The sequence below is a fragment of the Sinohyriopsis cumingii genome, chromosome 1, assembly GCF_028554795.1.
Source record: "Sinohyriopsis cumingii isolate HCF-2022 chromosome 1, ASM2855479v2, whole genome shotgun sequence".
NCBI classification, from domain to species: Eukaryota; Metazoa; Mollusca; class Bivalvia; order Unionida; family Unionidae; genus Sinohyriopsis; species Sinohyriopsis cumingii.
Window position 1 is genome coordinate 105,497,824 of NC_142961.1, and position 131,401 is coordinate 105,629,224.

Consider the following 131,401-nt stretch of genomic DNA (forward strand, 5'->3'; position numbering starts at 1 on the left):
TTTTAATAGAAACTAACATTTTTATACAACAAAAAAAACAACCATACTCAATCCAGGAAATAAATATTATTGAGCTCCATCCTGTGTCGTCTGCTGTCATTTCTGTCAACACCGCTGTTTCCAGTCTCTCCCTCTGGCAAAAATCAATCACTGCAACTCAATGGAAAAATGAAAACAATGACATCAGATAAGGAGTAAGATGATGAAGCAACATTTAATCTACTAAACTGTGAGTTAAATGGAGAGTTTATAGAGACATGGCTGAAACATTTGTAAATGAAAATGATCATTGTGTTAGGGAAAACAGATTTGTACACCATAAGCCTGATGATATACTGAAATTTATAGAAAGTAAGCAGAATGCAAACACTTTAAAAAAGGACACTTTTTGATGTAAGGCTAGTGACAGAATTCTTGCAGTCAAAACATAAATTCAGAAATTTACACAAGATACACCCATCTGAATTGGATCAGCACCTGGCTGGTTTTATACTCAGTGTTAGGAGAAAAGATGCATCTGAGTTTGAACCGAACAGCTTAAGAAGCATCATTAGCTCATGGATCGCCACCTTAAAATCAATAAATATGCAAGTACAATCATGAGAGGAAGAGACACAAATTTTGCATTAACAATGGAAGCTCTTCGGGCTAAGCAAAAAGATTTAAAATCTAAAGGAAAAGGAAATAAACCCAATCGGAGTCAACTGATCACAGACGAAGAAATAAATGCCATGTATAGTAAAAAAACTAATGGGGATGGAAACACCTGAAGCCATTGTTAACACATTGTGGTTGAACAACTCTGTGCATTTTGGTTTGAGGGGAGTGACTGAACATTACAATCTTAAATGGGGGGATGTTACACTAAAGAAAGATGTGAATGGTCTCTTGTATCTTGAACTCAATGAAAGGCAGACAAAAACAAGAACAGAAGACAATGTCAAGGACATCAGGGATATTAATCCTAAGATGTATGAAAACAAAGACAACAAAGAGAGAGATGCACTTGCTATCTACAAACGGTATGCTAAGCTAAGACCAGAAGACTTTTGTCAACGTGAAGATCCTTCCCGTACAAAATAATTAGGCGCATTCCACCTGCAACTTAAGCAGACTCCAGGTGGAATCTACCTAAAATGTTAAAAATCTGGTTAATACAAAGGCGGACATGGAAAATTGGAGAAGTCAAAGATGAATCCATCTAGTGTCCGTCTAACTCTAAGATGGACTTTTGTCAAATTCCTGCTATAAATACATCTTAAGGCATAATTTTGGACTTGGTTGATTTTCCACCCACCATCTAAGTGGAATTAGGAACTTAGTCACTGGCATCTATTATATGAAAGGAGGAATCTGGACTTAGTTTATTTTCTAACCAACATCTAGGCGGAATGAAGAACTTAGTCATTTACATCAGTTAAATAAGGCATAATTAGGACTTGGCTTTTGTGTGTCTGTAAAGTTAAATGACTGAAAATATAGTGATATTTTGTGATTGTAATATCACTGATAGTTCAATAAAAATATCAATAAGATATAATAACATTTATTGTTTCTTGTACAATTTGAATGATTTTCAGCATTTATATTTTCTGTTTCTGATAGCTGCAATTTTATTGTTTATTTTGGGCACAATTTATAACTTCTTTCCACAGCTTTCCTTGTTAAATTTCTTTTTCAAATTTGTTGTTGTTGTTGTGTTTTTGTTTAACTTCAATTGGATTTAACTGCCCTCGAACAAGTTTTCATCTTGTTTTCCATTTTAAAACATAATTTCGCTTTTCTCCTGACCTGAATTTCCTCGATATGGACCCATTTTTGAAAATCTTCTCCGAATCTTTTTTTTAAATAATGCTCTATCCGGTCCCATTCCACAACGAGCTTTCAAATAAGTATTTGTTCCGTTTATTGTTTAACAGAGGAGCGTTGTATAAAGCTTTCTGATTGGTCCAAAACATTTAATTGCCCAATGAATCGTCGCGTAACAAAAACTGCTGGGAAAGAGCATGTTTGCTAAACGTGGCGATTCGAATTTTCGAGCGGGACGAGAGATTGAATAACCATTTGAAAAATGTGCGGCAATGAAAGTACCCTGAAGGCAAATTTGATGGGAACATAATTGATCAATCTGTATAAAAACTGAACGCCAGGACAAGCATTTTGCTTTTTGTGCCATGAAGAGCTTTACAGTAGCGGCTAATGTGCTAAATAGGACAAGGAATTGAATCAGGATGATTTCGAAGTTATACAACTCCAAACTTATTAACTTTAGAATTTAAGGAGGGATAACGTGTAGATCACTGGTGGAAATTGTTGCCAGATATCCATGTCTATCAAAGATAGTCATATCTTTGCGGAATTTTCTTGGCTGAAAAGTAGAATCTACTTTCAATCTCGTGAGGCATTATTGTGTATATTATCAAAATATTCTTGGTGTGTTGGAATTCAGTGTAAAATACGAATAATTATATCATGATAAACGTTTGTTACGGCTGCTTATGGAACAAGGACTAATTCGAGAGACCACAACAGCATCATAGTTTGTGCAATCAAAAATCCAGTCTACAGTACAAGTGATACAAGGCAGGCTCCTAGCTTTTCTTCTTCTCATAATCAAATTGTTTCAAATGCGGCAGCACGATTCACCCCAAACCACCCAAAACCTGCCCCAAACCACCCAAAACCTGCCTCAAACCACTAAAAACATGATGCTAATCATGCTCATAACCACAAGAAAACACTGGATACAGTATTACTTTGTTGAAACAGACGACACGATCGGCTGCCATTATTTTTTCGATTGGAAGTAAACATTGAAGCAAGGGAGACAAATGTTACTATATTCATCGCCAGTCATAACTAAACACTATTCTGGACAAAATAAAATACAGTAATCAGAATTACATTACATCAAATGCGATTAACACAACATTACAATACAACGAACAGCTGAAAGTACCAAATAATTTCTTTACAATAGATTTTAGATTTCTATCAAATATGGCATGCCTCACTGCCGATTAAAAATTTATAAATATGTACTCCGATTACGGTGCATAGGTGTTTCACCGAAACGCCGGAATGCAGTAGAAACACCGGAACGCAATATCGTATATACCATAGCTGAAAATTGTGAAATTTTGAAAGAAAATAACATTTACTATTAATAGTGTCTAATACAATTGTTACATAATTATAATGCTTAATCTCTTACTAATAAAGCTTCCAGTAGCTTCTCGAGGGTCGGTGGTTCTTTCCGGGGATTTTCCGGGTTCTTCCTCCACTATTAATACTGGCCGCCATGAATAGCCTATCGTGTGCTGAAAAATGGCGTTAAACCCTACAACAACAACTACAACAACATAGTATGATTTATTAATAATGCCGGGATGAATGATCTAAATATAAAGATAGATGCAAAATTGCCTTGCGAATCATTTCCGTATTTATTTTGGAATTTACATCACAACAAAATTATATTCCCCGAGATTCAGAGTAGTTACATTTTCCATATCGATTGTTCAACGATAATAAAATTCAGAAGAATAAAGTACACGCAGTATTCCTATTATGACAGCTTTTCTTCAATACCCATGTGTATTCACTTCATTGTCAATAGCATTATTTGCATATACTGGTAAAACATTACTCAACAAGGGCAACATCTCTGCCTTTTATAAGATGGTTGACGTTTTAATGCTGTGTAGTTCCCGTTTCGCGGGTTTTACAAACGCACACACATGGCGTTGTGCAGATGCATATATTATTTTAGGATAAAAATTTTGTCCAACTTAAATTATATATATATATATATATATATATATATATATATATATATCTTGCAAAAGTGCTGTTTAAAGAAAAATAACGATACAACTATCGCAAAGTTGTGCCGAATTGTCTTTCAAGCTGGGATTAAATGACGTGCAGTATAAGTCCACAGTATTAGCGGATTAAATACGTATAATAGTGTTATGAAGTCTAATGATAACCAATGGCTGCTGATTAAATAATCTCTATTCGTTAAATTATCATTTTCATTTTCATAATTAAATACGCACACCGGAATATTGTAAGCATAAGGAGGAGGATATCTTGTTCATTTAAATGACTTGGTGGACGGACAGTTCAAAGACTTGAGACGTGCATTAATTGGTACTAATGAATACCGACTCGCTGACAGTTACAGACAATTTCAAATTTCGAAGACGGACTGGGTGACACAAACTACCCCTAAAAGAGATAAACTCGGTACATTGCAAACAACGCACTTAATGTTGCATAATAATTTCTCCGATCGTATATAAAATCTTGTATGTACTATTCATACATTTGGAAATAGTCCGCTATTTTCAAACCGATTTTCATAACCGCGTACGCGGCAAATCTAATGTTTTGATTGCAATGAAACAAGTATCTTTGCATGCCCGCTTTTCTTGTTCAAACAACTTAAGAAATCAATATTAATATGTTTTTATTATTAATAGCTGAAGCATTAAACTCGTGTATAAATTGCAATACAGGCTGTTAATATTAATTTTTTTTACTGTAGAACTGTCGCCCAAATGCGCAGTTTTCAGCTTCTTTTTAGTTTAATGTCGCATCACTTGCAGAAAAGAATGTACATATTAATTTATTATATAACTACTGTTAAATGTCACAAATAAAGTGTATCAACAGTAAACTAATGAAGTTCAACTCAATTTTAAATCAAAGCATTGATACAATCAAAATAATACAAGTAATGTATGCAACAAATTCAACAAAAACTATAAACATTGCAAAGAATTTTAAATAAAACCAGTTCAAAAACTGGAACAATGGTCATTGATCGATATTATCGCCATTTCATTTGCGATGTTCGTTCCGCCTTTGCACGCTTTCTTTGCCCAGGTTTTCGTCCCGCATCTATTTTCGGCCGGATGCATTGGAATTTTCCATTGGATGAATGTATATACTTCGAAGTATTGGAATTTAGTTGCTTTTGTAAAAATTGTATAAAAATTCTTGTCTTTTCTGCTGATGTTTTTGAGCGCCAAATTGTTTCATCAATTAAATATGAAGAGGTAGGACCAAATAATTTATAATTGCCAGAGCCATATAGTGCGCGAAGCAAATCTATAAACTGACCTTGAGTTACACTATATAACCTGTTGATTAATTCGGGAATCTTGTGTTGTTTCCAATCAGCAACCTGCTTAAGTTTATTATTGAAAGATTCTGAGTTATTGTTTGTCCAAAGACTCGTGATAGTTTTGTTTTTTTAGTGGTTTATACACGAACATTTTAATTTTTTGACATATGAACTTTTTGAAGTACTGTTCGAAATTGGGATATTGTTTTAAATACATTGCCAGATCTTCTTCTCGTTTCGCAAACTCAGCGTCATCTTGACTGAATATTAAACCACTGTCTTCTTTGAAGAGCATACGAAATATTGATTTTGTGACAAGATCGTCACATCCATGTTTATGCAAAGAGTGCCGAATGTTGTCTTTAATATGCTTAGTACAATATAAATATTCCGCATTAGAAAAATTCGATCATAGAGCATTTGTCAAAGCTTTTTCATCGTCCGTACCAAATATAAACTTATCATCTCCAATTTTTTCGCGAATATGTGAAAAGAATTTGTAATATGTGTTTTCATCGGACTCCCAATGAAGACATAGTGGACCTAAGAAAATAGGGTATTGATCAGTTTTCCTGTTTATAACGCTTCTATTTTTGTACGACATTGCAGTTACAAAAACCTTACCCAAGTTAAAAGTTCGGTCTATTCCAATAATGCTTTTATCATGTCCTGAACAATTTTTGATCAAGTCTAAAATTTGTTCTGTTGTATACAGTACAATGACCGGGCTTTTTCTTTTTGTCAGAATCACTTCCTGGACATAGTCATTTGTGTTAAGCTCACCTGATATTTCTAATAAATCATCGGCTAGATTTTTATTTCCTGGTTCAGATGTTTTGATTTTCTTTTCTTTATAAATTTTGTCTTGAATTTGCCTAGACGATTTTGGCACAGTAAAGCTATCTTCCTTATTCATTTGCAAATATCTATCCGTAGCCTTTGTCTCTCCTATATCATTTACAGCTTCTCTTAGAATGTTTGGATTTGTTCGCCTATAGGGCTCATTAAGCTTACTGTTTCCATGTGGTTGATTAATTTTTAATGACCTTTCCCCACAGTATTCTACCACAGCAAGTTTTGGGATAAAACTGATTTGACTGGATGCCTTAATTATAGTTGTTACACGTTTTTTTAAATTTTTCATCTCCTTTAAGCTTGGTGTAATATCTGTGGAATGAAAGTACCTCTTCAGGTTGCGGTTCAATGGGAATATACGTAATATTCTTATTTTGTACCCGATTCATACATATTAAATTGTTTTTTGTATAAACCAGACGCAGTCTATTTTCCGATTCAAGCAAAAACGTCTGGTTGACAGTAGTTCCCGCATGCCTGTCCCATACACCAAAATCATCGGAAAATTCATGTTTGCCTTTATGGCTATTACCAGTTATGTCTATTACAACATAAACATTATTTTTAGGCCCTGGGGGTATATCAGTTTGGCAATTGTTGGTGTTAGTGAGAATTGATAAAATGTCTTCGTTGCTTAAAAATGTACCATTTTGCTTCAATTTATTTATGCAACCTTCGTTGTTTTGACACATAAAAACGTCATTTTCGTGATGATCTGTACCATTCTCGTTCTCCATAGGAGCATTATGGCTAGAAATAACACTGTCTAATGTATGTATGTATTTATCAGCATATTCTTTGACTTCATTATCTCCGACACCATCATCTCCATCAGCATCATAACAATAAGTATTGTTACCATCCTCGGACCCATTGAACGATAGTTGACGAACTTTTAATGGCAGTTGTTTGCGTGATTGTGTGGCTCCATCATCATAATTGTTGTCATCATCAGCTGCGTCATCTTCATGATAGCAATCGCTCTCACAGGCAGACGATCCAGAAGACTATATTTTGCGTTTTGAACTTTGTTGTCGCTTCGTATTTATTCCACGTTCTATAACGTCAGTGACTGCCGCAAAGTGGTTTACGTTGTAATACACATTTGGCTCCGGCATTTTTCCTATCGAATACCACAATACGGTCAACAGTGAAGCGGACTCGAGCGGATTACTTGGATAACAGATTTTGTTGAGGTAGATCCGGGCACCATCTTTATCACCATTAACATTTGGGTATATGCTTCTTATTGGGCGCATGATGACATCACTAAGGGCTAGTAAATGCCAAGCATTGGAAAAAGCTCCACTTGTACCAGCATCAAAACATGCTTTATCGTAGTCGCTGGATACCAAGTATAATTCATTGCTAATTGGGTGATTCATATATGCACTCATGTTTTTCACCAACTGTATACATATTAGATATCTCATTTGAGTTGCAAGAGCTTGATTGTCAAAGAGTAGTATAGAAATAGCATTATACAGGCAGTTCCCATCATCTGTGGTTGTTTTGGGATTACCATATACATCGTCGACGTAGTTGGCCATGATATATGCAGCGATGGAATCAGCACTTGGGAGGTCTGTATGTTGCTTCAGAGGAATAGATAGCCGGGGCTTAAAAAGCAGTTCTCTATCAACAGCAGCGGTCAATTTATCTAGGTCTTTTGATCTTGCAGCCTATAAATGATATAATATTATACAAGTTAAATTACGATTATAATGAAATGATTTAACTCAATAAATGAAATCATGAATTTAAAATCCAAATGATCTGGTATTAAATAAAATGATTTAAACAACAAAAGGGATTTTTGAATTCTGAATCCAAATGACGAATTATTAAATGAAATTATGTAGTCTAATATGAAATGATTTAACCCCAAAAATGAAATGATATATTCAGATTCCAAATGATCTGGCATTAGGTGAAATGGTCTGAAGAACAGAATGGAATGATGAACTCGTATTCCAAATGGCGTGATATGAATGAAATGTGTGGAAATTAAACGGTCTGATTCCAAACAGCATTACAATTTAAGGTCAAAATGTAAATCATCTAGCGTAAACCAAACAAACACAGAGGGCGCTGCTAGCCAGACTTATAATCTACAGGCGTATTATCAGCATTAGGCTGAGATTTTTGCAGACGACATTCAACATCAAGGGATAGTGTTTCTTCTCTTTGATATAAACAAGAACTGTTTTCCGATCAGCATAAAGTGACTATCCACATTAATGAATGTGTATTTTTTTTAACAATCTGCCTTGTACTGCACGAGTTTTCAAGGCTTCAAATCAGCCAGATCTATCAGTTAAAGAGATTAAATCTTCATCTTATTTGTTCAGTAGTAATTACCATGTTTAAAGGAATAACGTAGCATGCACACTAAACCAACAATTTGTTGCTCGCCACTTTTTGTGTCTCGTGTTACCGGCCATACGTACATAGGCATTATGCGTCCAAGTTCTATATCAAAGAATTCCTACATTTAATCTAGTTTGCATTGACATATTACTGGTTTTTTTTTTCTTTTAGTTTTTATTAAAAATAGGCGCACCAGAAATAATACGCAGATGGAAAACTGGAATGGAATTATAAAACTACATGACATTAATAATTCATTCGAACTAGATATTCATATAAATACAAAGTTATTATTTCAGTACTGAAAGACTAAAATTTTGGGTTATAAAACAAGATGAAATGTGGACAGAAATTGAAATTACAAAAGAAAAATTTAACTATTATGCAAATTGGTAAAACTTGTTGACCTCCGGTTTAATGTGCATTTCAAAACCTTTATTTTAATTTAATCTAATTTATATTTTAAATTATTTATTTTAATTTAATATTTTAATATTTTTATTGCCATAGTTTCTTCAGTGTTAGTTCTAATATACATATAGCCATATATTAATACCGATTACTGATAATACATTTAAAATATAGCCATATATTAATACCGTTTACTGATAATACATTTAAAATATAGCCATATATTATTACCGTTTACTGATAATACATTTAAAATATAGCCATATATTAATACCGTTTACTGATAATACATTTAAAATATAGCCATATATTACACTGGTCAACAGTGAAATCATTACTGACTTGAAAAGGCCCTAATCTGTAGTATTTTGGTGTGCCGAACACGAATATAACCGTGAAAAATTTGTATTGGCTCTCGTTTTGAAGATATTCATATACCTCATTTTCTATGTTTCACTGTGTAAATTTCTCCAGTAGGACTGCAGCAACATCCGGAATAATGATGTAACATTGCATAATACCATCATGCTCACATCATCCACAGTTGATTGCATCATTTTCTGATGCAATGCAATACTAATGCCATGCGGCTGCTGAAGTAAGTTGACGTCAGCAGTGTACTATACATGTGGAGGCCTATTATACTAATGCCAGGCGGCTGCTGAAGCTGACGTAAGCAGTGTACTATATAAAGCCCAATCAGATAGGTTCAGCATTTAAAATATTTTAGACGTTGTGCGAGACAGTTCAAGCTACTGTTACATAAAACTTATTATTTTATCCATTTACGTACAATAAAGAACAGTAATGCCTCGAAAGTGTGTTAATACCGCGGACAATTTTTGCTATATTTGTGGGGAAGTGACATTTGCCAACCAGAAGAAAAGTATCAATTCTCAAGTGAAGAAGGCATATCATCTTTACTTCGGATGCAAGGTTGGTGACCAAGACAAGCCTTGGGCTCCGCATATATGCTGTGCTACATGTACAACACAGCTTTCACAGTGGTTGAATTGCAAAAGGTCATCAATGCCGTTTGCAGTCCCAATGGTGTGGAGAGAGCCAAGCAACCACCTAAATGACTGTTACTTCTGCTTGGTTCCTCCTCTTTCCGGCGGAATAACGAAGCGAAAGAAGTCGAGAATAGTCTACCCAAACATTCCGTCTGCATTGAGACCAGTTCCACATGGTGAGGGACTTCCTATTCCAGAACCTCCAGCAGAATATTCTCTTGATTCATCTGACGAAGACAAAGGTGAGTCGACCTGTTCTTTTCCTGGTCCATCAGCATGCAGTGATCCAGATTTTCACTGTGATGCATCATCAACCCCACACAGAATAACACAGGAAGAACTAAATGAGTTGATTCGTGATTTGGACTTATCAAAGAACAAGGCAGAATTGCTAGGATCAAGACTCCAACAATGGAATCTTCTAGAAGAAGATGTCACAATTACTGCATATCGAAAGCGCCACCAGCAATTGGAGCCTTTCTTCAGAAAGGAAAGTAATCTGATATTCTGTTCCGATATTGAGGGCCTCATGAATGCTTTAAAAATCACTCATGACCCACAAGAATGGAGACTATTTGTGGACTCTTCGAAACTGAGTCTCAAGGCTGTGCTTTTGCACAATGGAAACATTCTTCCATCTATTCCAGTAGCGTATGCTGTCCACATGAAAGAGACATACGATAACTTAAGGCAGCTACTGAATTCCATTGAGTATAACAAGTACAGCTGGCACCTCTGTGGTGATTTGAAGGTAGTTGCCCTTTTAATGGGACTGCAGCAAGGATATACAAAATACATGTGTTTCTTATGCGAGTGGGATAGCCGAGCAAGGGAAATGCACTACATGAGGAAGGAATGGACTCACAGGCAGAATGTAGCCATTGGAGAGAAGAATATCCAACACCCAGCTCTGGTTGAGGCTCAGAAAATCTTGCTACCACCCCTTCACATCAAACTAGGTTTGATGAAGAACTTCGTGAAAGCCATTGACCGGACTTTGCCAGCATTCCGATACCTGCATGAAAAATTCCCTCGACTCAGCGAAGCAAAGATTAAAGAGGGAGTTTTTGTGGGTCCTCAGATTCGAGAGCTTTTCAAAGATGACCGGTTCAACAACTTGCTGGAAGGTGACGCGAAACAAGCATGGAATGCTTTTCGCCTAGTTTCTACAAACTTCCTCGGAAATGTTAGGGCAGAAAACTATAAGGAACTAGTAGAAGACATGTTGATGAAGTATAAGAAACTTGGCTGCAATATGTCTCTAAAGATTCACTTCCTTCATTCCCATTTGGATTTCTTTCCTAGCAACTGTGGTATTGTTAGTGATGAACACGGCGAACGTTTTCATCAAGATATCGCAACAATGGAACAAAGATACCAGGGAAAATGGTCCACTACAATGCTGGCTGACTACTGCTGGACACTCCTCAGAGATGCTCTCGAACAGCTGTACAAGAGACAGGCGAAGAAATCTAAGATGTAGTCAATGACTTGATTTTTTATAGGTAGGCTATTACAGTTGACCTTTTACTATTGGAATGCATTTCGTTATGTAAACATTAATTTCTTGCAGATTACAAAAAAACTAGAGCCAATTTTGCAATTTGACTGTCATATTCGTGTTCAGCACATAAAAATTGATAAGAATTGACTAATTTTATTTCAGTAACATGACTTTTGTAAAAATTTGTTGTCCAGTGTTATTACCGTTTACTGATAATACATTTAAAATATAAAAATAATTATGTTCTGTATTTGTATATATATTTACGGGTTTTCTTTTGCTATGTAAATACATAACGACTATATGATAACCAATGTTAATCAATATTTAATTGACCTACAATTTCAAAGAATACACGTGCAAAATTATATGACATAAAATATATTCTATAATCAGTCGTTTTTGAAATTGCCGATTTCGGAAAAGTGTACAGTATATTTTTTATTGATAGAATGTTAATTTTTTTATGTTAAAAAAATAACCGTTAACTAAATTTGTCATTTACTCACCATCCCGAGACGTTGCAGTGCACTGACAAAGTCAAACCTTGATCCATTCAAAGAACGACAGGAGATACACACATAATCCAAACCCAATTCTCCCCATTGTCTTAGTTCTTCGTCACTCATGGACTGACACTTTGTCAAAGCATGTATTAGAATAATAGTTTGCTGCGTATGCATTGTTTGCCTTAAACAATAGAAATTACAAAATAATTCACCATTCTCATTCATTGTAGAATTCTCTATGCTTATCTACTCACTAATTTGATTTGTACAGCCATCTGTAACATCTGTGGACCGCCGCTTTGTCACTTCATGCACTCACAGTTTTTGCCTAACATTTATATGTATGTAGTTATAGATCTTCACATCTGTCTCACATCAATGAATCACATGCGCAGAAGACTGCTTTATCATTAGCATTCAGTTTTAAAGGTCACCTGCCACCTATATTGTACAAACGTGTGATATTATTATAGCTATACACAAAACGCATTGGTTATGCATGCACACCATAAAAACGTTTAATTAGACTTAAAACTCCGCTTTATAAAATGAAAAAATTATTCGGCAATCTCCGTAAACAATCGGTGGTTTCAGTGTGCCAAAACCGGATATGACGTACATTTATCCCTTCTATTCAACCTAGCCATTCAAGTGCTTAATTTCCCCACGTAAATGTCTATGTGATATAGCGTACGATCGTGTTTTTGTACAGAAAATATGGTGTACTGTGTTGCATTCGGATGTGACCAAAAGAGTGATGATGGAAAAACGCGTTCTTTCTTTTTCCAAAAAACCATGTTTACCAGAAAAAAGTGTATTTAATCTGTGGGAACGAATAGGGGAGAGATGGGAAAGTTATATCATTTATGCCGGATTATAGTGAATTTGGCCCAAAGACAATTCGGCCCAACTCGAAATACAATTCGGCCAAACTTAATAGTGTGTACGTTCTTTTTCTCCAGCAAAAAACTAGATACTATGTAAGATAGGTTTTAAGGGGAACAAGATAAATTTAAACAAGCTATTTTGATTTTTTTTGAAAGAAACAAAACATACTTCGTAACGTACATATTTATGAGATAAAACACAAACTGACATATCTTGCTTGTTCTAATTAAAATATTTACATACATTTATATGCTAAAAAATATATGCATCTGCACAACGATATTCTCAGTTTAAGTCTTCCGGTCAAATTATCAAATTGATTTATAAAACAAAAATACGTAACAGATAATATTCTACATAATACGTACAAATTTTGCTAAAGGTAGTGTACATGAGATATTATAACAAATATGCTTAATATTAGGCTTCACGTTGTAACACAGCTGCATACAATACATACTAGATTACACATGAGAGAGAGAGAGAGAGAGAGAGAGAGAGAGAGAGAGAATAATGATGAGCATTTTGTCAGTATTTAGTTGCTGCAAAATGAAGCTCTTACCAGTTAATTTTATTGTTTGCTTTTATTTTTCAAGTTCTCTTAGTGTTTGCGCGCGTAATAAGTTTGTATTTAATGTGTGCCCCTCCTCCCCCCCCCCACTCACGGTACAAATTAAATTGATAAACATACACTTGGTTGAAAATAAAATGAAAGAAATTAAACTTGCACTGTTATCATCTATTCCTTCTTTTTTCATCATGCGAAAATTATATATATATATATATATATATATATATATATATATATATATATATATATATATATATATGAACTTCGTATATGTAGCAGATGCCGGCTTGCGTATGCATCCTTAGTGTATCGCTTATATAAAATAACAAAATCGCAAATGACACGAAAGTATTGCTTGAAGGCACCTGCCATTTACGCATTATAAGTTACTTATTGCAAATTGACCCAGATTGTATTGTATCCAGGTTAACTATAAGTCGGATTCTCGCAAATAAAAAAAGATCATTATTTTAAAATACATTCAGTGTTAGTGCAAATGATAATCTTTTTGCTAGTATGTGTTACAAAATTATTATTAAAGGAAGTTATTATTGTGTATAATATTTGCCCTGCAAACATCAATTATGATTACATGTGGCAAACAAATAGAAGCCCGGGTGATAACCATAACTAGCAGGGAGCAATAAACTCATTGTTTAAACTTACCGACAGGATATCAAATACAGAGGTTATTTTATTACAATGCAAATCAACCCCGGAATCTTGACTTGAGTATCTTTTTAGTGTGCCAATTTTTTCTTCTGAAGTCGGCCGACAAAAGGAAGTCGAGTTTGATTCCTTTTGATTCTTTAGTTGTGCCGATTTCTTTCATCGTTTTTTTATATAAAGTCTGCCGACGCAGGGAAGCCAGCATTGATTCTTTTTACCTGTATTAACGGGAATTTTGAAAATAAATTGAAACAATGGAACAGTTTTGAAAGCGACAAAATCTAGTGCTTCGTCCAGGCATATAGCAGCAGAGAGACTGAGCCCACCAACTATTTCGTCAAACAGAACCTTCTATCGAAAATACTCTTGATGAAGGTCTTATTTCACAAAATAAACCCTCTATTCAGAAAACTATGATAAATAAGCCTTCTCTGCTGACCAGAAGGGTTATCTCATGAAAATTATCTACTTATATAACTACTTCTCGATACAAGGGTCTACTAGACGAAACATTCGGTGGCTCAGTCTCTCTGCTGCTCGAAATGCTAGCGTTTCTAATCCTAGGATTTCTAACTAAAAATTGTATCCAACCCAACTCGATACCGTGTCCGAGGATCATGTAAATTTATCATTACAAATCCGTGTGGTTTTGCCTGAGCACGACTAAAGAAATTTCTGAATTTATTTATGTCCATGTCACCGCTGCACCAAGTCTGATGTATATTTCGTAACGTGTGTGCGTCAACGCCGTTAAATACCGCGAGAACGTTACAGTTATCTCTGATCACTTTTGGTATTTGTGTATACCGTTGAGTTACATAAATCACATCAGTGTTTTTGTGTCGTCCACGTGAAAATATCCTGGCAGGGTTTGATTGTCGTCGCCATAAATTAAAAATTTAAGTTAACAATAATGGCCAACATTGGAGAAGCACATTCTGCTAGACTGGCTCGAGAGCGACTAGAAGCAATCAAAAATTCCTTCCTGTACGAGATAGTATAAGACAAAAATTACAAGCACGGCAGCAAGCACAAGTTGAATTTTCAACAGGTGCAGAAGAATTATTTAAACCCGTTACAACAGCTACTGAGAAAGCTGCGGTGGTCACTGAAAGAGCTTTACTGGGAGATCCAGGTGATATAACAAAACCGGGTATTCTTCCAGTGCTAAAACAAACCGCTGAACAGACTGAAAAGATTGCTAGGAGAACTAAACAAACAAAAATGATTTTACGAGAGCTTCCAACTGATATAGCTGCGGCAATACCGCCCAAAGAAGAAGAAGAAGATGCTTCAGAAGTAGTACCAGAAACAGCTTCAGCTAAGGCTAAGGTTGATTTGGTTGATAAATTTATAACGGGTGCTGTTGATGGTTTAAAAAAAATGCCAGAAAATCTGTTAGGTCCAATGGCTTATGTGCTTTTTAATAAGCAAAATAAATTTTTAAAACCCGAGCACGTGAAGAAAATGGGTCGTGAAGAATGGTATAAGGGTATATTTCGTGGGTATTATGATGTTCCTCAGGCTAGACAAGACAATCCTAAATGGTCTGATTTTATTGGCGGTATTAACAATTATCTTGCGAGACCTGTTCAACAACAAGAACAACTAGAGCAAGATATTCTCGTGGATCTTGGGCTTATTGATCCTCCTAAAAGTTTAACACCATTAAAAACACAATCGACTAGCATAAAAAAAGCATCTGGTAAAGGTTTGGGGGGTGATTTTATTCCCTGTCCTGATAATATCATTAATGATGTATCACGGTTGGAAGTTCTCATCGGAGGAAGACGTGCCGGGAATAACTCACCAGAAATAATTAATGAAGCAGCTGATATCTGTCAGCGATTATTTCAAGGCGGCATCATGGATACTCACATCTATCGAGAACTTATTGATGAACTCGTGGACAGCGATTGAAAGTCGCCGCGATTGAAAATCGCCACAACTAGTAAAATAAATAACTAATTAAATAAAATGATCGTACACAATTCTTATCGTAGACCAGTCATGGTCAGGGTGGTAAATTCACGAGTACCCGTATACAGGATGACGTATGGAAACGGATTAGGCGATGTTGTTCAGGGTTTATTCGCGAGAATGGCACCTAAAGCAATACCGATCGCAAGACAATTATCAATGAAAGCCATTGATGTTATTAAAGATAAAGCTACTGGCGCTGTTGGTAGCGCTGCCAGTAAAGCATTCTTGGCAATCAAGGACAGACTAGCACGACTGATACGTAGAAAACCTCCGCCGGTAAAATTACCAGCCACCGCAGACATGCCAGCAAATGTTAGTAAAGTAATAAATGAAGCCGCAAATCAAAAACTAGCAGCGCTGATAAATCCTGAACAAATAAACACAAGTTTGGTGGCGGGAAGTGGTCTTCGTTTTAGATGATAACTTCTATAATAAAATGTTTAAACTGGAATCCGACCCAGCATTCGACATGGACGAGCCGGTTCTTAAAAATGAATCAGTGCGTGATTATCAGTATTACTCTTATGACGCACGAGAACCAAATAAACAAGGACGAATTGAATTGCAAGTTCAGGATACAAGTAGATATTTCCTGCCCGCTGAAGCATTTATTGAAGTAGAAGGTGAAATTAAAAAAATAGATAACACAGACTACGGGGGTGCGTTTAAAATCGGTTTAGTCAATAACGGAATTATGGCCTTGTTTAGTAGCGCCATATATATGATTGATGGAAAAAATATCGAATCGATTCAGAATGATGTTGATGTTGCTACAACAATAATTGGTCTAGCGAGATATTCTGATGATTATACAAGATCAGCTGGTCCATCAATGATGTTTGCCAAGGATAATTCTAATCATCCTGACAGTGATCAGTACAATATTAGACGACCAAGAAACTTTGCCAACAACGCCGACGCTGATGTGTGGTCTGTGGTTCACGGTGGTAATGCAAATTACAATTTAGGTTTTCATACGCGTAAATTAATGTTGAGCGGAGATAGTAGAAAATTTTCTTGTGCGATTCCGCTGTCGCATATCTTTGGATTTTGCCGAGATGTCAGAAAGGTAATTTTCGGAGCAAAACATACAGTCGTGCTTATTAGAAAAAATGACGATAATGATGCGTTATGGCGAGAAGCTGGTGATGCTGGTAAAGTATTAATAACAAAACTATCACTGTGGATGCCGGTAATGACTCCTGCAATTGCTGAAGAAGAACGACTGCTTTCTTTTATGGATCAAGGTGGTAAAGTGTTGTTATCGTGGCTTACAACAACCACAGATAGTATTCAAAGTAACATCAATGGTTTATTTACATGGCATATAGCATCACAGCAGGGGGATTCCGCGCCGCGACATATTTTCATTGCTCTTCAAAATGCTGCACGAGTAAGCTCACAAACACATTCACATATGATATTTGATCAACTTGGTATCACTGACGTTTCTCTGAGAATAAACGGACATCAAGAACTATCTGAGAACATACTGTTAAATTTTGGTAATAATCATGTTGCACGTGCATATCAACGATTGACGAAATATCTAGCGCGCGATCTAAATATCGACACTGGTTTGCAAATATCACAATTGGATTTTATCTCTCATTATCCAATCTATTACTTCTCGTTAGAGCATCTTGAATTAACCAGACAGTCTGTCGTTGATATTCACTTTCGGGCTACCGTGAATAGAGACGTAGGAGCTATAGCTAATTACAAAGCAATCAGCGGTCATACTTTCCGATAAAGCAATGTTGCTTGAAGGTGCTGGCGGCCGAATGATATTCGCTGATGCACCAGTAGAAAACTTGTAGTTTTCCGAAAACATGTAGCATTGCTAAAAGCAATGCAATTAGATCAATCTCGTATTAAATAAAATGTCATACAGTCATGTTAATGTCACTCTGACTCCTGGTCAGGTGAAGAAATTACAATCGAAGAACGCGAGCACACATGTGGGACAAAATAACACTAAAACACGATCAGCTAATGGGCGGTCCAAACAAACTGTCATTACCTAAAACCCAACTAAAACATTTCAATAAAGCAAAGCAAGCAACGACTGGAACTCAACTTGATTTCTCTCCTGCAGCTGTCAAAGATATGGTTAAAACCGGTGGTATATTTCCTCTTCTCGCGGCAATACCGGCACTGATAGCTGCTGCTGCTCCCGCAGTCGTAAAAGCAGCCGCGTTAGGGGCTGTTGGAACAGCTGCTGTAATGGCATTAAAGAAAGCCACAGGGAAAGGATACAAAAAAAGGGACGCGGGTAAGGACTTCCAGGAACCCCACCCTCATGGTACCCAAAACGGTTTTAAAAACACAAAGTGTTTTCACACCAATGTCAAATTTTGATTTGGTCGATGCTGTTAAACAATTAAATATAAAAAATTTCAGAGGAGTCTTTATGCGAGATCAATTACCAACACGACCGAATAATCCAGAAACCGGAATTATTAATCTTGATAAAGCAACGGTCCAGGAACTCACTGGGTTGCTTACGCGATCGATCCACGTGGAATTATCTATTTTGATTCGTACGGGCTAGCACCGCCAATTGAGTTTCTGAATTATGTCAGCAGAGTACAAAGTACTCTGGTGCCAGGCACTGCAATTTGGTATTCAACGTTACCAACACAAACACTGACCGATCCTCCGATATGTGGCCGTGAAGTATTAAATGTTCTTGATGCGATCTCGAAATCAAAGATTTCCCCTCACAAAATCGTACACGAGTATACTATGGGTCGATTTAAACAGTTTCCTATCAAATAATGGTTGATATTTACGGAAGATCTCTTCTCGAAACAAAGACAAAAAAACGCGCCAATGTGGATTTATCAAAATATGCGACCAAAGATGAAATCGATAATCTTTCAAGTCTGACCGGGATAGACCCAGATGAGGTTGTTATTTTTCAGGACCGGCACGGAAAACTAAAAGCCAGCGATATCAAATGGCATGAAATAATTCTTAGGGTTATTGTAGCTACTCCGGGTAACCTTCCTGTGTTCGCCGACAGCGGAAAAATCAGAGATTCGCTGATATCAATTGCAGCTCTCCGAGATGATATGCAAAAACTTGCACTAGCCCGTGTAAGTAAGTCCAGTGATACAATGACAGGTGAACTCAGCATGAACGACAACAAAATAGTGGTTTTAAGAGATCCAACATCTCCGGAAGATGCCGCAAACAAACAATATGTAGACACTCGTGTCGACACAAGCACTAGCGCCGTTGACGGTAAACTAACCACGTTACGGGCCGAGTATGATGTTCACGTGGGCGCGTTTACAAGACTTCGAAGAAACTTCGCAAAAACTGATGATGCCGTGGATAAGTTCTTTGGGGTTCCTCCAGTTATCGACATGAAACTTTCTGATATCAAGACTGACATTGACACGATCAAACAAACACAGAAGGATATCGTATCGGGTATTCCTGATATCGTTAACAAAACCAGTCTGATTAAAGTCCTCACTGGAGTTACCCCGGGGTATATCACCAACATAGTATACACGGTATCATCGGGATTTGCAACATGGTCCAAACAAAATAATACTATCAAATATACAGCAACAGCCACTGGCGTGTATAGACTGTTTGTGTTCAGTGCCGCTAAATTTGAGATTTTTACAATAACATATCCCTGGAGAAGCCATTCCACTGACAAGTATTCCGGGGTTGTGACTATCATATTAAACAAGGGAACCGAAGAGGATTTTATGTTGGTAGCAGCTGATGAGACATTAACCGCAACATCTTACTGGTGGTGTTTGGAATTTGTAGCTGAAATGCCTCAATTGGTTACCGCGTAAAATAATAAAATGAAATCAGCATCAACGATAACACTAATGACAGAGTCATTAAATGCGCAGCAATATAGATATGATCAAGTACGCGAATGGCAGTCAACGCTAAAAGATACTATTGACAAATGCGCAACAAAGATAAAAAAAATACAAACGGCGTGTAACTGTATTAGACACGATAGTGTATTCGGTGTCCGCGGTAGTTGCATCTACTGGGGTGCTATTATCAGCGCTGACACCAGTGACAACTGCAATCGCGGTCACAATTACAGTTTCAACATCAATGACAATTGCTGGAGTTGCTAATATTATTGCGAAAAAATATCCTCGTGTGCGTTAACAAAATTGCACGAGTATGAAAAGTTAAATAGCGCGGTCACAAGCACCTACTTGAAATTGTCGTCGTTGATATCATCCAGCCTTGACGATACAACAATATCAGATTCCGAATTCGCCGAAATGGCAAAGATGTACGAAGACTACACTGGTCATTTGAAGCGACAAAAGATAAATAATGACGGAATTACTTCAGTAGATAGTCGCAAATACAAACCCGTCGCGAACATCTTTGTTAACAGTAACCTCAACTAAGCCAGAATTCAGTATTAATTTTCCAACTCCGATTCCAGTAAGCGAAATCGCGTTAGCGCAATTACGAGTATATCACAGTTGGCCCAATATCAGATCAAAATCATTTGGTGGATTGCCAGCAAATAATTCGTTTGTGTTTGCATATAAAAATAAACCCGATGGCACGCCAGACTGGAATGTCATTGGGTTACCAACCGGGTTTTATCAAATCAAAGAAATCAATGACGAATTACAACGTCGAATAAAAAATATCACAACAAAGGAATCCAAAATAGAAATAACTGTTCATGAGCCAACGCTGTCATCCGCGATCGAAATAAGCACCGGTCCCGATGGCACTGACTACGCCGTGGATATCTATAATAGTTCAATCAGAACAGTATTGGGATGGCCTGAAGTTGCTCCACTGGCACAACCAATACTACCAGCGCCAGCGAAATCTGATTATGTCACTGATAAACAATCATGTCACGAAGTTGATCCATCGTACAAGCAAGACCTACTTGACATAAAAGGATCAAAGTTGCCTGGATTTATATTTCGCAGCAAGGATGATATAGTATGGTCTCCCGTAGGAAGAGGTTATGCGCTTAGTTTAAGTATAATTATTAATCATTTTAAAAACATTAATCAAGAACATGAAACACAACTAACGCCACTACGGCAACATTTCCAGGAACATCTTTTTTGATATAACAAGTTCACGCGTTGAAATCATTAAACAAATTGAAATATTAAATCAGCTTGTATCAGACATGGAATATTATCACCAGCGATTAATTCAAGCAATAATTAACGATGAAACTCTTGTCAATAAACAACGATTTCTCGATTATTACAAAACAACAGAAGCTGAATTATAAATTGCCCTGGTACAACGCAGACGAACTAAAACAATCCACCACCAAAATCATCAATGAGTTCTTTGACGACATACTCGCACAGCACAGGCGAACACTACCGGAGCCAACTATCCTCAGACACAATAATAACCCCGAAGGGCAAGGCCGTCATGTATCCCCGGGCATCGTAAATATAACTTCAGTAGTCGCGGTCAATCTTGTGTGTGATGTCATCGATGGCAGTTACAGCACAGACACGACAGTATCAAATCAAGCCCAGCAAGGATTTATTCTTTATTCATTTACTCCGAAAGAACCACCTGGATTTCTGATTGTGCAAGAGCCAATCAATCCGGTCTATCTACGATGTCATAATCCATGGCTTACCAGAATAAATTTCACACTGACAGACCAGTCTGGGAATCCCCTTGATTTACGGAATGAAACACTACATATTAGTCTCTTGGTAAAGTCTTAAGACTTCCAATCGTAAACGATTTCCAATCCTAAAAATCTTCGATTTTCGTGACTTTCATCGTAAAACGATTTTTCAATTAATAATATTATATTATAATAATGTCCCAAAAATCAAAGACTTCCTAGAAATGCAAAGAATTTCCGAAAAAATGTGATGATGATTTCATTGATGATAGCAGTGATGTAACTGACGATGATAGCACTGATGTAACTGACGATGATAGCACTGATGTAACTGACGATGATAGCACTGATGTCACTGACGACGATAGCACTGATGTAACTGACCATGATGTCACTGACATCACCGACGACGACGACGACGATAGCAGTAATGTCACCGTCAACATAAAAATATTTCAATAAATTATAAAAAAATATAGCATAACTCATGCATTTCACGAGATCGTCTCAATAAGATATTGCATTTAAAATATTTTACTTTATACACATTTTCTGCAACACAGAAATTTATGGGGTATTTACTAGTAAAAATCACAGAAATCGTCAGATTCACTGAAATTTATGGGGTATTTACTAGTAAAAATCACAGAAATCGTCTGAAATTCACAAGCAAGTATTTTTTTGTGCAAGCGAAATCGTGAAACGATTTTCCAGTAAAAATATTTTACTTTATATATATTTTCTGCAACAGTGACAAATTCACTGAAATTTATAGGGTATTTACTAGCAAAAATCACAGAAATCGTCTAATTTTTCAACCCTGATGAGGTATTTGCTAGTAAAAGTCAGTGTCATCGACAGATTTCCTTGCATTTTCCATCGCCAGTGACAGATTTCCTTGACTTTAGGGGGTCTTAGCTAGTAAAAGACCATCGCCACTGACAGATTTCCTTGACGCTATACAAATAAATAATTGCAAATCCCGCAGAAATCCCAGAAACATTTCAGTTAGTTCAGTTATTATATGCTTTTCCTGACATCGACAGATTTCCTTGACTCGAGGGGGTATTAGCTAGTAAAAGACCATTGCCAGCTTATTTCCTTGACCCGATGGGGTATTAGCTAGTAAAAGTCAGTGCTGGTGACATATTTCCTTGACTCGATGGGGTATTTACTAGTAAAAATCACAGAAATTCACAATTAATCAAGCAAGTATCATATAATGTATCACCACGTGAAATGTTTCATACATGATAAAGTACTTCTTGATAACGCTGCCAGAACCGGAAAAGTTACCCCGGTAAAAATAATTGTTGATGTATACGGTCATGACGATTTTATACTGACTGATGCACAACTGCAAGTATTGATGAAAGATCATGTTGTGATCGCGCATTGCGATACACATCAAATCCTCGAGTATATACGCTTATTTAGATCGTTAGATTTATATAAATCTCAAATATGCACCATCAGATAAATGTTTTTGTGTATGACAAAGAAGCACTCGAGCAAGCAGTCAAGGCTGCATTTGCACAAGAAGAAATTAACGTTAAATTGCTCATTGATGAATACGGAGAAGAAGATTTCTTACTAACACAGCACCAGTTAGATAGTCTCAGACGCGAGCATATTACCGCAATAGTATGTGACAGAGATCAAATTCTCAATTATGCACATTCCCGCATTGAACCCAACCAACTAATCACCCTGATTTCATCTCCTTGACGAAGTCAAGGACTTTGTCACCTTAATTTCATCTCCTTGATTTCATCAAGGGGGAGGTAAAAAAAAAGTAATATATTTTTTTTACTTTCGATTTCACTTCCAAGTAATTGACTTCGTCAAGGTAACAAAGTCAAGGAGAGGTATTTACTTCCTTGATTTCATCAAGGATGAAATCCTTAATTTCGTCATTGACTTTGTCATCGCTGACTTTGTCAGCGGACATACAATGTTTCAATTTTCTAATGCGATTATTTATTATCTTTTTTGTTTCATACTCGGCTGCCAATGCCAGCCTGATCTTTTCAATTGCACGAGACAATGGAACAAATTCATTTATTTGTGCTTCTTCTACGCTGGCCAGCGATTTATACAAATTATTTTGGATCATCTTTATGAATCGATATTGAGCAGGAAGAATATAACGCCCTGCGCATTTAGATTCATATCATGATTCAAAATCAGACAGAATTGTTTCAGAATTTAGTTATATATTAAATCCTTGTTTTTCTAATTTTTTAATATTTAAAATAAAAAAATGTGGGTCGTTTTGTATTTACAATATTTACAATTGCATATATAACTTAATTCTAACTTATCCTAGGACGGTACAAACATATAACTTAATTCTAACTTATCCAAAGACGGTATATAACTTCATTCTAAGACGGCACAAACACATAGTATTTACAATATTTACAGTAGAAGCATATTTACAGCAGTAGAATCATATTTACAGCATTGTATTTACATATAACTTAATTCTAACTTATCCTAGGACGGTACAACATATAGACAGCACAGACAGATGCGGGGTTATATTCTACGTCCAACAAAGTTGCACTCCCTCCCCCAAAATCAATCCCGTTGAGTGGTAAAAGACCACCCCTAACGGGGCGATAACGGGGAAAGTTGTGCAACTACGAAACCCCGTATATTATTCGGACGATATCGTATATAAACCGACTGATACTTGGAAGTTCAGAAATAGCTCAGCGTCATTTGTTTAAAATGTTTTTTCTTAAATATGATAGTGTGGAAAATACAGATGAACCATAAAACCGAACAAGTGTAATAAAATAAAGATTTCATCCTTGATTTCATCAAGGAAAACAAAAGATAAATACGCGTTTGTCCCTGTCTTTGTCATTCTTGACGCTGTCTCCCTTGATTTTATTTACTTCCTTGTCCACAGAAAACCGTCTGCTGTTACCTGTAAAGAATATACCGCTAAGCCGCGCTCGATAAATTTACCTATTGCAAAAAGGGAGGGAACTAATTGCATAGATATGCCTAGAAATGCTAGCATTTCTACGGAGTTATCTCCGTTTGAAAATCCTAGGATTTTAGCGATAATGAAAAATAATCTTCTGATTATTTTTTGACAGAGCTGATTTGGTTATATTTTCTGCAACACGTTGAACCGAACTGGGGTGAATACCGAAATACTTGGCAGCTGAGTTCATTGAATGAAATATTTCTTCTTCATTCGTACTTAGGTTGAAAGATCTGACAGCTCTGGGAATTTTTCCAATTTACCAATGCCACCTCGTGCAGAATTCTCGCTCGGAGTAATGGATTGTAAATTTTGGAGAGAGTTATTAAGTTTATTATTATCTTTGTGATCGATTACAAGACCATCTTTGATCTCTCCAAAGAAACACTCGTACACGATCCTGTGATTATAATAGTTTTTACCCCCAGCAACCTTAAATCGGAGATAACCAGAATTATTAACAACACCAACTGGGTTTTTCCGCCTACAGTGTCTGACTATTCCCTCGCGAAATGCTTCATAATTCTTAATGGTTGGATGTGGGACAAATTCTTGATTCATTTATATAATAATATATTTGTCTAATTTATAATTTGTCTGAGAACTTAGTTATATAATCGCTCTCGGATTTCAGCTCATCTCCATTATTTTTTTTATTGTAATATCGCTTGAGTTCACGGTATCGCTTTCCTCCGCACCCCGCACATAACTGGGTTTTACCCCTGACCCCAATGGCACATCGCAGGCATGGTATAGGTCCTGTGCTTCCTCGTTTGATGCTTTGTATGTGTTCACCGCAGAATTCCTTCCTGCAGGGCTTATTACAGACTGTTACAGATCCAACTTTTAACCACTTGCAGTTATTCATTTGTATATATATATATATATATATATATATATATATATATATATATATATATATATATATATATATATATATATATATATATATATATATATATATATATATATTTATATAATATTTCTTATTTAAATATTTGTCTTAAATATAAAATGAAGGAGTTATTTGGCGCCGGGAGATTCGATCTTGACAGACTAAACAGAGACTCACGACGACGAAATCTAACTGATCTATATAATATTATCAGGAATGCCAAAAAAGAATTCCGCGACGACGTCGCATCTCATGTATGGTCGTCGTTTAAAATTATCATGACAGCATCGATGTTGACGAAGTCATCGATGCTACAATGACTGATGCCCGAGCAAAAACAATTATTGATTATCTTCCCCTTGATAAACATCAACGCGGTAAGAAATATTTTTTCAGAATAGAATTTATTGTGCAAACAGATTCCGATATATGGATTATCCGTGACAAACTCGACCCTGTTCTTGATAATGCAAAAACCGTTCTGGTAAGTAAAGATTCCAAACCAGGAATGCTGACCGGGATTGATAAACCATATTACGCTCGAGTGTATCCTGTAACCGCAGTCATTTATGGAATCTATCCGGTAAAAAACCCCAAAACTGATAAACTCACCCCGATGAGAACGACTTCGTCGTTGGCGTTAAACTGTGTAGCCGAGCGAGTAATGGAACATTTTAAATACGCAAAACGAGGAAACGGTTTAACCGATCTGCGACGTGAAAAAATAGCAGTATGGGCCGAGCAAGTCAAGGATACTGGGGCATCAATAAATGATGTTGCTGTGCTATCAAGTAAATTAAAATTTTCAATAACAGTAAAAACACTAACCGGGGAAATATTATATAATTCGAAGCATTATAAAAAGTCAGGATCACCGATTGAAATTATTGATCATAACTCTCATGCCTGGACTGATGCAGTTACAATATTTCCACGAGATCGTGTTGTAAAACTTTACTCGGAAAATATATTTGATGTTATTTACACACTAAGTAAAACCGACCCTGTGTCAGTGTGGTTATTCAAGAGTTCCGAAGATGGCGAATATGATCAATTTGTAAAACCCAACGGTGAATTATACCGGATGGAGTCGTTGCAACAACAAATGAAAAAACTCGCAGAGAAATATGTGAAAGAAAACATTGAGCAGTTATTGGTTAATTGTTTTACAGTTCCAAGTGTTGCCGCTCACGCCGCAAGAGAAAGAAATTCGTGGAGACCAACCCGAAGTCAGTTTCTTTCGGACATACAATTGAGTTTTGTCGAGTATGGACATGGCGGGTTGTGGAATACCCGGTATGACTACCGGATATGATTTCTGTGGATATGATTGCTTGCTATCCAGGAAGCTTTCTCGGGATGGGCGAGTGTCGCCAATACTTTAAGCGATTTGGACATCCCACGAACTCGATGACATGAGTTGCTATAAACGGTCCTTTACCCGATTTGCTCGTGTGACTTCGTTTGAATTCGCCGCGAGACTTCATCCATGCTGTTATGTTTGGTTTGGCAGACACTTCAGTGAAAAGCGCTGGGTACCAATAGTGTTATTGCGATATATGCTTGACAGCCGAATACTGGTATCGTTGACTGTCAGTGAAGCAATCATATCATATCAACCGCAGACCTCAGTTTGGTTACCAACACCGGAGCGTATCAGTCTCGATGAAGTTATTAGCGAGCATGCACGAGAGAGTCCAAATACACCGATGGATGTCATTATTAAAGAAGCTCCTCAAGTTCTCAAGATCAAACATAGCAATAGTGAAAAAACAGCAAAAGATCTTGGACGAAGAATAATTGGTAAATTTACTCAAGGTGCTGCATATGATCACAAGCTACATCACTCGCGACTGATTATCGATGATGCTGAATTGGATTTTATAATTGATGACGCTGTTGCGAGAAATATATTTTGTAATCGGGAGGATGCGTTCTTGTCCGACGGGAAAAAGTTGTGCACAATTGTAAGTTATATCGACGGAGAATCGCCTCAGTACACACATTTAAGATCTTCAATGCTGGCTTATGGTTCTATAAATTTGCTATCAATGATAAATCGATTTCCTGACACCGCAGTTAGAGTTGCAACGGATTCATTTTATCTAAGTAAAATATATTCAGAATTACTGGCTTTTACAAGCAACGATGAATGGAGTTCGTGGAAAATAAAAGCGGAGATGTTACACGAATATTGTGAATCCGCTGATGTTGCAATTAAGGATGATTACTGTAAATCAGAATTATCAGAAATATCTTCGACATTGACAAAGTCAATGTTGCCATCTGTGTATGATCCAATCACTAGACACAAAACCGTTTATTTAAACGGGCCGGGTGGATCTGGTAAGACAACTCGAGCGATTGAATTATTTGGAAAATCGGATATGATTGTGCTAACACCTACACACGGGCTCGCCAGGGAGATGAAACAACGAGAAGTCAATTCTTGTATTTATCACAGCTTTTTCAAATACAGCGGCGGTGTGTGGACGTCAGATCGAATGGGAACAAAATATATTCCCGAGAAAATAATTTGGGATGAGATATGTACGGTGCCCTTGGAAACATTAAAAACAATTCTTGATTGGCTGCTAACGAAAAATACTGCAGTGATAATGTGCGGCGATCACGGTCAACCACCTCCGTTTGTCGGCGCATTTCCTCATGATTGGTTAAAAGATTTTGTTGATTATTACGAAGAAGTGTCTGATGATCATAGAGCACTTGATGCAACGTTGAAAGAATTTAAAACATTAATCAGATTACAACCGAATAAAATTGAATGTGAAATTATGCGCGAGATGATTCCTGAAACTTCAATGAGCGACTTTTGGGGTGTGTGGAAACCAGACGATTTGATAGTGGCAAGTAGAAAGATAGTCAGAGACACACTTCAACGGCAGCTATTTCAATTACAACAAGAAGAGTTTCCAATGTTGCCAGTGCCGTTATGTTATAGACCAGCTGATACGCGGTTATAAAATATAGATGTTGATATACCAGGGCGCCTGACTGCGTCAAGGAAACAGAATTTAGTATTGAATGATATTGTGTTAGTTGATATTAATGCTGTCAAAGATGCACTAAAAATGAATAAATCTCCGTGGACGCTAGGATACGCAATGACAATTCAATGACAATTCATTCATCTCAAGGACTAACTATCAGTGATACAACTGTCTGGATCGTTGATGATCGAATCGAATGATCAAACTTAGTCTACTTGGCTGTGTCCAGAGTCAGAAGAATATCTCAACTGCGAAGAATTGTCTTGAAAAATCCTTCGGATTTTGAGTCAATAACTGATAAAATTAATAATGAAAACAACAGCATCACCGATGGTGATGTAATAAAAAGAAAACTCGCCGGTTACAAACAGAGTGACAAAAAAATAATCGCGATTTCGACCTTGATGTTGACTTCGTTGTTGCGCTGAAACAACAGCAGAATAATACTGCGCGAGCTGTAATTGTAAAATGCTATGGCAGTTTTCGAGTAATAATCCAAGACAATTCACAGTAGACAGAAAAGATAACAATCGCGGTCATACACGTGATAATATCATGTTGACCTGTCTTGAGTGCAATCGACGTAGAGGCGTTAGCGCTAGTTAAGTGATCGCGGTGGTAATTGCGTATCCTCAGGAATCCTCTGTAATTGCTCACGTGTGAATCCACGTTGAGGAGCAGTTGAATCCAACCTGTAGATTGCTGGTCTACCAGTAGATCTTGTCACAGTGGATATCTTTTGTGTGGTAACACTCCAAATTGGATCAGTTGGTCTTCGTTTACCACCTTCAAGTTCACCCGGTTCATATAAATATCTAACTGTAACATCACCCAGTATTTTTTGTTTTTCTTTCTTTCGTGGTATATTTTTTTGAAAAACACCTTGTGTTTTCGTAATTGCGATGGCAGGTTTCATGTTGGTTGTTCGTGTAATCTCATTATTTAGCGCAGCTATCACGCTTGGTAATCTTGCAACCCATTCGCGCGATCTCTTGTCCTGAATGAATTCCTTCGCGTATTGATATCCAAATAACCGCTCAGCAAGTGTTCGATTAAATCGCTCAACAATTGCCTGATCACGGTGAATTTCAGTATGCCCTCGTCTGATGGTGACGTTATGTTGCTTCATCAACGATGATACTGCACCCTGAAATTCTTTGCCAGGATCAACTTGTAATAAATTTGGCCATCGCAGACCACTCTGTGGTCCACCACCTCGTTGATAAATTCGTTCAAACGCAGAAGCAACCTCGGATGCTGTTTTAGTCGTTAACGGTTCCGCATCTTTGTATCTACTTGCAACATCAACTACAGTTAACGCGTACTTGTATGTTCGGCGACGAACGGTATCGTGTGGCAGAAATAATATATCAGCCTGATGAACCTCATTTGGCACACTAACATTAAAATGTGCAAAGTGAATTTGTTTAGGACGCGGCAGATAAATTTGCCATATTGCCTGTCGGGATAACCAATTTTTAGCAGTAACTTTTGTAACTTTTGCTGCTTCAGCGAGTTTACTAATTGCTGCGCTACCTCTCCAATATCCTCTTGGGGAATAATAAATCGACTCCATTATAATTAATTACCAGCGCCTAATACAAGCTTAGATTTCATCGCAGATTTTATTAGCCAACTAGCTAACTTTTCTTTGAAAGATTTATCAGTGATGGCATTTAACGCATGAATTAATTTCACGTCCGCGAGATGGCGCTGTTGCAAATCCCTACTTCGGTAAGCTACATCATGCGCATGACACGCCTTATCAATAGCATTTATCGGATACTCACCTGGATTTGGCTGATCCTGAGCATCAAGTCTGATATCAAGTCGGGTTCCAGGACCACAGTAATTATATCCTGGAAGATGTTTTTCTCTTGGGTATTTCCCCCATGGTGTTCCTGGTAACTTGGCTAAATTGGCTGCAATATCACCTCCCTTTTTTATAATAAATTTAAACTTTTTTATGCCACATCGTTCATACTTGCCTGTAAGCGGTTGTCGATTATTTTTTGTTGTAATTGTTGTCATATCCGCAGTTGGGGTACGTGCTCGGCATTTCACACAATATAAATCCATATTATTTTTATGATATATAAAAATGTCAAAGACATTTCAAATGGAGATTACTGACTTTTCTGCGTCAAAGCGACGAGAGCCAATTAAACATAACTCAGTGCTACCAAATTCTGTTCGAATGATTATTATAGGTCCATCTGGGTCGGGTAAGACACAGTTGTTACTTAATTTAATAATGAAGTGGATGAAGTGGGATAAATTATATTTGATAGCACCATCTGTGGACGATCAGCGATGCTACAGCGTGTTAAAAGATTTTAACGAAAGTGCAAAATCGATAAGTGAAGAAGATGTTGTTGATTTTATAACTGATATTGATGAAGCACCGAGTATCGATGATATTGATGGGAGTATTGATAATTTAGTCGTGTACGATGATATCATGTTGGACAGACAATCAAACCCTGCCAGGATATTTTCACGTGGACGACACAAAAACACTGATGTGATTTATGTAACTCAACGGTATACACAAATACCAAAAGTGATCAGAGATAACTGTAACGTTCTCGCGGTATTTAACGGCGTTGACGCACACACGTTACGAAATATACATCAGACTTGGTGCAGCGGTGACATGGACATAAATAAATTCAGAAATTTCTTTAGTCGTGCTCAGGCAAAACCACACGGATTTGTAACGATAAATTTACATGATCCTCGGACACGGTATCGAGTTGGGTTGGATACAATTTTTAGTTAGAAATCCTAGGATTAGAAACGCTAGCATTTCGAGCAGCAGAGAGACTGAGCCACCGAATGTTTCGTCTAGTAGACTCTTGTATCGAGAAGTAGTTATATAGGTAGATATTTTTCATGAGATAACCCTTCTGGTCAGCAGAGAAGGCTTATTTATCATAGTTTTCTGAATAGAGGGTTTATTTTGTGAAATAAGACCTTCTATCAAGAGTGTTTTCGATAGAAGGTTCTGTTTGACGAAATAGTTGGTGGGCTCAGTCTCTCTGCTGCTCATACCGATATAAGGCTGAAAAGTAAATTAGTTTTCATTAGTTTCATCTAAATATTCCCTATCCATAGTTTATAGTGTTTTATTATTCGACAAAAAGAAGCATGTACTTCGTCTGGTAGGGATAAATGTGCGTCATTTCCGGTTGCGTCCTCTATAGGTGGGAAATCGTAACTAAGGGGAAGTAACAGCGTTGTATACTTCTAATTCTAGTAAGTAAATTATTATTTCTTCTTTACACTTGATAATTTTTTTGTTCTTTTTGTGCGAGTATAACTATTTTTAATCATGTAACGCAAATTTGATATAAATAGGAAAATGTTGGAGTATGGCCGGTGACCTTTAACCAAAGAAATACTATTCTTAAATGCAGTGAATTGAATTATAAAGAAAATAATGCATAAGCACTTAGTTTTAAAAAAATAAAAAATAAAGAATCAATACCTTTACATGATTTCAATTTTATTTTTATTTAAAATGTCAAGAAGAAACATAATAGACTGCTATAGCCCTTAGCGACAACAAAATGTTAATAAAGACAATAACAAATGCATGTAAACATATTTATAATATCGTGCATATGTTACTGTTGTCATTCTTTTTGATTCACAATGAGGCCGTTTGTACTCGGAACATAATGGGTCCGCCTTTGACTTGATATGGTGATGAATCCAGTAACATTTGTCTCCCTTTTGTCATTTCCATCCGATGTAAATAATAAATGCGGCATAATTTGTCTTCTGTTTCAACAAGATAGTACTATTTCCAATGTTTTCTTGTGGTTTTGATTATATTTCATTTGATTTACATACTGTTTGTGGCGGATTGGGGCAGGTTTTGGGTGGTTTTGGGTGAATCGTGCGGCCCTCTCAAATGGATGCTTTTCTGTAATTTCGCATTATTTTCACGGCAGAATTTTTCAATGCAGAATAATATTTTATATTTTATATATGTTTATGTGTTCACAGATGCCTGTGCACATGTTCTAGGCTTGATACTTTGATTTGTAAAACCACTTAATTATTTAGTGTCAGATACTTCATATCATGTTGTATATACTGTATATGTTGTACATCACAGATAGAAGGCCTCAAGGAAGATTAATTCTGTAACTAACTGAATTACCTTCTCTAAATAAAGTCATTATTATTTTTATTATTATTAACTCCCATTTCTCTTGCCTTGGATGTTATATAATTACAACATCAGTATAATTGTTTTCATGCACACTTAAATATCACCTTGGTTAATAAAGTCCTGTTTAATTCATATCCATTATTTCTTTGAAATCTGCTGAAATGTCTGAAACATTAAAAAAAAACTTCAGTAAAATACTATATAATGATCAAAATTTTAGTGAAATCTTACAAAAGTTTTAGCCATTTTCTTGTGAAACCTCACAAATATTTCAAAGAAATTTGAGTGAGACCTCAACATAATTTCATTGAAAGTTTTGGTCAAAATGTGTGTGAAATCTCACCAAACGTCAAAGTGAAATGAAAAATACTTAAGTGATGCCATGTTGGATTAGATTTTGTATGCAAGAAAGAAAATGGCATTGCCCCTTAGGACAAGAAAAACCTAAATCTTATTTGATAATGTCTGTCAAAATAAAATTTATGATCCATTTTAAATATTACTGTGAATAAATATCATTGATTCCCAATAATGTTTAAAAATCATTAGGCAGTTTAATAGAAATCTGAAGTATATTTTTTATGGTTTGGGCAGAAATTGCTTTAAAAAACCCGTCTGAATTCCGCCTTGACATTTTCATTATTGGATGGGGTTTCTGCAGGTATTTCCATCTAATTAGGCAGAAGTAAAGATTCCACCTAGTAACATTAATTTGCATATTTCGAGCTATATTTCACCCTCAATCTGCCTAAAAGTGATAATAAGGGGAATCTAGGCTGAATAAGCGGAATAAACAGATTCCGCCTAGTAGACGGAATAAACACATTCCACCTAGTAGGCGGAATAAACAAATTCCGCCTAGTAATAGACGGACTAATTTGCATATTTCGGGCTCTATTCCACCCTGAATCCGCCCTGAACCCACCTAAAATTTATAATAAGTGGAATCTAGGCTTTCAGTGAAATCCGCTTTAAAATTCCACCTGGAATCTGGTTAAAGTCAGGGCGGATGTTTTCGTACAGGTTTCTATATTGCGCCCAACACTATGCCAATCTCAGCGACAAACCCAAAATGGTTTAGGAAACAAGTCGTTGGAATTAACAAACTTGGATGCATCATGAAAAAAATGAAAGAAAAGGCAAATATTACAGAAAGAAAGAAATTAACAAGCACAAGTAGCTGAAAGTACTTAATTCAGAAGTTAAGAGACAAAAAGATTCCCCCAATTGATATCATGTAAATTTCAGGCCACAAAAACGTACAGTCTATAAACAGCTACTCAAACGTTAGTGAAAAACAACAACAGACGTACTCCATTACCTGAGCAACACCGGCCACCCAAGTAATGATGCTGTCAACCCCCACCCCCCACAACAAAGAAATTTCCAACTGCACAGCAACAGACTGTAGTATATCAAGTTCCCAAACGTGTAATATTCAGCAGAATAAGATTACACTGGACAACAAATTTTTACAAAAGTCATGTTACTGAAATAAAATTAGTCAATTCTTATCAATTTTTATGTGCTGAACACGAATATGACAGTCAAATTGCAAAATTGGCTCTAGTTTTTTTGTAATCTGCAAGAAATTAATGTTTACATAACGAAATGCATTCCAATAGTAAAAGGTCAACTGTAATAGCCTACCTATAAAAAATCAAGTCATTGACTACATCTTAGATTTCTTCGCCTGTCTCTTGTACAGCTGTTCGGGAGCATCTCTGAGGAGTGTCCAGCAGTAGTCAGCCAGCATTGTAGTGGACCATTTTCCCTGGTATCTTTGTTCCATTGTTGCGATATCTTGATGAAAACGTTCGCCGTGTTCATCACTAACAATACCACAGTTGCTAGGAAAGAAATCCAAATGGGAATGAAGGAAGTGAATCTTTAGAGACATATTGCAGCCAAGTTTCTTATACTTCATCAACATGTCTTCTACTAGTTCCTTATAGTTTTCTGCCCTAACATTTCCGAGGAAGTTTGTAGAAACTAGGCGAAAAGCATTCCATGCTTGTTTCGCGTCACCTTCCAGCAAGTTGTTGAACCGGTCATCTTTGAAAAGCTCTCGAATCTGAGGACCCACAAAAACTCCCTCTTTAATCTTTGCTTCGCTGAGTCGAGGGAATTTTTCATGCAGGTATCGGAATGCTGGCAAAGTCCGGTCAATGGCTTTCACGAAGTTCTTCATCAAACCTAGTTTGATGTGAAGGGGTGGTAGCAAGATTTTCTGAGCCTTCAAATCACCACAGAGGTGCCAGCTGTACTTGTTATACTCAATGGAATTCAGTAGCTGCCTTAAGTTATCGTATGTCTCTTTCATGTGGACAGCATACGCTACTGGAATAGATGGAAGAATGTTTCCATTGTGCAAAAGCACAGCCTTGAGACTCAGTTTCGAAGAGTCCACAAATAGTCTCCATTCTTGTGGGTCATGAGTGATTTTTAAAGCATTCATGAGGCCCTCAATATCGGAACAGAATATCAGATTACTTTCCTTTCTGAAGAAAGGCTCCAATTGCTGGTGGCGCTTTCGATATGCAGTAATTGTAACATCTTCTTCTAGAAGATTCCATTGTTGGAGTCTTGATCCTAGCAATTCTGCCTTGTTCTTTGATAAGTCCAAATCACGAATCAGGTCATTTAGTTCTTCCTGTGTTATTCTGTGTGGGGTTGATGATGCACCACAGTGAAAATCTGGATCACTGCATGCTGATGGACCAGGAGAAGAACAGGTCGACTCACCTTTGTCTTCGTCAGATGAATCAAGAGAATATTCTGCTGGAGGTTCTGGAATAGGAAGTCCCTCACCATGTGGAACTGGTCTCAATGCAGACGGAATGTTTGGGTAGACTATTCTCGACTTCTTTCGCTTCGTTATTCCGCCGGAAAGAGGAGGAACCAAGCAGAAGTAACAGTCATTTAGGTGGTTGCTTGGCTCTCTCCACACCATTGGGACTGCAAACGGCACTGATGACCTTTTGCAATTCAACCACTGTGAAAGCTGTGTTGTACATGTAGCACAGCATATATGCGGAGCCCAAGGCTTGTCTTGGTCACCAACCTTGCATCCGAAGTAAAGATGATATGCCTTCTTCACTTGAGAATTGATACTTTTCTTCTGGTTGGCAAATGTCACTTCCCCACAAATAGAGCAAAAATTGTCCGCGGTATTAACACACTTTCGAGGCATTACTGTTCTTTATTGTACGTAAATGGATAACATAATAAGTTTTATGTAACAGTAGCTTGAACTGTCTCGCACAACGTCTAAAATATTTTAAATGCTGAACCTATCTGATTGGGCTTTATATAGTACACTGCTTACGTCAGCTTCAGCAGCCGCCTGGCATTAGTATAATAGGCCTACACATGTATAGTACACTGCTGACGTCAACTTACTTCAGCAGCCGCATGGCATTAGTATTGCATTGCATCAGAAAATGATGCAATCAACTGTGGATGATGTGAGCACGATGGTATTATGCAATGTTACATCATTATTCCGGATGTTGCTGCAGTCCTACTGGAGAAATTTACACAGTGAAACATAGAAAATGAGGTATATGAATATCTTCAAAACGAGAGCCAATACAAATTTTTCACGGTTATATTCGTGTTCGGCACACCAAAATACTACAGATTAGGGCCTTTTCAAGTCAGTAATGATTTCACTGTTGACCAGTGTTATCAGCAGACCATTCTACGGATCAAACATCACCGTACAAAATATGTTTGTTATGAACCTAACGGAAAACATGAACGAGATCCCTAACTGGGTCAACTTCTTTCAACAGGCGAATTCTCAAACAGGGCCCACATAGCGGAAACGTAGGAGAATTATTGAAAGTGACACTGACAGTCAGTAGGAATAGTGAAATATGGACATAAACGATATCAATGAAATATGGTTAAGGTTAAATTGTTTAATTACCTATTGTTCCTTCACTATTGTGACGTTTCTGGCTCGAATCGTACTGTTGCTATAGAAGCAAATGGCCGCCCTGTTACTGTTCATGACAACGAACGCTGCAAAGTCAATGTCTGCATGCACATTATTAAAAATATTTTGAATGTTAACTATCAGCCTTGTGTTTTTATTTCATTTAATATTTCTAAAGGAAACATATAGGAATTAATATGAATGAAGTGTACATGAAATTATGAATCACTAGAGAACTTATTTTTTGAGCGTACATACATGCGAGAGTTGAGAAGAGTTCATTCCCCTAAAGTGCATTGTTTGTAGCCGTCAGTTATATCTACCATACAAAATGAAAACTTTGATGTGGTATAAATAAAATATATGCATAATATGTACGCTGTATCAATGATATGCCACTCGTTGTATAAATTTTTCATTTAAAGGAACGTCGGGCAAGCTTCGTTTCCATTTAATAAAAAATGTATACGTCTCGTGGTATATCATTGATACAGCGTACATACTATATATATATATATATATATATATATATATATATATATATATATATATATATATATATAGTATGTATAATGTATCATTGATATAGGAGTTTTCACGGTTAGTAGGTCCCCTTGAAAACACCAGAGGGCATCTCGGTGCCAGGGCCGGCGCTACCATATATAAGCAGCCGCCTAGGGCGCTGATTTGGGGGGGGGGCCACATTTAAAAAAAAAAAAAATACTGTTTATAAATCTTGAAATTTATACGGGGGGGGGGGGGCGCCAGAATCTAACCTTGCCTAGGGCGCCATATAGTCTGGCCGGGTCTGGCGCCGGCCCTGCTCGGTGCAACTCACTTCCGGATAGAGCAGTCAATTAAGATGGCAGATGTAGATCAAGTAAATGTGACAGACCGCTCACATTATGCAAGCAGGATCGATATCTCGCTATCTTAAAAAGAAATTCTATCAATATTTGATCAATTGTTTTTGCATCTTTTATTTTTTTCTCTCACTAACTGAGTATACAACTTGGAGAAATATCGATGTTAGACACACTATGCATATATAGGACATCTGTGGCTCTCACCTATCTGCCTGTCCATCTGTATGTATGTCTGTCTCATTTCATCTGGTGCATGGGTATGTATATCCTCGAATGAATGTGTGTTCGCATACGTATATTACATAAACATACTTCTGGTTAAAATGATGCTAAGATAGAGTGACTGACTGATAAAAACAACAAATATGAATATTTGTGAGTATCCATTTGTTATTGACTTGTAGAGCACGTTCTTACAAGCAGTCTCTTTTGTAACTCATACCGTTTGCAATTTCACATCCGGTCACGTGGATCAATATTGATTTAAAAGGAGAACCAAAGTAATAGGACGGAATCCGTGAACTAATTGGATCTTTAAAACTTTAGGCTTTGTCTTCCTACAATGGAAATCATGGAGGAAAGAAATGTAATGACAAGATCTAAACTGAACCAGTACTTCAGAACTAGTGTAGAAGATAGACGACTACTTGTGCATCATCCACCAGTATGTCAGACTTTGGATTTTGAAGGACCCGCACAAGCACCAAGACAAGCGGAAATACTGATGGCAATGCATGTCATGGGTGTGGAGATCGGGAAGATAGACGCGCTTCAAAATGGAGGACTGAACAAATATGTGATATAAACAAAAGATCGAACTCCGTTATTAGAAATGACGGAAATAAAAATAAAAGGGATGAGAGCAGTAGTAAAGGAGACAGAACCCTTTACAAGAAATATCGAGCCAAAGTTAACAGAGATTCATATAGTGGGACTTCCATTCGAAGTGGATACAGATCAACTTGTTCTAAAAGTTGAAAAGAAATTCGGAGCGAAGGTCGTAACCCACAAGATGGCAACAATTTGGGGTTTTGCGCCGATCAAATTCGGAAACAGAATTATTTATGTGCAAAAAGAAGATGCAAAGAAAATACCCCTACTTTTCTATGTCATGGGGTTCAAACTCAGAAGTTGGTATAGAGGAGCAGAGCAAGATCGGAGATGCCACAGATGTTTTCAAACGGGGCATGAACCACGTGATTGCCCAGGCGTAGAACAAACAGCGCAAGGCACAACCAACAGGGATACGTACGCAAGTAGGGTGGCAGCTGCCCCACTAAATCGTAACATGCAAGAACCCGATCCGATACTAAAACTCATAAAAGAAGTCAGAACTGAAAAAGAGCAAAATAAGGAAGTAACGGCAAGCTCACTCACGAATATGGACTTAACAGAAATAAGGGGAGAAGAACAATCGATACTGGAGTGGCAAAAAGTACTTAGCCCAAACAAATCGGGACTTTCAAAAACCCCAAACAACAAAGAGGGACTAACGTTGAGAAATAGGTACGGATGCTTATCAGAGGAAGAGGAACAGGATAACCATACTGGGAGTGACTTAATAGAAATTCAACCTCTAACATCCACGCCAATACCAAAGTTGAGAATAAAAAGAAAAGCAGCCACAGGACCGGAATCACCGCAGGAGGGCGAAACAGGAAGAAATGAAGATTATACAATAGAAGAAAGGAAAAATGTGTCAGAGAGGAAGGAAACCATAACTAAAAAGAAAAGGGAGGAAACAATCGAAGAAGAAACAATGGAAACAGAAACAGAAAATGAAACTATATTTGAACAGGAAAATGACAAAGAAACTGGAAATGATGATGATTATGAAACAGGACGTGAATACGAGAGTGAGACGGATGATACGCAAAGAAAAGTAATGGAAGACAATACGACAGAGAACAAGACTGAACAAGCAAGCAAAGGAAATAAAAATTCAACAGAAGAAACCCCACCCACCCTTTTGACGGGGGTGGGGGGAGACTCTGAAGCCAGTGCACCCGTTGAATAAAAATCAAAAAAAAATTATGAATAAAAATCAAAATAAAATCAAGTGGCAACCATAAATGCGACAACCTGGAGGCAACCAGAAATGGAAGGAACGAACTTCCAAGTATACTCAATAAATGTAAATGGAATAAATATAGAAAAACTTGCCAAATTCAATAAAAGCCTAAATTTTGATATTCTTTTTTTTACAAGAAACCCATAATGGTTTTAAAAATGATGTGATATCTTTTTGTGAAAGTCACTTAAATGGAATTCTGTTGAAAAATGACTTTGAGGGGAATGATGTGAAAGGGGGTGTGGCAACAATAATTAAAAATAAACCAGAAATCCAATGGGAGAGAATAGAAGAGGGTACAGATTTTAAAGGGAGACTACTACATGTCAAAATTGGGAAAATACATTTTATTAACCTCTATATGCCGTCCAACAAATATCCAAGACAGGAATTTATTAGAAATCTATCAAAATATCTAGAAAGATATACAATGGAAGACGTAATATTAGGAGGGGACTTTAACTGGGTAGGGGATAATATAGATAGGGAGGGGGAACTAACAACCAATGATATAAGATTTAAGATAGAAATGGAAAACTTCATAAATAGGCATACATTTAAAGATGTATACCGACAGTTAAATATACTTAGGAAACAATATACATATGAATATAAAATAAACAAAGGGAGTAGAATAGATAAATTCTTGTGTACAAACTTTAACGAAGAAACACACAAAGAGGCTGGAATTATTGATTTTAAGATCTCTGATCACAAACTTATATACATGACAGTAAATCTTAAAGCTAAAAATAACTGGGGAAAAGGGGGCTGGAAATTTAACAATAAGTTATTGGAGGATCCCAATTTTATAAACGAAATTAAAAATGAAATAAGAAGGTTTATTGAAAGAGAAAACATGGATATTATTAGAGAATGGGATAAATTTAAATTAAAAATAAAAAGTATAGCTATTGAAACTTCAAATATCAGAAGTAAAAAACTTAAAATGGAGAAAGAGGAAATTGAACGGCAGTTAAAGAGGGAAAACACAGCAGATATGGGAAAAAAACTAAACGATAGACTAAACAAAATAATAGAAGAAAAAATCAGGGGTAAAGAAATGAGAGCGGGAAAATTCACACATATATACAGAAAAGCGAAAGGACTGTATAAGCGAGAAGAGATTGGGGGGGGGGGGGAGAAAAAATTATGGAGACCTTGAAAATTAATGGGGAAAAAACTACTGATAAAAATAAAATACTCAAATACATTGAGGAATACTACACCCAAATATATACATCTCAAAAAATCGAAGACTGCAAAATTGATGACTATCTAAAAAATATTCAGTGCGAGAGGATATCATCAGCACATAAAGACTTATGTGATGAGTTCATCTCGCAAAAAGAAATAGTGGAAAGTATTCGAAGCCTCACCAAAGGAAAATCCCCAGGTGGAGATGGACTCACACGGACTTCTATGCGAAATTCTGTGGTGAGTTGTCGCTCATCTTAGAATGGTTGTATAATAATATTTTACTTAGAAATGATGTCATGACAGAGAGTATGAGGGAAGGGATAATAACACTACTGTATAAAGGAAAGGGGGATAGGGAAGATCTTAAAAATTGGAGGCCCATCTCCCTCCTAAATACGGACTATAAAATACTAAGCAAAATTTTAGCGAATAGGATAAAAAAGGAAATGGGGAAAATAATAAATATAAATCAAACATGTGGTCCCAAAGGCAGAGATATACAAAATAATATATTAAGTATAAAAACAATTATTGAACATATAAATGATAGTGGACAAAAAGCTGCCATGGTACTTTTTGACCAAGAAAAAGCCTTTGATAGATTAGAACACAACTATATACAAAAAAGTCTTAGAGAAATTTGGCTTTGGAAACAGATTTCAAATATGGACCAAAATCCTGTACAAAAAAAAAATAACTTCAAGAGTGCAGGTGAATGGAGCAAAGACGGGTAAATTTGATATTAAAAGATCGGTGAGGCAAGGCTGCCCACTATCTATGCTATTATATGTAATAGCGATTGAAATACTAAGCATGAGCATTAAACTAAATAAAGATATTGAAGGTATTAAAATACCGAATATAAAAGAAGAAGTGAAAATGTTACAACACGCCGATGATTGTACAAACTTTATAAAGGATCATAACTCCTTTAAACACCTGATCCAAGAATTTGACAGATTTAGCAAAACATCAGGATCACAGATTAATCACGACAAAACGGAAATACTCAAAATAGGAAACTGGAGAGGTAACGACCCAGGTTTGCCCCCACATTTAATCAAGAAAAGGGTCAAAGTTTTGGGAGTCAATTTTGGAGAAAATGAAGAGAAGGAAAACTGCAGACAAATAAGAGAAGCAATCGAACAGAATGTGAAAATCTGGGCACTAACGCCACTATGCCTAATGGAGAGAGTACAAGTAGCGAAAACATACATGTACGCCAATATTAATTATATCTTAAAATCTATAGATATTAGTAAGAGCATTAAACACAATAGATAATAATATAATAGACTACATTTGGGATTTTAAACTTCATTATATTAATAAAGAAACACTATATAAAGCTAAAGAAAGGGGAGGGGTAGGACTCCCCAGCCCTATACTACTTAAAGCCGGCAATATTTTAAATAGATTTAAGAGGCTAAGACTAGAACCAAAGAGTCCATGGGAAGGTATTTACATATACCGTTATGGATTCTCCATAAGAAATAGGGACGATATTTACAAAAATAATAAGTTAATAAAACAATTAGAAATTCCAAGAAAATTCAAAAACATTAAAGATTTACTAATAAAATATAGAGATAAAAAAGAAGTATGGAATAAAGAGGAAACTTTAACATATAACTGGATAAGGGAGGACGTAACAAAAAATATTAAAAGCACGGCAGAAAAAGAAAATTTATACGTTAACTGGGACAGAGCATGGGGGCACTGGATGAAACTAGGCTCCCTTAAAATTCAAAGCCTCTGCTTTAAATACATGCACAATGCATGGTTGACAGGAGAGGCTGCAGTGAGACGGCGCATGGTCAGAGTACCGCCAAAATGTCCACTGTGTAAAAGAGGCTAGTATTCTAAATTCCATGTGATAATATAATGTGAAAAAACAAAAATAAATAGGGACAAGGTAATAGCTGAAATAAACAAAACAGATAAATATAAACAACAAAGCATTTTATATCTTGATGGGAATTTTACTAAAAATACGCTGTATAAAATTACTGACTATATCGTTACAACAATGATGGCCTGTGGCCAAATAATAGTCATAGGAAAATAAACTAAAGTGAGAGGCATATGTAATGATAACTACCAACGGTAGTTACCCCAATGGGACATTACTCCTGCCTACTCTTGATAGATAATAGTAGAACGTATACCTCTCCATTTCTACCTAAGCAAATGTATATTGAATACTAATACCTTTCTTTTATCTTTGAGAATTATAGGACAGAGACCTACACTCACATGGAGCTAGGAAGGAAGGAACAGACATGCGACATGGAAAAGTAGACATACAACACAAAAGAAACCAATCTATACTAACACCTATACTGTCACACAACTGTATAGGAAATAAAATCTTTGGCAACCCTTTTCGGAAACATAATAAATAAATAAAGGTAGCCAAGTTCGAGAGAGTGAAGTAAAAACAATAAAGTAAATATGGAGCTCTCTCGAACACAGCTGACCTCAGCAGAATATAGATTTGCGAAGAACGACACACACATAGCACACACTAAAACAATAGTAGATTTTTTTTCCCCCTAAAAATATTATTACACCGTTACTTCGCCCAAAATTCAAAATTCGTATTCTAAAAGCTTGGAAATATAAATATGTACAAAATTTAGAAGATCCATGTTATAAGGATCACAGGACAACTGGGGAAGAATTCGATATAGACGGCTGTCCCAACACGAACACAACCATAGCACGAACAAACATATAGCACATTCACACATAGCAAACACGGGACGTAGGCAACCTTTAGCCAAGGTAACAAAGATACTATGAGAGGGACTCCGAGTCAGGTGATCGAAACCGACTCGGAAGAACAATCCTATAGAATACACTAGGAAATAAATACCCAGTCAAAAATTCATTTAAAATTTTTGATCGAAATTCTGTTTAAATTTAAAAAACAAAGCAACATATCTGGGGGACTCAGTGAAACATAAAAACACTTTTATTCTTTGGCTAGGTGGCGGGGGGGGGGGGGCATCTGTCTGGTGCCCAAAAAAAACAAAAAAATTTAAAACTTACATATTTGATGCAAGGAAAATTAAACAGAATTAAACTAATTTTAAGAAGGCTGCTCTAGATGAATTTACTGGCGAAAATCAGAAATCTTGTCTAAGGACCCAAGCAAATTTGAGAGTTATTACGTGTCAGAATAAGCAAAGAAAAATTACTCTGAAAGTTATTGCATGTACTGTCCGATACTTGTCCGATACTTGATGTTTCAAAAGTCAAAAAGAAAATGAAACAAAAAAAAAAAAAAAACGTCATTGGGCATGTTATTTAATTTGAATATTGTACGATAGTTACACGCAAACATGAATAAATATTCCGTCTGCATTAATTACGCTACTTTATCGTTATGATAGCTTATGTAATTATTGCTTTGTTAAGTTCCTCTGAATACATTAAAATAATGTGTTCCATTTTATTTTATTTTTAAAAACAAAAAACTTTTCTGGTTTAAAATATTCAGCATTACAAATCAACTGTCGTATCGAATTCGTGTTATAATTTTCTTATCGAACTTGTGTTATAACTTTCTTAACTCGTGTTATAAACGAGCTATTAGCCTTGCGAAAGTAACTGAGAAAGAACGATACATCAACATATGAAGAATGCAAATTGTTGAGATTGTTTTCGTTAAAGTTATTTAGACAAAAATGTGCAATAAATGTTTAAAATCGGACAGCAAAGTGAAATGATCCATCAAATGTATCTGAAATTATGGATAATGAATCTATATAATCAGGTAAGGACAATGTTTTTAATTTAATTATTTGATATCATTTAAGTATGGAAAGTAAATATTATTTAATATGATTTAATTATCTGATATAATGTAAGTATGGACACTGAATCTAATTATCTGATTTAATGTCTATATGTTTGACATATATAATTGATTAGTTGGTTTAACCATAATGATCTGTAGTACAGCTAAGATTCCTTCCTTTGTTGACTTTATGTTTCGCTAACCAAGTGCAGAACGGTGAACTATCTGGAACTGGAAAGTTTTGTGGGCATGCTCATTGGAACTAAGGGAGGTAATTTTAGGCGCTACGATTAGTAACTCTGTTACAACCATTAAACCCCCACGATATGTATAAATGTTTTGAAAATTGTTTAGAACGAGTGGTAGTATATAATTGATACAGCGTGCATACTATACGTAACTTTTATTTATATCACATACAAATACACATATTAACCTTTAGAACGGATTTAAGACTGACTACAAGCAACGGCTTATTGACCGAGTGAAGTCACATTCCTACCGAGTGTGTCCGCTACATAATGTAGTTTTGTGCTTTTTGTGGCCATTCACAATCACCTTTGCATATTGATAAATTGATTGTTTTTCTTTTTCTCTTTTTCAGTTTTTATTCACATTGATTAAATCAATGTAATACACTTATGATTTTGCATGAAAGATGGTTTTAATGAAGAAAGAAGAGCATTACAAACACACTGAACGCTTAGCCAATTACGTATAGGCGCATGGAAATTAGTGAGGAAAAGAAACTAAGCGAAATGAAAAACTTAAAAGATGTAGTTAAAATATTTTACTATATTTACAGTTGATCTAAGTCATTATTCTTCTTTAATTAAAATTACTACTGACCATAACATTCTCTCTCTCTCTCTCTCTCTCTGATCGGTTTGACTTAAGATTTAGCATCATTCTTCATAGCTCCAGAGTGATCGTAGGCATTTGCAACTTTGTATCATTGATTATATAAACAATGTAGATAGATCCCACTGGTAGTGTACACCTACCGGTACGACGAATCATTCTTGCAGGTTACTTGGTGCAAGTTCAGTTTCGAGATTTTCATCCAGTTCAGATTATTTTCTCTCTCACTCCAGATTTCCGCGTAGTTTGTCCCTTATGCATGAGAGGAGAGAGGTAAACTAAAAAAAATAAAGGATTGTGATGAAATCGTGTACCCTGATAAGTTCATTTAGAAACTGGGGATTATTATTACTTTATATCGTCATTTTCATACGTCATTAAAGATTTATGATTGGAAATTCATCCTTGATCTATCGGAAATGAACCGACGGCACACAGTTCCAAGAATGTTTATAAATGCGTATTATTGCGCCATTGGCGGATCACAATTTGATATACTAATAGTATTGGTATATCAAATTGCTTTATACCAATACTTTAAAAGCAATTTTATATATATATATATATATATATATATATATATATATATATATATATATATATATATAAGGTCGCAATGTGTTACGGCATAAGTTAATACCTGTATCTAGTTTACATATGTGGTCAGTCTCTAATTCACTCGTAATTTTGTTACGAAATACATTCATGTCACCAGATAATTTGTTTGTATGTCACATTAAATGTTGATATTCAAAAATTTTAGTAAATATTTAATAATATTTCTGAATTAAATTCAGTCGATCCTCCTTACAAAATTCACAGAGAGGTACCGCTCTCAAAAACGCCTATCCAGTTAGTATAATTTTATGGATGAAATCGAACATCGCGGAATAATTCAAGGATGTTCATCGACCAGAATATTCGGGACACATCGGCCTAGTATAAATCATTAAGTGTTGTTGTGTTTTTCTTGAACGTGTTTCTTTTTTTTTTTTAATGACAGTGATTGCTGTTATTTGGGTTAAATTCGCTGAGTTCTTTATCCCCAAATAGGGGGTGATCACGATCTTTAAATGTTCTATTTGAAATTTGTCATGCGTGACAGAATTTGGGTCTCGCGTTGTAGTCGCTTGCGAGTAAGGACAAAGTATCAAATATCGCATGTTAATAGTGTATTCTTTTCAGTTGGTTTGTTTGTTGTGGTGGGTCTTTTATTGCGTGTGAAATGTACTTTTCCATTTATCTATGATATAATTTGATGTTTTTTATGGTACTGATACTTGCAAAAATTAAATCATAATCTGAGGTTGGAAATATAAATTACTTTCCAACAGAACAGTTAGAGATAACTTCAGCATGTGGCCTAGATAAACACAAGCTTAGAACATAGTTTAGGGTAAATTAGCCACTACTATGCAATTGATTTTGCTGCACAACCAACCACTGGGAACCTCATCTGCATATCAATGGGTAACTGGTGATATATGTTAGCTCTCTGGAGTATTTACTGCCTGTATTATATAAATACAGCACCTGACTTCAATTAGTGCGTCAACTCATTCAGTTACCATGGTTCTACTGACGAGCTGTAAAGTTTACGCAGTTTTTTTTTCTTTCCTTATTTGTTACTAGTAAATATTTGATTGTCATCTTTAATATAATAACGTAAGATTTACATTATTTACCATACGGGCTGCTATGATATTGACAAGTGAGCAGTGCCCGGATGTGTTGTGTGTGAAGTCATCTGTCCTGAAAACGGTATTGGGTGAGAATCAAAGACTACACTATTATGATACCTAGACTGGCGATTAGTCCACAATTTAACATAAACAAAGTACGTTGGTCGAATACGGGTGTGGCTCGTCGTCGAGTTTGCTAGATATCTGTTTACTATGCTCTGTACATAAACCGTACATATCTGTGTGGGTACATATTCTCAGTAACTATTCATGCTTGTACTATGTTAGTTTTCCATGTGATTACAGTACAAAAATATCATAACATGAGTCATAGTCGAGTATCATAAATAAATGCCCTAGGTAGCAGCGACTTTGTGTGTTGAAATGTGAGTATGTAAGAAAACAGAATGTCTTCCCGACATAGGCATGATTGCAACAGAGAGGTGGACCTGACGAATATTTATTTTCCCTTGCCATTGTGGAAGCGTAGCCAAGAAGAAAGAATGTACAATGTGAATCTCTTTGATGGCAACAACATGAAAGAACAATCAGCCAGAAAGGTATGTATTCCATCTTAATATCTCTCTTTCTGCCTGTCTGTCTGTTTGTCTATCTTAAATAAGGCTAAATTAGGGCCCCTCTGGAAATGCATTCGCCAGCTAACCTTTGAACAGTCCGAACCATAGGATCTCTTCTTAAGGTAAATGTCAATACATGCCAAGAGAGAGAGAGGACAATTTTTCGTCTTCTGCTACCTTTCTTTAAATATCTGGTGTTTGTGTACCCTATTTTATGGCTACCGGGTTGCATTGCGCAAAGTTACAACAATGATAATAATTTGTACCCGGTTTCATTTGACGAAGTTGACAAAATGAAAATCGGTCACAATATATAGCAAATTATGGTGTCAATGACTTGAATGAGAACACCTAAATCATCAAAAGTGTTTACGATATAATTTATTCTTGCAGAAATGTCCAAGAATAAAAAATAAAGTCCGAAACAAAATTAACAAAGGAGACAAAACATGAGAGGGCTGGTTGAAAGAGACATAACAATTTGACTGCATGTATTTGCTTAATCCATCCATTTTCACGTGATCAAATAACAATTGTAAATCATCCATTCCTATGACACCCAATTATGTAAATGACATAGAGTAAGCTGTACTTTTAATTGCTCTTCTTTTTATTTTATTTTTTAGTTTGTTTTCTTTTTTCCTTTTTGGCGGGGGGGGGGGGCTAAGACGAGTGACCTGATGGAGTGGTCAAGCGAATTACCGCATATGATTCAAACATATGAAATAAATAAATAAATGTATTTCTGATCAACAGCATATTGGGAAAGGTGTGTGTGTGTGTGTGTGTGTGTGTGTGTGTGACAGAGACAGACAGACAGACTGCCAGGCTTAAGTCTCGATAGATCGGGATAAATTACCACATTTGAATTTATCCAGTTAAGTTTTGCTCCTACGCTTTATGAATGTTTATCGACTTTGATTTTCTTCCCAAAGCACGTTCAACACTTCTATATGAATCTCAACGTATATTTAGTTCAAATTTTAGTTCATCTTTTCGATTAACAAGGAAAGCTTCTACCCAGGGCCGACAAGAGGGAGCAAGAGGGGATATATCCCTGGGGCCCTGGCCGAACAACACGTTTAATATTACAAAAGAAAAATTTTGTTTGAACAAGAACTAGGAGAAACCCGGGCGTTTCTTAGCCCAGGCTGGGCCCGTGAGCGCCCAATACGGCCTTGCTTCCACTGTTGACATTCGGCACTAATAGACCTACACTTTAACATTATAAAAACAACCGGCAAAAAGACAGTGTACGTGCGCTTTGACTCGCGTTTAGACAAGTCACACATTCATATTTAATATAACACTGCGTTATGAAGAAACATTCATAAAATGACACATATTGTTGTATTCAAATGAAGGACTATTAGGTTGAATAATTTTCTATGCTCTGTCCTCTAGCTGATGTAAACGAACTTCAGCCTGCAATGTGGTTCATTCAGGCGTGAAACAAAGAAATTAACAAGAGCGCCATCCACCAGATTGTTCGAAATCGTAATATAAAACTGACATTTTAATTATTCTTATGTATTACACAATATAATATCGCTAGCACTCAAGGAATCAGTTCGGTAGGTTAAAGAAAAGCAACCACTGGGCACGAGTTTTTTTTTCTTCCCAACGCAGAATGAATTGTCACCACATATGTTGTTGTTGTTGTAGGGTTTAACGCCATTTTCAGCACACGATATGCTGCTATACATGGCGGCCAGTAGTAATGGTGAAGGAAGAACCAGGGAAAAGCCCCCGGAAAGAACCATCGACCCACGAGAAGCTACTGGCACGTTTTCTCACATACCCACATAGGCTGAATCCGAGACTCGAACCCACGCAGACAGAAGTGAGATGGCAGTTATCCGTAACGGAGAGCGCTTTAGACCACTCGACCACTCGGGGTCCCGTCACCACATATAACTACCATGCATAAATTTACTACACAGAAATTAAGTCTAGGCTCGTACTTTTCTCATATATATATATATATATATATATATATATATATATATATATATATATATATATATATATATATATATAATAATAATAATAATAATAATAATAATAATAATAATTATGTATTATTTTTTATTTGGTTTGGTGTTTTAGGACACAATAAGAACAAATAAATGAATTATCTGGTGCTGAGACAATCTGGGTTACATGTCTTGTCCAATGTCACACAATGGTAGCCGATTTGATCCCCGCCATTTTCGGTCACGAGTCCGGAACGATATCCACTGATCCAACGCAGCGCCTTTCTTTATTAGTCGCCTCTTAAGACGCATATGAGAGCTCATCGGATCTGTTATATATCCCCAAGATTTGAACCACGGTCTATGCATTCTGAATTTTTATTCTGTGCTCGAGTTGGTGCTTTTAATAAATAAAAGGGGGTTATTATAACTTGCACATTAGTCATTTAGATAATAACAGCTTCTTATCCGCAATTTGAACCTGAGTTTTTCTGTCAGTCAGTTATATGTTACCAATGCCAAGTCACTTTCATCGATTGCGCATGAACCCTTCATCTCTGTCTTTCGTATGTTTAGATCCTTTACGCTGAATAGAATACAACCCTTGTACAATGGCATTTATTAAATTTGAAGGATAGTACTAATGATACGATCACACATATTTATAACGTTTCCAAATATAACATTTCAGAATTTTGTGGGTGACAGTTCAAATAATGAAATATAAATTGTGTTGTTTTTTTTTCTAAATACCCCCCCCCCGTGCCTTATTCGTATTACTTAAAATGTTTAGTGGTTAGAGTGTCCGCCTTGTACACGGGAGGTCGCGGGTTCGAACTCTCGCCGAGTCATGCTAAAAAGACTTATACAATTGGTACTAACATCTGCTTCACTTGGCGCTCAACATTAAGAGGTTATTGTTAGGACTGGTCTGTCAAATGTACGGATAATATGACTGGGTGGGACATGATGTTACATGTATGCGGCATTATGCCCCCCTCAGTGCTAGATATCACTATAAACTGCCACATTGCAGACATCGTAGCGATATGACTGAACAATTGTCAAATCTACGTTAAAAATCCAAAATCACACACACACACACACACACACACACACACATACATATATATATATATATATATATATATATATATATATATATATATATATATATATATATGCATGTATGTGTCTATGTATATGCATGTATATATAAGCAAGATACAATCAGTCTAGTCATTAAGTCCATTTACTTACAATAATAGTCACGCTTTTACCATTTAATGTCCCAGCTACACAAACTCAGATCAGATATCACCATATACATCTGTTAAGACGTAAAGCCCTATGAACCTAAGTAGAATCATGCAGAGATTTCGGAGGCGCGTGCAAAGATGTGGTCGACAATGCACTGTACAGATAGCACCATATATTAAAATATATAAAATGAAAACCGAACTTTTCCAGGTCAATTTTTATGTGGAGTCGACAAACATTTCTTATATTCGTTTAGTGTCTCAAATAAAGCCTGATCTTGATCATCACCCATGAATGTTTGATTATTTAGTTACTGTACTGTATACCATTCTCATCCTTAGAAAATATATCAAAACACCATTTATGGTATATATCCCCCTCCCCAAAATACTCGTCCTTGGAAATATATTAAAACACCGTTTATGGTATATATCCCCCTCCCCAAAATACTCGTCCTTGGAAATATATTAAAACACCGTTTATGGTATATATCCCCCCTCCCCAAAATACTCGTCCTTGGAAATATATTAAAACACCATTAATGGTATATATACCCCTCCCAAAAATACTCGTCCTTGGAAATATATTAAAACACCATTAATGGTATATATACCCCTCCCCAAAATACTCGTCCTTGGAAATATATTAAAACACCATTTATGGTATATATACTCCTCCCCAAAATACTCGTCCTTGGAAATATATTAAAACACCATTTATGGTATATATACCCCTCCCCAAAATACTCGTCCTTGGAAATATATTAAAACACCATTTATGGTATATATACCCCTCTCCAAAGTAGGAGTGGTACGTATAAGACTGATGTCAGTAATTCGCTTCAGCATTTGTTTTTTCTTTCGGGGGGTGGGGTGGATTTTTATTTTTTTACTCGAATATGTTCTGTCTTTAACAAAAAATTTATTCATGTTTAATACATTGGAATAGAAAATGTAAAGTATGATTCATATCGCTTTGCATTTGGGCGAGAGACTGTTTACCAGTTTATCTGTGGACAAATGAAGAGAACACGTTTTTGCAATTTACCCATGTTGGATGTTTAACACACTTGAGCATACGACACGTTGAGAACTTTTATGATGGGATATTTCAGTTTCATTACATTTTAAACTTCATTTAAACATATTCACGATTCGCTGCCATTTAACCTTCTTGCAAGGTACATCAAATGTTGTCTGTCTCATTGCCCCATTTTATCCTATTTATACTAGATGTGGGTGGCATTTACCGGTATACCGGTTTACCACGATATATATATATATATATATATATATATATATATATATATATATATATATATATATATATATATATATATATATCGTACCGTACTTTTTCACTGTACCGGTACTTCTGTAGTGTACGATATATGGAGTGTATGGAAATTCCATAGTAATCATTTTGAAAATTTAATGATGCTTAAAGAATGCTTTAATTTTTCTTTCCAAAAATAATTAAAAAAATAATTACAATCAGCAGCAGGGAGGGCTAACCGACCTTTTGTTGAACGTCCCATTTGGAAAACTAAAACTTTCTACAAAAATGAAAACACAAGGTCAGTAACGGTAAACCGAAGCCTTTGACTAACCGAGAGTTTCTCTTGGCCTTAGGTTTACCTGTTATTTTTTTTTTTTTTTATCGCCGTCGTTTTTCAAGACTTATATGTGTAAATGTTTTACCAGGGACGCCTGATTGAGGTCGCGCTCTCCCTGCTGCTATTTATTTGTTATAATCTCTCATCCAAAGATTTTATCAAGACCTATACGATATCGTGATCGATGATCATGTAAATTTATCGTTATAAATCCGTATGCGGTAGCTTGCGCTTTTGAAAAGAAATTTTTAAATCTAATTATGTCCATATATCCCTTCACCAAGTCCGATGAATATATCTAAGTGTATGTGTATCAACTCCGTTAAATATACCTAAAATATTACAGTTGTCCCTGATCACTTTCGGAATTTATGTATATCGCTGAGTAACATAAATCACATCAGTATTTTTAGGCTTACCTCGAGAAAATATTCTAGTCGGATTTGTTTGTTTGTCCAGCATCACATCATCGTATACTACTAAATTATTAATAAATCCATCAAGGTCATCTACGGACGGTGCTTCGTCAATATCAGTTATACAATTAATAATATCATTAACATCTTCATTAAACAATCTTGCGTTTTTATTAAAATCCTTAAGTACATCGTAGCATCTTTGATCATCAACTGACGGAGCTACCAAATATAACTTATCCCACTTAAGCCATCTGATTATTAGATTAAGCAACAATTGTGTCTTACAACTTCCAGATGGACCTATTATAATCATTCTGATGGAATTCGGTAATGCTGAAATATGTTAGACTGGTTCTTGTTTTCGCGTCGTTGAGAAATCAATAACATCCAGGTTGTAGAAATATAAAAATAATATGGATTTATATTGTGTAAGATGCAGGGCATCCACCCCTACAAGTGAAGTGACAATTACGATAACAAAATATAATAGACATACTCTTATAGGCAAATGTGTAAAATGTGGTACCAAAAAAATATAAGTTTATTTCTGCGAAGACAGGTGGTGACATTGCAACTTCGTTAGGAAAATTACCAGGAACTCCGTGGGGAAAATACCATGGGGAAAAACATCTTCCAGGATATAATTATTGTGATCCTGGAACCAGACTTGACATCCGACTTAATAAACAATATCAACCAAGACCTGGTGAATATCCGATAAATGAAATTGATAAAGCGTGTCATACTCATGATGTAGCTTATAAAAATCCAGATTTAGAACATGTTGCAGATGTAAAGTTGATTCAGGCATCAAATTCCATAAAAAATAAATCTTTCAGAGTATTATATTCTAATTGGTTAGTAAGATCCGCGATGAATGGTAAACTAGCATTAGGAGCTGGTAATTAATCAAATTAATTATAATATAACGGAATAGATTTATTATTGCCCAAGAGGATATTGGAAAGGTAAAGCAGCGATTAGTAAACTTGCTGAATCAGCGAATGTTACACATGCCGCCATCGCAGCTTGGTTAGCACGACAGGCAATATGACACATTTACCTATCACCACCTAAACAAATCGAATACGCACATTTTGATGTCAGCTCTCCCAATGAGGTTCACCAAGCAGATATTTTTTTTTACCACATGATACTATTAAAACTGGAAGACGCCAATATACATACAAATACAAATACGCGTTAATGTTGCAAGGAGATATAAGGAAGCGGAACCATTATCAACTAAAACAACAACTGACGTAGCTTCTGCTTTTGAACGAATTTATCAACGTGGTGGTCTGCGATGGACACAACTGTTACAGGTTGATCCTGGCAAAGAATTTATTGGTGCAGTATCGTCGTTGATGAAGCGACATAATGTCAAAATAGGACGAGGACATATTGCAATTTATCGTGATCAGGCAGTTGTTGAACGATTTAATCGAACACTTGCTGAGCGGTTACTTGGACATCAATGCGCAAAGGAAATAATTCAGATAGATATGAGATCTCGTGAATGGTTTGCAAGATTACCAAGTGTAATACCTGCATTAAATAATGAAGTAACTCGAACAGCTGCCATGAAACCCATCAATGCAATCATGAAAAACATACCAATACAACGACATGAATTTTCAAAACAACCAGTATTAGGTAATGCTACTGTAAGATATTTATATGAACCCGGTGAACCTGAAGGTGGTAAAAAGAGAGCGACTGATCCTGTTTGGAGTATTACTAGACATACAATTTCTAGCGTGGTTACATCTACGGGTAGACCTGCAATATACAGATTAGATTCAACTGCTCCTCAACGGGGATTTGTACGTGAACAGTTGCAAGTAATTCCTGAAGATACACGATTACCACCATCTTCACATAACTAGCACCTCGACGTCGATTACATTAAAGACATGTCAGCATCACATTCTCGCGTGTATGACCAAAATCATTATTAATTCTATCTACGATAAATTGTTTTGGATTATTAAGAATATTGTTCCTTAACATAATTGTGTTGCAGTTCGCACAATGATTATTCTGATGTTGTTTTAATGTCATGACAAATTCAAAGTCAAGATCAAAATCGCGTTTATTTAATTTTTTTGTCATATTTGTTACAGCTAACCAATTCTTTTCTTATTATATCATCATTGACAAAGTTGTTGTTGGCGTGAGTTATTTCTTCGACAGGGATAACCCTCCGCAACTGAGATATTTTTGTAACTCTAAACACTGCGATATAAACTAAGTTTGACCATTCGATACGATCATCGACGATCAACACAACTGTATCAGAAATAGTTAGTCCTTGCGATGAATGAATTGTCATTGCGTATCCTAACGTCCATGCAGTTTTGTCCATAGTTAACGCGCTCTCAACAACATTGACATCAACTAAGACAATATCATTTAACACAAAATTTCGTCGTTCTGATGATCCTGGTAGATCAACTTCAGTATTTTGTTTTCGCGTATCTGCTGGTCGATAATGCTACAGGTAATTCTGGAAACTTCCCTCGTTGTAACTGAAATAATTTTTGTTGAAGTGTATCACGCATTATCTTTCTACTTGCAACTATCAAATCATTTGGTCTCCACAAATTCCAAAAGTTGTTAATAAGTGTTTTTGGAATCATTACACGCATTATTTCACACTGAACATTATTCGGTTGTAGTCTGATTAATTTCTTAAACTCTCTACATTATGTATCAAGTGCTCTATGATCATCAATTATTTCTTCGTAATAATCTACAGACGGTTTAAGCCACTCATGTGGAGATGATCTAAATACGGGTGGTGCTTGTCCATGATCTCCACACATAATCTCAGTTGTATTCCGAGTCAACAAACAATCAATAAATATTTTTAGTATTTCCAACGACACAGTACATATTTCATCCCAGACGATAACCTTTGGAATATATTTCTCGCCTATTACCATTTATCTCCCTTCCATCCTATGAATTTATGATAAGTACGTGATTTAATATTTCTTTCTCTCATTTCTCTTGCGAGTCTGTGTGTAGGGGTTAAAACGAAATAATTCAATCACACGATTTGTTTTACCAGAACAACCTGTTCCATTAAGATGAACTGCTTAATGTATAGCTACGAGATAATTTTGATATTTGATTATTTTTGTAATTAACATCTTTAATCGAAACATCAGCGGATTTTGAATAATCAAGTATATTTTCTCGCTTTATTTTCCATTTACCCCATGATGCATGAGTGCCGATATTTAATTTTTCCAACAATCCTGATTTTTTTATGGATATAAAACGAATCTATAGCATTGAAGATCGGAAATGAGTAAATTGCGGTGACTCACCATCCATATAACTCACAATTGTACCTTATTTATTTCCGTCTGATAAATTAACATTACTTCGATCTATAAACTTTTTTTTCTCGTTATATCATCTAACTCAGCATCGTCTATAATCAATCTTGTACAATGTCGTTTATGATCATATGATCCTCCTTGGGTAAATTTACCGATTATTTTTCTGCCAAGATCTTTCGCAATTTTTTCATCGCTTTCTTTTCTGACCTCGGATTTATTATTAAAAATTTTAGTAATTTCATTCTCGTCGAGATCAGGAAAATTTTCTCTAATATTTTTTTAAATATTAAACTTGTCTGTTTGTGGTAACCAAACTTCGGTCTGTTTCCGATATGATATAATTGCTTCTCTGACAAACAACGATAATAATATTTTTACATCAAACATGTATCGTAACAATACAAACGGTGCCCACATCTTCGTTGAAAAATGTTTGCCAAACCAAGCATAACAAATCGGATCAAGATTTTCGGCAAACTCAAATGACTCGATACAGGCGAATCCAGTCAGGTCAAAATCTGTTAATGGTCCGTTTATCGATACTCTGGTCATCTCATGTCCAAATCGCTTAAAATATACAGAACATTCTCCCATTCCAATAAAACTTCCGGGATAACATGCAACCATATCGAGTGATACCATATTTCTATGATCATACTTGGTATTCCATAATCCACCATGTCCGTATTCGACACAACTCGATATTATGTCATTGAGAAAATCAAACCGGGTTGGTTTCCATGAATTTTTCTTTCTAGCAAAATGAGCCGCAACTGACGGAACTGTAAAATAATTACCAAGTAATTGGTCAATATCATCTTTATATTTCAAGGCAAGATTTTTCATTAGGTCGTACAAACTGATCAGAGTTTCCATCATCAGAACTTTGAAATAACCATACTGATACAGGAACGTTTTTACTTATTTCGTTAATAAAACCAAATATATCTCCTTGTTAAAATTTAATAGTTCGATTTTGTGGAAATATTGTTACTGCGTCAGTCCACGCATGTGCATTATTATGATCAACGATATTTATCGGAGCTTCATTTTCATATAATGTTTCGAATCGCATAAAATTTCTCCTGTTATTGAGTTTACTATTATTGGAAATTTTAATGTTTTCAATGTTTTTTTCTAACTTAGCAACATATTTCATAGATGCTCCTGTATCTTTAACTATTTCTCCACACTCCTTAATTACTTTACACCTATTATCTGTTAGACCATTTCCACGAGTTGAAACGGTGAAATGTTCCGTTACTCGTTCGGGTACACAATTTAACCTTGAAAATTTCGTCGGTTTGAGATCTTTATCGTTGGGTTATTCAATCAGCAGATATAACGCGTCAATAACGATGGTCACAGGATACGCTCGTTCATAATAAGATTTGTCGATACCAGTCAACATTCCTGGTTTGGAATTTTTATTTAACATAACATTTTTTTCACGAACACGTACAGGGTCTAGCTTGTTGCGAATAATCCCAGTATCACCTTGTTCGGTATTTAGAGACACAACAAATTTTATCCTGAAAAAATAAATTCAATCGTCAAGATAATTAATAATCTTCGCGGCTTGATTATTGCTCATTGTAACATCGATTACTTTTTTATCTTGAACGTCGATAATTTTTAATGTTGTCCATGCATAAACTGCACCATCATTATAAAATTCTTTCTTAGCATCACGCATGATTTTAGTCAGATTATTATTTTTTATCAGTCAAAAATCCCCCTTGTGAATCATGAATTACCTTATCAAGATCCAATCTGTAAGAAGGATTATTTTCTGATATAAACAAAAACAAAATCATCCATATAATATTTAGACGAATAAGTTCAATTAATGTTTTTTCGTATTATCATAATGACCAAGCAAAGAGACAAATATAAGTGGCCAATAAACGGCTCGACTGATTTTTGCAATCGCAGTTGTGTGAGTGAATATTGTTCATCTCATAAACAATACGTAAAACGCGTAAGTAAATGTTCTATTCATTGCATAAATTGTCAACACGGAGTATGAGGAAAAACTGAATTATGTTCAGCGTGCGGAATTAAAAAATGTCGTGAATTGACGCGATATTATAAAAGTAAAAATAACGGTGAGTTTATCATTATTCAAGATTATATAAATAAATTTCCACACAAGAGCGTTTGATATCATATTTACTAGTTGATGAAGTTGGAGCTTCTAATATATGTGAATTATCTATTATTGTTTTAAGAGATATTTTAAGGTTTTTTTATTGTTGTAATGGAGAGAGAATTTGTAAAATACCCAGTAAATAAGGAATATGAAGCATCTCGCGATGGAATTATTAGAAATTGTGGATTAAAAAACAAGTCGGTTATATTATTAATACAGGTTATTGATCTTTTGCAATTAAAAATTGAGATATTTTTCTCATAGATTTGTTTACGAGTGCTTTAATGGATTACTTGAGAAAAATCTTGCAATTGATCATATTAACTCAAATCCGTTAGATAATATTGTATTTAATCTGAGGGTTGCTACTCGGAGTCAAAATTGTAATATTGCAAAAATGATAATACTGGTAGACCTAAAAATACTTACAAGCCAGTTGTTGCTGTTGTTGAAATAAACGAAATTAAATTTCACTCAATATACACAGCCGCCAAATAATTCAATACTAACCTACATTCAGTAACATGTTGTGCTGATGGTAAGACTAATCTAACATTTTCAAAAAGATATAACATATGGGCATAATTTTATTATACGTGATGATTATAATAAGTAAAGATTAGAATATATTATATGGACCAGAAAAATATTGATGATATTATTTACGAGATTTAAAAATCAAAATCTACGGAACTGTCAACAGAAATAGGCAAAATTAATGTGTTTAGTGTGGAATACGTCACAAACGAATATGAAAAGATAGAAATGGGATGATATTTTAAGAAAGATGCATTGAGTAATAAGTATCGTTTTATTAAAATACTTGAAAATGCCGTCGAATGTTTATCTATTTGTATATCATACGACAGTATTCAAGAATTAATCCCTCTTATTAGTGTAATTAGACATGTTAAGAGGGCATTATCTCAGCAATATAGTAAACGAGATAAAAGACAGGTATATGCATACCGACTAAAAAGATGTACGAATCTGAACAAAACGAATTTAAAAAAACAAGATGATGAAATTATAAAACTTAAAGATAAAATTAAAAAACTTAAAAGTGAAAAATCTGAAGATTTATCTAAAAATTATGATATACTTGATGATATTATATACGATAATGCGACTGCAGATAGTTCCCAAAATCAATATTACAGTGATTTTTTTCCCCACAATACTATTATTAATCATTTCAGCAATATTATTATCCCTGGTAAATTTAGGTGATATTATTTCAGCATCAACTGTGAGTGATTTGTGTATATTTTTTTTTGGTCTCAAGTTCACCTTACGCAATTTTAATATCTTCGTGTAATTTGTGAATTTTTGCATTGATGTTAGATAAGTCTGTTTTACGTCTTTTCTATTTTTTTTGGTCTTTTTTTATTAACCCCGTAATAGGTTGACCAATGGGTCGGGGAACCATCCCAAGGTCACCTTACAATCAAACATTTCTGGTTATCAGATAATCTTGGGATAATTAATATAATCTATAGAGAAAGAAAAAAAACACACACATATACACATGCATATGGTACACAATCTAGGTGACATGGACTTTGTGATATTACAGTATTTTGTTCCTGTTTACCATCAAGTCAGAGACAAGTTACATGTTCATTATTGAGGTCCATCTTTGAAGAAATTGGTCCTCTTTTTTATTTATCTTGACAGTGCATTTTTCAATGTTCTTATGCATTGCAACTATTTGCTTAAAAGCAAAAATAGAAGGATTTTTCATATTGAATCTGCAAGCATAAATATAATATTTTGCCAAAATAAGCAGAAAATTACACAAACTATCCAGTTTCCTTTTTGGACAGATGTACAATATTTGGGCAAAAAGGTGCAAAAAACGTCAATACAACGGTACCAAAACTGTGAAGTAATACTGCAGTCATAAAAGAGATGCTCAATACTTTCATTTTCACTCTTACAGAAAGTACATTTGTTGTCATCTAATATGTTAATTCGTTTTAGAAAATCATTAGTAGCGATTATTCTGTGGATTAATTTAAAGTTAAAAGAGATCAACTTGGTATCCTTGGTACAGCATTTCGCCTGGCTATAAATCTCAGACCACTCCTCACTACTTATATTTTTATTAAATACTTGCATCCAAGTTTCTTGCTTCGCAGTGTGTTGCCTTTTAGCTTCCTGTAAAAGATCTTTGTAAACAAACTTGAGTGAATCTTCTTTTCGCAAGTTAATTATTTTATCCTCCTGCTTATCAAAATTATTATGTACTAAATGTTTTTTTATGCATCTTTCCGTGCTTTTGGAATTTTGGATATTAAGGAGAAATATTTCAAGAAATCATCGCTTCAAGTTTTTTGTTTTATTATTTCAAAAGGTATTAAATTACCTTGATCATCTACTAGATCGTTCAGAATTTCAAAACCAGCTTCTGTCCAGGATTTGTATTGATAAATCATTTTAGGGGGCACAAAATTTAAAATACTCATGGATAGATACTTGTTAGGACTTTGCGCTTCTTCTTTCCAGTTAGATACTGCCAAAATTACATCTCTCCAAAAACTGTTTTTAATGAAACTTGCAAAATTCTCCTAATTTCCTTCTCCCTAAATTCCAAATATTCTTTTTATTTCTGAGTATAGTTGTATTGACTAAGTTCTGCCACGTTCCATTTTCCTTTTCCAGCAATCTTTTAATGGGTTATCTTAATATACCTAATGAATGAAAATATGTGTATCATATTTAGTCCTCCCTCGTTTTCTGGGGAAACTAGTATATCACGTTTTATTCCCTCTACTTTTCCACCGCATACAAATTTAAATAACGTGCGATTTAGTTCTGCTTCAACTTTTGCTGATGGGTTTGGAAGTGCTGAAAAAAGATGTATGACTATGGGCAGAACAAGAGTTTTTACAACAATTATTTTAACAACTATTGACAGATGTCTTTGACTCCCACTTGCCAGTATTCCTTTTGCTTTTGTTAGTTTCTTCATATAATTACTTTCCACCATCTGTTGTACATCTGGAGAAAAGTGTATGCCAAGGAGTGTAAATTTAGAAGAGGACCAAATTAGGCCCATTTCGGGACATATTCTTTCATTAGAAAATTTCCTGTTTCCAATAAAAATAGTTTTTGTTTTTGTTATGTTACATTTAAGTTCAGATAATAGAAAAAAAACCTTGCAAGATATTCATAGTTGCTTCAACAGAAAAATGAGATCCATCAAGAAGAATAAAAGCGTCATCGGCATACTGACCTAATTTATATTCACTGGCGTCAAAGATTACTGTTTTACGTTCTTTATTTACATCGCGGGCCTTAATTTAATCGTCGCGTTTGACTCAAAGACTACGTAATTCGACTTCGAGTTTTTCAATTTCATCACGCAGTTCGTCACGTAAATTTAATTTTTCTGTAAAATCATTATTACAATCATCTCTTGTTTTACTTAACTCGGTATGTTTAACTCTCCTGATATTTATTTCTGCTTCAATTTTTTATTTTCAGTACATAATTTGCTTTATTTTTGATTTTTTTTCTTCTCAGTTCTATTATCTTCAATGATTTTATCAACTTTATCAGTAAGATTCTTACCTCTAACAGTTCCAGCGACACCAGCGGGAAATTGTTTGTTTTTATGCGATCTTTACCAGAATTTATATAATCTATTCAGACCAATATGATATAATTCAGCAATTTTTTACGGTGATTCATTTCCGTGTAGACCTTTTTTCTTCATTGTTCGGAGACAAATATGTGGGAACGCGAATCATATATATATATATATATATATATATATATATATATATATATATATATATATATATATATATATATATATATATATATATATATATATAGAGAGAGAGAGAGAGAGAGAGAGAGAATTATACAAAAATAAATATCCACAAATAAACATAGAAAAATAAACATGACGGTAATTATAGACGTACATATAGAAAAATAAATATGGCAGTAATTATAGTAAAAACAGAGATAGAACATATTATTTACTTAAATAAGGCTTTTATAAAAATAAAAATGGAGAGCAATTTTCATAAATATCGTCTATAATTACTTTCTATGTTTATTTTTCCATATTTATTTTTCTATCTTTGTTTTTCCATGTTCATTTTCCATATTTATTTTTCCAAGTTAAATTGATTTTGTCTATCTTTGATTTTCATATTTAGTTTTCTATGTTTATTTTTTTTTGTAAAATTTTGACCAGCTTATATATATATATATATATATATATATATATATATATATATATATATATATATATATATATATATATATATATATATATATATATTGTCACTAGGGAAATTATCATAAGCATTATTAATTATATGATTTTAATAATTTCCCAGTTACCACAGAAGCAAAATAACTATTGTATCTTTGAAATTTGACCCGTGTAAAATCAAAAGATGATCATTTTTTGTTATGTATGCTTTATCAGTGGGGAAAATATCATAAACACTATAATATCATATGATTTTGATATTTTCTCCTATATCACATCCAAATATTTACTCAGAATTGCATTTCTTAAATCAAGCAAGTGTCCGTTTTGATTAGTAAGTGTGAAATTTATTCTTGATAGTAAATTTTTATGGCATCTTAGATAGACTGGATTGATTAGTTCTTGTACAATCAAATATCCAGGAGGTACTTGCGGAGTAAATGTATAAAGAATATATCCGTCTTGAGCTTGATTTGATTTTTCAAGATCTACTTGATAACTACCATCAATCACATCACATACAAGATTGACTGCGAGTGTCTATGTGATATTAACAACACCTGGTGAAATTTGTCTACCACTGCCGTACGGATCATTATTATATCGAAGAATACTTGGCGGTGGGCTATTTTTCTCCATGATTCAACAATTTGGGGAAACGTTTCATTGATAATATCATTGGGTGGTTCCTTATTTTCAGTATTGTCAAATCCGGGAATTACAAACGTTGATAATTGATCTGCTGCTAGTTTATAATATTTCATAAATATCATTGGCACCCAATAATTATTTTATAAAATTCACAATAGTTGCATTGATAAGATTAAGATCTTCTGCAACGGCATTTAAATGTATTGTTTTAATTATCTCTTGTTTTGTATCTTCAAAATAATATTGTAATTCGGAAGAAAATAAATGTTTTAGATTACTGAAAACATTTAAATACTCAGTTTTCATGTCATTCGAAATGATTTAAAATAATTTTCATCAGTATGTTCATCAATATCGAGGACTAGTTATTCCGGATCAACCATTACAGTATATTTACTAGAAAAACTTCCTATACCTTCATTATAGCAAAAATATTTCAGTTAAGTTTTTGATATTCAGGTTGTCGTAAAAATATTTTCTCATCCGTGAGGACTTCATTTAACTTTGGTTCTAGTGAACCTTGATATTCTGGTGGAACATCAGGCCAGCGTAAAACATATGAATGATGATTGATACATATGAACGACGTAATCGGGGAAATTTATTTCAATCACAGCCGGTAATGTTGGTTCGTGAACTGTTATAGCTATTTTTGATCCTCTTCCACTTATAGATTTTATTCTGTGCTGAAATTCATTATTGATTTTTCAATCTGATAATTTCCCTTGGATATTCCAACAGCTTGCCAATCAGGAGTTCCATCTGGTTTATTTTTATTTGCAAATACAAGTGAATTATTTGCTGGTAATCCACCAAACGACTTTGATCTGATATTTGGCCAAATGTAATATACTCGTAATTGCTATAGTGCGATTTCCTTTACTGGAATTGCAGTTGGAAAGTTAACACTAAATTCAGGATTGTTTGAGCTTACTGATATCATCGTTGTTTTCAAAGGTGTTGTATTAACGACGACCTGTTGCAGAAGTTCTTGCGATGACGACATTATTATCTAAATTCTGATTCTCCAAATTAGAATTTACAAGATTAGGTGTGGATTTTATTACTTCCATTACTTCTTTGTAAATCTTAATCATATCCGTAAACTCACAATCAGATATTTTTACCATCACTAAGACTTGCTTATATTAGAAAGGATAATTTAGAATATGCTAACGTCGCTAAGTGTAATTTTACTATATATTCGTGTAATTTTTGTGTTTGTGCATGTACATATTTTCTTTGCAATGATATTAAAAATACCAACAATTGTTGTTGCAGCTGAAACACAAATTGTTTCAACTATTGGTTCCAGCGATAACAGCAGACACCGAATAAACAATTATAGCAAAAACAACTATATGTCTATGACATTTATTTTTATACTTTTACTGTGTAATCGTCAACTATATTTTTTAGTTGTGTTTGCCATTCACGTGCTTGATTATATATGTACTGTTGCACATTGATTTGGGAGCTCATTATATTAAGCAGGTGGTAATTCAGCGACTAATTCAAGACACCAATAATACAATCAAGCCGTGTTTGTTTTCTTCGGGTTCCACAGTAAACGTTTCCTCGTCGTCGCGCTCCAACGTCAGTAACATAGATCCGCCTGACGGTGTGTGTGGATAACGTCGTTGTACCGCCGTGGATATGGTAAATGTTGTAACACCAAACAATGATAACCTGTATGCGCCGGTAGCCTCAGCGGGATAGTTGATATATTTATTAAGCGGTCACCGTAATACTTGTCCAGACGCTACTGTATACACTGCACTGTCAGTAATCGTTTTTAGGTCAGCGAGTTTCATGTCAGCAGATGCTGGTTTTCCACAACAAAAAATGCCTCAACAAATCTATTTATTCTTTTGCGAAGACCCAAAAATGTTTGTATATCAGTCTTGTAATCATATTTATGTCTGGTCGTTTCATTATTAATTGAAACTAACGAGTTCATTATTGGAAGTTTATTATTATCCACGTATCACTTCGTTGCAACTTCCTCGTCTATTAATATTTCTCTCAAATAACTAATGGTATTAATAGATATATTGTGAGAACCAGTCATTGAATCACCGGATTTTTGTACTCGATTATGATCCGCTAGGGTCCGTATTGGGGGCGGGGGAGTCTTTTAGACACGGGGGTAATTTTACAATCAATATTAAGGACAACAAAAGTGTGCCACAAACAGTTTCACTTCCTCCAAATAAAAGAAGTGTTATATACAATAGTGACACAGATCACTAACTACCCGTGAAAACCAAAGCATGGGCTTTCATGCTATATGTAACCTTTCGTTATAACAATAGCATATACTACTACAACAGAGCTGTCGGCCAAGTGTCGTTCCATTATTTACAATATAACTTTCTAAATTGGAACCGATGAAAATGAAACATTTTCTTGTAAAAAATATTAGCTATTTCCTGTTAATTTCATATAACATCCACATATTAGAGATAAGTTTGACACCACAATTTCAATTGACTCGTCGTCACCATACAGTTGGGATACAGAATTTGAGCGGCAACCATTAGCAGCATTTGAACCTGTCTCTGTGGATTTCGTACGTACAATCCTGATGAAGGGTGCACCAAAGTGATGTGAACTTGATCCAATTCCAACATCACTGCTGCTTGAGTGCTTAGATCCAATATTGCCTTCACTAACTGATGTTATTAATACATCTCTCTCATCAGTGGAATTCCCATCATTTTTCAAAACTGCCATTGTAAAGCCTCTGCAGAAGAAACCAATACTAGACAATAATGATTTAAAGAACTACCGCCCAGTTTCTGATCTCCCATTCATATACAAAAATCTTAGAAAAGGTTGTCCTATTCGAGCTTGTATCTGAATTTAAACAGTCTTTTTAGCAATGTACAATCTGCATATCGCCCTTGCCACAGTACTGAAACTACTCTTCTAAAAGAAGTTAATGACATTCTCTCTGCGTTGGATAGAGGAAAGAGTACAGTCCTCACCCTCCTTTGTTTGCAACATTTGACACAATAGACCATGATATATTACTTCACCGCCTCCAGCATGTATTTGGCAGTCATGATACAGCCTTACTGTCATTGAAGTCCTACTTGGTCAACAGGACACAAATTGTATCTCCAGATGGAATACACTCCAGCCCAGTTAATCTATGTTGTGGTGTTCCACAGGGGTCTGTTTTTGGACCTGTTCTCTTCATTCTGTACACTCAGTCGCTCTCAAGTGTCATAGATCATGATCCAGTGTCTCACCAACTGTATGCTGATGACACCCAAATATACAAATCTAGCCATCCAACTGAAGTTGATGCTACCATCCAAGGTGTAGAGAGGTGCATTTTTGATGCGAAATCATGGATGATATGTAACAAGCTGCAGATGAATGATGATAAAACTGAAGCCATTCTGATTACAATACAAAGACTTTCTCATTCACATCCTTTACCTCAAACAATAAATATCAGCGACACCAACATTAAATTCACACAATCAGTACAAAACCTAGGTGTTACTCTGCACAGTACTCTCACGTTGCACTCACATGTCATGAACGTATGCTAGGCTGCTTATCTTGAGATGAGACGCATCAGCTCAGATCGCAAATATCTTTCAGTTTATGCCACTAAAACACTTGTGTGTTCATTATTACTTTCAAGACTGGACTATTGTTACTCAATTCTGTCTGGTTCATCTCAATATCTACTCCAGAAACTTCAAAACACAGCTGCTCGGATCATACTTAGAGTACCACGATCAGAGCATACCTCCCCGCTGCTCTGTACCCTACACTGGCTATCCATTCGATCCAGAATCAAACACAAAATTTGTTCTCTCTGCTACGTTTCACTGTCGGACTCTAGTCCAACATACCTATCCGACCTCATCCATGAGTACACACCAGCAAGATACTTGCGCTCTTCTTCTGACAATCGTATACTCATCATTCCCACTATGAAAACTAAGTCGTATCGACAGCGTTCATTTGCATACCAGGGCCCAGCAACGTGGAATGAATTGCCCACTGAACTTAGACATAAAGACACAGTGATACCATTCAAGAGTGCTCTCAAAGCTCCGTTATTTCGACTGCAAGAACAAACTTAAAGACCTAATGATGTTTCCTACCTTGAATAATCCTTGCATGTTTTTTATGTTTTCTAATTTCATGGTGTTTGTTTTTGTAATCATATCATTATATGTTTTTTATGTTATAGGTGTTGTCTAATGTTGTAAAGCGCTTAGAGCTTCTAAAAGATTAGGCGCTCTACAAAGTCCTCATTATTATTATTATTATCATAATATCTATATATATATATATATATATATATATATATATATATATATATATATATATATATATATATATATATATATATATATATATATATATATATATGAGAACTGAAGATCCATACAATTTTTAATGTAATGTAGTATCTCCATTACAAAAATTTTTTTTAGCTTCGTTTTAACACTGCATAAATAGCAAGTTAATGGATTCATCACTTCTTCGACATTTTATGTCTCAATGTTCTTAATACTTAGGCATTATATAAGATTTATAAAATTGTAATAAATTTATATGTTGTTAACATATGTATAATAATAATAACGACAGCATTTTGAAACCGAAAGCAGGCATTTTACAAGTATGTGAAAAGTGGTCATTGACGGTTTTAAGTATGTGTTTGATGAAGTCATAAACGAAAGCGTGTTTGCCCCTAAGCAATAAGGAAATGGTCATGGCGAGAGAGAGAGACAGACAGACAGAGACAGAGAGAGTTAGTTTCAGCTCCAAAGAATTTTAAATATAGTGAGACGGTATAGTGAGACGGTATATCTCAAAACAATTATTTACCGTATGTACTTGAAAAAAGTGGAGTCAAACTGCAAACAAGACACAAGCAGATCAGGTCTATGTTCTTTGTTCTACTAATTGCTCATAACAAACTGAACAGAGCCAGATCTGCCGGCGCATTATACGGCGGTAGATCCTGGTTTGTGCAGTTAGCAGCTGGACTCGTCTTATAAGCGATTGTTTACGGTTATCCGTAGGGAATTATGTACGTTACTACGAGAAATGGTCTCTTGTTCCAACGGAATTTCCGACTGAAACACACTATAAATATTTAGGCTGTATATTTTCCTCAAACAGTTCTTGGTACATGTGTCAGAAAACTCTGACCAATCAAGCAGCAAAAGCGATACACATACTGAAAAATAGTTTATCTAAATTTAGCAGATCTTTCGTACATACCCTGTTTCGCATATTTGACACAAATTATAAAGCACCTGACACAGAATATGCACACAGTGAGTTTGTAAATTTGTCCTGGGTCAGTCAAGAAGCACATCGCATACTTTTGGTTCTCATGAATTAGGAAGAATGCACATGGAACATATTCATAAGTACTGGGTTCAGATTTTAAATATATATAAGAAAGCAGAGTTCCAAGCCAATAATACAATTTCCAATTGAAAATGGGGACATCCGTAATTGTTGGGCAAATCATATCTAAAAAAAATCAACATTAAAATATGGATGTACCCCACTCTGAACCCGGTCATATGATAGTTTCTACAGTGATTTTTGTGATATATGATAACGGTAGGAAGCCATCTACTCAACTAGTGCCACAACGGTCGAAAAAGGTACAGAAAAAATATTTTAGGCGAAAAGAATTGTACACATTTATAACCACTTTTGCGGCTAAGATAAAGATGAATGAAACAAACTTCCAGCACTGGCAACAACACTGGATCTACGTTGCTGAATGACTGATACGAAAAATGTCATAGCACCTTGAAATTGTAACGTTCCCGCTATTGCATAGTAAGAATTCTTTTGTGAAAATCTTATTTCAGAAACCTCTGATGTGTTTTTTGCAATAAGTATTTGTAATAGTTTTAGGCCTTATAATCTGAAGGTAATTTTTACAGAACCAGTAATTATTTTGGGTCAAAAGTATAAAGGCAGCTGATAAATGCTGAAATAAGTTTGAAATTAGCACATTCTTGAAATATGCTGTCGCATATTGTGGGAAGCTATGTTTTGCGTGTATATTCTCTTGATGTGCTATTGTAACGTTTATATTTTTAAATCGTCAAAGTTTGAAAGCAGGCTTCGACGGCTGTTTTGCCTCCATGTTTTGTTTGAATCAGTTCATTTTAATATTCTTTTCATACACAATGCATACAATTGATGTGTGAACTTTTGTATATGGATCTAGGGTCTGGGGCAAGACAATTGATCAAAAAAGTTTTTGATGTGAAACATTATTGTTCGTGACAGGATTTACACTCAAATTCTAGCTTAAGATGGCCATAAGTGCCCAATCACAGGAATTAATATCCCATTAACCGAAATCCTTCTTTCATATGTTGTAGGTAGACAAAACGGATGCGGACAACACAGATATTAACGAATCAATTGATTCCACAGGAAAGAAGAAGACCTTCAGGCAGCTAATAGTGCGCTTCACGGAAAAAACGTCTATGCAAGGTGTGCCGTACATTAAAAGTGCCAAGTTTTGGTGGTCTCGTTTAATCTGGGTCATTTTAACCCTGGGTGCCATTGCGGCCATGGTTTTCCATCTGTATACTATATTCAACCAATATTACCAGTGGCCAAAGCAGACCAAGATATCCTTAGGATTTGATAATCTTCAGTTTCCAGCAGTGACGATTTGTAACGTAAACGTAATGAAGAAATCTCAACTAGACTTGCTGCAAGGACCCGAGGCGGACAAACTGAAAGATCTCGTTTATAAAATGAGCCCTGACAGGCTTAAAGACCCTAAAGGAGCAAACTTCATCAATCCTGTGGGAAATTCCACCAGTACCACAGGCACTTCAGGAAATTCTACCGGAAATCCCACCGGCAACACCGTGACTTCTGGAAATCCAAACGGAAATACGGGTTCTTCGGGAAGTTCCATTAGCAACACGGTCACTCCAGGAAATATCACCGGCAGTGCGGGCTATTTGGGAAATTCCACCAGCAATGCAGGAGTACCACCCTCTCCAGCAACCCCTGCACCGGTAGGCTCGTAAATAATAATAATAATAATAATAATAATAATAATAATAATAATAATAATAATTATTATTATTATTATTATTATTATTATTATTATTATTATTACATAGCAAAGTACACGAAGGGATATTATACTACATAATTTTACTCCTTCAAACAAGTAACTTACTAATGTATAAATTACGAATTCAGATAAACAAGATTTATTTGTACATTTCTATATATCTGGAAATGATATGGGTGGGTTAAATAAACCAAATATGTAAACCAGCACAGCTGACAAAAGGAAATAAAGCTGTTCCATTGCTCACATTCAGCATAAAAATATCACTTCGAAAATATTGCCTCAGACATCGATGTAAAAACTAATTTTCCTGTAAGCAGATCATACAGTTTAGTACCTCATATCCTCTATATAAAGAAAGAACGAACATGTCTATTGGTGCCGCCGCCGCTGCGTGTAAATAGCCAAATAGGTCTTTCTGATATGCCTTGAAAATTGTTTGATCGGTCACTAGAAGTCTTTTTACCGATCCCCCATGCGTTCAATTTAGATTAGCAACAGTAACCAGTTGCATTATCACTACCTGTACTTACCTGTCAGATTAACACTAGAACATTATACCTAAATTCAATATGAATTTGGACCGCTCAGGAGGCCTAAGTGGTTAGAGCGTCCGCACTAACATGGTCAAAACATATAGAAGTCAGCATAGTTTTGCTGAATTTTCTGGAAGTTGTTGTTATTTGAATCGAATGGAGACGAGTAACATTCTTCACATGTCTTACCGCTCCGGTGGCCTTGTGGTTAGAGCGTCCGCCTCGGATGCGGGAGGTCGTGGGTTCGATCCCCGCCCAAGTCATACCAAAGACTTACAAAAATGGTACTAACAGCTGCCTCGCTTCGCGCTCAGCATTAACAGGTTAGTGTTAGGACTGGTCGGCCTGGTGTCAGGATAATGTGACTGGATGGGACATCATGCTACATGTCAGCGGCATGATGCCACAGTGCTTGATATCACTATAAACTGTCACACTGCAGACACCGTAGCGATATGACTGAAAAATTGTTAAAGCTACCTTTAAAATCCAATTCATTTCTTAAAGTGTTTTCTTGTGATGAAATTCTCGGATTTGCTTAGTTCATATCGTGTTTTCTGTGATGGACTTAACAGACTGTCTTAGTTTGTATAGTGTTTTCTCTGATGAACTTAACTGATTGGCTTAGTTGGCCTAGTGTTATATGTGCTGGACTTATCAGACTGTGTTAGTTGCTATAGTGTTATCTGTGATGGACTTAACAGACTGTCTTAGTTTGTATAGTGTTTTCTCTGATGGACTTAACTGATTGGCTTAGTCGGCCTAGTGTTATATGTGATGGACTTATCAGACTGTTAGTTGCTATAGTTGTATCTGTGATGGACTTAACAGACTGTCTTAGTTGATACAGTGTTATCCGTGATGGATTTAACAGATTTGCTTAGTAGGCATAGTAATATCTGTGATGAACGTAACAAGTTGGCTCAGTTCTTACAGTGTTATCTATGCTCAATTCGTATAGTGTTATCTGTGATGGACTTTACAACTCTTTTCTACTTCTCTTTGTTGTTTCACGTGTTTACTGGAAGCCTTTAAATCAAAATGCGAATATTCAAGCAGTTTTCCTTCCTCTGCATATTTAAAAAATAATTATTATAGAAAGCGGTGCATAAATAAATCTGTAATTGTTTAAGAGGATGACCAAACATTAATATTCCCTTGTCTGAAAGACTTATTTGGTGAAGAAATTGGGAAATTTTGAGAATAAATCCTTTTTCAGAGTGGTGCAAATATGTTTATATATATATATATATATATATATATATATATATATATATATATATATATATATATATATATATATATATATAAAGTTTTCTTTCTTTCTTTAAGTCCGGTCGCAGGAAAAGATTTGTAGATTATTACAAACAGATCAATCATACTGCCTTCGATGATTACGATTACGAAGACGAATATTCAAGAGATGAGGTGAAGACACCGAGAGACACGACAAATAAACTGGAGAAGTTGTTTACAAAACTTTACATGACTTTATCAAGGTGGGTATACTAGTTGTTTTGATTGTAGCTTAATGGTATATCAACACACGTGTGGCGTTCTATGACATTCTGCTATGAGTTGGGGTGGGGTGCTCATAATATTTTTTCAAAATTACATTGGAACCCTGGCTCGTTTTTGTAGGAAGTGAAATTAGTGACAAAGAGAGGTAAAGCTCCGAGCCCCCAGTCAGCAATGCTGACAATTACATTATTGAGAACACAAAGGTGAAATTAAAAGGAATAACAATTTAATACAATTTAAACGATATCAATTTCTCAACGAATCTTCTTCCTCTCGACCATGTAACAAACTATTTCATCACGTGATTATAGTGTGAAATGGCTTTCCCCTGTACTTGGTTTCTGCTCATCTGTGTTCTACTCTGCCAATTCCTTTCCTCCTTCCGGCGTTCTCCGTACTACGATTCTTCCTATATTCTTCCCCTTCCTGTCTCCTCCTCCTTCTCTCTTTCTCTCGAGACTCGAACCGACGCAGACAGAGGTGAGATGGCAGTGATCCGTAACGGAGAGCGCTTTAGACCACTCGGCCACTCCACGCCCCTACGTTCTTATAGAAAACAACGTTGCAATAAAGAGTGGTATCCTACTTATCATACAGACATCAATAAATTGCGTCACATCAATATATATATATATATATATATATATATATATATATATATATATATATATATATATATATATATATATATATATATATATATATATATTATAATAATAATAATAATAATAATGAGGACTTTGTATAGCGCCTAATCTTTAGAAGCTCTAAGCGCTTTACAACATTAGACAACACCTTTAAGATAAGAAACATAATAATATTATTACGAAAACAAACAACATGAAATTAGAAAAACATTAAAAAATAAAAAACATGTTGAGAATATTTCAGGTAGGAAACATTATTAGGTCTTTAAGTTTGTTCTTGCAGTCGAAATAAGTGAGTATTGAAAGCACTCTTGAATGTGATCACTGTGTCTTTGTGTCTAAGTTCAGTGGGCAATTCATTCCACGTTGCTGGGCCCTGGTATGTAAATGAACGCTGTCTATATGACTTTGTTTTCATAGTGGGAATAATGAGTATACGATTGTCAGAAGAGGAACGTAAGTATCTTGCTGGTGTGTACACACGGGTGAGGTCAGATAGGTATGTTGGACTAGAGTCGGACAGTGAAATGTAGCACAGAGAACAAATTTTGTGTTTGATTCTGGATCGAATGGATAGCCAGTGTAGGGTACAGGGCAGCGGGGAGGTGTGCTCTGATCGTGGTACCCTAAGTATGATCCGAGCAGCTGTGTTTTGAACTTTTTGAAGTTTCTGGAGTAGATATTGAGATGAACCAGACAGAATTGAGTTACAATAGTCCAGTATTGAAAGTACTAATGAACACACAAGTGTTTTAGTGGCATCAGCTGAAAGATATTTCCGAATGGAGTTGATCCGTCTCAGCTCAAGATATGCAGTCTTGCATATGTTCATGATATGTTGGTGCAGTGTGAGAGTACTGTCCAGAGTAACACCTAGGTTTCGTACTGATTGTGTGAATTTAATGTTGGTGTTGCTGATATTTATTGTTTGAAGTAAAGAATGTGAATGAGAAAGTTTTTGTGTTGTGATCAGAATGGCCAGAAATGAACGTCTCTACACCTTGGATGGTAGCATCAACTTCAGTTGGGTGGCTAGATTTGTATATTTGGGTGTCATCAGCTTACAGTTGGTGAGACACTGGATGATGATCTATGACATTTGAGAGCGACTGAGAGTACAGAATGAAGAGAACAGGTCCAAAAACAGACCCCTGTCGAACACCACAACATAGATTAACTGGGCTGGAGTGTATTCCATTTGCAGATACAATTTGTGTCCTGTTGACCAAGAAGGACTTGAAAGACAGTAAGGCTGTATCATGAATGCCAAATACATGCTGGAGGCGGTGAAGTAATATATCATGGTCTATTGTGTCAAATGCTGCAGACAAATCAAGGAGGGTGAGGACTGTACTCTTTCCGCTATCCAACGCAGAGAGAATTTCATTAACTGCTTTTAGAAGAGTAGTTTCAGTAGTGTGGCAAGGGCGATATACAGACTGTACATTGCTAAAAAGACTGTTTGAATTATATGAGATACAAGCTGGGATAGAACAAACTTTTCTAAGAGTTTTTAAATGAATGGGAGATTAGAAACTGGGCGGTAGTTCTTTAAATCGTTATGGTCTAGTGTTGGTTTCTTCAGCGCAGGCTTTACAATGGCAGTTTTGAAAAATGATGGGAATTCCCCAGATGAGAGAGAGGTATTAAGCACTCAAGCAGCAGTGATGTTGGAATTTGATCAAGTTCACATAACTTTGGTGCACTCTTCATCACGATCGTACGTACGAAATCCGTAGAGACAGGTTCAAATGCTGCTAATGGTTGCCGCACAAATTCTGTATCCCAACTGTATGGTGACGACGAATATATATATATATATATATATATATATATATATATATATATATATATATATATATATATATATATATATATATATATATATATATATATATATATATATGTATGCATGTATTGTATTCTTAATCTCATTATTCTGAACAATATCGCAACAATCAGATGCATTTCTGTACGTTACACTCCCACAAGTGTACACAAATATTCAAATATCCATATTATTTAATTTTACACACTGCAACCATTTCCAAAGTTACAGTTCAATTCAACAGTTGCAAAATCTAGAATATCATATGAATAAATACACTAGTTTACTACGAAGTAATCAAATAGCGAATTACAATATTAATTCTGACTACGAGCTAGCAATCTACATAATCATAACTCATTTCTCAAGTACGCATGTAAATTAAACAATACAAAGGTAATTCTACGTACTAACGATTCTAGTAAGTAAATATACATACTGCACATAATTATAATTACAATGCCGTAACATTCTGCAACAATCGAGCAAATAACTGACTGACCTTTACGAAGCTTTCTGTCCTTAGAATGTACTAAGGGTTTTCCTTTTTTGGGGGGTTGGGGGCACCAGACAGATGCCCCCCCCCACTTGTCCAAAAAATAAAAGGTGTGTTATGTGTAATTGTGTCCCCCTCAAATGTGTTGTTTGTCTACTTTATTCAAAAGAATTTCGGTCAAAAAGATTTTTAAGATTTTTGACGGGGTATTTTTAATTTCCCTAGTGTATTCTATAGGGTTGTTCATCCGAATAGGTTTCCATCACCTAACTCCGGATTCCTTCCATATTCTTTTTAGTTCACCTTGGCTAGAGGTCTCCTAATATCCCATGTGTGCTTATTATGTATATGCTATATTGTATGTTTGCTATACTTTGTTTTTGTGTCGGGATAGCCATCTATTTCAAATTTTTCCCAGTTGTTCTAAGATCCTTATTATTGGATCAAATTTTTAAAATTTTATTTATTTAGTCTGGTTAGATAATTTTGAATTTGGGCGAAGTAACAGTGTACTAAGGTTTTACAGAATTTTTTGTCTTCCTAATGTATCATGAGTGCTATATGATGTGTTGTTCTTCGCATTACTAGTTTTGGGAAATGAGGTCAGCTGCGTTCGGGTGGTGTCAATACTCTCTTTATTTTTTATGTATATCTCCCAATTCGAATTAGGCTGCCTCTTTTTATTTATTAGTTTATTGCCCAAAAAATTCTAAAGGGTTTAAATTCCCATTTAAAGGGGAAAATTCTGTACAGTAAGGGAGCCGTACAGTAGGAAGGTATTACTATAAGAGGAGAAAGATTTGGAATTTGGTTTTCGTGTATTGTTGTGTGAGTGTATTCCCTATGGGGACGTTTTTCCGACCTCATTCATAGGCCTGTTCACTTCGCGTGGCACCATATGACATAGCCCTATGATGTCATTATCACGTACTTTTCCCCATTGGGGTCCCTGTTCCCCATCTAAATAGTAATTTGATTTTAGGATAGACCCATAAAGGCAGACAAAGTACTTGAAAAAATTTAATCAATTAAGAAGAAGAAAAAAGAAAGAAAAAAGAGAAAAAATTTAAACTTTTATTTTAAATTTTAGTTAAGTTAATTGATTATCCTTGATTTTAAATTAATTTAGTTATCGAAAAATTTTGTTACGTTCATACGTTAATTTTTAATTGTTATCACTTGGCCACATGTCTTCATTGTTTTAATTATATAATCAGTAACTTGTTTATCAAAATTTCCATCTAAATATAATAATGGATTTCTTTTATACATTTCTTTTTTTGTATATTTCCATTATTAATTTAATCCTATCTTGTTTTCTGGTCTCACACTGTGCTATGGCATGATATTTGGTAAAATTGACTACTTTGCACATAGGGCATTTCACATTAATTGGTATCATCCTCTTTCTGATCGCTACTTCACCAGTCAGCCATGAGTTATGGAGGTATTTGAAGAGCATACTGTGTATTTTCAGTGAGTCGATGGTGGCCCAGTGGCCCCAGACCCTTTCCCAATGTACCCCTATATTTTCTTCCTCTACTTTATTTTTTATCCTATAGGTTAAATTTTCTCTAATTCAATTATATGTTTTTTGTATCAATTTCCCATATTTCTTTATTTTCCCTATATTTGTATGATAGTTCTTTTATGCGTCTAAATGTTCTTGGCACCTCTAGCTTTTCACTAGTTTATTATTTTTATAAACATCCATCCTTTTTTTTATTGAAAAACCAAACCAATAAATATATAAAGCCTCCCAAGGAGTTGACGGTTGGCTTTTTAGATATTTGAATCTATTTAAAATATTGGTATATTTTATTAAGATGGGACTTAGTCAGGCCAGTCCTCCCCTTTTTTTAGATCTATATAAAGTCGATTTTTTACATAGTGTGTTTTAAAGTTCCATATATATTTATAATTCCATTATCTATTTTATCCAGTATTTTGTTCGCTATATCTACAGAGTTTAGAAGATAATCTAGGTTTGAATATAAATAGGTTTTTGCTACTTGCGCGCGCTCCATTAAGCAAATTTGCGTAAGTGCCCAGATTTTGATATTTTCATTTATTTGTTTTGTCACCTTTTTACAGTTTTCTTTTTCTTCGTTTTTCCCGAAGAAATTTCCTAATATTTTTACTGTGTCCTTAAGTAGGTGCGGGGTAATCCATGGTGATTTCCCCTCCAGTTTCCTATTTTTAGTATTTCTGTTTTTCTCATGGTTAATTTTTTATCCTGATGCTTTTCCAAATGAATTATATTCCTTTTCTAAATGTTTAAAGGAATTTGGATCCTTCATAAAATTGGTACAATCATCTGCGTGTTGGAGCATCTTAAATTACTTTTAAATTCGGAATTTTGATACCTTCAGGTCCTTTGTTGGTTCTAATTTTTATGCTTAGAATTTCAATTGCTATTACATATAATAGCATCGACAGTGGGCAGCCTTGCCTCACTGATCTTTGTATGTCAAGTTTACTCGTTATGGCCCCATTTACCTGTACCCTTGCAGATATGTTGGTATACAGGATTTTGGTCCAATTTAGAAAATTGTTTCCAAAACCAAATTTTTCTAATACTTTTTGTATGTATTTATGTTCAATTCTATGGAACGCTTTTTCCGGGTCGAAAGGTACCATAGCACATTTCGCACCTGTTTCATTAATAAAATCAATTATGGTTTTTATATTTAAAATGTTACTTTGTATGTTTCTTCCTTTTCCCCCCACATGTTTGATTTACATTTATTGTTTGGTTTATTCCTTTTTTAATTCTATTTGCAAGTATCCTACTTCATATTTTATAGTCTGTATTTAGGAGGGAGATGGGTCTCCCTTCCCTTTATATATAATTGTAATTAGCCCTTCCCTCATTTAATCGGTCATTGTATCATTTTTAAGTAATATATTATTGTACAAATTTTCAAGAATCGGCGCTACCTCACTTTGGAATTTTTTTTATAGAATTCCGCCGTGAGGCCATCTTTTCCTGGTGATTTTCCTTTCGCTAACTCCTTAATAGTTTTTTGAATTTCTTTCGCTGTTATAAATTCGTCACACATGTACCTGTGTTCTGATGTTATTTGCTCACATTCAATTTCATCTAAGTATTTCAAAATTTCCTTATCATCTATTTCCTGTGATGTGTATAATTTTTTATAATATTGTCTTATCATTTCTATTATTTCTAATTTTTCTTTAACTTCTTTTCCATTTTCACGTAGTTTTTCGATAGTTTTTCCACCCCCTTGTCTCATTTCTTCTCTCTTGTATAATCCTTCTGCTTTTGTATAAATACTGTTATATTTTCCCGCCCTTATGATTTTCCGATTATTTTTTCCTCTTTTAGAATTTGATTTAATTTTTTTGTGTATTCTTTCCTTGTTTCCTCTGTTAATGTTTTGTTTTTAAGTCTAAGGTTTAATTCCTCTTTCTCCCATTGTTTTAATTTTTTCCTCTTTTTTGAGTGGTAGATGGCTATTTCTTTCATTTTGTTTTTAAACATATCCCAATCTTGAATTATTTTACTAAATTCTTTGCCAGATTCATTTTTTATTTGGACAAGTCCCATTTTAATTTCGTTGATAAAATCTTCTTCTAATATTTGGTTATTGAGCTTCCACGATCCTTTCCCCCACTTTTCCCTATAGTTTGTTTTTGTTTCTAAAGTGACTAGTTTATATCTGATTTCTTAAAATCAATTATTTCTGCCTTTGGATACATATTTTCTTCAAATATGGTGACGTAAAATTTATCTATTCTAAGGGTTTTCCCGCCAGTTCACCAGTAGCTTCCTCGGAGTATATTGCTGCTTGAACAGTACGATGGCTTACAATCACTAATTCGTTCCCAGCCCAAATGACTGTAAAATTCTGGTTGGAATTGATGGCCACACCCTTCCTCAGTTCCGATTGGATATCAATTGTACCCCAGTCGGTTCAGTTTAACAGACGAGCCTCATGCCATCTGTCAACGCGGGGAGATTTACAACAGCATTAAGGGTCCTTTGTTCTAGAACAAAGCTTCCGACGTCTACATGTGAGTTTTGACACCCAACGAATTGCTACGATAGCAGCAGGGTCTACATATACACATGGCTGCTAATCCATTCCTTTGTTCCTGACTTACGCAATCGCGGGCAGGCAAACGTGACAACACGGAATACTCGATAGTGACGAGTCTATTAGAGTGCAGTATTTTATTACATTCACGCATCACCGCAGCCGAATCGGGGTGTTCTGGGCAGTATTCGAACTTCCAAATAATTGATTGCGCCGAGCCGGAATGTCTCCTAGCAAATCTCTGTGTCAGAGAGAGAGAGAGAGACAGACAGAGAGGCAAACACAGACAGACAGACAGAGACAGACAGAGAGAAAGAGATTCTTCCTCAGTCTCGTCAGAAAATGCTAAACACTAACATTGTAGTTCCACCCTGTTGAAATTGTTGAACTCTGGAAATAATTTTATACATCTTAACATCACAATCTGATATTTGTGGCCGGAAACTAGTAATTTAGATAAAAAAAACGATCAATGATATAGCTCTACTTATGTGAACTTTTGATTCGAAAATCTTTTATGGCCTGTTTGTTTGACTAATAGTGTAAATACTGTCTATGGTTTCTGCGTGTTTGGTTTGATATTGATGGGTTAATAGCTCAACATAATGAACGCATAGAACGCATCATCTATATTTGTTATGTTTAATATATCACATCTCCAACGTTTGTTTATCATGCCGCCGCCGCTCCCATCCTGTCAAACACAATGTGACTTTTTGCTGCAGAATGTCACCCTTCCTTAAACGTATGAAGTTTAACATAAACCACTATTGACTTTCCCTTCAAGTGTTTCTATTTAAAAATGGATGCAGTTGTAATTTTTCCTTGTTATAGGTTAAACAGGAATATCACACCAGCAATACTTCATTGATGTGACTTATTTCTGAGCTTTCCAGCCATAATAAAGGTTGCAAACTTTCATCATAAAATTTGAATTCAAATCATTTCAATGCATCTCAATTTCCCTTTCAGAGAACAAAGAGCCAGTGCAGGACATAACATCACGGACATGCTTATTAGCTGTAGTTTCAACGGAAGAGAATGCTATGGCAGGTATAACGCAAAAGTTCTTATAATTCAAATTCAGTTGACACTTTCTAGCTTATAAATGATGATAAAGTGGTATGTTTTGTTTTGCTTTCTTTCCTGTATTAAATTAAAAAGCAAGATATCCAGTTTAAATATACTTTCTGGAACAATATATTCAGTGTATTGTCTTCATTTTGAAACGAGCATATAAAGATTCTGTCTTGCATCTGTGAAGCATCGCAGTGGGTCTCTGTCACCTTGTTCTCTGCTACTATGATAATCGATATTCGATTTTACCTGAAAACACTTTTCTCATGTGTACTATTTTATTTTACCGGTGATGTTTCTCGGTGTGCATTCTTTCTTTCCTAAAAACGTTTATTCAGAAACAAATTCACATAACGCTCAGGTTTTAACCACTTCAGACAATTTATCATATCGGTTCTATTCCTTTAGTTTTTTTCTGTGGTACTCTAATCCGTTCTTACGGGAAAGGGGAGCTCGATCCTCGATATGGGTGGAGGGGGCTTATTCTTCAAAAGAATAGATACAGTAACAGTCGTTGGAAAATAAAAGCTGAAGGTTTGATAATCCTGTATGATTATATAATCCGAATTATATGCATGATAAGGAAGATGAGTTTGAAACATGTTAGAAGTTATGCAATTTATTTTGTTTGAAGTGTAAATACAGATGTTTTATAAATATCTCATACAATTTATTTTCTGCAAATCTTTGTGTCTTTTAAAAGCTGATCGAATAAATGCACATGTCGTGCAACAAATATCTAGAAAATATCGGAATATTGGAATATCGCGCTCAAGAACCGTTTTATTGTATATTGCATAATAGACAACGTTTTCTTTAGACTGTAATTGTGCACATATGTTGCCATGGGAGCTGGCTTTCATAGTCAGCATTGATACAGAAATGAAAAAACGTTATTCAAGATAAAAATATGAAGTCTCTAAGAAAAATCAACACTAGACGTGTTCTGGACGAAACAAATTTCTGTACTAAAACTACTTTCAATTTTAAATTTCAGAAACTTCACATTATATCAGACATCTGAATACGGTAACTGCTGGACACTGGATTCCGATAAACTGGTTGTCAGATCTCCTGGGCCGAGTGCAGGTATCTCACATACACGCACGCACACATATACATGCATACATACATACATACTTACATACATACATACATACATACATACATACATACATACATACATACAGACATACATACATACATACGTAAACACAAATACACATTTAATTGGGGGTCATTCTAGAACCTGAAGTAGAAATTTGTGATATATTGTTACATTGTTAGAAGTTCTTAGTCGTAGATGAACACACTATGCGTTCTTTTTCTGAGCGCTCTTTCTTCATGTTCTCTTTTTTCTCGAGACACGCTGAAGACTAGTGTCCGTTTTCTTAACATTAGTAACAGGTATTATAACTTTTGGCTCTCTTTTCTCCTGTCTTAGATTTCCATGTCTTGACCTTCTGGACATTCTGGATCCCAATGTCCTTTGTCTTGATAAACAAAGCTGGTAACTTGACCTTTACCTCTAAAGGAATATTCAGAAGACTTACTTTAAGTGTGCTTTTGTATTACAATTGCAAATCTCTGACCAGAATTGTGACCTGTTTTTACCCAGTTGGTTGATTGTCTTGGGTAGAGTGGGGTCTCCATATATTGGTGGAGAGGGTGTACTCTACTCAAATCAAATTGTGAATCATCATGAAAAGATTAGGCCATTCCAAGGAGAAAAAACAAGAAGCCAGGACACGACAACTTTTGACGTCACCTCATGCGCCGAGAGAAGTATTAGCAATATTTCACGCTAACGATTTTGAAGAAGACATGAGTGATCCTGAACCAATCCAGCTACATCCACTATAAGACTGAGGAATAAATACAGCTATTATTTGCGAGAAGAAAACATGACAGCGGATTTGGAGAGAGATGTCGTGGCTAGTTAAGTTCTAAACGTCTCATTCTTGAAAGAAAAGAAAGAAAACATGATGGCAAACATTCGTCAGTCTATCATGTTAAGTACAACATTGCATGAAACAATTCTTACAACAGAAAAGAAGAGCTTGGGAATTACTGAGAGTGTGTGATGCATATTGACATACTTTTAGAATGAATAACCAAAAGTCACACATTTATCTCTAAATGACCAAGTTCCCTGATCAGTGCTACATTCGAAGATATGATAATGAACTTGATGAAGTATTACATAACGATGAGAATAAGCATAATAAGTAACATATAGATTTAATCATTTTATTTTACTTTGAATTTCCACAATAGACTGGTATTCGTATTCATAATTATTGTGTGACTCATCGCTTTTTTGATAAGCTCATTCTAGAACCTTTATTGCATTGCTATCTGAATTGTGGAGGACGAGAAAATATATTTCGGGGCTCTTGTATTTTTCGGATTTTGCTGACTATATTATATACCACATCGTTGACATTTGGAGCAAATAAGAGGTACATCATTAATGTAACTGTCATCGATATACTACAGACATGGCTCACAATTTAATTTCTCGCGATACGACGGACAGTTTCTTTTTAAATGTTATTCAAAGCAAGGAATATAATTTCCAACAGTTACGTGAACAGAGCTTACTTCCTTTGCATGAAAGTGGGAAGCATACAGATGAGAGATTTCGTGATTTATCTGGATATTCCTTTCCCTTTGAGTACAATGCCTACAACATTTGGAATAACAAAAATGACTAAAAGCTCTTTTCACACCTTTTTATACTCACTGCATTTTGTACAATGCTTATGATGGAGGATATGCTTTGTGGCCATTGGATTTAAATCCAGACCAAGAATGGGACAAAGGACATTTACACCGAATAAAATCTGCCCAACTGCATGTAGAACTTTGATTTGTACTAGCTCTGGCGAGCAGAGTCAACATCATATTGTATGCTGAATTTGATAATACTCTGGACAGCAGTAGTCTGAGCTAAGCGATCCTAGACAATCAAACGATGGAAACTATGGAGACAGGCGACGAGGATGTTTTCTATCCAGAACAGCAGCAACAGGCCCTACGTGAAGACAAAGAAGTGAGAGATACAGTCATGATATCACGATTGCCAGAACAAGAACAAGACTTTGTTTCCTGTTTTGGTCGTCACTTGGTTTGGACAATTATAAGCGTGACAAGAAAACATTGTCATGGTTTTGAAATCGTTTATCCCGGTCAGAAACAACATTACAAATGTTTGATGATGGGTCAAGAAGAAAAGTTGAAAGACTATATAGAAGATGCATCGATTCTCGTCTCAAAAGAGATCTTAAAATAATGGTATTAAGACTTATGTTATCATTCATTACATCCGCTGAGGTGGTCTAGTGGTCGGATGCTAGAGTTCGTGGGTTCGATCCCCGGCCGAGTCATACCAAAGACTTACAAAAATGGTACTAACAGCTGCCTTGTTTGGCGCTCAGCATTAAGAGGTTAGTGTTAGGACTGGTCAGCCTGGTGTCATGATAATGCCTCTGGGTTGGACATCTTGCTACATGACTGCGGCTTGATGCCCCAGTGCTAGACATGGCTATAAACTGTAACACTGCAGACATCGTAGCTATATGTCTAAAACATTGTTAAAGCTACGTTAAAAATCTAAATCACACACACACACACACACACACACACACACCATTCATTACCTCCATTGACATTTTTGGGAACAAAATGCATCGAAGCTTCCCATTCAATGACTTAATAGGCAGATCGTTTCAAGGAAAAATCATGTGCGAACTCGTGCCATATCATTATGTGTGAAAAGAATGCATACTTTCATTACCTTCTGACTCACAGTTAATAAACAACATCTTGGAATCCGGTGGGGTCTGTCAAACTGCTTCATCCAAAACTAAAAGTATTCAAAAATATGTCATCAACACGGTCGACATCGCTGACGTTTCAATTGATGATTCCACTAACGCGTTCAGTCTCTCGACATGACCGAACTTAATGAGTTTCAAACTTGAAAATTATTAAATAGTGCGCCGTGCGCACAATTAACTTGTCGCGCGTGGCCAAAAGGCTGAACGGAACGTAAATTCAAAATAAGTCAATCAGTCCTAACATTCATCGTCGACTCGACACCAACTCTGCTACCCCATAGGAGGATAATCTTATTTTCTGCAACGAAGCTCATATGGGAAGTGACAGATGATGAGTTACAGAAGATTAAGAGAGCGTGGAAAAAGGAAAAGAGGGCGAAAGAGCGAGAGAGAATGAAGTGGGAATTTTCGTACCTCAATGGGTGATGGATGCGTGAGCAGAAATGATCGTAGAAGAATAAGAAGAAGTTGAACAGGAACATCAGCAACAATATTTCCTCATTCCAGAAGAAAAGAATTGGTATTTGGAATCCTTTGGACCTGATTTTAGGCTACTGTTTCAGTACATTTTTGGAGCAGAGATGGATGACAATAGCGATGCGCTATATTTAGAGCCCTACCTAGGAGATGCAGTGGCCATGGCTGGTGAGTGGTAACTGAACAATGCTCTTTTCAGGGCCTATCCAAATCTATTCGAAAGAGATATTGATTGCTCGAAATAATTGCCACTATGAGTTTTATGTTTGTATGTTTGTTCTTGTTTATGTCAATATCTGTCTGTTCATAATCAGCTACAACTTGAAACCCCTTCTTTCCCGTCTTGAGTGCAATAGTATGTTTGTGTGTATGTATGTATAGTGTGTGTGTGTGTGTTATCAGTCACACCCTCTTATTTGTTATAGCGTGTTTGCGTGACTTCATGCGTATTTGTGTGACTTCATATGCCCCTTCTTTTATACCCTATCCTTTTCGTCAGATATTAGACTTGTTGTTGCTACGTTCGACATGTTGCCTATTATATATAGGATAACTAGGTCGTTGCTAGTAGATATGTAGCTCTTGGACAGTAGATCACAATGTATTGGAAAGTAGATCACGAAGCATTGGGTAGTGGGTAACTATTTATCTTGTCCGTCCGTACGCATCCATACAATATGTGTCACAACATGGAGGCGCAGTGTTTTACATAGGGCTGCAACCACGCCGAATGTTAATTCCCGTAGAGGCTCATAAGGCACAAATTACAGCTTCCATATGAGCTCAACAACTTAAAACAATGTAACAATGTGGATTCAATGTTCAACTCCCGTTACGGGTCATCGAGGCCCATTTGAGTTCAATAATTTCTAACAATGTGTCCTTTATCACTACTCTTGACTCTAGAAATGCCCCAATGTAAACCTAAGGCTAATTTCCATACTGATCTCAAGTGGTATATATTACTTGTTTCGTCTGTAGGTGCAGAGTAAATGAGAAAAATAACCATCTCATGATGAAACAATGCTGAACACTTAAGATGAGACGAGGCTCTACCACAAGACTAAGAATGTGACCATAGTTTCCCCCCTCCTCCACCTAACCCCTCTCCCCAAAGACCACACTTCGTACATAAAAATAATAGCTGATTACAAATTGTAGGTCTGTCATTGATCCTCTACCTCGAGAATTCGGAATTTCTAACCGGCATCAATCAAGGCTACGGAGCCAGGCTTGTCATTCACGAGGCTCAAACCGTCCCGAGCCCATATAACGAAGGCATTCATATTGCCTCAGCAGAGGAAACAAGTGTTGCCATCCGCAAGGTAAGACAGATTGTGAGTCATGTATCTGTTCAGTAAACCGTGTCATATACATATTTATCATATAAAATCATACTTGGTGGTTCTTACGTCCTTTCAGAGCATCCTCCAACTCCATGTATAGTAGGAATCTGTACCACTGAATAATAGCGCATATATTGATATGAGCGCAAATTGAACTAACGGAATTTTTTGTCAGGGAAAGAAAAGAAGCAGCTTGTATCAGCAAAACAAACACTTAACACAAAAGCCAAGAGAAAATCTTGACTAATAATAGTTTGAATGCCAGTTGGAAACTACACACAGGAGTTAAATAAAGGAACGAAGAAAGAAAAAATAATTTAATACTTTCTAGATGAATAAAATACATGTCCATTTGCACTGCTGGAGGGGGGCGGAAGGTGGTGACTTTCGCCACACCCATCCGCCCACCTGTCTTAGAATGTGTGCAAATCACCCCGGACGTTTCGTAGAAAAAGCTTTCTTTACAGTCAAATGGTTTAAGTTATACCATGGTAACGGTTAAAACGCAAAAGGTCCCTGGGGCTTCGGTCACTGGGACACCAATATGGGTAACAACAGACGGGCCCTATGCCTGCTTGTTTACGCACCCAACCCCTTAAACAATATTTCTTGATCAACCCTGTGGCGTCCGTCCGAAGAACATAGTTCAACAACAAATTAAAATACGGTGTGGTCGTGTCTAAGATCGTGGATATCTTATACTGTCTATGGGAATATTTTCGATAACTATCCTATCCGAATTCGAATTCTAATTTGATTCCGTATATACATGATATCTGCTTCTTTGTGGGATCTACAATCCGATTTCATACCTCTCAGAAAGCAACAATAAAAAGCAAATACATTTGAAAACAGTTAATCAATTGGTTGTTGTTTTTTTTTTTTTGAGCGTCCAGTGTGCAATAGTTGGAGTAAATGATAGATAAGTGAAAAAGTCTCACGGTTTAAATAGAGAGACCATTAATTGAATATCGCTTGTGTAGATGCTGATAAATATCAAATGTTTTTATTTCTTTGAGTTCATTCCTCACCTGTGGACCTATGCTGGAATCAAACAGGTTTTGTCCGAATGAGTCTAAGTAAATATATGACAATGGTATATCCGTAAAGTGAGCAGTGATTTTGAAACCAGCTGAGAAAAATAAAGACACATGGACGCCTCACTGTCATCAAATTATTCTTCTAGAAAATATGCACTCTAATAAAAAGGTCGTGCCTACATCCTTATAAAGATCAGTATATTTTCTTGCATGATGAGAAAATAGGAGAATTCGTACACGTTCCACAATGACCTGATTTCTTTGATTTTGTTTTTAATGTCTCATCATATTGCCTGATTAACGACGTTTTACTGAAAGAAAAGTAACATTGGCACCTGTTCTAATAAATAGCATTGAAATTTTCCAGGTTTCCATAACTCGATTAAGCACACCTTATGGGGACTGTGATGATGGAATCAGCTTCTTGGCCGCGTATGGAATCAACTATACCAGGCAGGTAGGAAGTTATTCTATCATGATCATTTATCATATCGTACTCAGTTTCGTTTCCACAAAAAGAAGGATGTTATCATCCCGTTCTTTTCAAATGTGACATCACAGGTCATTGATAAGTTAATATTAATCTTTTCTTCTTGTTGTTGTGGGTCATGGCGTTGAGTTCTCGAGATTTAAAAGTGATAGATAGATAGATAGCAATTGCCCATATTTTTGGCGTGAAGTAGTATTCATGATGAGGAACTGAAATAGCGTGGGAAGAACACCATTTTGGTTTGTAAACACGAGGACTTTTGGATTGCTCTTAATAAAACTGTTAATGGTATCTTGTTTGACTAGTTGGACAATAATATTTATGATTCTCGTTGATCCTGGCAACGTTTTGACTCCGCTGAACAAAAATGTTAAGGTCTACTTTCAATAACTTCTGAAGAATTTCGAGTCTTAGATATATTCAGTGCGAAGTCAATATTTGTGTTTGATTGTTTCTTTATATTTACTCGTACTATATGATAATACCAAATAAATATGAGTCCAGATATTTCGTATTATAGAGGCTTTACGGAAGAAGTATCCTAGTTTAACTGAATCAAAACAAACCCTTTAATCTTTCTCTAGACAAATTTGATAATGGTAACGAGTCAGCCAAAAGATCGGTTTGGGTTGGCATTGATAACAGCCATTTTATTTCAATATGTAACAAAACAATGAGTGCTCATAATTCAATGTACCCACGTAATGTAGTCCCAACTTCCATTGATTAATAAAGGAGTTTAATATTTAGCAGATGCTATGATGACAGACACACAATTTGAATTTTCTTTTAGTCCTGTCAGTTGATGTGTCAAGCAGTTAAAATACTAGAGACTTGCGGTTGTTACGATGACAGTGGCGAGGAACTCATCAGAAAAAGTCAAGCAAGACTGAATTCAAAGCCATGCAGAAAAGGACCTGGCAAGTTTAAATATTTTCTTATAAAACACAGTTGATACATTAAAATGTTAAATCCATTTCTAATGTGAAATGCAACTAAACTACTCAAAATATCCGTTGTCCAAAATAGGTATAATGTTTTCGCAGGTGTTTATTTTGAGTGTCTTTTAGTTCAGAGTACGAATTCTTACTGTAAATGCTAAGGTTTTAATTTATTTGTATCTAGAACGAAACAAAATACGTAGTTGATGCAGCACCGATTGAAACAAAATATACCCTGTACATTATTTGGCTTTGAAAAAGAATGATATGCAAATTATCAACCTCGGTGTAAAATATAGTCTGGATTTGGATTTTTTTAATGTAGCTTTAACAATGTTTCAGTCATATCTGTACCATGTCTGTAGTGTGGCAGTTTATAGTGATGTCTAGCAATAGGGCATCATACGTCAGCCATATAGCATCATGTTCCATCCAGTCACATTATTCTGACAACTGGTCGAACAGTCCTAACACTAACCTCTTAATGCTGAGCGCCTAGCAAGGTAGCTGTTAGTATCATTTTTATAAGTGTTTGGTATGAATCGGCCGTGCTTCGAACCGCGACCTACCGCATATGAGGCGGACAGTCTAACAATTAGACATAGCCTGCTACAATTGATGAACTAAGAGTTGTGATACAAAATTGATCCATCCTTTCAGTAATTGGAATTTTGTGAAACATTCTCGACAATAATATACCTCACTTTGTTATTTCTATTAACAACGTTTACTTGGAAAGACGTTATCGATGCCAAGGAATGTCCTGAGGGACAGTGATGTACGTTCCAAACAATGTAGCCTACAGGACAAGAACTGGTTTGGAAATGTCCTTTGTAGTATTAATATGGATCAAATTAAGTTCCCTCGATAGCAAATCTATTCACATCTGCTATGCTTAACCAGTCTCCAAGTTTTCGCTCATTAATTGCTGATCAATCTGAATGCAAGCTTTATCTTTTAACAATGAAGTAATTATCCTGGGAGACTTGAATATTGATTTCATCTCCGATGCTTAAAGGATTCTTTTGATACAACTGCCCGACGTTATATATGTAAACATTGTTCCAACAAGAGTAACAGTCTGTATATCGCCACCACCTTCAATAACAATTCTACGAGATTAATGTAAACTGGTTTTATGTTGGTGATTAGTATCTCATATGTGCAATTCGTAATCAGCAGAGCGCAAAGAAAAATAATTCACACTCCTATAGCAATACAGATACTTTAACAAATCTGCTGAAAATGAATTTTTCCCTGAATGTCTCAGAATATGAAGTCATTAATTTCTCTAATGCAATCCCGGACTATGATATATCTGTCTGGAACCAATGTTTTCATACTATCCTAAGCAAACACGTACTCATACAAATCAAAAGAATGAAACGATAGCAACAGCCAGAATGGTATAATTGTCAAATTGCCGACGTACAATGTAAACGAAACGACTGTCAAATGTAAAAGAGTTTACCAATTATCGTTTATGGCGGGTCACAACCAAACTCTCACTGTAAAACATAAATGATCATTTTTCAGAAAAGACACCGCATCCTTAAAGTGTGATAACAGATCCATTTGGATCATTTGCGAGAACTAACTTCTACAAAAGTCCGTGTAAAATTGTTGTTAAAGACATTAATTATATTATACTTCTTTTTTGTAACTAATATTTCCCAAACACTTGATAGGTCTAATTTTACAAACGACGATCTTATTACCTTCGTGAATGAAAGGGTACCAGTTCATGCTGGATTTTTATATTCCCTTAATTATACGAACTGATACTATCAATGTTATCAATGATATAGACTCTAACAAATCGGCAGGTCTGGGTGGAATTCACCCCAATTTCAGAAAATTTCGGGTTTGTCAGTCTCTACGTCAATGATAAAAGAAGTTAACTGTGATAGGCTGTCACTTCATGCAAATTTTCAGGGTCATTAAAATTATTCGCAGTTCACGAGGAAAATGAAAAGAATGACCCATCTAACCATGTGACTCCTATCTGTTATTTTTATACTTTCAAAATATTTTGAAAAACATGTCAGTAAACATCTTTTGGGATATCTTAACAAGTAGAAACTCCTCCATAAATCACACTTATGTTTCCTAGCAAATTATGAACGGTAAACTGCATTAACGAAACTATAGCGGTTGCATCCGATGAACTTACTAGCATAATCTTCATTCACTGAAGAAGAAGAAGAAAAAACTCTTTTCCACCCCTACCCCCACCCCCGAAAAACAAAAACAAAAACATCCGATGTGGTTGACCATTCGGTGCTCATAAAAAATTTCACGTTTACTTCAAATTCAGTTACTTGGTTCACGCCATTTCTCAGTAACAGATTCCAGGTTGTTTTGTACGGGTGAATATATTCCAATTAAAGTCATATTTTAAGTGTTGTTTCTCAAAGCTCTGTATTAGAACCTCTTTTATCCACTGTTTATCAATGTCTTAGATCTGTGTCCAGTGCACTATAACACTGATCTTTTAGCAGACGATTCTATCCATATACATATATCGTGGGTCGGTGGTTCTTCCCTGGGTTGGGTTTTCCAGGGTTCTTCCTCCGCCAGTTATACTGGCCGCCATGTATAGCCTATCTTGTGCTGAAAAATGGCGTTAAACCCTAGAACAACAACAACTCTCTCTTTTTATGAACTGACTGCCTTTTCTACAATTTTACTGGCTGTAAAAGGCCACGTGATGCTTCGGATTTTATTTACATCGTGAGTGATTAGATAAAATTTACACATCGATAAATACTCAACCATGATCACTTAATCATATTGTATATATGATTTCTTACATGTTTAAATGTGTACATCTTTGTATGGTGTATTGTTCATATATATACCTATTGACCGCTATCAATGCATATACTTGACCTGTCGACATATGCTGAGTATCCGTCAAAATATGTCCTTCACCATCATCAAACAACGCTGCTAAGCTTATCAGCCGGTTATATTAAGCCATTCTCTTACAGGGGATACATTTTTCAGAAATCCCATGTGAATCAAAATTCAGCAAAACAACCATATTTGTGTTAGTTTTTTTTTTTAAGAACGCTATTTCACTTGCACACATATATTTGTGTTCCTTAGTATGCCCTATAATTTTATCTTCTATCATTTTTAAAATCTATAAGTTAGTATCGATTTTTTATTTCTTTGTTTTTGGCTTGAGTGAAGTTACGAACGATATTGAAAGATCTATTTCGTCATCTGTGCAAAGTTTTAGAGCTCTACACTTCTGTGACTAAATGACTATTGGAATGAAATGATCACGTAATTGATATCTCAGTGAAGTATTTACGAAGATATAATTTAATCTCGGTGATAGTATTTGCGAAAATATAATTCATCTCAGTGGCAGTATTTACGAAGATTTACTTTCATCTCAGTGACAATATTTAGGAAGATATAATGTAATCTCAGTGAAGTATTTAAGAAGATATAATTTCATCTCAGTGAAGTATTTACGAAGATATAATTACATCGTAGTGAAGTATTTACAAAGATATAATTTAATCTCAGTGATAGTATTTGCGAAGATATAATTCATCTCTGGCAGTATTTACGAAAATATAATTTAATCTCATTGAAGTACTTACGTCGATATAATTTCATCTCAGGGAAGTATTTACGAAGATATAATTTAATCTCAATCACATTATTTACGAAGATTTAATTTTATCTCACTGACAGTATTTACGAAGATATAATTTCATCTCAGTGGCAGTATTTACGAAGACATAATTTCATCTCAGTGAAATATTTACGATATAATTTCATATCGATTACAATATTTACGAGGATATCATTTCATCTCATTGACAGTATTTACAAAGACCTTATTTCATCTCAGTGACAGTATTTACGAAGATGTTATATCATCTTAGTAACAGTATTTACGAAAGACATTATTTCGTATCCATTATATAGCAACTTCAATATTTATATACTATATCGGTCTTCACCATGCGTTTCCAAGTGCAAAAGTCTGTCAGGAAAAAACAACACTGTACATAAAAGCGTTTTGTGAATTATTAAAAAGATAACAAGCTAAGTGAGAAACAATTTAATTGTCCTGATGAAGAGCGAAGGAGGATGGGCTAGACATTTCTTTCAGATCAGGATATTTTGTTATGTTAGCTGATTTTTTTCAACAAGTTTAATATCAATTATCTTTTCAAAATTATGTTCTACAAATCAGCCAAAGAATATTTCTCGAATGTTTCTCACGGTAATTTTTTCACGTAAGTCTCATGGCTCCCCTTCGTTATCTACGAAATTTAAATGGTCGGTCTCTAATATAGCCGAATGATGCCAGTAAAAGGAGATTACAGTTGGCGACTGAGGAGAAAACTAGAATACCTTCCAATGGTATCGCTGATAATTCAGAGGCAAAGGACCATATTTTCATGTTTTATAAGATGATGGCGAAATTATATGCTTATGAAAAGCAAATATATGCAACTGTAAATGTGTGGTTATCAAAATGCATCAAATTAATAGTTCCTAATAGGACATTGATAAGAACAGAGATTGTGTTATATTAAGTGAAACTGACGAATTGACCTACGACAAATTTTTGTGTCAGGAGACTAAATTGGTGAACCGTTCTCGTGGATATTATTTAAGAGTGATTTACATTTTGATTATAAATCTGGGTTTTATTTTCCTTCAGAAATAAGATGTAGGGACATGCTCAATAGTGAATTTGAGGGGAAAGAACAAGTATGCAATTGCTACAATCCGTGTTAGTAAGTAGAGGTGTATCCATTTTGCAGAGCTGTATTCTTGTTAGCAAGTAGAGCTGTATCCTTGTTAGTAAGTAGAGATGTATCCTTGTTAGTAAGCAGAGCTGTATCCTTGCTAGTAAGTATATATGTATTCTTGTTAGTAAGTATGGTTGTATTCTTTTAGTAAGTAGAATTGTATCTTTCTTTGTAAGTAGAGATTTATCATTGTTAGCACATAGAGTTGTATCCTTCTTTGTCAGTATAGCTGTATCTTTGTTAGTAAGTAGAGCTGTATTCTTGTTAGTAAGTAGAACTTTATCCTTGTTAGTAAGTAGAGCTGTATTCTTGTTAGCAAGTAGAACTGTATCCTTGTTAGTAAGTAGAGCTGTATTCTTGTTAGCAAGTAGAACTGTAATCTTGTTAGTAAGTAGAGACGTATCCTTGTTATTAAGTAGATACGTATTCTTGTTAGTAAGTAGAGATAAATCATTGTTAATAAGTAGAGCTTTGTAAATAGAGGTGTATCCTTCTTAGTAAGTATAGGTGTATCCTTATTAGTAAGTAGATATGTATCCTTGTTAGTAAGTAGATGTGTGTCCTTCTTAGTAAGTATAGGTGTATCCTTATTAGTAAGTAGATATGTAGCCTTGTAAGTAAGTAGAGTTGTTTCATTCTCTGTAAGTAGAGATGTATCCTTGTTAGTAAATAGATATGTATCCTTGTTAGTAAGTAGAGGCGGATTCTTGTTATAAGTAGAAGTGTATCCTTGTTAGTAAATAGAGGTGTATCCTAGTTAGTAAGTAGAGATGTATCCTTTATTAAGTAGAGGTGTATACGTGTTAGTAAGTAGACGTGTATCCTTGTCAGTAAGTAGACGTGTATCCTTGTCAGTAAGTAGACGTGTATCCTTGTTAGTAAGTAGACGTGTATCCTTGTCAGTAAGTAGACGTGTATCCTTGTCAGTAAGTAGACGTGTATCCTTGTCAGTAAGTAGACGTGTATCCTTGTCAGTAAGTAGAGGTGTATCCTAGTTAGTAAGTAGAGGTGTATCCTTTATTAAGTAGAGGTGTATACGTGTTAGTAAGTAGACGTGTATCCTTGTCAGTAAGTAGACGTGTATCCTTTTAGTAAGTAGACGTGTATCCTTGTCAGTAAGTAGACGTGTATCCTTGTTAGTAAGTAGATGTATATTAAGTGAAACTTACGAATTGAGGTATGGCCAAGCTTGTTAGTAAGTGGAGGTTTATCCTTGTTATAAGTAGAGGTGTATCCTTGCTATTACTTGATCTGTATCCTTGTTCGTAAGTAGAGAGGTATCCTTGTTAGTAAGTAGAGGTGTATCCTTTAGTAAGTAGAGGTGTATACGTGTTAGTAAGTAGACGTGTATCCTTGTTAGTTAGTAGAGGTATATTAAGTGAAACTTACGAATTGAGGTATGGCCAACCTTGTTAGTAAGTAGAGGTACATCCTTGTTAGTAAGTAGAGGTGTATCCTTTAGTAAGTAGAGGTTTATATTTGTTATAAGTAGAGGTGTATCCTTGCTATTAGTTGGGCAGTATCCTTGTTAGTAAGTAGAGTTGTATCCTTGTTCGTAAATATAGTTGTATCATTGTCAGTAACTAGACTCGTATCTTTATTAGTAGGTAGACATGTACCCCGTGTTCATAGTTAGAGATGTATCATTGGTAGTAAGAAGAGATGTATATTTTTTAGTAAGTATAAGCATGACATTAGGCCGACAAGTTGACAAACATTTTGGCTACATATATTCAGCTTGCAAAAAGCCCTTGAAGTACCATAGTTTAAAGCAACATCTTTTCAGGCTTCATAAAAATCATAGCGTAAACGAAGTTCCTTTTTTTCAATATAATTTATGACACACTAAGGATGGATTGGTGAGATTTTGTGTGCTTGACCTTTGCCCATGATTGTTGGAATAGTTTTGACCTGTCAGATAACGATGTTTTCTTGATTATATGTTCAAGACCTGACCTTGTTTACGAAAAAGTTTAATTTTCCATAATCGATACTTTTCCAGAAATGCAATTGCGACATAGATCAAGTGTGGACGTACATAAAGAGGATTTTGTAAACAAAGTCTTCACCCTGCTTTAAGTTCAGTCTGAGTAACAAAACGAAATATGTTATGTTATACACTCCATTGCGTTCTTTTGTTTTAGAAACACAAAAGTTAGGAATTAGCAGAAAGTTAATGGTACAGCAAGAGCCAACAACAACAACAACTCAACAACAACAACAACAATAATAACAATAATGATAATAATAATAATAATTATTATAGTAACAATAATAAGAAGAAAAGATTAATATTATAAGAATAAGAATAAGAATTCTTTATTTCAGACAACAAAGTCCATACCTCTAAATTAAAATATAATTATAAAGTAAAAACATTATAACCAAACGTGGGGTGTTATTCGCATTTATGTTTATTCATGCATTATTGTTTATTAACTCTACATTTAAACAACTGCATTTTATAAAGGAATTAAATCACGTGAAGCTGATATTAAAACTGAAACCTTGAAAAATATATTCAATACATTAACGATCTAATTTTGATTAAAAGATGGAAGGCTTCAAGTTAAGTGTGTTTCATAGTTAGAAACAATGGTGATTTTGCATGAGAATATTTCTTTTCCTGGGGACGTTAAATTTATTTGTCCGTTGTACAAGTTAGAAATATCAACATTTTCCAGCCCTGCATATTGATCTCTTTTTCGTTCCAGCGAAGCGCAATATTCAAGATCGACTGGCTCAAGACAATGGCCAACTGATGAGTTTGCTGTACGTCAGATTTACCTTTTTTGTTGTTATTGTTGTTTTCTATTTGCTTCTACCCTTACGAAAAATAACGCCAATATATATATATATATATATATATATATATATATATATATATATATATATATATATATATATATATATATATATATATATAAAGGTCAAGGTCACGACGATAGACCCTGATACGGGTAAGTGAAAACATTCAATATATTCCTACATTATTTTCTAAACTCTTTTTTATTTTGTGGGCTTTTTAAACATTGATTTCTGAATTACTGAGATAAACCTACCCCCAACGCGCGCGCCCGTGCACACAGACACACGCGCGCGCATGCACGCACGCACACACAAATGATGTGATGATTTCTTAACCCACGTTAACTTTACTTGCTATTTTTGGGGGCTATGTTTTTAGTTTTACTTGGGGAGGGGGGCGATTAAAGTTGCCCTACTTCCAGTTTTAAAGCTGACTGAAATTAACGGCGCTAAATGACAATTGTGAGTAAATCGCCACTTTAAACGGTGGAACGAATACTTTTAAATGTTTAATGCATGGTATAACGTTGACTAGTCACTGTGATCATGTATTTTAATAACTGTGGTAACGAAAATGATAAAATTAAAAATACTTGGTATCTAAGGGAATATGATTACTGGATGATCTTAGCCACTCTGCGTCATCGCTGGCAAGTAAAACACCACTACCATATGGAGATACACTATACTGTTTGTCATGTTATCCTCACGATGTCCAGTACGGCGAACGCAAGTGTACGCTATGAGTCTTACAACGTAATTTAAACACTTTACACCTTTACTGTTTGTTGCGATCAGAGCAGACATGAGGAAGATGCAACCGGGGATATATCCCCGGGGCTCGGACCCGTAAGGATGGCCCGGGCCGAACAACACTTTTTAATTTTATAAAGAAACATTATTATTTTTTAACAAGAACTAGTAGAGGCCCGAGTGCTTCTTACCCCAGGGCCCGTAATCGTTCTCTACGGACCTGGTTGCTATGACGTACTTAAGACATGTTGACATCTGTCTTGTTTGTAATTTGAAATTATTGAAATCTTTGTAAACATTAAATTTTAAATGTGTTTGTATTAAACGGAAAATTAAATATGCTCACCGAATCACATCTGTTGTCCAATTCTTAAATTTCGGAGGTAAACAGTTCTTCGAGGTTGTCCAGCTCTTTGATATTGGATGTAAACTAATTTTTGCATGCAGTCAGCGATCCTATAACGTATACATGGAAACGATCGGTTTTACAAATATACAAAACAACGACAGAAAAAATGAAGTTTGATTCTTAGCCACACAAGAAATACATTTTCAAACACACTACATTTACGCGTGAATATACGAACGTAAAACCCTCTAGTATACGGATTTCCCTTTCCCAAAAATCTAGTTTTGCATTGGCTTCCTTTTGCTCTGTAAAATTCCATCTTGAATTCAGTGGAATCAGAAAACCTATTTTACAAAACACAATTTTTTAGAAAGTATCTGGGCGGGCACAAAATCCGCAAAATTTAATGGTCACTCTCCAAACATATATTCGTGTAATTTTAAAAAAAATCATTTTAGTACCTTCATTGAGTTTATATTCTACATATGGGTTTGGCCAACATTTAGGAAGGACAAAGTTTACATCAGTTGTTCCTTTTCCAGTTAGACAAAAGGAATTAAGGTCTGAAAATCTTAATACCAATATATAGCTGATAATATGAGCGATATGAGATTGTCGTTCCGGACCTGCAGATTTTATATTTCTGGAAATATATATATATATATATATATATATATATATATATATATATATATATATATATATATATATATATATATATATATAATCGTTGAATAATCCATTTTCATTTGGGCTTATGACGGGCTTATGCCCCTCCATCGCTTTGAACATTATAAGTTTAATATGATGGTATGGTACATTTAAAGTAAGGGCTGAAACAATGAAGTAAATAGGGGAATTTTATTTAAATACGTTTGAGTCATAGATTTCGTACCAAGCACACAAATAAAAAAGCACGCATATTTGCTTAAAGTCACGTCCAACGACTTATCTGCCTATTTTTGCAATTCTTTTCCGTAGGGTGTTTTACTGGAAGGCTTGTGTGAAAGGGACAATACCACGTGCCAGTCTTTCAAAACAAGATATACCGATCAACGGTCTCAGAGGTAGGTCCATGCACTTTTTTTCCTTGCAACTAACCAACATGCTCCTGGGGATTATAATTATCTTGTCATTTGTACCATACAAGTATAGATCTAACTCAGGTGTACTTTGTGTATTTAGATTGTAAATTAAACAATATTTTGTCACTAAATGAATGGTACACGTCCGTAAAGAGGCGTAAATTATAAGATAGAGGTTGGATATGTATTCTCCAACATGATGCCAAAAAGAAATTAATCATCTTATCAGGAAAGTCGAAAACTTTAGGAAGTGAATACAATGAAAATATTACTTTTCTTTCTTTTTTCAGTCAAAACTTTCTAAAGCTGAACATATATTACGCAGATTTAAATTTTGAGTACATTGAAGAGACACCGGAGATAGAGGTTAGTATTTTCATTGATGCAATTACTTCTCAAAAGGAGCAGAAAGATGAATTAGAATAATACGCTATCTTCTTCATTTTCCATACTATTGACACAATTTTATCATATATTCTTATACTGATTTAATTATACAATTTTATGTAAGTTTTTATTCCTCAGAATTTCGTTATTTTTTCTTAGTTCGGATGGTATGTTTCTTTGAGATAATGAATTCCAAGATGTAGATCAGGAAGAAAGCAACATTGCCAATCTCTCTCGTCATCGACAATTACCATTGCATATTATCAAGAAGAAGTAATTCATTAATAATTTCAGAATAACTATATTTTTTTGTCGTTTTATGTCTTGCTATATTGTTATGCGCCATCATTCTGAACACGCGAGGCACACCAATTCGGTGGTTTAAGGCACTGGATTTATGGCCATAAGGTTGCGGGTTCTATTCACACCACTGCACGTTGTAACTTTAAAAGTGTTGATGTCCCGTTAAAGGCCCCCAAACCAAAACCAACTCTAAATTATGGTATAGAGCGCAGAAAAAGTGAACGTTCTGACATTTTGTGGTGGCAGATCCTTTTATGAGAGTTGGCTAGCTTCTTTATGCATTTATAGTTATTGACAGATTTGTTTCAGATATATGTACGATGGAGGTCGCACAACTTCTTTGATCAGTGCAATTGTTGCTTGTGGCCTTGAAAATATTAGCGCGTTACCTCAAATCTTCTCCGTCCGTACGTGCATGCTTATGTGCGCATGTCAATAATGTGGCATGAATCACGACAAACTAAAAAAAGGAGACTTGTCACCGAAAAAAAAGAGCGTACCATATGTCGTAATCGCAAAACACGAAAGGACACTTTAAATCCTATCATACTATGGGATATTGAAAGAACTATTAATTAACGTTGACTTCCGAGACACATTCTGTGCATGTGCAGTGAGCATTTACGTTATCGGTCCACACTTCTACTGAGAGATGGGTTGACCTGATTATATCCACTGTCTGCAAGAGACAATCGCGCTGCAGATACGAGACACAATTACATAATGCATCAGAGCAATCAACCGGATAATTGAAATACTTTAAAATATAAGATTGGGCCTAACGCAATAATTAAATACCAAATGTGAGTGCCTACTTCTTCTCAGGACCACATTATTGTATTTGTACATTAGTTTGACACCTGGTAACAGCCATGAAGATTAATGATGGATAAACAGAGGAGGCGCGAGAGTTCGGAGGCATATTATTTAGTGGCGCCCGTACTTTGCTATAGAGAACAAGTTTGATGGTTATTGCTATTTTCCCTGCTCCCCACCGTCCTAAATATGTTTTGTGAAGAATTGCTCCATTGCATTAAGGTGAAGGTTAAATACTATAAAATTTAATTTTCAAAATAGCGTCCTGGGGCAATTGCACTCTCTGGCCCTATCCCATGTCAGCCTCTGAAGCTAGCATGTATTTTGTTAAAGAGGTCGAAACAAACGTTAATTCAGTAATTGGGATTGTTACCCGCATGTCAGCCGAAGTAGCAGCAGAGGGGGCGAATCGGACATTTTGTCCAATCGTTATTTTGCTTAATTATTACTTTCTGCAACTCAACGATCTAGTGTCGTCAGCGCCTGGTAAAAAAAAAACGACGACGTCGTTGGGGGATCGTCGCGTCGTCATTTGGTTTAATTAACACCTTCTGCGCGTCGATCCCCAGCGTCGTCAGCGTCCGGTAAGCACATCGACGACCGCGTCGATGTCATCGCCCCCTCTGCTGCTAAGTAGTTATTTACAATGAAGATCTTTATGATCTTACAAACAGAGTGATCACTAACTCCTCCTCTTGCAGATCAATTAGGTTATTTGACTGATCGGTAAGTCTGAAATTAATTCTCGTTAAAAACCGATCATGGCATCGCATATAGACCGGATTAATCGGATTCTCAATGATCAAAAATCCCGGAGGGGCTGTTGGTGAAAACGAATAAAGGATATACCCCTGTTGAGCTTGATTTGATTGCTTGGTATTTACCTGGTAACTCCCTTCGATAACATCACACACTAGATTAATCGCTATCACCGATGCGATATTTACGTTGTATGGAGCAATATGCCTACCACCATCTCCGTTATCGTGTCTGAGGATAGTTGATGGGGGGGGGGGTGTCCGCGGGTGGATTCTCAGGCCAACCTAGTATGGTTCTTATTGAACTGTTATAAATATCAACCATATACCCCGGTGTGTTTATTTCAATCGTTGACGATAACGTCGGTTCATGAACCGTAATAGCGATTTTTGATTCTTTTCCTGTGATCGATTTTATCCTGCGTTGAAATTCTTTATTGATTTGTTCTATTTGGTATGACCCAGTTGGTATTGTAACCTCGTTCCAGTCTGGGGTCCCATCGGGCTTATTTGTCCATGCAAAAACCAGCGAGTTATTAGGTTGTTGTCCGTTAAATGCGTCTGCTCGAATATTAGGCCAACTGTGATATACTCGCAATTTTGCCAGCGCTATTTCCTTCACTGGAACCGGCGATGGGAAGTTCACACTGAATTCGGGTTTCGTTGATGTTATCGATATCATACTTGTTTGTACCGGAGTGGTGTTCTCCGCGATCCGCTGAAGTAATTGAGACCCTTCGGGGTTCAGCGACATTATTATTATTCGTTTTCTTTAGTGTCTAATTTCAACAACCAGGTGGTTCCGGCTTCCAGTTGAAAATCCTCGATTTTTGACATCGCGGAGCTATACAACTGGACCATCGTGGAGAATTCAACATCGGATATGAACAAATTATCAATCGATAATGAGATCAACCCGGATAATTTCGAGTACGCGTCGGATACTATTTGATGTTTTACTGTATACTCGTCGAGTTTTTTCTGAAAACACGATGATATCTTTTTAGTGATTGCGTTGGCGACTCCAGCAACTGTTGTCATTGCGGAGACAGCGATTGGAACAGCGATCGGGGCTATCGTGGTTACCGTGGATAAAATAACACCGGTACCGGCTACTATGCCCGACACTGAGTACACGACCGCGTCGATGGTGGTTATTTTTCTGCGGTATTTTTTTATTTTTGCACGGTATTGTTCGGAAAGCGTTTTTAAGTTCGCGGAGAATTCTTTTGCGGTATCGAATCGATATTGATGTGACGTCGGTGATACCTCTGATTCAATTTCCTTGGTGGTCATTTTTATTTTAAAAGAGCTAGTGTTTTTAATTACTTAGATTCGCTGCAAATTCCACATACCATGTAATGTTTGCCCCGGCTAGATTTCTATCAACGGCATAAATTGTAAACTGTTCAGTTGCGTTCTTGTCTATAATTGTTGATATTGTATTGTTAAACCCGGATGAACTCGACGATAATATATTAAACTGCATCATTGAAACCAGTGTCAGTCGATAAATACCCTTAACAGTTGCGGTGATATTTACTGTATTCTGTGTAGGAGTCCAATCGAATGATCCATGCCGAATTGTGTATACTGTGTTGATGATGTTCTCATGAGGGGTTTTTATTTTTTCGAATTGCTCTGCTACTCTCGGTAGCCCGTCTTTAATCGCTTCAACATCAGTTCTGATTATTCCTACTTCCTGCCAATGCGCGTCTATATTATTCTTGTTCGCTGCAACATTAGTTTTGATTGTTTCTATTTCCCGTGTATTCTCGGTCATACTTTTTTTGTTTGCTGCAACATCAAGTTTGATTGTTCCTATTTCATATGTATGCACGTCTATACCTTTTTTGTTCGCTGCAACATCAGTTTTGATTAATCCTATTCCCCGCCAATACGCGTCTATATTTTTTTTGTTCGCTTCAATATCAGTTTTGATTGTTCCTATTTCCTGTGTATGCGTGTCCATATTATTTATGATCGTTGCAACATTAGCGCCGATTATTTCTATTTCCCGTTCATGCGCGTCTACACTCTTTTTGTTTGTTGCAACATCAGTTTTGATTGTTTTTATTTCCTGTCCATACGCAGTGATATCATTTATAGTTATTGTAATCTCATCCGGCTTGGTATTTTTTTTACCAAAGAATTTATCAAAGTTGTCATCGATCCTGTTAACATTTTTTCGCAACGGGGGTAAATTGGCCGACATCTCCATAAGATCCGAAATAGCATTTTTTATTTTTGCAAGATTTGGTTCGTCTGCCGTCGTGGATCCCCGAAAAAATCTTTCGACAGTGTGTCGCACATCGTCGAAATGCGTTAGCGTCAACACGATCCGTTCTTCATATAATTTAATTTCACTACGTAAACCCTTTAACGAATTTGACATGGTTATATAATTGTCGCCAAGTGTACTTATTTTTCCATTTATCGTCAAGATGGATTCACCCGGTTTGAGTCGTCCGTCGCTGGTATACAGCGCGATAGTGTCCTCGGCGGCATCACGCTGTCGTATTAAAACGTCATTCAGTGACACATTACCGGATTTCAATTTACCCTGGCGGTCTTGAAATACAACTATTTCGCCCGGGTCAACACTTGTTAGATTCAACGTATCAGCGATTTCATCCTCAATTAGTTTTTTTATGTCGGCGGCGACCGTTTCCGTGGATTCTTTCAGCGCCGAAACCGGTCGTCCCCAAATATCAATCATTATTATCTAATGTAATTGTCTCTAAATTTCCCACTAGTGTATTCGTTTACAACCACATGAGGTGGTTTCCGCGATGATGAAATCTCCGCGAGTACGTTCAATACCTCACGGCCACATATCGGTGGGTCACTTAACTGCTGTGTTGGCAGCGTGGAATAAAAAACCCGGGCTGAACACGCCCGGGCTGAACACGCCCGGGCTGAACACGCCCTGATATACCGCATGAACTCTTTCGGCGGGGCTAACCCGTATGAATCAAAATAGACGATCGCACGCGGATCAATCGCGTACGCAACCCAATGAGTTCCCGCTCCGGAGGACCCATCGAGGTTAATTATGCCTGTTTCAGTATTCCTTGGGGCCGCCGGTAATTGATCCCTCATAAAAACACCTCTGAAGTTTTTTATCGCTAACGCGTTTGCGGCGTCTATTAAATCAAAATTAGACATAGGAGTCATTGACTCAGGAGTCATAGACTCCCGAGTTAATAAACGGTTCCCGGTAGTCTTAGACCCTTTCCCGAGTACCATGAATACGGGGTTCCCGGTAGTCTTAGACCCTTTCCGGCCACGGGTCGTTTTTTTTTATAGCCTTTCCCGGTTGCCTTTTTCAGTGCCATTCCCGCCGCGGTACCAACGGCCCCCAACGCCGCCGCCTTAGCCACTGCTGGTGCGGCCGCGGCAATCAATGCCGGAATCGCAGCTAACAGCGGAAATATCCCACCGGTCTTTTCCATGTTTTTAATTGCTGCGGCTGAAAAATCTATTTGAACACCCTTTTTATTCTTCATCGCATCATTGAAATGTTTTATTTGACGCGCCGTCAACGATATCTTATGATTACCACCTGCCATCTGCGACGGCTGCAGCGTTATTGTGGTCCCGCATTGTTTAGCCGACTTTGATCGTAATTTCTTGACTTGACCATCAGTCAACTCTACACTGACGACACTATACGACATTTTATTGTAAACGCGTTTGTGTTTTCAATTACATGTTTTCCACTGGCGCATCAACGATTCTCATTCGTCCACCAACACCTTCTAGCAGCATTGATTTATCGCTGAGAATGACAGCAACCGCTCTATAATTAACACCACCCGGGGCTATACGAGCTCGGAAGTGTATATCAACGACGGATTGTCTCGTTAAATCAAGATGTTCCAACGAAAAGTAATAAATCGGATACAGGTTTTTAAAATCAAGTTGTGATATTTGCAAACCAGTGTCGACGTTTTGATCACGACCCATATATGACAGCAATCGATGATACACACGTGCGATATGGTTGTCGCCGTAATTAAGCTGTATATCCTCGGATGGTTCCTGTTGTCCGTTTATTCTCAGCGAAACATCCCTGACTCCTAATTGATCAAATATCATATGGCTGTGTTCTTGACTACCCAATCGATTCCTATTCTGCAGCGCTGTGAATATATGACGCGGGGCTGAAACACCCTGTTTTGACGCCAGGTGCCATGTAAACGTATCGGCGACGTTATCCTCTTTAGCATCAGTTGTTACCGCTAGCCAACTCAACAGCGATTTCCCTCCCTGTTCCATAAATGCTAACAATCGTGCTTCCGTGGTAACTGATGGAGTCAGCACCGGCATCCACAATGCCATTTTAGTTAAAATGACTTTACCGGCGGCGACACCAGCAGCACGCCATATTGCATTGTTATCATCGCCCCTTCGCGTCAGCGCGATTGTATGCTTAGCCCCATAGATAACTTTTCTGACATTTCTGCAGAATCCAAATATGTGATGGAGTGGAATCGCGCATGAAAACTTTCGGCGTGGTCCTTGCAACATTCCTACTCGTGTTGCGAATCCTAGATTGAAATCATTGTTGGTGCTTTTTATAACAGTGAAATTGTCACCTGGTTTTGCTCTGCGGTCTGGGTTAGCTGCTTCATCCTGGTCAGCTGCGGTATTTCGTGGTGTCAGCACGTTGATGTACTGAATGTGATCAGCATTATCGGCGGCGTCCTTCGCAAACATCATAGATGGGCCCGCCGATCTTGTATAATCATCCGAGTATCTAGCTAGCCCAATTATCGTCGTTGCAACATCAACCTCGCGTTCTATTGATTCAATTTCTCGCCCGTCAATAAGATATCTGGCACTCTCAAATAACGCCATGATACCGTTATTGACAAAACCAACTCGAACACGATGGTCATCTGCGTATGGTGCATTATCGGCAGCATTTGTCACGAGTTCTCCCTCAATTTCGATAAACGCTTCACACGGCAGAAAGTATTTACTGGTATCTTGGACTTGAAGTTCAATTCGCGATCGTAGGTCAGGTTGCGCTGCATAATAAGAATAATATTGATAATCACGGACAGAATCATCCCTGCGCACTGGGGCGTCCATATCAAACGCGGGATCAGCGGTACGCGCAAACATTCTATTATTTATCATGTTGATGTTTTCAATTGCGATTTTTTCGTCGTAAATTCTTTGAATTTAAACCACTCCCCGCTATCGCGTTCATGAGCGCGTTGGTTGCCGCATCGGCGGATGGCTCAGCCATTGATGGCTTCGTCGCCAACGACTGAGTCGTCGCCAACGACTCTAGTTTTTCTTCCACGGCGTTATTTATTACTTTACTGACATTTGCAGGCATCACTGTCGTTGATGGCATTACCGGTGGTTTCTGTTTTTTTCTCCTGGATTTCACCAATGACATTAGTTTGTCTCGTGCGGCAGAAAACGCCCTTCCGGCAACATCTCCAATAGCACTAATTCCCTTATCACGAATAACATCAATAGCCTTCATTCCTAATTGTTTGGCTAACGGCGCTACTTTTGGAGCCATTCTTGTAAATAACCCCGCAATGGTGCTACCGAGACCGTCTCCATAGTACGCGCGGTAAACAGGCAATCGCGAGTTTACCACGTAGACGAGTACTGGTTTATCGTGGTTGTAGTGTATGATCATCTTTATTATAAAAACACCAGTTTTCCAATTAATCATCCACGAGCTCGTCTATGAGCGTTCGATATGCATTAATGTCCATAATACCGCCTGCAAATAACCGCTTGCAAATATCAGCGGCTTCATTGATTATTTCCGGAGAGTTATTTCCGGCTCGTTTTCCTCCGATTAGTACTTCCAGCCGTGATATATCACTGAGAACACTATTAGGGCAGGTAACGCCGTAGGATTCTTTACCAACAGGGTATCCTTTTCCTTTTTTTGGTGTTATACTCTTAACTTCCTTGTGGAATGCGTCGTAATCGGGATCACCACGATGTGGTAATGCTTCTTTATGTTTACTCGCTAAATACACTATTCTTGCCCAGTCCTTTAACGATTTTATATTTTTCTCGTAACCGCTATTGATATGCTTCTTATCTCGTATGCTCTTAGCAAAATTGTTGGCAGCAAAATTAATTAATTCTTCCCTGTTGCTGAAGCCTCTAATTTGATCTATTGTGCTCTTCTTGAGTACAATACGGGGTATATTCCTCTCTTTTTCTTCCGGTATTTCTTCTTCTGGTATTTCTTCTTCTGGTATTTCTTCTTCTGGTATTTCTTCTTCTGGTATTTCTTCTTCTGGTTCTCTTGCGGTGGCGCCTAGTTCTTCTTCATCGGCCATTGTAACATAAGGTTCTTGTGGTTCGGTTATAGCGAGTGGTGGTGGCCTCCGTGTTGTAGCAGCCGCTATTTTTGCAGGAAGTGTTTCTAAAGACCTTTTTGTTTGTTCGGTCTGAGCCGCTATCTTTTCAAGCGCATCGAGGACGGGCACAGTTGCCGCCGTAACATCTTTGGTCGCTTTAGTTACCGGGGCAAAGAGCTGTTCGCTTCCAACAGCAAAATCAGTTTGCATTTGCTGCCGCGTTTGAAGTTGTTCTCGGACCCTGTCTCGTAACGGTATGAACTTTTTAAGCGCTGCTAGCCGCTCTCTGGCTAGCCGAGTAGTAAGTGATTCGCCTACCATTATTGCAATTGCGAAGCAATTTCTAATTTCTCGCCCGAGTTTTCGTCTATAATCCTTCTAATGTTTTTGATCTTGCTAGAAATCTCCCGGCGTCGTTCATAAACACGTCCGAGTTTTTTTCGTATTATTTCAACGGCAGTGAATAGTCCAATGAATGCATTTGCGTCATTGTGGTACAAGTTTTCATTAATCGTATGTTGTAATCGTTTTATAAAAAAATACTCGCGGGCCAGGGTAAAACGCCCCCGTTTCGACTGTTCGTTAATAATCTCATAATCGGATAATATTTTTTCACTGTCGAGACCATCAGATAATTCAATTCCTTGATTTTTTAATTTTGAAATCTCGGCTAATATATTATTGATGTCTTCGATATTCATTATTCTTATAAAACATCTTGTTTTTAAATAAAAAAAAATGAAAACCCCGTGTATCAATTCCGAGGTGTTCAACAATACTGAATACTTTGTTTTCTTCCGGAATGGACAATTTATTGTCATGGCGACTTCGTCAGCGCCATAGGCGCCGGTGACTTCGTATCTATATATGAAAATCGAATTCTATGCCCGGTCTTTTTTGAGATTGCTGTTTGATATACTCGTTCTGCTACTTTTCGTATTGAGGCGATACAAATGTCAAAGTATCTACTGGCTTCATTCATCGACTGAAATATTTTTTCCTCGTGAGTTGTTGTATCAAATGACTTTACGGGTTTTGCTTTCTTTGGGTATTTACCGGTTTGGCCTTTTTTGGTATTTTGACTCTGCGAGACAGCTTGCAAGTTTATAAGAGAATTATCAGTCTTATTATTATTAATATGATCAATCACAAGTCCATTTTCGATTAATCCGTTGAATACCTCAAATACCGCCCTATGAACATGGTACTTCTTCTTTCCGGCACCAAACATCAGATACCCCTGATTACTTACGGTACCAACCGGCTTCTTCAGTTTGCGGTTTCTAACAATGCCGTCGCGAGATGCCTCGTAATTAACGAGCACGGGATGCGGCTGAAATTCTTGGTCCATTTGTATAATAATACTACTTGTCTAATTCATTATTTGGTTTAATTATAAACCTTTCAATGTAGTCTTGGGGGGTTTTGATGACGAAGTCGGCGGTGGGGTCAATGACGGCGTTTTTAATTCGCTTGTCATAATAGCGTTTTAGTTCCCTGTATCGCTTTCCGCCACAATTGATACACAACTGCGATTTTCCTCTTACACCGACGTGGCAAACCAAGCACGGGAGGGGGCCAAGAGAACCATTACGAACGCTTTGTAAATGATACCCGCAGAATTCACCTCTGCATGATTTATTACACGGGGTTGTCGACCCAATCATCAACCATTTGCAGTGATTCATTATACTATATTCTTTCATTTAAATACTTGTTTTAATTATATGGATGAGTTCGAGAGATTAGCAGCAATTAAGCCCCGGAAAAATATTAAATTCAATCTCGATAGAGTCCTCAAGGACACACCAAAAGCGTTAATAAACGATAAAACCCTGTTGAGTAAAATACGCAATTGTATTAATGAATTCAAGCGTGATGGCGCATCTCACAGTTGGTCAACATTTCGAATTGATGGCATTGTTGATGCTACCATGAACGACAACCGCGCAGCAATGATAATATCACAACTTGACGGTAAAAGATATTTCTTCAGAGTAAAATTTATTGTCCGGGTGGAATCAGGCGATTGGATCATACGTGATAAATTTGAACCTGTTCTCAGCGACAAGAAAACAGTCACTGTCAGCCGCGACTCCAAGCCGGGGTTGTTAACCGGAATTGACAGACCATACTATGAACGAGCGTATCCTGAAACAGCAGTTGTTTATGGAATATACCCGTTAAATAAGAAACCTGATATCGGAAAACTGAAACCGATGAAACAGTCAACGGGGATAAATTGTGTAGCAGAACGAATAATAGAGCATTTTACAAATGCGTGTCGAGGAAACAAATTGACTGATTTACGACGTAGCAAAATCAACCAGTGGGAACTAACCGTAAAAGAGCGTGGAGCGACCATCAGCGACATAGCGAGATTAGAAACATCGCTGAGATTTCCAATAACCGTTACAACGATAACCGGTGAAGTATTACACGAATCAAAGTACAAATCAAAGGGAGCCCCAATCAAAATTATCGATCATAACGAACACGCATGGACGCCCGTGATCACAATATTTCCACGGAATAGAACAGTAAAGTATATACCCGAAGAATTCCTGGGAGAACAATTCTCCAAGGACGGTTTTCTCGCGGAGAGGAAACTATTTGATGCTATTGCCTACTTGTGTAAAAACGACCCTGTATCAGTGTGGTTACTTCGCAGCGCTGAAAACGATGCGGATACCTTTGATCAGTTTGTAAGACCAAACGGTGAATTATATCGCACTGAAGCATTTCACAACAGGATGAAAAAAACCGCCATAGAATTTGAGGAGCATGATGAACAACTGCTAACAAATTGTTTTACGATTCCATCGGTTGCGGCTCATGTTGCAGCAAGGAAAAATGCGTGGAGACCAACGCGCAAGGAATTTTTACCAGATGTACAATCCAGTTGTTTGGAGTATTATCACGGTGGATTATGGAACACTGAATACAACCGCGACGCTATGATCTCGGTTGATATGGTTGCCTGTTATCCAGCGAGTTTTCTCGGGTATGGATCCGCCGCCGAGTACTTTAGACGATTTGGACACCCCAGTCATGAAATGACTCGTGTTGCTATTAATGGACCACTGCCTGATTTTGATTTAACCGGATTCGCTCGCATAGTATCATTTGAATTCGCGGCAGGACTCCATCGCTGTTGCTATATTTGGATCGGTAGACACATGGCTGAAAAGAAGTGGCTGCCAATAGCGCTGCTACGGTATATGATTGATTGTAGCATGCTAGTTTCGTTGATTGTCAGTGACGCGATTATATCATACCGGGCACAGACTGAAGTCTGGTTACCAGAACCGGAGCGTCTAGATAGCATAATTGACGAGTCCAGAAAAAACATTGATGCCGACGAGGAATATATCATCGAATGGTCCAAAAAGATATTCAACCAACGAAACTGCGAGGCAAAAGATCTCGGTAGAAGAATAATCGGTAAGTTCACACAAGGTGGAAAAAACTGCGACTACAAACGATATTGCTCACGGCTGATTATAGATGACGCAGAATATGATTTCGTAATCAAGGACGCAGTGGCAAAAAATAAATACGTGAACTGCAAAACAGCATTCTTGTCCAATGGAACAAAGTTGGGTACAGTTGTTACTTACGCCGATGGAGACAGCCCGGCATATCCACATTTGAGGGCGTCTATGCTGGGTTACGCCGCTATCAATTTATTCTCGATGATAAATAGATTCCCCGACACCGCGGTTAGAGTAGCCGTTGATTCGTTTTATATAGACGTAGCGTATAAGGGAAACTTAGCCGAGTTTACTAGTCCGGACGAGAGTTGGGGTATATGGAGAATTAAAAATGAAATACGACGCGATTATTCCCCGTCAGCAAATGTCACTGTTGAAAACAATTACTTACGCGGTGATAATTTATCAGAATGGTCTAATGCACCACCGTGTTCTGATCCAATTTGTAGATATAAAACAGTTTATTTAAGCGGCTGTGGCGGGTCAGGAAAGACGACTCGGGCAATTGAATTATTTCGAACGCGGGCAAGTATAATCGTGCTTACACCGACTCATAGACTAGCGCGAGAGATAAAACAACGAAATGTTGACGCCGTTACTTATCACAGCTTTTTTCGATACAGCGGCGGTGAGTGGACTCCTGATCGAATGGGTGAAAAATTTATTCCCGACATTATCATCTGGGATGAGATATGTACTGTTTCGTTAGATACTTTACAAATGTTTCTTGAGTGGTTGCTGCGCGCGAATACAGCGGTAATCATGTGTGGGGACCATGGCCAACCACCACCATTTGTCGGCGAGGGTCCACATGATTGGTTAAAGGGTTTTGTGGACTATTATGAAGAAACCGATACTGATTATCGAGCACTTGATGAACAACTGCGCGGGGTTAAGAAATTAATCAGATTACAGCCGGATAGAATTCAATGTGAAATAATCCGCGAGGTGATTCCGGAAACGCCGTTAAATGAATTCTGGGAAACATGGAGACCAAACGATTTGATTGTAGCGAGTAGAAAGATAGTCAGAGACACACTTCAGCGGAAGTTGCTTACGTTGCATAAGGAAAAGTTTCCAACGCGTCCAGTGCCGTTATGTTATAGACCCGCGGACACACGGCGGCAGAACATTGAAGTTGAAATTCCAGGCCCGACAGCGTCGGGGACAAAAAAACAAATTCTCGTGCTGAATGATATTGTGCTCGTTGATATCAGCGTCGTCGAGGACGCGCTACGTGCTGATAAATCCCCGTGGACGCTAGGATACGCAACAACAATACATTCCTCGCAGGGACTAACCATCACGGACACAATTGTTTGGATAGTTGATAATCGCATCGAATGGTCGAATCTAGTCTATCTTGCAGTGTCCAGAGTACGAAGGATAAATCAGCTTCGAAGAATTGTTATTGACGGAGCCGGTGACGGAGTCACTGACGAAGCCGGCGACAAAGTCACCATCGATGCAAGCGTCATTGATAGAAAACTCTCGGGTTACCGCCAACAGGATAAAAAAAAACAGCGGCGTTTTGATATTGATGCCGAATTAATAATCTCGCTACGACAACAACAGAATAATCACTGCGCAAGTTGCAATTGTATAATGAGTTGGCGTTATTCGGATAAAGACACTCGCCAATTTACCGTGGATAGGATCGATAACAGTCTCGGTCATGTCAAAAACAATGTGAGGTTGGCCTGTCTTGAGTGCAATAGACGCAACGGCGCTAGTTAAGACCACGTGGGGGCAATTGAGTATCGTTAGGTATCACTTGTAGTTGCTCGCGTGTAAATCCGCGCTGAGGAGCAGTTGAATCCAGTCTGTAGATCGGTGGTCTACCAGTTGATCGTGTTATCGTTGATATGTTATGTGTGGTAACACTCCAAATAGGATCAGTAGCTCTTTTTTTACCGCCTTCAAGCTCTCCTGGTTCATATAGATATCTAACAGTGACATCGCCAAGAATCGGCTTGGAAACGCTATTTATTTTTGATTTTCCGGGTATATACTCGTATTTAATCGCGTCGCTGGGCTTCATGTTGATTGCTCGGGTAATCTCGTTATTTAACGCTGCAATTACACCTGGCAACCTTTTAACCCATTCACGAGATCGTTTTTCTTGGATGAATTCCTTCGCGTATTGATATCCAAATAACCGTTCAGCGAGAGTCCGATTGAATCGTTCAACAATTGCCTGATCACGATGTAGCGCAGTATGACCTCGTCGTATCGCGACGCTATGATGTTTCAGCGTTGATAAAACAGCGCCGCGAAATTCACTACCGGGATCAACTTGTAATAGATTTGGCCAGCGCAGAGGACCTCTTCGATAAATTCTTTCAAACGCAGCGGCTACTTCAGTTGCCGACTTTGTTTTTAACGGCTCCGCTTGTTTGTATCGACTCGCAACATCAACTACGGTTAGCGCGTATTTGTAACCGTTGTCATGCGGCAAAAATAGTATATCAGCCTGATGAACTTCATTAGGTACGCTGACATCAAAGCGCGAGAAGTTGATTTGTTTAGGCGGTGGTAGATAGATTTGCCATATAGCCTGTTTGGATAACCAATTAGCCGCAGTGGTCTTTGTTACCTTTGCAGCGCTTGCAAGCTTACCAATTGCGGCCTTCCCCTTCCAGTATCCTCTCGGAGAATAATAGATGGATTCCATGTTGTTATTATAAACGCTATCGTTTTCAATTACCAGCGCCAGAAGCTCCGCTTCCAATCATTAATTTACCTTTCATAGCCGATTTTACCAACCATGAGGCCAATTTTTCTTTGACGGATTTGTCAGGAATAGCATTTAATGCGTGAATTAATTTTACATCCGCGATATGACGCTGTTGCAGATCGCTACTTTTGTAAGCAACATCATGAGCATGACACGCCTTATCGATAGCGTTTATTGGATACTCACCGGGTTTGGGCTGATTTTGATCATCGAGTCTAATATCTAATCGTGTTCCGGGGCCACAGTAGTTATATCCTGGGAGGTGTTTTTCTCCTGGATACTTTGCCCACGGTGTTCCGGGGAGTTTTGCCAATTTGGCTGCGATGTCACCTCCTCGCTTTTTTTTAAAACATCTCCGGGTCTAATAGAAATAAATCTAAATTTCTTTGTACCGCATTGTACACACTTGCCAGTAAGGGCCGATCTGTTATTTCTTGTTGTAGCGGTTGTCATATCAGTTGTGCCAGTACGTACTCTACACTTCACACAATATAGATCCATAATTTATGTATAGAAATATGAATATAATTGATTTTTCGGCGACTAAAACAAGAGAACCAGTTAAGCATGTTGCAGCGTTACCAAACTCGATCCGGATGATTATCATCGGACCATCCGGATCCGGCAAGACGCAATTGTTACTCAATTTAATAATGAGATGGATGAAGTGGGATAAGTTGTATTTGGTTGCTCCTAGCGTGGATGATCAACGATGCTACGAGGTGTTGAAAGATTTCAACGAGAATGCATCAGCGATCGCTAAAAAAAATGTTATTGAGTTTATTACGGATATCAATGATGCACCAGGTATTGATGATATTGATGGCGACGTTAACAATCTAGTCGTGTACGATGATGTTATGTTAGACAATCAAAAAAACCCAGCTAGGATATTTTCCAGAGGCAGGCATAAAAACACTGACGTGATATATGTCACTCAACGGTATACTCAGATTCCAAAAGTAATCAGAGATAACTGTAATATTCTTGCTGTATTCAACGGCGTTGATACACACACGCTACGAAATATTTGGCAGACATGGTGCGGCGGTGACATGGACTTCAATGTTTTTCGAAACTTTTTTAGTCATGCTCAGTCGACCCCACATGGATTCGTAACGATAAATTTACATGATCCTCGCACACGATATCGTATCGGACTTGACCAAATATTCGGTTAGTTGTAAATAATTTTCATTGTAAATAACTTCTTAGCAGCAGGGGGGGCGATGACATCGACGCGGTCGTCGATGTGCTTACCGGACGCTGACGACGCTGGGGATCGACGCGCAGAAGGTGTTAATTAAACCAAATGACGACGCGACGATCCCCCAACGACGTCGTCGTTTTTTTTTTACCAGGCGCTGACGACACTAGATCGTTGAGTTGCAGAAAGTAATAATTAAGCAAAATAACGATTGGACAAAATGTCCGATTCGCCCCCTCTGCTGCTGAAGTACACCCGCTCATTAATTAGAATTATTAACGTCGTATCAAATGAAATGCATGTGCCTCTAAATGTACAATGTAGACCTGCACTGTTCGTTTTCACTTTCATGGGAATAATTAGGAACAAACAATTTAATTTTCCACGATGGTGATGGTTGTGGGTGGGGGTGGGGAGAGAAACATTTTTTCTTTTACCTCATGTTTGTTTTCAACTGACATAATACATGTAAGTGGTTATTTTTTCTACAAATCAGAAATAAGAATATTTTTTCAAGCCGTTTCAAAAGTACCAGGTGCCCTCCCCCGCCCGAATAAATGGTCCAACTAATATGCATGTAGTGACGTGCATGCACTATACATGGTTTATCTGAGATAATTCTGCCATATTTTGCCCTATGATGCCTGCTCTGTAATGCCTATTTTTCAAGTGGACCCAATATCCGATGAATATATCAGGTGAATCTGGTCGACCCCAGTCCAGTGCCTGATTAAGCTAGTGCGGTGCCTGTAGCATGTGTTATTCAGGGGCCCTAAATGAAAACAAAACCCACATAAATATTAAAACACGTAAATTTTTAACTTGCATAGTAAAGTAATTGTATTTTTCCATTGCTATAAAGCCAGATAATACGACAAAATATATCTGACATTTCTAAACTTGAAGGCAGTATAGTACTATAGTTATAGAGTAAGTGCAGAATCGCTGAACCGGACTTGATAGCTTGAAAGCATTTAGCGCAGGGCCCGTATCATATGCTACTTTTGCTACTAGGATAATCCGGCACTTCTGCAGTCTTTGTGCCAAATTTTTGGTATGTAAAACAAGGGGTAGAATAACAATCACTGCTGACAAAGATAATACAACAATCATCGGTGTTTCTCTTTTCTAGTTGAAACTTCTCATATATTTAACGCAATGAACCGTAAACATGTTCGTGAAAAAGAACATTATTCCAAGAACCACTTGTGTAAACTTATAAACGAAAATCTAGTTTATGCCTCTAGAAGGAAGAGTATATCTTGGAAATGAATTATATTTGCTCCGTATTTAAAATTTTCAGGCAGGTGACTTTCTAGCTAATGTTGGAGGAGTCATTGGATTATGGATCGGACTTTCTGTTCTTGCTCTATGCGAAGTCCTGCAGTTAGTCGCAGACTTATTTGCCTACTGCATTTACAAAGTTTCACACAAGGTCAGACCAAAGCAGAAGAAAAACAGAGACAACAGTGTAAAATCAAAACAATACAGAGTGGAGGATAATGCTATAAATAAGCCGCATCATATCATCACACGCAATATATATGATTTACCCCGCGAAGATCCATACATTTTATAGAATCGATAGTAGTATCATAAAAAGGAGATTAAACAAGTTGTAGCATCAGCTACTTGTCCATGGATACCAACTGTAGCATCCTCCGCTTTTTCGTGGAGGAGGAGCTCGGATGGGTCGTACTGGCTGCCATTTTGAATTTCGTCCACGTAACGGGATCACATGAAGAAAAACTACGTGAGTGTTTATAAATGAAGAAAAACTACGTGAGTGTTTATAAATGAAAACTACACTGTTTATTCATTGAGAAGAAACAGAAGATTAAAAAGTTACTTTTAGTTAAAGATATCTTTTCAACTTGAATATGTTTAAATGACCTGTTATTTCGTCCAGAAAATACATCATAGTATATGTACTACTTTATTGCAGCTTCGAGGTTTGTCGGCCCCCTCAACACCGCTTTATCCGATGTCTTTTCTTGTTTGAGATAACAGGTCGAAATTGTCTCTACTGGAGATATAGACAAGGCTTTCTAAAGACATTCTCTAAACACCTTCTCGAGATGAGAGGCTGCACAATAGAGAGAAGCGAGAAATTATCCTAAACTACGGATAAATATTTTCACTGGTCATGGAAGTTATTGGTTTATTGGCATATAGATATCATTCGAGGAGAAAGCAAAATCACGATTTCATTTCATCACCTGTTTGTTTGATAAATCGAAAGACATCATGTTAGCTTGTTCGAATAACCTTGCCTCTATCATTGTATCCATACAGTTTTGTTCTTTTTAAAGAATGATCTTGAAATTGCAGGTTGTGGAGATGTTATGATAAGCTGTAATAGTATTTTAATATTGAATATAGTTATAAAAATAGGTCATTACACAAATGTACAAAGACAGTTATAAATTGTATGATGTAGAAGGTTAAAACTCTATTACAATGAACAGCATCAGAAGAGAACACATTTTCATCAGATCACACGGTGATACACGAGGATAAAGATTAAGGTAAAGGACCGAATGAGGCAAGACAAATACAAAATTATATACATCAGGGTTCAGCACAGATTTTGACAGAATCTCTATAAATATACAAAGATTGCTCAAGATGTGTACATTTGTAAAGTAAAATAACAAGCTAAATATATGTGAGTTTTGATATTCATAATTATCTGACTTTATATAGATCTGTATGTGTTTGATAATAATTACATTACACTAAAGAATAGTGGGACTCGTTTCCTACTTCGTTTAAAGAACGCATTTCACATTTTCTATCGGTTTTTTATTTGCCATCAGTCAATTTCTTTGGGTAGATGACAATTAGGCGTGGAATTGTGCAGATAAGAGGTGGTAATAGTGCCAATTACGGCCCTAGACAACACACAACATCGCTAAAAGATTTTCTAAATAACGTGTCCATGCATGTAGATAACTCTGATTAGAATCTTTAAGTAATAGTATGTAATAGAGAAGGATAACTGTGACGACATTCTAGAAATAATATTACCCAAAAGTACATCTTTTGGGTTTTTACACTATTTCTAATTGTAATATTCCGGGCTCTCCATATCGCATCATAAACGGAATGCTGTTTTAAACGAAAACGTCTGAGGACACATGTGTGGACTTTATTTTTTTAACCGTAAAATTTCAGGTCATATATATAGATGAAAATCATTGGTCGAGTAATTTTACTTGTAGATCGATCGGATTATCGGGAATCTCATTTTCAAGATTATCACATTTTTATTTACAAGGCTTTGTATGCTTTTTATTTTCTACTAAAGAATTTTAGATTTTAAAGGTTTGTAGTTTTTGTAAACCAAATTCCCAAATGCTATAATGATCCACAATTTTAATTACATTTCACCTAACTTGAAAATTATTTTTATATTCATTCAATTACTAAATACGATAATGTTGTCTTGCCTACGATAAGATATAGTTTCCAATCTGTGCAATATTCCAGACTTTCATCTGAATTCGTTTTAAAGGTTTTCATCTTGTATGATAGCATAGATTCTATAGAATTCCCGTACAATTGTACAAAAGCAATACATTTTCAAAGTCATTTCAGTACATACAAAAAAGTAATGTTTTCCACTTGACGAACTTCATTATTGCATTTTAAAAGTCATACAATTTTCCTCTATGCTTTTACGCATGATTTTCGCATAGTATGTATATTGAGGTTATATTCACAAATTTGCCCACTATACCAAAACCAAGGAAATTTTTGTTGTTTTCCCTGTCGTCAAACTGTGTCAAAAGCCTTAATAAATATCGATAAATCTACAACAGAGTTTCTTTATTCTGACCCTCCAAAATATTCATCAAAACATACAATACAAATATGCTATCAAATGTGGAGTAGGCTGCCTATTTTTCTTGAATTAGATTATCATCATCAGGAAATTTTTACAGTATTGAAATGCAAATAAATAACTTGCCTAGATAGATAAGGATTATAATTCAAGACAGTTTCTTATGTATTTAGATTGTCTTTGCCTTTATATATTTTATTAAATATCCATTTAATATTACATTGCTGATCTAGCGTTTGATATAGATGTTCAATATGTGATCCCGTTTCGCATAACTAAAATTTCCATATCGAGCACCCAGCCTGGAACAACTTTTACTGCTAGAATATTCAATAATAAGTAGTCCACAAATAAAATATTTGGAATGATTGAAATTAACAAAATTATCACACTTTTGTAATTTTTAACAAATGCAGTAATAATGGGTGAAAATGGCTGCTTTTTTGCTGGAGTTAATTGGAGAGTACCATTAATAGCGACGCGCAGTTTATGGGTATTTCACGGTATCTACCACAAATAAATTAGAATCACTTGAGGATGACAACACTAATTTGGACAGATTGTTTGACAGTGAGTTCTCAGATGAACCTGGAGTCCACAAATAGCAGAGAGGGAGAGACTCAATACTTTGCCGCTGAAATCTTGTATTGGAATTTATTAAAATCCAGAACAGTAAGAAAGACTGAGGGAGTCATGTCAAGATTCAAGGCAAGGTTAGAAATGTCCCCACGTTAAGGGAAAATTTATCCATGTAAGTGTTTAGACACTTAAATTGGTGCCTCTCTGGTTACTTTAAGGAAACTAGATGGTTAGTACAATGAACCAGATACTCTTAATAGTTACAAGACAGCCATAGACACATAATTATGGGACAGTAACTACGGGTGCAGCATTTGATCTTCAAGTGAGTTGTCTAATTTCGATAGAGTGTTGAATTCAGGGCGCAAAACGACCTCAAACAAAACTGTTGAAGAAATCGAGGAAGAAGTACTTTCCAACCGTGCACCCGTTGATCTAGTTCCCAGCTGCAGCACTGATAACAGAAATACATTCCACAATGCAAGTCATCTAAAAGCCCCGAATCACTCCAAACAAAGAGCCACATTTCACCTTCAGAGTTTTAAAAACTTGGTCTGCGAAATTTGTCTTTTTTATTTTAGTTTTATTTTGGAGCAGGTATAAGTGGAGTAAATTTCAATTTGTCTGTTAATATGACCAAAGAGTCAGATTCGTTTGACAAATCTGACGATAAAACTGAAAAATATTGACAACATAATGGTAGAAGTACAACAGATAGCAGCAGCTGTTCTAACTATGACGCAAACTTCGAAGAATTAAATCTTGTTACAATGTTCTGAGATCTTTTTTCATCTCTGGGGCGCAAACACGGAATTGTATGTTTGTTTACATTTTAAATTCTCTCGCAATTGTTCAAGTAGAAAATAAAAGGAAGAGAATAGAACAGTACTGTTTAGAATTTTCTTGTTAAAAAATAGCTAAATGATTCTTACAAATCTGGTCTGCATTTTAGAATGAGACTGAATCTTCGTTTTGTTAAATTATATGCCTAAATTATTACCTTTAAGTTCAATGCATCAATAATTTCTTGTAATGAAAATATAAAAATAGAGAGCTTAGATGTGTGTAAATTAATGAGCTTTCTCTATAAAATTGAATTTATTTAATTACTATTTTTATGTTAAATTTGCACCCAAATTAGAACGGAAGTAGAGTATGTATATTTAGTAAGTAGGGTGTATGAAAAAAGGGTCAATTACTAGTCCAAAACCTATGCTCTGTTAGAGAAATAAGAACAAATCCACTTGCTTGTGACTGCTGTATAAATCCAGTTATATATCTTCATATGGCCAATACGAAATGTTTGAAAATGTCAAACTTAAAGAGTAAAACACCATTTAAGTAATGCAGTCAGACCGATGACACAACTGCACAGATTAGTGTCAGTTACCTACGACACACTGGGCTTTTTCATATGGCTGTAGATTATCTTTAATAAAACTTCCAAAACTGTAAAGAATGTATGACTAAAATGGGAACATGTAATAAACAGAGAACCACACATGTGCTTTGTTCCGAGCCGGGGGGAAATAACTCGTTTACTACGGTGAAGGAACATACGTTTCGGCCTGAAGCGGCCTCGACGCATTCCTACACCAAATCAAACTAGTTCTGTCCACCCACTCGGAACAAAAGACATGCAGTTCTGCATATATATATATATATATATATATATATATATATATATATATATATATATATATATATATATATATATATTACCGATTAACTAAGATTCTGGTAACACACCATGTTCACATAAAATGAGATGTACAACATATGGGTAACATTAGGTTTTAAGTTTATTTTATATATTCATTTCTAATACTATAAGATTTTTGATGCAACCGCTGATTTCTTCAGAGAGACAAATTCACCATTTAACATGTCCAAATAATCATAAAGATTAAATAATGGTGTATTATTATAACACTCATCTTTCAACGTTTCTTTTTACGTTCTGGCAAATTTGAATCGTTAATCTGTTGATACTGATGGAGAGTTTGAAACGTTTCTTTCATCTGGTTCTTTTCGTATTTCCGTGTGATAATATGTAATATAAGTACCCTATAAATTTCAGAATGTAATGGATCAAGGTCCTTTTCTTTAAATCCAGAATGTGACTCGAACTGGGGACAGATGAAATCGCATAATCAACTACTACACTCTCCCTCGATGTACATTTACCAATACAATTGTCAGTACCATTTCTACCCATGGCAGTAAAAATCTCATTAGACTTACATAATTCCAACAATCTACATCCAACAGTATTTGGTATGTGTCTGTCTTTTGAATTTCGAGAAATTGGTATATTCATCTAAACCTGAGTTATAATTAATGATGTCAAACCAAATATATGTAAGCAATCATCATGATCTGGTTTGTCAGAAATGAGGCTATTGATTATAGGTCAACCATTAAATAAGCGAACTGAAACGTACGTACGTCAACAGTTAAATCGGCAAACTAAAACGTGCACACGTGCAATAAAGTTAGCCATTGGCTACAGGCTAAAATGTACGTACGTACCTTTAGTCAACCATTTAATAAATAAACGAAAACGTACATATGTGCAATAAAACCACTCATTTAATATGCAAACTGTCACCCATTATTTACACAATCGTATATTAAATTAATCCATTAAATACAAAAACTGAAACGTACACACATCTATGTTTTGCCTCTGATGATAATACCAGCTTCACAACTCGAGTTCTTTCGGGATGTATATAACCGCTCCAGTCAAAGTATTACTATCTGTATAGTTTGCGAAAATTTTACGACAGAATAAATCTCGTTTCCGTTTTCTTTTTGAACTATATAATTAAACAAATGGTCTATGTACAACAGTTAATCAAGCAGAATTTGTGTACATTGCGTTTCGTATTTTTAAAATCTCAGCGTAGTAAGATGGGGATTCTGATTTTTTATTTCTGTAAATTCAAGTTCAAGTCCTGAATCAGTATCTTATTTTTCAAACCACATATTTGAAGAGCATATTTTATTTCAGAAAATGAGTATTTTTTTTGTCCAGATTGATTTGTATTCTTATCGTGTTATAAATAAAATCGTTGTCAATTGACAATATTATAAAGTATATTGAAACTAACCTAAGTTTGGTATTATTATTGTTTTTGGTTGTTGTTTTTATTATTATTTGCATCAGACACTTTCTTCATTCATATTTGCATCTGACACATCAGCACGAACTACACTTTCCCTCAATGAAAACTCAGGTTTCATTTTTTTCCCTCTAGTTGTCAGAAGTTGACATCCCTACTTTGAGTGTTGCCTAAGTGTAATTGCTGTGCTAAGCGTGACAGTCCTACTCAGATCAGTTTAAATCGGAAAAGGTGATTTTCAAGAGCGTGGACTAGGGGAGATAATCGCTGGCTATGGAGCTAAGCGACAAAACATTTCTACAACCCGACACGAAGGGAGCTGCGAGGGTTCAGTGTATAGCTTGCCGCGCGTTTAACCGAAAGTCACATCTATTAGTTACAGACAAGATTAAATTCTGAAATCCCACAACAAAATGCATAATAAGATTGAAAGGCAAAGGCAACCGTATTGACGAAGTTTGACAATGACTGTCTCCAAATGAAGGAAGAATAGGTAGATCAAACGTATGTTAGAAAAATTAAATAAACAGATAAAAAATGTATTGAAAAAGATTATTAAGATAAAATATCGTATTATGAGGGATAATTTCATTTTTACTGAGATCGATAATGAGAGTCAACAAGAATGTAAGGAAGAGATTTTTAAAAATTTTAAAGTGATGTATTGAAGAAGAAAAAAATGAAATTCCCGCTGAAAAGATTCACAGGTTGGGTGTCGCAAAATGGCCACAGAGCTGAGCAAAACCCAGTCGTAGGTAAATTTACTTACTACAAAGATCGAAATAGTGCTTTGAAAAGAGCTCTCTTTTGGTTGAAAGAGTTACTGTTCTTAGGAAGCAAACCCAATATGGAAGCTATACATCCATATGCCTTGTCTAGAAATAAACATTTGACTGTAAAAGGAGTTGTGGGAGAACAATAAGCTTGCGATATGTCACATTGCCTACGATGTTGCTGTGAAATATCTTCCTATGAAAATATACCGGCCAATCTAATTTGATCAATTTCTTTCATCTGCATCGAGTCAGAAAGCGGAATTCTGTATACTGTTCAGGATACCTATTGTTACGACTCAAGTGTCTTAAACTAAGAAACAGACAAAAACGAAACCATAAAGTTTAGTAAAGTTCAACAATGTTTTCCCCCAAGAATACAGAGTGAAAATTTAAAAGGAACTTACAATATTATGAATTAGATCCCAAATTATTCCAAAAGTTCTATTACAAACGACAAGAGGTTGCAAAGTGCATTATTTCTTCTGCTTATACACCAACGGAGGTCGATGTACAATCTAACACCGACTAAACACAAAAACACATTGCAGAGAGTTCCTCAAAGAGGACAAAATAAATGGATTGTCCATTCTGTGCAGAGGAAAACCATGAAACAGTTAAAGGTATGTAATGGAAGGTGTGTATTGGTGGTTGCACACGATTCTGTTTTATGGCCATTCACAATACACACAAATTCTTTATATGAGAGAGTTTCTACGTGGAACGGTAGTGATTTATAAACAGCTGTAGTATGGTCTCATGTATCTAATTCCTAACCTACCCATCAGGGGTTCATCCAAATGTATATGATTATATTTAGTGTGGAAACAATTTCTAACTGTCAGATAAAGTAATTGGAGATGGGTGTAAAGGAGAAGGAAAATTATATCATGCATAACATGTTAGAAATCAGCCAGGACGTAGTCTTGTATTGTTAAAGAAATAAATGGGAAATCAACATGTACTCTGAAGTGACCTACCTTCCATTTGCATCTAAGATCACCAAACTGGCTCGTTACGTGAACACCTTACGTATATCAAAGCTACATTTTTAGATGACGAAACTACTACATATGCAGAAGTTTGATCATCTGTAATCGCGATTTTCGTATATTTTACACCTAACACAAGCTTAATTTTGCAACTGTTCGATAGCACTCATTTAACCATGTTATTGTTTTTAGTTTTTTGTCTCTGGTCAATTATGTTGGTGTCTGCTAACTTGCTGACAAGACGATTGTAGAAGCGCCATGCATACTAAGCTCACCCCCAACATATTACACTCCGTGATGTTACTGGAAGACGTGGCAGCAATGCAAAAGAAATCGACAGAAACTGTCAAAATCTCAAAATATATTGCCCTAGAATGATTCAAGAAGTAGACCATGTGGCAGATTTACCATTTTCCAACCACGGTTTGAAGTTCAGCCCCTAAGGAGGTGTACTAGGCCGACCTATTGATTCTGCTCCACGACAAGGTTGGGCGATACACGTACGTGTATGAGCAGACAATAGTTAATGTTGCTAGTGGTTACGGGGAGGATGATCCCTTGAACAAAAATGAGTCTACCAAAAGTCGCTAACACATTGGCACGTGTCTACAAGCGGTTGCCATTAAAGAGGCCCGGAGAACTGTAGGTTGGCATCAGCCAGATTTTGTGTGCCGTGTCGCAAATCTCGCCCAAGAATGGCATGCATGTAAAGCAGGATGAGGTCGGCGTGTTGATATTTTCCGGATTGCCGACAGGGCCTTTCACTGGCATGTTTAGTGCCTTGGACTGTACCATACGTGATCCATAGAACATGGATCTGACGGTATTGGTTCTGAAACGACAAGATATCTTTGCCCGCCTACGGCTCAGCTGTGTTGTTTTTATGTTCGCCTATTGTACGGCAGTTTTTAGTTAGGCTTTCAGTAGGCTCGCCCGTCTAAGACATGGAAACAACTGCATCAGAGCTCCTTTGATGTTGCATGACGATGACCTCGTTTTGTCTCAAAGTTTGGAACATTGCGAAAGGAAAGACTGAGAATAGCGACGAGATTATATTGTCTCAAGTTTTGAGTCTTGTTGAAAAAACTGATTTAAGAAATAATTATATCGGAGATGCTATGAAAGTGTTTAAGTGATTTAAGCAAGAAAATATTTGTGCTCGGTATAACCAAAGCACGTTCTTTCACGAAGGATATGTGCCTGAAAGCGGGACTATGACGTCGGAGCTACAATTGGCCATAAATACATCGAGTGTTCCTAATCAAAACCGTCAGATAAAATGCTGCTGGTTACTTCCAACATTCTTAAGACCCTTCAGACTGACAAAATCTCAATTTATTTAAAGCCTAAGAGCATTGGTTGGCAAGGAACGACTTGCGGGCCAGATCTGACCAGTGACCTGATTTTATCCGGTAATTTACATCATAGGGTGTGGCTTTTAAAATCATTTCTCAGGCCTCACCCTGAAGGAAGTTGCCCATGCCGGCCTACGAGGTGCCTTAACAAAACTTTGTAAATCCAACTGAAAAACTGACAAATTGCGTGTTTAACGTTAACATGAGCAAGTGTTGCAGAATTTCAAAAGCATACATTTATGATTATATTTGTAAAAAGATTTCTTTGTTCTGTTAATCTACTTGATTCACTTTCTCCTGTCCGAATGATCTTACATTATTTGGTATCTGCTTTAGTGGTTTCTATAATAGATCATTTAAAAATATGTGACTTATTCTTTTGTTCGAATATTTATGAGCTCTTTCTGTGTAAGACACACAAGCACACAACGTAATCTTAGTGTACTGGTTATTTGTTGGGAGGAGCACACAACTACACGGTCCGTGCACTTCTATGCGGATCAGGACAGAAGCGTCAAAAGCGATTTCATTGGAATACAGTAGAAGCGACCAAAATAGATTATGCAAGGGAAATGGTTAATTCTTTGTTGTAATATTTTTTTTAAAAATTTTAAATGCGTTGTCTATACCTTTTAGGCGTATTTAGCTGGTACAGTTGTAAATTTGGAATGGCTCACTGATTTTTTTAAAAATGTATCAAATGACACAATCAATAATAATAATAATAATTTGATAAAAATCACTATCTTAGAAAAACTTCCAAAAGAGAAAAAGGCTGCATTTAGTGCCAAGTAAAGGCACATATTTAAATTACTTCTGTCACTCCAGGATCCAGATTAATAAATGACTGGTGCCTCATAGCGGCTAATAATCAGAATAGCTCAACCACTCCCTAGGTATGTAATAAAACCATCCACTCCTATAAAGAAATAAAAATATAAAACAAGAAAACATGGTTTCACTATCAGATAATATTATTCTACTACTACTAGTAATACAAATAATAACAATAGTTAAAAAGTGCCAGAATCGTATATCCAATATGGCTGCCTTTGTGGATCAGCTTCAAACTCATGTTTTAGCTCCTTTACCTGAATGGATTGTCATATTAACATTGAGTGACCTTTTAATATCTCCATATGCTCTTCAACTGCTCAATGAAAACAATGGCACTGATCTGATGTCCAATATTGCCAGCATGACAGCCAACTTGAAAAACTTGTTATCACTGCTCATCCTGAATAAAATATCATTTCAAAATGTTGTTTTCACTAGAAGCCTATACTTACTTGCTTCTATGGTTGCTCTAAACGAAAATGTGATGACTGAAATGTCCATTATGGTCACCGCTGTGCCCATCTTGAAAATGTTATTGCAACTCCACCTGAATGAATGAACCTGTCAACATGGGGTTTTCACAAAATGACTTATTACGTGCAGTTGGTCCTAAACGAATTCAGTGACAATCTGACATACAGTATGGCTACCAGCACAACTATCCTGAAAATATTGATATTGCTATTTGTTCTAAATGTAAAGTAAAATCAACAAGGGGTTTGCACTAGAAGACTTAATGATACCAAAGTGGCTTGGAAAATCTTCTTGCTCAGGTATATCTACAAACGGTTTTAACATTCAGACGTATTCATAAAAATTCTTTAAGGACAGTTGAGTGACAGTGCCTTCATGAGACATTTGTTACGCGTGACACCTGTGCAAATATAAGACATGCTCTTGAATGCAACTGTCTATTGTTTTAACACTACAGAGCGTATTTGTAGTTGGCCCATTTACTAGGTGTGGTCAAAATAATGTTAAAATTTCTTGAGGGGTCAGCTCTTGGTTGAGTACAGTTATTAGTGAAATTAATGTGCATTAATGATGTGACCTTATATTTGATTGAGTGAGCTTGTCAAGGTTCACGCAATTATATTTCTGATCAGAATTGATCAAACGTTCTAAATAATCTTGTATTACTGGGATCTTGGATGGTTCAATTATAAACATGATCTATGGAAACAAACACGAAAATCATTTTTCGTTGATTGGCTAAGATTTCTTACAACTCTGGAGACAAAATTTAATCAAGATTTGCGCCACCTCGGTAAAAAGGAGCGTTTTATAAACTTTCAGTTGTATTCCCAGATATTGCATTTGTGAGGATGCTTTCTAGAATATTATTTAAATGAAGCTTATGTTATCATTGTCGCAGACAGGATACGTTGCATCTTACTGAGCTTGTTTGCTCACTTGCCCTTATTGCCAAATGAGCTTATGATATGAACATGTGTCCAACAGATGACCATCATCATTTTCTTCTTGCCACTCTGGAAGCCATAGTTTTGATCCAGTCTTGATCAAACTTGGATTAAAGATTTATTTACTCAGTATCTTAGACAAGTTTGAATGTGATCAAATTCTATGCATGAGATTGTACAGAGTCCGATCAGCTGATCTTCTGACCACTCTGATATCAACAGTTCTTATTTGATATACTTGTATCGTGAAAGTCTCAGTCAGGTTTGATAATGAACAAGATCCATGCATATAAACAAAGTTATTTTGCGTTTCATTGGCTGAGCTCTGGAGTGCACATTTCTGATAAAAGTTTTATTGCAAAAGAATTATAATGCATGATTATACCATCTAGATGTCAGATCAGGACAGTAATACACAAGATCCATTCATACTAATGAGGTGATCTTGCATCTGACTGGCTTAACTTATTACTCCCAATAGAATATACATTATTAGTATTATTAGCAGTATTATGCTGTTCTTTATAATGGCAATCATATGCCTGAAATATCAAATTTATTGCTCTGGGAGTTCAAATGTATTACTTACTCTACGAGTTCAAATGTATTGTTCTGTGACTCCAAATGTATTGCTCTGGGAGTCCAAATCAATTGGCATACAGTCCAAACGTATTGCTCTCGGTTTCCAAATGTATTGGCATGCGAGTCCAAATGCATTAAAATCCCTTACAAGCATCAAAACTTAGGTAAACAGTGTGTATTCCAATCTGAAATAAAAGGCTGAATGATATAGATGCACTTAATGTTATCATTGTCACTAAATTAACAATAATGGGTTTAAGTTAGGTGCAAAAATACAAAAACCAAACAAAAAACACAGTCTGAATTTTAAAACCTTCGAAATTTTACTGTGAGAAATTCATAAATCCACTTTTACTTACATTTGGATCAAATTCATCTGTGTTCTGTTTACATAACTTAATTTCTTTGAGTCGACTCTACTGACATAAAGCCAGCAGTCCATAAAATAGTCATACTTAGGCCAAAATTAAAAACAATAACTGTGTTTCATATTGCACTGGTTTTCAAATTCTGATAGGCAGGCCGTTATTTTTATTTTTATTTACCATTTTGGAAATCGTTCTAGAGATGGCAATGAAAAACAGGTCGGTTTTGCCGACCGAAAACACTTATTATTTTGGCGTGGCCGTATATTTATCAGAAGGCTCCACCTTCCAAAACCAACATGTGTTATTTTCCGATGATTTGATACATTTTATGGATAATAAATGGTAAAATATATTTGGCCAAAAATGTTAAGTCTTCATTTGATGAACTACATCAAACATGTACAGTTTATAAATGGCACCCACATCTATGTTTATATGGATACACTGTGAAGCTGTTCCATTTAGGTATCACAGCACTATATATATTTCATATCACCTCATTGTTGATTTTTATAATTTCTATCCTACCTCAGCGTGTGTGTCAAGCAATGTCATGGAGAACAATACCCACCCACCCAAGAGCATGTAAGCAATATTCACACTGTTTACACATCTGTTGATCCATCTCTCAATTTAGTTTAAATTAACAAATACAAGGTCATTCAATATCTTCTCACCAGCTAAAGGGAATAATTGTCCTCAATATTAGAATCTATGATCAAACATGTTGGTATTTTAGTTCAATGCTGAATACATTGTGAAAATTGTGGTCAATGTTGAGTATATTGTGAAATTTTAGTTCATTGTTCATTCTGTTTAATTTGAATATTGTAATTCGTTCTGTTGAATTTTAATATCGTGATTCAATTTAATAATCTTGAATAAATTGTGAAATTGAACTTCCTTTTTCAATTTGTTTAAATTGCATATTGCGATTAAATACTTGCACATATGATGGTGTTGCTGACAATCTACTGCTTGTTTTTATACGGCATGGGCTAGTCGGTCTGTATGTCTTTTAGTCCAAACAAATGTGCATTCCGGATGAGAACTTCATCAATGTTCATCTAGAGTATACGGGGTTGGTATAAAAGTCAAAACTGACACTATTAAATGAAATTTAACTGCCTCTATAAAATCATTCATGGGATTATAACTTTGTCTTTCTTTCTGCTCAACTCAGATTCAAGCTGACATAGCAAGTCTTTTCGTTTTATAAGCAAGTTTAGAACAATAGTGACATTATTTCACATATCAAGAACTATTTTTTCTCCAGAAATTTGTTTTTGATTTGAGCATAAGATGTTATTGTTTTAAACACAGTGACATTTGTCTGCTGATTCAGCTGCATCATGCATGAAGGTAGATGAACAAAAACAATCTGATTAAAAACAGATCTCCACTGTCCTACGTGAAGATCTCGTCAGCGATCACTTAGGGGTCATGCTCTGGTGACTTATGTTATTCCCATAATCGCTAATTTTATTATCCAATTAGATGTAGACTTATAAGAGATTTAGTGTGTGCCTATCGATTTGATTCACTTTCACATTACTGAAAGCTGCATTTCCAATGGCCAGTTCAAAGATCACCAGAACATTACCCCTGTCAGATTCTCACCCAAGACAGTGGAGATCTGATTTTAATCAGACTGTGAACAAACATGCACTATAATATAATTGTCACTTAAGGCAATGTAAACTGTAAATATTAAACAAACATACAGTGATGATAAAACAATAACTTTATAATAACAGCCACACAATTTTCTTGCAAAATATATTAATGCATACCTGTTATATTCATTTATGATACCACAGGCGTACGACGTTAAGTTAACCCGTCACCAAAATTAAACAACAGCACCTAGGCCGATGGGTATAATAAACCATTATCAATTTTTAATTTATCTAATTAATAAGATTTATAGATACATAATTAATTTAAAAACTGTACCGTGACAGTTTTTTTCTAATTATGCGGTTGATTTAACAACATTTGTTTGTTCGTTTAATGGCGCTAGAAAATGACCCAATATGCCTCTAAAGGGCTTTAAACTAGAAAGTCATAGATTCACAATGATAGGCCTTCTAACGATGGAAAGACTGTCAAGTTCATATGTGTATACAGGGTTGTATGACCAGTAACAATACATGTATTGGTATTACCTGCAAGAAAACTGTCAAAATTAACGAGCAAAATTCTGGCTCAAACTCAAATAGGATTATGTTTGAAAACTAGGTTCCTGTGGTAGTTTTCATACTTACCATTTAGACTAGTCCCTATCGTCCTTATACATATGGGCGATTCCTACATAGGGCCGGGAACTAGGCTGAAGTATCACAGGCACGTGATTCTAGGGGAAACTAATGTGTACAGTCACCAATGAGTATTAACTGCAGACTGTACATATTAGTTTCCCCCCGAATCAAGTGCCTGTGTAAAGTATCCTCCGGGCAGCAAACAATGGAAACCTTTAATATCGAAATTTGGTCCCTGCCTTGCTTTGATCAGAATGTCGATTCTACTGAAAAAGAAATCCTTGATTTATACCCACTTGTACAGTTACTACAGTTGAGGCAAATACAGCTTATGAGAAGTTGATCATGAAATTACTCCGTTAGCTGACACATGTATTAATTAAACTTTCGCTGAGGTCACTATTGCTCCTGGCATGAATAAGTCAAGGTATTCATCAATATAATGTAATGGAATTCGGGAGGTTCGCCTTGTATTTTTCAACGTTTACTGAACATGATTATATCTGGTCTTCATAATTGTGACGCTTACATAGATAACGTCATCCTCTACAGCGACACTTGGAAATATGATTTGGAAATGATTTCCGAATTTCTTTGATAGACTTAGTGATGCAAATTTGACAATTTAAATAAAAGTGACTTTTGCTGTGCTTATGTTACATTTATAGGACGTATCGTGGAAAAACAAATAGTTAAACCTATTGTAGTTAAGGTCAAGG

The 131,401-nt window shown here is 36.1% G+C and overlaps 1 protein-coding gene across 1 annotated transcript; it reads left to right on the plus strand.

Moving 5' to 3' along the window:
- Positions 1-46,984: 46,984 nt before the first annotated feature.
- Positions 46,985-118,360, plus strand: LOC149807498 (epithelial sodium channel subunit beta-like). The gene is made up of 13 exons (XM_089967256.1): positions 46,985-47,617; positions 69,688-70,341; positions 72,272-72,438; positions 80,465-80,545; positions 81,567-81,658; positions 86,050-86,213; positions 87,642-87,731; positions 88,558-88,684; positions 93,402-93,477; positions 96,207-96,264; positions 98,384-98,469; positions 98,778-98,853; positions 115,843-118,360. Exons 1-13 carry the CDS (start codon positions 47,465-47,467, stop codon positions 116,116-116,118), a joined length of 2,100 nt encoding a protein of 699 aa, XP_089823382.1. The 5' UTR covers positions 46,985-47,464; the 3' UTR covers positions 116,119-118,360.
- The last annotated feature ends 13,041 nt before the right edge of the window (positions 118,361-131,401 follow it).

What these genes read in the sequence shown, in the direction of transcription:
- LOC149807498 (XM_089967256.1), top strand. Translation starts at nt 47,465, where the DNA reads ATGTCTTCCCGACATAGGCATGATTGCAACAGAGAGGTGGACCTGACG. An exon ending in CAAGTGTTGCCATCCGCAAG is followed by an intron (nt 86,214 to 87,641) that starts GTAAGACAGATT and finishes GAAATTTTCCAG; the next exon opens with GTTTCCATAACTCGATTAAG. An exon ending in GGCCAACTGATGAGTTTGCT is followed by an intron (nt 96,265 to 98,383) that starts GTACGTCAGATT and finishes TCTTTTCCGTAG; the next exon opens with GGTGTTTTACTGGAAGGCTT.